This window comes from Oryx dammah, unplaced genomic scaffold (assembly GCF_014754425.2).
Source record: "Oryx dammah isolate SB20612 unplaced genomic scaffold, SCBI_Odam_1.1 HiC_scaffold_28, whole genome shotgun sequence".
Lineage (NCBI taxonomy): Eukaryota > Metazoa > Chordata > Mammalia > Artiodactyla > Bovidae > Oryx > Oryx dammah.
In genome coordinates, this window is record NW_024070212.1 from 57,530,519 (window position 1) to 57,640,060 (window position 109,542).

The 109,542-nt window shown below is 38.5% G+C and overlaps 2 protein-coding genes across 2 annotated transcripts; one reads left to right on the top strand and one right to left on the bottom strand.

The window, feature by feature from the left end:
* The first annotated feature begins 37,315 nt into the window (after positions 1-37,315).
* Positions 37,316-50,759, top strand: CTBS (chitobiase). Its single transcript, XM_040231921.1, has 7 exons — positions 37,316-37,492; positions 38,372-38,510; positions 38,994-39,202; positions 41,622-41,793; positions 44,043-44,140; positions 44,505-44,651; positions 48,507-50,759. The coding sequence occupies exons 1-7, from the start codon at positions 37,316-37,318 to the stop codon at positions 48,696-48,698; spliced, it is 1,134 nt and encodes a 377-aa protein (XP_040087855.1). The 3' UTR covers positions 48,699-50,759.
* Positions 50,410-104,166, bottom strand: SPATA1 (spermatogenesis associated 1). Its single transcript, XM_040231922.1, is given in 13 exon segments — positions 50,410-50,437; positions 50,439-50,497; positions 52,822-52,920; positions 56,286-56,464; positions 63,800-63,925; positions 65,101-65,212; positions 75,086-75,146; positions 75,995-76,109; positions 85,017-85,248; positions 85,341-85,394; positions 93,577-93,694; positions 96,882-96,994; positions 104,131-104,166. Coding segments are annotated over 13 exon segments (1,332 nt in total).
* Between the last annotated feature and the right edge of the window lie 5,376 nt (positions 104,167-109,542).

Sequence of the window (109,542 nt, forward strand, 5' to 3'; positions counted from 1 at the left end):
AAGGGAAGACATGTAGGGGGTGGAATTCAGGTGAGCTGTGGGTGGTCTGTGACCAGTTGGGCACAGATCCCCATCCTGTATACTGAGTCCCCAGCCTCTAGCCCAAGCTCTCTTCCTGGGCTGCCCCTTGCTCCTGAACATGGAGAAAGAAGCGTCTCTCTTATCTCCAGGGTCAAAACTTCTGCTCCTGCCTTCAGTCCCTTCACCTTCTCCACTGGATGCATCCTCTTCCAATATCTTCAGCTGTTTTCTCTGCACACCTCTTCCTGTTGGGCAGAGTTTAAGTCAAACCATCAAACATGCGGTTCTGCCGGTCACACTACTCAGCTGCTCCTTTTGACTGCTACTATTAATGTAATTTTAAAAAATGAAAATATTTCTCAATGAATGATCATGACCTGCCCAATTTCCTCACACCCAGTACGTGCCCTCTGAGTCTCAATCGTCACCAGCGTAAGCAATGAGAGAGCACCTAGCTTTTCTTAATTGCTTTAATTGTATCACTCCTATTTCTACCAAAATATCCTAAGAGCTCCAATAAAAATAGTTAACATTGAAAATGCCACAATAGACTTTAATTTTTAACCCCCCAAGCAACTTCCACAAAACAACTTCTGAACAGTGGCGGAGAACACCAGGCACCCGGAAAGGCAGCCCATTCTCTTCGAAAGGAAGTAGGACAAAATATAAAAGACAAAAAGAGAGGCAAAAGAGTTAGGGATGGAGACCTGTCCTAGGGAGGGAATTGTGAAGAAGTTTCCACACAGTAGGAAACCCTCTCATAGGCGGGTCTGTGGGGAGTTTTGGAATCTCTGAAGGCAACACAACCGGGAGAAAAAAACAACACACAGAATAGTGCCTAACCACAAGTGCAGAAAAGAGAACTTTCCAGCGAAAGGTTCTAGCCTAACAACCAATGCAGCCTGGCCTGATCACAACACAAAGGATTGAGCAAATACCAATGGAGAGCCAGCTGCATACCGACCCCTCCCTGCCCAGAGGCAGAGAGGCAGGCTATAATCTCAGTTCCAGAGATGGCATCTTCCACCAAACTGTGAGCAGGTTTCCAGTTGCTAACCACGTCTTCCTAAGATCCTGGATGGTAGACATACGCCAGGAGGGTTGCAGCCTGAGACCAGCTCTCCAGAGGAGACATACGGCACACCTGAGATGGTGCTCTCACCAAACACCTGGTCACCAGGGAAGGGCGCAAAATGCATGCCCAACCCACAGAGACGGAGCCAGGACTGTGTCTGCGTGTCTCCTGTGGAGGTCCGGGTCAGCAGTGGCCTGCCGCAGGGGCTCAGGGCGCAGCAGATCTGGGTATGGCATAAGCCCTCTTGGAGGAGGTCGCCATTAACCCCACCGCAGAGCCGCCAGAACTCACACAGAACCGGGGAAACAGGCTCTTCAGGCCATGCACACCATGACCCAGGAGAAAGGAGCAGTGACCCCACAAGACACTGGCCCATACATGTCCATGAGTGTCCAGGAGTCTCTGGTGGAGGCGTAGGTCTGCGGTAGTCGGCTTCAGGGTCGGGGCACTGGAAGGAGGTCGCCATTATCTCCATCACCTCCACCATAGTTTGGCCCCAGGTCAAGCAACAGGGAGGGAACACAGCCCCACCCATCAACAGAAAATTGCATTTAAGATTTACTGAACCTGGCCCCGCCCATCAGAACAAGACCCAGTTTCCCCCTCAGTCAGTCTCTACCAGCAGGAAGCTTCCATAAGCCTCTTATCCTTATCCATCAGAGGGCAGACACAATGAAAGTCACAATCACGGAAAACTAACCAAACTGATCACATGGACCACAGCCTTGTCTAGCTCAATGAAACTATGAGCCATGCTGTGTAGGGTCACCCAAGACAGACAAGTCATGGCAGAGAGTTCTGACAAAACCACTTCAGTATTCTTGCCTTGAGAACCCCATGAACAGTATGAAAAGGCAAAAAGATGACACTGAAAGATGAACTCCCCAGGTCGGTTGGTGCCCAAGATGCTACTGGAGTAGAGTGGCGAAATAATCCCAGAAAGAATGAAAAGATGGAGCCAAAGCAAAACAACACCTAGTTGTGGATGTGACTGGAGATGGAAGTAAAGTCCAATGCTGTAAAGAGCAATATTGCATAGGAACATGAATCAAGGCAACTTGGAAGTGTACAAACAGGAGATGGCAAGAGTGAACATTGACAGTTCAGGACTAAGTGAACTAAAATGGGCTGGAATCCGTGGATTTAACTCAGTTCAGTTCAGTTCAGTCGCTCAGTTGTGTCCGACTCTTTGTGACTCCTTGAATCGCAGCACGCCAGGCCCTCCCTGTCCATCACCATCTCCCGGAGTTCACTCAGACTCACGACCATCGAGTCCGTGATGCCATCCAGCCATCTCATCCTTGGTCGTCCCCTTCTCCTCCTGCCCCCAGTCCCTCCCAGCATCAGAGTCTTTTCCAATGAGTCAACTCTTCTCATGAGGTGGCCCAAGTACTGGAGCTTCAGCTTCAGCATCATTCCTTCCAAAGAAATCCCAGGGTTGATCTCCTTCAGAATGGACTGGTTGAATCTCCTTGCAGTCCAAGGGACTCTCAACAGCCTTCTCCAACACCACAGTTCAAACACATCAATTCTTCAGTGCTCAGCCTTCTTCACAGTCCAACTCTCACATCCATACATGACCACAGGAAAAACCGTAGCCTTGACTAGACGGGCCTTAGTCGGCAAAGTAATGTCTCTGCTCTTGAACATACTATCTAGGTTGGTCATAACTTTTCTTCCAAGGAGTAAGTGTCTTTTAATTTCATGGCTGCAATCACCATCTGCAGTGATTTTGGAACCCCCAGAAATAAAGTCTGATACTGTTTCCACTGTTTCCCCATCTATTTCCCATGAAGTGATGGGACCAGATGCCATGATCTTCGTTTTCTGAATGTTGAGCTTTAAGCCAACTTTTTCACTCTCCTCTTTCACTTTCATCAAGAGGCTCTTTAGTTCTTCACTCTCTGCAATAAGGGTGGTGTCATCTGCATATCTGAGATTATTGATATTTCTCCCGGCAATCTTGATTCCAGCTTGTGTTTCTTCCAGTCCAGCATTTCTCATGATGTACTGTGCATAGAAGTTAAATAAGCAGGGTGACAATATACAGCCTTGACGTACTCCTTTTCCTATTTGGAACCAGTCTGTTGTTCCATGTCCAGTTCTAACTGTTGCTTCCTGACCTGCATACAGATTTCTCAAGAGGTAGGTTAGGTGGTCTGGTATTCCCATCTCTTTCAGAATTTTCCACAGTTTATTGTGATCCACACAGTCAAAGGCTTTGGCATAGTCAATAAAGCAGAAATAGATGTTTTTCTGGAACTCTCTTGCTTTTTCCATGATCCAGCGGGTGTTGGCAATTTGATCTCTGGTTCCTCTGCCTTTTCTAAAACCAGCTTGAACATCTGGAAGTTCACAATTCATGTATTGCTGAAGTCTGGCTTGGAGAATTTTGAGCATTACTTTACTAGCGTGTGAGATGAGTGCAATTGTGCGGTAGTTTGAGCATTCTTTGGCATTGCCTTTCTTTGGTATTGGAATGAAAACTGACTTTTCCAGTCCTGTGGCCACTGCTGAGTTTTCCAAATTTGCTGGCATATTGGGTGCAGCACTTTCAAAGCATCGTCTTTCAGGATTTGAAACAGCTCAACTGGAATTCCATCACCTCCACTAGCTTTGTTCGTAGTGATGCTTTCTAAGGCCCACTTGACTTCACATTCCAAGATGTCTGGCTCTGGATTAGTGATCACATCAGCATGATTATCTGGGTCGTGGAGATCTTTTTTGTACAGTTCTTCCGTGTATTCTTGCCACCTCTTCTTAATAGCTTCTGCTTCTGTTAGGTCCAGACCATTTCTGTCCTTTATCGAGCCCAAATCATTCAGTATCACAGTAATCCAAGTCTATGCCATGACCAGTAATGCTGAAGAAGCTGAAGATGAATGGTTCTTGAAGACCTACAAGACCTTCTAGAACTAACACTCCCAAAATATGTCCTCTTCATTATATGGGATGGGAGTGCAAAAGTGAGAAGTCAAGAGAGACATGGAGTAACTGGCAAATTTGACCTTGGAGTACAAAAAAAACAAAAACAAAACAGGACAAAGGCTAAAAGAATTTTGCCAAGAGAACGCAACGGTCATAGCAAACCTGCTCTTCCAACAACACAAGGGAAGACTATACACATTGACATCACCAGATGGTCAATACTGAAATCAGATTGATTGTATTCTTTGCAGACAAAGATGGAGAAGCTCTATAGAGTCAGCAAAAACAAGACTGGGAGCTGACTGTGGCTCAGATCATGAACTCCTTATTGCCAAATTCAGACTTAAATTGAAGAAAGTAGGGAAAACCACTAGACCATTCAGGTATGACCTAAATCAAATCCCTTATGATTATACAGTGGCAGTAAGAAATAGATTCAAAGGATTAGATCTGATAGACAGCATGAAAAACTATGGACGGAGGTTTGTGACATTGTACAGGAGGCAGTGATCAAGACCATCCCCAAGAAAAAGAAATGCAAAAAGGCAAAATGGTTGTCTGAGGAGGCCTTACAAATAGCTGAGAAAAGAAGAGAAGCTAAAGGTAAAGGAGAAAAGGAAAGATATAGCCATTTGAATGCAGAGTTCCAAAGAATAGCAAGGAGAGTTAAGAAAGCCTTGCTTAGTGATCCATGCAAATAAATAGAGGAAAACAATAGAATGGGAAAGACTAGAGATCTCTTCAAGAAAATTAGAGATACCAAGGGAACATTTCATGTAAAGATGAGCACAATAAAGTACAGAAATGGTATGGACCTAACAGAAGCAGAAGATATTAAGAAGAGGTGGCAAGAATACACAGAAGAACTGTACAAAAAAGACCTTCATGACCCAGATAACAATGATGGTGTGATTACTCACCTAGAGCCAGACATTCTGGAATGCAAAGTTAAGTGGTCCTTAGGAAGTATCACTATGAACAAAACTAGTGGAGGTGATGGAATTCCAGTTGAGATCTTTCAGTTCCTAAAAATGATGCTGTGAAAGTGCTGCACTGAATATGCCAGGAAATCTGAAAAGCTCAGCAGTGGCCACAGGACTGGAAAAGGTCAGTTTTCATTCCAATCCCAAAGAAAGGCAATGCCAAAGAATGCTCAAACTACTGCACAATTTCACTTATCTCACACGCTGGTAAAGTAAGGCTCAAAATTCTCCAAGCCAGGCGTCAACAGTACATGAGCCGCGAACTTCCAGATGTTCAAGCTGGATTTAGAAGAGGCAGAGGAACCAGAGATCAAATTGCCAACATTCGTTGGATCATCAAAAAAGCAAAAGAGTTCCAGAAAAACATCTATTTCTGCTTTATTGACTATGGCAAAGCCTTTGACTGTGTGGATCACAACAAACTGTGGAAAATTCTTAAGCAGATGGGAATATCAGATCACCTGACCTGCCACCTGAGAAATCTGTATGCAGGTCAATAAGCAATAGTTAGAACTGGACATGGAACAACAGACTGGTTCCAAATCAGGAAAGGAGTATGTCAAGGCTGAATACTGTCACCCTGCTAATTTAACTTATATGCAGGGTACATCATGAGAAATGCTGGGGTGGATGAAGCACAAGCTGGAATCAAGATTGTCAGGAGAAATGTCAATGACCTCAGATATGCAGATGACACCACACTTATGGCAGAAAGTGAAGAGGAACTAAGAAGCCTCTTGATGAAAGTGAAAGAGGAGAGTGAAAAAGTTGGCTTAAAGCTCAACATTCAGAAAACTAAGATCATGGCATCTGGTCCCATCAGTTCATGGCAAATAGATGGGGAAACCATGGAAACAGTGAGAGACTTTATTTGGGGGGGCTCCAAACTCACTGCAGATGGTGATTGCAGCCATGAAATTAAAAGACTCTTGCTCTTTGGAAGAAAAGCTATGACCAACCTAGACAATATTTTAAAAAGGAGAAACATTACTTTACCACGAAAGTCCGTCTAGTCAAAGCTATGGTTTTTCCAATAGTCATGTATGGATGTGATAGTTGGCCTATAAAGAAAGGTGAGCACTGAAGAATTTATGCTTTTGAACTATGGTGTTGGAGAAGACTCTTGAGAGTCCCTTGGACTGTAAGGAGATCCAACCAGTCCATCCTAAAGGAAATCAGTCCTGAATATTCATTGGAAGGACTGATGCTGAAGCTGAAACTCCAATTCTTTGGCCACCTGATGCGAAGAACTGACTCATTTGAAAAGACTCTGATGCTGGGAAAGATTGAAGGCAGGAAGCAAAGGGGAGGACAGAGGTTGAGATGGTTGGATGGCATCACTGACACAATGGACCTGAGTTTGAGGAGGCTCTGGGAGTTGGTGATGGACAGGGAAACCTGGCATGCTGCAGTCCATGGGGTCGCAAAGAGTCGGACTCGACTGAGGGACTGAACTGAACTGAAGTGAAGGCTTTAACTTTCCTACTTAAGACAGCTTACAGGAAATCTATGTGATAGGAATATATTGTGAATGTTCCTAAGTTACGAACAACATAATCCAATTTGTTTATATTGATGGAGTCAGAAAAATATTGAGACTTATGTGAAGTTTAATTCCATAGAGACTTATGTCTTATGCTCTCCTGGTCTGTCTAGAGCTATGCTCCTTAGAAACAGGATATTTCCCTACCTTTGTACTAATTACTGTAAGAAGTGTCCATGAATTGTCCATCATTTGTTTCTACCTTTTAAAATTTTTAAAGAATTGAGATAAAAATGGGACCTAATGGTTCCTGGGACCATAGCAAAGCCTATTCTCAAAGGTTCTTTATTTAAATGTTGTAAAGAAACATGGAACATCCATTGCACTTGGTTCAGATGTAGAAGAGGGGTTGGTTTACTTCCTGAACAGGCAGTTTTGTAAGTATAGCTTAGTGACAGAGAGCTCACACTTCTGTTTGAACTTCTCCCTTTCTCCTGGACCATTTATATATTTGCTACAAATCTTTAATGTCATATAGTCTTTTCACAGGTACTTTCCAATGGTGAGGGAGTTGAAATAGCTCCAAAATAAATTTCTAACTCAGGCAGGGTGCCTTTTACAATGTCAATAGTCAGAAGAGCTAGGAAGTTCTAGAAACAGAGAGGCCATTTCTTTTATTTATTTGTTTTAATTGGAGGTTAATTACTTTACAATACTGGAGTGGTTTTTGCCATACATCGACATGAATCAGCCATAGGTGTACATGTGTTCCCCATCCTGAACCCACCTCCTACATCCCTCCTCATCCCATCCCTCAGCGTCATCCCAGTGCACAAGCCCTGAGTACCTTGTCTCATGCATTGAACCTGGATTGACGATCTGTTTCACATATGATAATATACATGTTTCAATGCTTTTCTCTCAACTCATCCCACCCTCTCCTTCTCCCACAGAAGTCCAAAAGTCTGTTCTTTACATCTGTGTCTCTTTTGCTATCTTGCATATAGGGTCATTGTTACCATCTTTCTAAGTTGCATATATATGCATTAATATACTGTATTGGTGCTTTTCTGTCTGACTTACTTCACTCTGTAGAATAGGCTCCAGTTTCATCCACCTCATTAGAACTGATTCAAATGTATTCTTTTTAATGGCTGAGTAATATTCCATTGTGTATACGTACCACAGCTTTCTTATCCATTTGTCTGTCGATGGACATTTAGATTGCTTCCATGTCCTGGCTGTTATAAACACTGCTGTGATGAACACTGGGGTACCCGTGTCTCTTTCAATTCTGGTTTCCTCGGTGTGTATGTAGCAGTGGGATTGCTGGGTCACATGGCAGTTCTATTTCCAGTTTTCAAAGGAATCTCCACACTGTTCTCCATAGCGGAGAGGCCCATTTCTTTATCAGTAAGTTTGCTCTTCTTGAAAAGTTTCTTCTCCACTTTATTCCCACTCTGACTTTGCAAAAAAATCACAGCTTTCTCAACTTCGCTGGGAGCAAAACTAGTGCTTTAATTTTTCTTATCAGTGGGAACACCAGCAATTCTTCCATCATTATCAGAATCTTCTGAGGTTAAAGGCTTCTCTCTTTTTAAAGCAAGCAACTTCTTTTAAACGTAGTTCCAGGTCCATTTATTTGATTTGATTGGATGCATAGGGCAGAAAGCCTGGCATCTCAGTTCCCATGCGCCCTTCCCCTAAATCCCTGGAGAGCTGGAGGAGACTCATCCTATGTGTGCAGGCAGAGCCAAACTGTCACATTTCTGAAGGAGCCCAAGACTCCCAGTAATATGGAGCTGGGGAGGGGCAGGGAAAGGAGAGGGAGAGGGGCAAGGAAAGGTGAGGAGGAGGCCTCTCTGTCCACCTCCAACCCCAGGGGATGATTCCCCCAAACCAGAAGAGTAATTTGGCTATGTTATTTTAGCCTGGAGGTAAACCAGTGAAATGCAGATATTTATCTTACCAGTTTCCTTGCTTCCTCAAGTACAAAATCTTTAGATGTCATTCAAAAACCACCAGAATATTTTTTTCCTTCACACTGATTCCTGCCAGCTTGAAATTGGCTTTCTCAGTTCTTCCTTTCTAATCTGGGAGGGACCCTAGCTGTATTTCTGCCTGCAGACAACAAAACCCTGCCCCATGTCCACACCGGATCTGTTCTTCCAGTCCAGGTTGGGGGACTGGCTCAAAGGTGATCATGGGGCACAAGGATGTTCCAAAGAACAGCTAGGCTGCCGCCTGTGACCTGGTGGTTTTCCTGAAACTTATAGTTTTGCAGAGTGGAATGCAGAGTTCTAAAAAATAGCAAGGAGAGATAAGAAAGCCTTACTCAAGCAATCAATGCAAAGAAATAGAGGAAAACAATAGAATGGGAAAGATTAGAGATCTTTTCAAGAAAATTAGAGATACCGAGGGAACATTTCATGCAAAGATGGGCTCAATAAAGGACAGAAATGGGATGGACCTAACAGAAGCAAAAGATATTAAGAAGAGGTGGCAAGAATACACAAAAGAACTGTGCAAAACAGATCTTCATGACCCAGATAATCACGATCGTGTGATCACTCACACTCACCTGGAGCCAGACATCCTGGAATGTGAAGTCAAGTGGGCCTTAGGAAGCATCACTATGAGCAAAGCCAGTGGAGGTGATGGAATTCCAGTTGAGCTATTTCAAATCCTGAAAGATGATGCTGTGAAAGTGCTGCACTCAATATGCCAGCAAATTTGGAAAACTCAGCAGTGGCCACAGGACTGGAAAAGGTCAGTTTTCATTCCAATTCCAAAGAAAGGCAATGCCAAAGAATGCTCAAACTACCGCCCAATTGCCTCATCTCACCTGCTAGTAAGTTGGACACGACTGAAGCGACTTAGCAGCAGCAGCAGCAACAGCAGCAGCACACGCTAGTAAAGTAAAGCTCAAAATTCTCGAAGCCAGGCTTCAGCAATACATGAACCGTGAACTTCCAGATGTTCAAGCTGGTTTTAGAAAAGGCAGAGGAACCAGAGATCAAATTGCCAACAACCGCTGGATCATGGAAAAAGCAAGAGAGTTCCAGAAAAACATCTATTTCTGCTTTTTTGACTATACCAAAGCCTTTGACTGTGTGGATCACAACAAACTGTGGAAAATTCTGAAAGAGATGGGACTACCAGACCACCTGACCTGCCACCTGAGAAACCTGTATGCAGATCAGGAAGCAACAGTTAGAACTGGACATGGAACAACAGACTGGTTCCAAATCGGGAAAGGAGTACGTCAAGGCTGTATATTGTCACCCTACTAATTTAACTTATATGCAGAGTACATCATGAGAAATGCTGGGCTGGATGAAGCACAAGCTGAAATCAAGATTGCTGGGAGAAATATCAATAACCTCAGATATGCAGATGACACCACCCTTATGGCAGAAAGTGAAGAAAAACTAGAGGGCCTCTTGATGAAAGTGAAAGAGGAGAGTGAAAAAGTTGGCTTAAAGCTCAACATTCAGAAAATGAAGATCATGGCATCTGGTCCCATCTCGTCATGGCAAATAGATGGGGGAACAGTGGAAACAGTGGCTGACTTTATTTTTGGGGGCTCCAAAATCACTGCAGATGGTGATTGTAGCCATGAAATTAAAAAAGGCTTACTCCTTGGAAGGAAAGTTATGACCAACCTAGACAGCATATTAAAAAGTAGAGACATTACTTTGCCAACAAAGGTCCGTCTAGTCAAGGCTATGGTTTTTCCAGTGGCCATGAATGGATGTGAGAGTTGGACTATAAAGAAAGCTGAGCACCAAAGAATTGATGCTTTTGAACTGTGGTGTTGGAGAAGACTCTTGAGGGTCCCTTGGACTGGAAAGAGATCCAACCAGTCCATCCTAAAGAAAATCAGTCCTGGGTGTTCATTGGAAGGACTGATGTTGAAGCTGAAGCTCCATTACTTTGGCCACCTGATACAAAGAGCTGACTCATTGGAAAAGACCCTGATGCTGGGGGAAATTGAGGGCAGGAGGAGAAGGGGATGACAGAGGATGAGATGGTTGGATGGCATCACCGACTCAATCGGCATGGGTTTGGGTGGACTCCGGGAGTTGGTGATGGACAGGGAGGCCCGGCGTGCTGCGATTCACGGGGTTGCAAAGAGTTGGACACGACTGAGCGACTGAACTGACTGAACTGATAGTTTTGCAGAACTGGAGTGGTAGGGAATTGTGGAGGATTCTATGGTGAGTGAAGGTCTATAATGACCTGGAGGTCTTCAGGTATGACATCATGGAATTGTTCTCTAGTTCTCTGAGAGTTAGCCCAAGGTTAGCCCATTATAGGCTCTGGCACCGGACAGCTACTGGATAAGCACTTGTAGGATAAGTGAATAGACACACTGCTAGAATGAGCTAAACATAAATACTAGGAATATTCTTTATATTTTCTTTCAAACATTTTGATCTGAAAAATGTATTAGCTATTTCCCACAATCTTGTCTCCAGATTGTCTCCGCAAACTGAGGAACATGATGGTTACTGGCCCAAAGGCCCTTTTATACCATCAGCAAAGGGGACTGCTATGACAAGATTCAATCTCTCTGCCACTGTAAAAGTTTAGCACACCAATAGGAAGGCTGGAAACATTTAGACCCCTGAAAATAAGTCAAACACTGTTATATTCTGAGGGCTCTCTACATGTTGCATGTAACAGTCAAGAAAACAATCTATGAACTGCAGAGGTGGGTGTGAATGCTGCCCAGTGCTTGCTGACCTTCCTCCCACCTGTCAGATGGAGATGATCAGATGACCAAGGGACTGTCAGAATTTCTAAAGTTTGTCCATCAGAAACGTCATCCAGAAAGACCAAACTGGATAGTGCACTGGGCAACTGTAAACAAGACCAAGGAACTCAGTCCTTGCCCAGAGAAGGTTGTAAAGACAGCAGGACTGTGAACACGAGTGATCTCCTAGCCTACACTCGGGGGTGGGGGTTGGGGGTTGGGTCCCAGGATGAGAGTTCTCAGGTCCCTTCCCCAGATCAGTGCCCCAGGGGGCATGGCACTCAGTATGCACTCTCCTTAATCAATGTCATATTGTTTTAATCAGTGGTTTTCAAACTGTGTTCTACACAGTCTGAGATGTTCTGCTCAGGAACCATGGGAGGGATGGAGTGTCAGCAAAAAATCAAACATCCCCTCTTCTAAATTGAACAGCCCTCCTTTTTGTTTTTAAATTGATATTGTATGTTAGGTTTCTACTCTTCTGCATGCTGAGTCATTTCAGCTGTGTCAGACTCTGTGCAATCCTATGTGCCATAGCCCTCCAGGATCCTCTGTCCATGGGGATTCTCCAAGCAAGATTACTGGAATGGGTTGCCATGTCCTCATCCAGCGGATCTTCCTAACCCAAGGATCTAACCCACGTCTCTTATGTCTCATGCATTGGCAGGCAGGTTCTTTACCACTGACACTATTGGTAATTCTCCATTCTTCAAATAACAATGATAGCTCATGAGGCCAAAGATTAGGGTGATGATTTTTCCAACAAGGAACCCTGATTCCTTCCTATAGGCACTTAACACACACTCATTTCAATTGAAGAGGCACTGCCTTCTTTAAACTTCATTTCCAAATTGAAATGTTCAAGACTGAGTTTCCATTCCTGTGAATCACTGCAGCAAACTGAAAAGAACCTGAAGTCAGCCCATGTCTTCCTGCTGTTGTTCACCCAAATCAGCACCTGCTGTTTATCAAACACCTAGCTCATGGTAAGCACTCTGTACTTGTTGAATGAATAAATGATTAAATGAATGATGCATGGTCCTGCAAAAGTTACTTGCCCTTTCTGTAAAATAAGCCTAGGTTCACTTTTTTTGCAGTGCATAGTAAAGAGATAATGAAAGAAGATGGGTTGTTTATCACACAGTAGGATTAACAAATATTCATTTTTATTTTCTTCTCCTTCAGTTAAACAGTTGACCTTATTCTCTTTGATCCTGTTTTCCCACGAGGAAATCACTTAATATGAAAAATGGCAGAAATAATTGATGGGCCAACCATATCTGATTTCCATATACAGGGTAGAAGGCATACCCTTCAGCTTTCTGTCCATAAAGAACGTGGCCAGATGTCAATGAAATCAATAAACATATTTAAATACAAGTTTGGGCTATGTAAGATCTTTGTTTACTTTGATAATGGAAAGTCATCATGTGATACCAGAGCAATAAAGAAATTTAATTACTTTTCTCTATTAAAAAATAGATGATGAAGACTTTACAACATATAGATGAGAATAACAGGCAGGAATCCATAAAGATGTTAGACATAGTTACCTAGAATTGGTCCTTCTGACTCAAAGATCTACCTGAGAGACCTTAGATAATATTTAGAAACAATTTTCAGGTAAGATTAAATGCAGGTAAAACTAGATTTAGGTTATATTATTAATACCTGATCAAGGATTCTTGTAATGGGCCATGATGAGATAAATTAACAGAATTCTGCAGCTATGGAGGCTCTTATTATCCCACATTAGAATTCTCTAAAAGATCCCCGAAATACCCATAAGTAAGACACGGATCAGAGTTTACCTAAAATAAATGTTGTAAGCTTCCTGCTAGCCCCAGTATGCACTCTACTAAATATGGCTTTTCCTGTACTGATAACACTAGCTGTTAGTTAATTTTAAAGGATAGAAACCAAGTCAGTGTTTAGGGTATGAATTGAGGGATGGATTAGTGATTCAAGTCCTTCTCCAGTCAGACATGACTGAGTGACTGAGCACGCGCACATGCGCGCGTACACACACACACACACACACACACACACACACACTTGAAGCAGAATGAAGTCCACATCAAATTCAGAACAGAGATTTTGTGTTCCCCAAACAGAGTTATACGTCCACCACAGTCTGTAAGGCCTCCTCATTTCCATATAAGGGAATGTTTTAGGTCCAAGGCACACTCTTCGGCAGCTGTGCAAGTGTCAACAAGTGTCGCAAACTGCATGACTGCCTTTCCCAACACTGTCTATCTCTTGCTAGTTGTGTTGCTCAAATTATTAAACTTTGTTGAGTTCAGTTTCCTCATCTATAAAATAGGAGATAATAATGACAATAAGAATACTTACATTGTAGGGTTTACAGATTAAATAAGATAATGAACATTAAAAAAAAGAAAAACAAAATAAACTGTCCAGCTTTGTGCCTGGAACATAAGTGCTCAGTAAATGTTGTCAAAAAGTCAAGGAACTGAACTTTAGTCTACCATATTCCTCAGGTGAAAAGGAAGTACAGACAGTATTTATGTATTAATATTAGTGCCTTTTATGTTTTAGACATGGGCCTTCCCTGATAGCTCAGTTGGTAAAGAATCCACCTGCAATGCAGGAGACCCTGATTCTATTTCTGGCTTGGGAAGATCTGCTGGAGAAGAGATGGGCTACCCACTCCAGTATATTTGGGCTTCCCTTGTGGCTCAGCTGGTAAAGAATCTGCCTGCAATGTGGGAGACCTGGGTTTAATTCCTGGGTTGGGAAGAGACTCTAGAGAAGGAAACGGCCATCCACTCCAATATTCTGCCCTAGAGAATTCCATGGTCTGTATAGTCCATGGGGGAGTAAAGTTGGACACGACTGAAGGACTTGCAATTCCTAAATACTAGAAATTCAGAGATGAATAAGAAAAATTGTCTCTGCTCTCATGGATTTTACATTTTGATAGGAAAGATGAAGCAGTAAAGAAATAAACATACAATATTAGGATTGATGAGTTCTTTGAAGAAAAACAAAACTATGTAAGAAAGTGAGGAAGAATAGTTTAGAGAGGCTGGTCAGGAGAGATTTGGGGAGGTGATAGATGAGCAGAGACTTGACACATGTGATGGAAAAAGCCATGAGAAGCTTGCATAAGAGTGTTCCAGACAGCAAATTGAGATGTTCTGAAGCAAGAACAAGGTTGAGATGTCAAAGCCTAGAAAGAAGGCCATCTGACTTAGCAAGTGAAGATTGAAGGTCAATGACAGGCAGAAGGCAGAGTTCTAGGACATTAGAGGCCCTGATAAGGACTTTGGATTTAATTTGGAATGGATTATAAGATCTGATTTACAAATTTGAAAGATAATTTTGCCTGCTTTAGAGGGAATAAGAACAAAAGGAGGTATATATGTATATGTTTATTATCTCATATATATATTATATTGGCTACCTTGGTAGTTCGGTGGTAAAGAATCCACCTGCAAATACAGGAGACATGGGTTCAGTCCCTTCGTCTGGAAGATCCCCTGGAGAAGGAAATGGCAACCCACTCCAGGATTCTAGCCTGAGAAATCCCATGGCTGGAGGAGCCTGGCTGGCTATAGTATATGGGGTCACAAAAATCTGAACACGACTTAGCAACCAAACAGTGACAACAATAAATACAATATACATAATCTACTTATATTAAAGTGTTTTGTAAACAGTAACATAGTATAATCATTATTTATACTGTTGCTATTCATGATCATTATATCTTATTAATATAAATATGATAAAAATAATAATTGAAAGTGTCATTTTTAATAATCCATATCAAAGAAGCTTTGGGGTATCTGGCTATTATTCACTTGCTAGATAATTTAAATGGGCCTTATTTCCTACCCTATAATTCTGCTAATAATCACCATGGTAAGATAAACCTTTAAAGATAATCAATGACTCTATCAAATACATCTGGGCTAAATGACGCTAATCATTCTGCATATGATTACATTGCTTTGTTTTACCCCATTTCAATGCTTTCCCCATTCCAATGCTTTCCAGAATGACTCTGCTTGCCTTTAGAATTCTTTAAATTGCTTCCCTTTATATTCTATTTCCAGGTGCCACTAGTAGTAAAGAACCCGCCTGACAATGCAGGAGATACAAAAGGTGCAGGTTCAGTCTCTGGGTTGGGAAGATCCCCTGGAGAAGGGCACGCAACTCACCCCAGTATTCATACCTTGGAAATCCTATGGACAGAGGAGCCTGGCGGGCTACAGTCCATGGGGTCGTAAAGAGTCAGACACAACAGAAGTGACTTTGCATGCACATTCTATTTTAGTTTTTGTTCAGTTCAGTTCAGTTTAGTTGCTCAGTCGTGTCCGACTCTTTGAGACCCCATGGACTGCAGCACGCCAGGCCTCCTTATCCATCACCAACTCTCAGAGTCCACCCAAACCCATGTCCATCGAGTCAGTGATGCCATCGAACCATCTCATCCTCTGTTGTCCCCTTCTCCTCCTGCCTTCAATCTTTCCCAGCATCAGGGTCTTTTCCAATGAGTCAGCTCTTCCCATCAAGTGGCCATCATATTGGAGATTCAGCTTCAACATCAGTCCTTCCAGTGTACATTCAGGACTGATTTCCTTTAGGATGGACTGCTTGGATCTCCTTCCAGTCCAAGAGACCCTGAAGAGTCTTCTCTAACACCACAGTTCAAAAGCATCAATTCTTCGGTGCTCAGATTTCTTTGTAGTCCAACTCTCACATCCATACATGTCCACTGGAAAAACCATAGCCTTGACTAGATGGACCTTCGTTGGCAAAGTAATGTTTCTGCTTTTTATTTTTATTATTATTGTTTTTTTAAATCTTTATATAATTTTTTTTTTTACTTTACAATTCTGTATTGGTTTTGGCATACATATGATGTCTGCTGCTGCCGCTGCTGCTAAATTACTTCAGTCGTGTCCAACTCTGTACGACCCCATAGATGGCAGCCCACCAGGCTCCCGTGTCCCTGGGATTCTCCAGGCAAGAATACTGGAGTGGGTTGCCATTTCCTTCTCCAATGCATGAAAGTGAAAAGTGAAAGCAAAGCCACTTAGTTGTGTCCAACTCTCAGCGACCCTAGGGACTGCTGCCTACCAGACTCCTCCGTCCATAGGATTTTCCAGGCAAGAGTACTGGAGTGGGTTGCCATTGCCCTCTCTGAATGTCTAGGTTGGTCATAACTTTTCTTCCAAGGAGTAAGTGTCTTTTTATTTCATGGCTGCAGTCACCATCTGCAGTGATTTTGGAGCCCCCCAAAAAATAATGTCTGCTACTGACTCCACTGTTTCTCAGTCTATTTGCCATGAAGTGATGCGACCAGATGCCATGATCTTTGTTTTCTGACTATTGAGCTTTAAGCCAACTTTTTCACTCTCCTCTTTGACTTTCACTGAGAGGCTCTTTAGTTTTTCTTCACTTTCTGTCATAAGGGTGGTGTTATCTGCATATCAGAGGTTATAGATATTTCTCCCGGCAATCTTGATTCCAGCTTGTGCTTCATCCAGCCCAGTGTTTCTCATGATGCACTCTGCATATAAGTTAAATAAGCAGGGGGACAATATATAGCCTTGACGTACTCCTTTTCCTATTTGGAACCAGTCTGTTGTTCCATGTCCAGTTCTAACTGTTGCTTCCTGACCTGCATACAGATTCCTCAAGAGGCAGGTCAAGTGGTCTGGTATTCCCATCTCTTTCAGAATTTTCCACAGTTTATTGTGATTCACCCAGTCAAAGGCTTTGCCATAGTCAATAAAGCAGAAATAGATGTTTTTCTGCAACCCTCTTGCTTTTTCAATGATCCAGCGGATGTTGCCAATTGATCTCTGGTTCCTCTGCCTTTTCTAAAACCAGCTTGAACATCTGGAAGTTCACAGTTCATTTACTATTGAAGCCTGGCTTGGAGAATTTTGAGCATTAATTTGTTAGCATGTGAGATGAGTGCAATTGTGTGGTAGTCTGAGCATTCTTCGGCATTACCTTTCTTTGGGATTGGAATGAAAACTGACCTTTTCCAGTCCTGTGGCCACTGCTGAGTTTTCCAAATTTGCTGGCATATTGAGTGAAGCACTTTCACAGCATCATCTTTTAGGATTTGAAATAGCTCAACTGGAATTCCATCACCTCCACTAGCTTTGTTCATAGTGATGCTTCCTAAGGTCCACTTGACTTCACATTCCAGGATGTATGGCTCTAGGTGAGGGTGAGTGATCACACCATCGTGATTATCTGGGTCATGAAGATTTTTTTGTATAGTTCTGTGTATTCTTGCTACCTCTTCTTAATATCTTCTGCTTCTGTTAGTTTTTGTTAGATGGTATTTAATGAGGCTTCACTTTTGATTATCAACAGGACACTATTTTAAAATTTTACCTGATCTGTTGGTCTCTGTTTTTCCACTTAAAATTACAGCAGTGTAGACTTCTATTTTATCCAAACATATTATATTTCTTATTTATTTGCCTTAGTTCCAAGATTCTACCAGAGACCTACCAATTAAAATTCACGTTGTCCCCCCAAATATAAGACAGTTCTTATTCTTCAAGTGAATTCTAATTCTGAAAGGAACACATTTTCCCCTGATGAAGAAAGCAAACTGTGGCTGGGAATAGACATGAGATTGAAGGAATGTAAATTAATGCCATTGCTGTCTAGTTCTTGTTCATGCCAGAAGAGCACATGGAACTTTTTTCTTATGCTGGAAAGGAATATGAAGAGGAATAAAAACAGCTGCAAGTCAGAATTGGATAAATTATTTTATTCTGAATTTTCAAGTAGTAAAAATAACCTTTAAATTGGTTTTGAAACAAAACCAGTATGATATAACATTAGAAAATATTTTTATTGCCTAGTAAAGGGCAACTGGGCTTCCCTGGTGACTTGGTGGTGAGAAATCTGCCTGCCAGTGCAGGAGATGAAGGCTCAATCCCTGGGTCAGGAATATCCCCTGGAGAAGGAAATGGCAACTACTTCAGTATTCTTGCCTGGGAAATCCCATGGACAGAGGAGACTGGTGGGCTACAGTCCAGGGAATCACAAAAGAGTCAGACACAATTTAGCAACTAAACAACAACAAAGGTCAACCATGAATTATAAGCTGATTTCTTAAGGTTTGATCTTATAGCAGGTTAATTATTTTCAAGGAGTAAGTCTTCATTCAAAATAAGGGATAACATGCTCAAAGTTTTAAAAACAACCACTTCCCCAACATGTACATCAAAGCTTTTTATATTGTCAACCTGTTTATTTAACTTCTATGCAGAGTACATCATGCAAAATGTCAGTCTGGATGAATCACAAGCTTGAATCAAGATTGCTGGGAGAAATGTCAGCAATTTCAGATGTGCAGATATGTACTCTAATGGCAGATAGCGAAGACAAACTAAAGAGCCTCTTGATGAGGGTGAAAGAGGAGAGTGAAAAAACTGGCTTAAAACTTAACATTCAGAAAACTAAGATCATAACATCTAGTCCCATCACTTCATGGCAAATATGGGGGAAAAGTGCAAACAGTGACATGATTTTATTTTCTTGGGCTACAAAGTCACTGCAGATGGTGACTACAGCCATGAGATTAAAAGATGCTTGCTCCTTGGAAGAAAAGCTATGACAAACCTAGAGAGCATATTAAAAAACAGAGACATTGCTTTGCCAACAAAGGTTTATATAGTCAAAGCTATGGTTTTTCCAGTAGTCATGTACAGATGTAAGAGTTGGACCATAAAGAAGGCTGAGTGCTGAAAAAATGATGCTTTTGAACTGTGGAGAAGACTCTTGAGAGTCCCTCGGGCAGCAAGGAGATCAAACCAGTAAATTCTAAAGGAAATCATCCTGCATATTCATTGGAAGAACTGATGCTGAAGCGCCAATACTTTGGCCACCTGATAGGAAGAGCTGACTTATTAGAAAAGACGTTGATGCTGGGAAAAGTGAAAGTGAAGTCGTTCAGTTGTGTCTGACTCTTTGCGACCCCATGGACTGTAGCCTACCAGGCTTCTCTGTCCATGGGATTCTCCAGGCAAGAGTACTAGAGTGGATCGCCATTTCCTTCTCCAGAAGATCTTCCCGGTCTCCAGCATTGTAGACAGACGCTTTACCGTCTGAGCCACCAGAACTAATCCTGGGAAAGATCGAAGGCAAAAAGAGAAGGAAGGCGACAGAGGGTGAGATGGTTAGATGGCATCAATGACTCAATGGACATGAATTTGAGCAAACTCCAGAAGATAGTGGAGGACATGGAAGCCTGGCGTGCTGCAGACCATGGGGTCACAGAGAGTCAGACACGACTGAGCAACTAAATAACAACTCCCACATGTACACATAAACTGTGTCAGAGAAATATTTGCAGACCGTCAGAAGAATTTTTGTAAACGATTTTGTGTCCTATCGTCTTTTTCAAATTTGCCCTGTTTGCTTCAGGATTCAAAAATGAAAGCCCTGGAAAGCAAGGAGAGAGGCAAAAGCAGTAGTTGCAACAGTAGCTAAAGCAGCAGCCGCTGCAATGATACCTCAGGCTCTGACAGGAGCCGCAGTAGGCACCCTGACAGCAGCCCCCACAGCCGAGCACACGCACCCACTGCAGCAGCCCAGCAAGCAGTGAAAGCGAATCCTCCAGGGCAGCAAGGTAGGGGAAGCTGAGAGTGTACCTTTGTCCAACAAAGATAGGCAGGTGGCATTTGAGTGAAAGACCCTTAAACAGTACCAAGGGTTAAAAAGGTGGTTTGTCAAATTTACATTCCTATCAACATAAGTATACAAACTCTTAATGAGTAATAAGCAGTTGAGATATAATGTAGAGTAGACTGAATATAGATAACAATATTGTGCTATTATGATGTAATGTCATAAATATTGCTTCAATGACAATCATATTATAATACATATGTATCAAAATAACATGGTCACACCTTCAGTTTATAAAATATAACATGTCAATTGGTTTTAAAAATAAAAGATGGTTTTTCAAGGTTAAATTGCCCAGTAGCTTTCAAATTTTATTTGTTAAGCACTGAAAGCATTTTATTTTATTTTTTTAAGTTTAATTTTATTTTTATTTATTTTTTTATTTTACTTTACAATACTGTATTGCTTTTGCCATACATCAACATGAATCCAGCACGTGTGTACATGAGTTTCCAATCCTGAACTCTCCTCCCCAAAATATCTGCTGTTTCTTAACATAATAAAGACATAACAGGGAATATTAGAATCCAATTTTTCTAGTTAAACTATTTTTCTTCTTTATTATAGAGTCCAATGTACTGGTTGAAAACATGAGAAAAATAGTCTCATTCTAACAGCCCATGATTATGTCACTGAACTTTTTCATTGTGGAAGAACATGCCAAGTCTATTACCATTACCAATATGATTAAGTCTTATCATTATTACAACTGCTTGTTAAAAATGCAGAATCATATTCTTTCCTTTGTCTTTTATTAAAAACAAAGATCTAACTATCTTTTTGAATGACTGGAAAAATTCATAGTATGTGTAAATTCTGATGCTGAAAAGAAAAATCATATTCCAAATCCACAATAGCTAAAGATGCAGAGTTTTGCTCAGTCATAAATGTTAGCATGAATGTTTTCAACCTTGAGTTGCCAGTATTCCCCAACCCAACTTTTATACTAAGAGAAAATCAACTTTCCTGAGTAACATTAGTTTAGCTAATATAACAAGGCCCTTTATTTATTACTATGAACTCATGAAAACTGTCTCACACACTGACAGAATGCCTCCAGCATAATTCAGTTGAAAAGGGAGCACCATCAATTTACAGAAAACACACAATGAGAGAACAAGCATCCTTGTAGTGAGATGGGTACAGTAGGCTGCCTCAAGTCTTGTGATCTTTAAAAATCTCCCTGGACACTTGGGGTCAGTACTAGCAAGGGACCTCTACTTACTCTCATGTAGAGGCAGAATTGGCAGGCAAGTGGCTACTGCCCCAACCCTGGCCTTGGCCTTGCTGATGCCTCAGCCTGACTTCTTCAGCTACCCAAAGTAACAGCTTCAGAGGGACCAACTCCTGCAAAGCAAATCCAGGAATGACTAAGGCATAATCTACACTATGCCCTTTTTCTTTCTGTCTACCTTTCACTAGCAGTGAGGATAAGTGAAGCCCCCAGGGCTGCATAACTGGTAAAGACCTAGGCCCGGGAATAGAAGCTGGGGCTTTTGGTGCTGTCTGAAATAAAAAGCTCTGAAAAGCCAGCATTGATACCAGTGGAATCATAGTGGTGGCCAGGTTCAATACGCTAAGGAATTGTGATCAGAAGGATGCGGTAACCCCCTACAAAATGAAGTGTCGTTTGTCTGGTCCTGGTTTATGGGAACAGATGTTTCTGGCTGTAGAAACATGTGGAGCGTATTGAGCATCACAGTGTTTTTGGCCACCATTTTACTATCGTGTGCAGAGTACCGAGATGCAGTTTTTCTTAGTAAAATTGCCACCACCACTACCAGTCCCACCGCGGTCACCATCACCATCACCATCATTACGGTCTATATGACCATTAAAGAAAACTTCTAATATTTAAAAACCAACCACAATATAGCAGAGTCCCATTCTGTATCTGGAGCTCCATAGTAGAAATGGCCATTGTAAGGTGCATCAGTATAGTTATGAGTTGATTGTTGAACTGTGTTCCCTTGATATTCAGAGTTTGAAGTCCTAAATCCCAGTACCTCGGAAGAGGACCTTATTTGGAGAGTCCTTATCAGGTTAAAATGAAATCATTAGCCTTGGTTCTAATCCAATGTGATTGACGTCCTCATAAAATGGGGACATTTGGAGACAGACTGGCACACAGGGAGAACCCCATTAGAATATAAAGATGACCACCTGTAAGCCAAGAAGAGAGGCCAGGAAGAGATATTTTTCTCACAGCCCCTCAGCAGGAACCGTCCTGTCAATACCTTGATTTCAGACTCCTGGCCTCTACAACTATGAGAAAAGTAATTTCTGCTGTTTAAGCCATTTGGTTTGTGGTATTTTGTTTTGGCAGCCTTAACAAATGAGTACAGATGCCAAGTGAAATATTGTGTGTGTCTCTCCAATATGTGGGCTGCAGCAAAAATTCATAAAGCTGAGATATCCATAGACCATGCAAAGACGGCCTCTCCTTGCTTCTCAGTGCAACCTCTGGTGTGTTGACACAAGGACACTCAGCCTCTGTTGGTCTCCATACCTGGTAGCTGGGAAGTGAACACATTTTCAGTGGTTGTCCATGCATGCAGACAAAAGCTATGTTTACAGATTATCAATTTGTTTTCTAAATCTCCTGAACTGGAGAACATCAGGACACATTGCCTCTGAGTCTTTGTATTCAGGATGGACTGTCTCAAATAAGATACAATTCGAGGGATGAATATGAAGTCTTTCTCAGTTGAACAAATTGACTGCATGGGTAAAGACAAAGGACACCTGGTTGAAAATGCTTTTTGTCAAACAGACATAGCAAGGGGTTTTAATTGATCATGAATTTATTGTGAGCCAAGAGGGATACCACTGTCCAGAAAGTTAAGAAATCACTAACATCCAGAAAGCCTTGTCATTCTAGCTCATAGGAGGAAATATTTCTGCTCTATGCAAAACTGGCCAGATTCTGCCTGAACTGGAATATATAGATTAGCTTTGTATCACATCCTTAAATCTCATTAAAAAAAAAAACAAAACTGTGGGTGGGGTGGTAAAAAAAAGATGTTATATGAACAGTTGATGGAACTTTGTTAATTTAATGTAGAAAAGGAAATTTGGAGATGCAGAGGAGGAGGAAATATTTGTTGTCAATCTTCAAATACATAAAGGGTACCATATTAAAAAAGAATCAGTTGTTCTGGAGGTTCCCAAGAGAAAGAACTGGTACCAATTAGGGTAATGGTAGACAATTTTCAGCTCAAGATTGAGAAACCATGTGTAATTATGTCCTTAAGATAGGATGGGCTATTTAGGGGACTGATAAGCTTGTTTTACTGGAACATACAAGCAAAGGCTGAGCACCACTTCCTATAGGAGGAAAGATGGATGCAATGTGGGACTTTGAGACCTGCTATTCAAGGGTGTGGTCAGGATGGCCTGTGGGTGGAAATTCAGGAAACCATCTGGCCCAGGCTGCTAACTCTTGAGGTGGCATCCTAGGCTATGCCACCCTAATGGTGACTGTCTTCTCCATTCCCCCAAAACCACCTACAAAATTGCTAATTTAAATAACTGTTGACCAAAATAGTGTTGCTGGTGGTTGCTGAAAATGACCCCAGTATGCTGAGTTTCTATATCTAAACTGATGGATCTTGCTCAAAGGTAGCGAGGGATGGGGCTCCCAGACACCTCATCAACCTGAGCCTTGTTTTTCCCAGTTGTAAGATGGAGACTGCACAACATCATTGTCAGATATTGTGGATACTGGAGCTACACTAAGTTCAAATCCTAGCTCCATGCCTTACTAGCTATATGAATCTATTAGTTAATCCCTGATGCCCCTTTGTCTATAAACTACAGATGACAGTACAACTACTGTCTATCTTATAAATTGTTTGGGAAATTAAATAAGCAAAGAGATGTTATGTATTTTGAACAGGGTCCACTGCTATCTATTTTATATTTCAATTTTAATCTATCTGCCCCCAGACTGACATCTGTATTAAGATGTTTACCCCAACTAGTCTCTGAAATGATTTTAAAACATGGAAATGCCAACTATATTCAAACCTGAGGTGTCCTCTCACCAAACTATAATTGATCCTTGAAAAATAAATCAGATTTTAGATGAAAAACCACCTAAGTGCTCAAGTTCCAATTAAAAGTGTCTACTGAGGCAAGCTACAAGCTAAGCTCTATAGCTGTAGTTCTCAAAGTGTGGTCCCTAGATTAGCTGCATTAGCGTCTTCTGGCGCCTAAGTCCATTTGGTGTGCTATCACAAAAACTTCACGGACTGGATGACTTGCATGCATGCTAAGTTGCTTCAGTCATGTCTGACTCTGTGCAACCCTACAGACTGTAGCCAACCAGGTTCCTCTGTCCGTGGGATTCTCCAGGCAAGAATTTTGGAGTGGGTTGCCGTTTCCTTCTCCCTGGATTGCTTAAACAACATTTATTTCTTATGGTTCTGGAGACTGGAAAATCCAAGATCAAGGCACTGGCAGATGCAGTCTTGAGGACCCACTTCTTGGTTCATAGAGAGCTGTCTTCTCATTATGTCCTCATATGGCAGAAGGAAAATGAGAGAGTTTTCTGTAGTCCTTTCTATAAGGGCACTAATTCCATTCATGAGGGCTCCACCCTCATGACCTAATTGCTTCCTAAAAGTCCTGATATCACATTGTGGGTTAAGATTCAACTTATGACTTTCTGGAGAGAGATGGAGAAGGAAATGGCAACCCACTCCAGTATTCTTACCTGGAGAATTCCATGGACGAGGATCCTGGTGGGCCACAGTCCATGGGGTCTCAAAGACTCAGACATGACTGAGTGACTAACACACACTTTTGGAAAGACACAAACTTTCAGTTGATTGCACCTGGAAACCTTTTAGAAAAGCAAATTTGCTGGCCCCACCTTGGACCTATATAACCAGAGATTCTAAGTGTGGGTCCAGTGATCTTGTTAATAAGTCCTACACGTGATTTGATGCCCACTGAAGTTTGAGTTTCAATTCAGTAGATCCAAGATGAGGCCCAAGAATGTGCATTTCTAACTGGTTCTCAGGTGATGCTGATGCATCAACCACACTTTGGAAACTATTGCTCTCTAAGCTCTGGTTCCCTTTTGGAAGACCTGAGACTGACACATATGAAATAATTACAGATCACTTATGTCTCCCAAATTGTGTGCTGCTGATCGAGTGGAGCAAGAGAAAAGAATGCAAAGATGCATGCAGTTGAAGTGAATGCATGCAATGCAGTGAAGCCAGGAGGCTGAATGGAGAGAGAGTCTTGTAAGCAGAGGCTCACACGTGGGACAAGTGGTGACCACCTGGCCAGAAAGAAGGGCAGATAAAAGGGAACTATCAGCTAGTCCAGATTAGTAAGATCATGGAGAAATTTGGTAGTTAGGCAGAGAAATCTGGACTTGATTCAGGAGTCCACGCTATCTCTGAAGCAGGAAAAGGACAAATGGCTTCAGGGTATTATAAAACAAAGAATGTTAACCCACATCCAGTTCTACAGTGATTATCCCTAGCCCCTGCATTTGCTGATCCTAAGAACTAAGAACCAAGACAGACCTCTTCCATAATTAGATATATATTTCAGGAAGAATTTTGATAGGCCCAGGTTTTTTGCACTTTCCCATATATACATGCAAAAACCCTGAAATCATTAACTGAGATATCTGTTCCCTGTGACTGGCAGTAATCTTTTATCATGTAAGCTTGACTGTATGTCCCCCCAAGCCAAAAAGTTACGAATATAGTAGCTTTGCCCCTATGCCTTTGGGGCAATTTTTTCAGAGCTTTGGTTGTCATCTGGGATATTGTCCTTGGTAAGACTCTGAACAAAACTTAAATTCACATCTCTATGTTCTGCATTTTTCTTTCAATCTACAGTATTAGAAAGGTGAGTCTAGGTGAATTTAAGGAAGAAAAGCCTGGAATGGAGGTTACAGCTGGTGAGTTTGAAGGTAGAATGATGTAGCTATTAGAGAGCTTACTGCAATCAGATGGCCAGATAGCTAGGAACTGAACCCTGGCTTTATTTCTTACAATAAATTGTTTTTCGGGCAAGTCAATCTATACGTCTTAGTTTTATCATCTGTAAAATGGGGCTGAGAATCACCCCTGTCTTACTTGACCATTACTATGATCTAAGAGTGAGGATTTGAAATAGCTTGATAACACATAATAGGAAATGTGAAACAGACAAACCTCTCTCATAGCTTTGAGTCCACAGGAAAGAATGACTTCACAGTACCAAGAATCACAAAGGGACTTCAAGATGAGGAAAATACATCTGATTTCCTTTCAGAAAAAATATTTCAAACTAAGCTTTCCAAATCGATGCAAAGTAGACCTATTAATCATTTATATTTGTTTCTAATTAGCTAGAGTATTGTCCTGTTTTGAGAGAGCTGGATTGAGATAATCTTTTTGATAATATTTTGTTTATGGAAAAGGAATTTGCATGATTTTCAATTTTACTGGCATCCAGGGAGTTTGAAATAAATTTTAATTCATATGCTTTAATTAGTGTTTTAATTGTTATTATGAGCTTTGTAGTATTTGATTTTCTTCATAGTCATAAAGAGAATTTGTATGTCTATTGATGTTTAAAAAGGAGAATCCCTAAGACACAAAATATTATTCAGAATGTTCTTTTCTTCTTATACTTATAGCATAAGGTACTTATATAAAGCAATCTAGACCACAAGGGTGAGGATCTGGTGCAAACGATTGATCCTTACACATCATGTTTCTGTAGTAAAATGCAGTGCTCTACATGAAGCTCTAACCTCCAGGTTCAGGTGCTTGGACCACTGACTTTAAACTTACTTCAGTTTTTACTTGCTGTTGTTTAGTCACTAAGCGCATCTGACTCTTTGGCAACAGTACCCCATCAGGCTCCTCTGTTCAGGGGATTTCCCAGGGAAGGATACTGAAGTGTGTTGCCATTTCCTTCTCCAGGGGATCTTCCTGACCCAGGGATCAAACCTGAGTCTGAGGGAAGCCCCTGGTGGCTCAGTGGTAAACAATCCCTTTGCCAGTGCAGGAGATGTGGGTCATTATAATTGCCAAAACCCATAGAATGTATAGCACCAAGAATAAACCCTAAAGCAAGTTGGGTGATAATGATGTGTTAATGTTCCTTAGGTTCAGTGATTGTAACAAATGTACCAGTCTGGTATCTCTGGCATAGGATGTTGATATTTGTGTAGGGGAAGGAAGTTATGCAGACCTCAGTACTTTCTGCTCAAATTTTCTGCAAATATAAACCTGCTCTAGAAGTGTTATATTCTTTAAATGTTTTGTATTTTGCTTTTATTTTTTAATATAAAATGAGTATTTTAGAATAAAAAGTTTAGAAACAAAAATAATAATTAACAATTTAACAATGGCTTTAATCTACCTTTAAAAATATAGGCTCTTTAGTTCTTCTTCACTTTCTGCCATAAGGGTGGTGTCATCTGCATATCTGAGGTTATTGATATTTCTCCCGGCAATCTTGATTCCAGCTTGTACTTCATTCAGCCCAGCATTTCTCATGATGTACTCTGCATATAAGTTATATTAGCAGGGTGACAATATATAGCCTCGATGGACTCCTTTCCCTATTTGAAACCAGTCTGTTGTTCCATGTCCAGTTCTAACTGTTGCTTCCTGATCTCCCATACAGATTTCTCAAGAGGCAGGTCAGGTGGTCTGGTATTTCCATCTCTTTAAGAATTTTCCACAGTTTGTTGTGATCTACATAATCAAAGGCTTTGGCATAGTCAATAAAGCAGAAGCAGATATTTTTCTGGACTCTTTTGTTTTTTCGATGATCCAACGGATGTTGGCAATTTGATCTCTGGTTCCTCTGCCTTTTCTAAATCCAGTTTGAACATATGGAAGTTCATGGTTCACATACTGTTGAAGCCTGGCTTGGAGAATTTTGAAGAAGAGTTAAAGAATCTCTTAATGAAAGTGAAAGAGGAGAATGAAAAAATTGGCTTAAAACTCAACATTCAGAAAACTAAGATCATGGCATCTGTTCCCATCACTTCATGGCAAATAGATGGGGAAAACAGTGACAGATTTTATTTTATTTGGCTCCAAAATCACTGCAGATGGTGACTACAGCCATGAAATTAAAAGACGCTTGCTCCTGGGAAGAAAAGTTATGACCAATCTAGACAGTATATTAAAAAGCAGAGACATTGACAGCAAATGTCCATCTAGTCAAAGCTATGGTTTTTCCAGTAGCCATGTATGGATGTGAGAGTTGGACTATAAAGAAAGCTGAGCACCAAAGAACTGATGCTTTTGAACTGTGGTGTTGGAGAAGACTCTTGAGGGTCCCTTGGACTGCAAGGAGATCCAACCAGTCCACCCTAAAGGAAATCAGTCCTGAATATTCATTGGAAGGACTGATGCTCCAATACTGTGGCCACCTGATGCGAAGAACTGACTCATTTGAAAAGACCCTGATGCTGGGAAAGATTGAAGGAGAGAGGAGAAGGGGACAACAGAGGATAAGATGGTTGGATGGCATCACCAATTCAATGGACATGAGTTTGAGTAAACTCCAGGAGTTGCTGATGGACAGGGAGGCCTGGTGTGCTGCAGTCCATGGGGTCGCAAAGAGTCGGACATGACTGAGAGACTGAATTGAACTGAACTGAAAAATATAGTCATGCATGCTATGTCACTTCAGTCGTGTCTTACTCTTTGTGATCTTATGGATGGTAGCCCACTAGGCTCCTCTGTCCATGGGCTTCTCCAGGCAAAAATATTGGAGTGGGTTGCCATGACCTCCTCCACGGGATCTTCCTGACCAAGGGATCAAATCCATGTCTCCTATATGGGAGGGCAGGTTCTTTACCACTAGCACAACCTCTCTCTCTACATATACACATTTGTACGTATATGTGCTAAACCACTTCAGTTATGTCTGACTATGAAACTGTATGCACTGTAGCCCACCAGGCTCCTCTGTTCATGGAAGAATTGTTCTTGTTCTCCAGGCAAGAATACTGGAGTGGGTTACCATTTCCTCCTCTAGGGATATATGTGTGTGTGCACATATATGTGTATATATGTATATATATTTCATCTGTTCTGAGTATGACTTACTACATTTATTTTTGAATCTTTAAGATTATTATTCTCAACAGAACAGAAATTATCTGAAAAATCTTGATTATAATAGCATGACTCTGCTGAAATAAATATAAGATAAATTTAATGGAATAATAAAAAAACAGAAAATCCAAACAAATCATTAGTATCTTTGTAATAATAATTAAGTGCAATCATCTCAACAGTTTCTTGATATTCAGTCATTAAAAACTACAACCTTACACACACACACACTCATGTACATAGATACATTTATTTAGTCACTCTGAAATGTATTTTTCAAGGTAGAGAACAGCTTGTCAACTTGGCTAGAAGTTTAGAATATTCTAGCCTTGGAATTTTAGCCTTAGAATATTTAGACTTGGAGGAGGGTGAGGCCCAGAATCCAGGTCTGAGGTGGATGGGAAGGTTCAGGCGTGGCTTCTGGGGTCTTGGCTTGGAGCTGGATGGGGGGCTGGTGACAGGGTTTTGTGCTGGCTGTGCGGTGGGGACTGTCATTTCAGCTAGGAGTTGGTATACCATTCTGTGGGCTTAAAAATGCTGCCATCATCTTCCTTCCCCTCCCTTCAGCTAAGGGCATTTTCGCTGCATTTTTTGGCAGGTTTTCCAGAGCTTCTCCCCTGAGAACCCTCTTGGGCTCGTGTGGTAGGTGGGATAGCGCGGAGCTAAAGCTGATTCCAAGAACCCAACTTGTAAAAGCGGGGTGTGGCACTCTGTAACAGGAGCTTGTGCTAGGGGGTGTTTTGCGCTTTATAAACGATTAGGAGTACTTTTTAAATCTATGCTGTGTATCAGCTCTGAAGTATTCAGAAGAGGTATTAAGTCCGTTTAGTGACCTTCCATCACTTTTGGCCAAGAGAGCTTAATGAGCTCACCCAAAGTCACACATGGCTGGCTTTCTATAGAGCTGCATCAGGGCCCATCCTTTGAAATAATACTGACATTTAGTTTCATACTTTAGGCCATTTGGAAAAAGTAAGTTGGAGTCAGATAGTTGAAAAACAGCAGATTTAGGACTGTTAGGAGGCAAAACTAGCCACTGGTTCCCCCCTCCCCTTCTTTTAACAGATTTGCCCATTAAAAAAAAAAAGACCTGTTGCATTCATTTCATAAACTACAGGAATCTCAGGCCTGTGCATGAGGCAGACAAAGTGAACAGGTAAGACGTTCAGTATGGGAAGGAATGGGAGATCATAGGGAACGTGTAAAGAGACAACTTGAGCAGATTCTCAAATCCAGCCTGCTTTTCCCCCAGTTGAATATAGGCCCACTGTAGCCAAAGGTTCCATTTCATAAGAGAAGCCAGAAATCTGGATTTTCTCTCTAATATGGCATTTCCCAAAGTTTTAAAATGCAGGCCAAATGAATTGTGTGTGTGTGTGTGACTCTAGGATGCACCTCCTGTGAAAGCAAATGGTGTGGTTCTATTCTCACCCCTGTTTCTTTAACTGGCTTTTAAATGAGATATGGGCAGAAACGTTACAAAATCTGCTTAGGCAAAAGACTTTGAGCTTTAAATTTTCCATTTTTTTTCTTCCCATCTGCTATTTCAAGAAAGCTATTTCTAGCAACATTATAACAGTGCTCTAGATTTGGGCATTTTTGTTGCACAAGCCACTGAGCTAAACTTCTTTACCCAGACACCTGGCTCTAAAGCACATTCCAGCTCAGTAGTGTAATAGAAGTCAATTTATATGTCAGATCATCGACGTGGTCTGACGATAGGCAATTTCCATTTAGAAATACACAACCTATTTTCACTGAGGAGTCTCATTCTTACAATATTTGAATTGTATTGTTTTCAAGCCAAATGACTGAGAAATTTAGTCATTTCATACTATTCAAAACTGCAGTCACCCTAACATACAAAGTTGGGGCTTCATACATCTTCACGTCATGACAACACAAGAGTAAATGAAGTCTCTTGTGATCAATTTGGGAGCCACAGTTACTGTGGTTAAAAACAAAGAAACAAACAATTCTGTGTGCCAAAATAACCTGAACAAGAGTTCCAGAAAAACATCTACTTCTGCTTTATTGACTATGCCAAAGCCTTTGACTGTGTGGATCACAACAATTTGTGGAAAATTCTTAAAGAGATGGGAATACCAGACCACCTGACCTGCCTCCTGAGAAATCTGTATGCAGGTCAGGAAGCAGCAGTTAGATCTGGACATGGAACAACAGATTGGTTCCAAATCGGGAAAGGAGTATGTCAAGGCTGTATATTGTCACCCTACTAATTTAACTTATATGCAGAGTACATCATGAGAAATGCTGGGCTGAATGAAGTACAAGTTGGAATCAAGATTGCTGGGAGAAATATGAATAACCTCAGATATGCAGATGACACCACCCTTATGGCAGAAAGTGAAGAAGAACTAAAGAGCCTCTTGATGAAAGTCAAAGAGGAGAGTGAAAAAGTTGGCTTAAAATTCAACATTCAGAAAACTATGATCATGGCATCTGGTCCCATCACTTCACGGCAAGTAGATGGGGAGACAATGGAAACAGTGGCAGACTTTATTTTTTGGGGAGCTCCAAAATCACTGCAGATGGTGACTGTAGCCATGAAATTGAAAGATGCTTGCTCCTTGGAAGGAAAGTTATGACCAACCTAGACAGCATATTAGAAAGCAGAGACATTGCTTTCCCAACAAGGTCCATCCAGTCAAAGCTATGGTTTTTCCAGTAGTCATATATGGATGTGAGAGTTGAACTATAAAAAAAGCTGAGCACCAAAGAACTGATGCTTTTGAACTGTGCTATTGGAGAAGACTCTTGAGAGTCCCTTGGACTGCAAGATCCAACCAGTCCATCCTAAAGGAAATCAGTCCTGAATATTCATTGGAAGGACTGATGCTGAAGCTGAAACTCCAATACTTTGGCCACCTGATGAAGAACTGACTCATTGGAAGAGACCCTGATGTTGGGGAAGATTGAAAGTGGGAAGAGAAGGGGCTGACAGAAGATGAGATGGTTGGATGGCATCACCGATGGACATGAGTTTACTCAAACTCAATGGACATGAGTTTGAGTAAACTCCAGAAGTTGGTGATGGACAGGGAGGCCTGGTGTGCTGCAGTTCATGGGGTCACAAAGAGTCGAACATGACTGAGTGACTGACCTGAACTGAGATAATGTGAATTCTGATATGGAAGTTGTTAATTTAAGGCATAGGCCCCCTCTCAAAAATTATGGATAACATTAAGCAATGTTTTCTTTAATTTTTCACCAAGCACATCATAAAAATTTGAATATTCTTTGATCTTCTCAGAATGTTAACTCCATAATATTCTATGACAAATGTGTTACTAATAAGAATGCAAAAATATTGTATTACTAATAACAAGAATGCCAAGCATTTACTAACACTACCAAAAGATATTGTTATGAACTGTCAGATTGTATCCTCCTAGCAACTTGTGAATTAAAATTTAGTGTCCTTAATTTTGTAGGGAAAAAATGAGATCCTGATCTGTAGAGAATCTATATTGAGAATTCCAGTCTTTTAGTTTTGCCCTCATTTCATTTGACTTCCTGTTGGAAAATAAAATTTCTAGAAAAGGAAATCAGACTTCATGTGTGTGGATTTCCATTTGTGCCCTTGCCCTGGGGCCTGCAAATGTTAGGGGAGGCTCTGGAGATGTCAGGAGGCCTGTGGAGTTGGAAACTATCTTTCCACCATAAGGAGAAAATCTACCTTATAACTGGAGAAGGAAATAGCAACCCACTCCAGTACTCTTGCCTGGAGAATCCCATGGACAGAGGAGCCTGGCGGGATGCAGTCCATGGTGTCGCAAGAGTCAGACATGACTTAGTGACTAAACCACCACCAGCACTACCTGATAACAGAACAAACTCAGAGAAAAGCAGAGCCAAGAAATGGAGAATGAGACTGAGAACTATTGATATGATTAACATCTCTGGGTCCTGAAGATCTCCCCAGGAACATTTAGTTCCTTGACATAATAAATTTCTACTTTGTGCTGAGGTCGAGTTTTCTGTCCTTGGTATCAAGTGACATGACTCATATGAAATTCCTCTTGAGTTTTGGTTCAGGAAAATGAAATATTTTCACATATATAGTTAGCAATGACAGTGACTAGATAGCAGCATAAGGAGAACGGGAAGGAACTGAACTGAGGAGGTTTTGGAAAATGGGCTTGAGTGAACAGTGGCAGGGAAGGAGATATTACAAATGTCGTTCCAGGAATGTAAATATGAATAATCACTTCTGAGCCTTATACCCGAGAGCAACCTAGTGGTCCACAGATAAACTAAAAAAGGTTCACATAAATTGTATGAACATGTATATGCTCTTTTCTGGAGAGAGAGTTCATAGCTATTCACAGACCCTCAAAACCAAAACAGAACTGTGAACTCCCATAATAAGAAATACTCTCATAATAAGTATTTCTTATTAATACCGTCTCCCTACTAAATGGAGATGGTTTCTGAAATAGGGGTGAGATGTAAAATAAAAAAGGTTTATTTTAGACTATAAAATCACTAATCATGGCAGTGACTCTCAAATTACTTGCTACAACCTACATTATAATCATGTGGGGCTGTTGTTTCAAAATTCATGTTCATGGCCTCCATACAGACTCAGTGAAGCAGAAATTCTTGGTGCAGGGCCTAGGATACTCCATTTGAAATGTATGATATGTCAATATTTTGAAATGTTACATGACTTTTCTATTTGATTGATAATTTGGCAGAATTTTAAGCAGAAATCATCTTCCTTCAGAATTTCAAATGCAATGTTTCACTGTCTTTGAGCTTTGTGTTGCTATTGAGAAGTCTGAGGAGCTTCTGATTCTTGATACTTTGACTTTCTCTCTCTCTGGAAGCTCATAGGATCTGTATCTTGCCCTTCTGAAAACTCCTGTCTTTCATTCTTGGAGTTGATGATTTCTTCACATCTGGACTACTCTTTCAATATTCTTTTTTTTTTTTTTTGAAGAGTATTTTTGTACTTTGCTCAGACATTCTGATTTTTTCCTAATTTCTGTGATTTTTCTAATTTTCATGAACTCTATTCCCATGCCCCTTAAAAAAAAATAGCATCCTTTTGCAGTTTTCATCTTCTGTTACCTTTCTGGGCATATTACTGAGAGGTGTCTTTTTTTTTTTTTTTTTTTTTTTAGTATCCTCCAGACAATGCTTGTTTCCTCCATATTCCTTTTTCTATTGTTTGTTTTATATTATTTAATTGTCTCATTTGTTCTCAGTGATTAAAACTAAGAGATAAGAAGTAAAAAGAGAGGGAGCTCTGAGTGGGTGACCAGTATTTTTGACTTTGAATTTCAAAAGGATGATCTCAGGGCATTTCTAATATCTTCGGTCAGGCACAAAGTTAGTTATATCCTTTTTAGATTAGGCTTAGGGTTAGTGGTACCCAAGCATCTACCAGAGAATTCACCCTCCCAGAGAATTAAACCTCCAAACTTCATCCTGGGTGGGAGAAGGGCAGTTGCCCAGACATAAGGCTGGAGAAAGGATCTATAGATCTAACTGCTTCTCAAGAGACTCTCACCTAATTCCCTGCATTTTCTGACATCCTAACCTCCATCCCCCCTTCATCTCTAATTTCTGAGGCACCTCTAGCAGTTCCAGTGATAGGGACAGAGTGAAAGGACAAAGTAGATGATTAAACAGTTAATGCCACTAGGGGATTGTAAGTAGAAAAAATATGGGAGACCCTTGTTAAGTTAATGATTACTCAAGAGAGCAGGTTTGCTTAACCACAAAACCAAGCAGTCTTGCTTAGCAACAAAACCATGCAACAGACACATGAGACACGCCCCAAAACAATAAAACAATGGGGGCATGAGACCTGCGCAGTGAGCTCAGTAAATTAATGATCCCTGCACATGCTCTCTGCACACAAACACACAAATGATAATTTGGGGACCACAATGGCAACCCACTCCAGTACTCTTGCCTGGAAAATCCCATGGACGGAGGAGCCTGGTGGGCTGCAGTCCATGGGGTCGCTGAGAGTTGGCCACGACTGAGCGACCTCACTTTCCCTTTTCACTTTCATGCATTGGAGAAGGAAATGGCAACCCACTCCAGTGTTCTTGCCTGGAGAATCCCAGGGAAGGGGGAGCCTGGTGGGCTGCTGTCTCTGGGGTTGCACAGAGTCGGATACGACTGAAGTGACGCAGCAGCAGCAGCAGCAGCAGCAGCAGCTTGACTATTTAGGGATGAGAAAACTCCTCTGCTCAACCTGGAAGAGGAGCTGATGGAAGCAGGACATCTACTCAGGAAAGACAAAGAAAATCTCCTCCCTACTTTTCCTTTGATTATAAAACTGTAGTCTGGTAAGTTCTTGGGAGTATAGCACCCCCTTGCCCACCCACTTGAAAACATCACAGCATCTTATTCTAATAAGTCACTTCTTATCTATCATTTTGGCTCTCGATGAATTTTTTCTGCACTGAGAATAAAGAACTACGGTACCAGAGCTCTTTGGAGCCCCAGAAGCAACACCCAAATTGTTTCCCTGAGAACTTTTGAAGATTCTGTGAATTAGGCTGTTTCTCAGGTGTCTGCACTGTCGGGAGTTGGGGTACTTAGGCCTCATACTTGTGCTTTCAAGCTTCCAAACTGTTGCTGTTATCTCCCTGCCCTTTTGGGTTCAGGTTTTTACTGGAGTTTAAGCATGGAAGGAAGTGAAATTAGAGTCCATATTCAAACCACCATCTTAATTCAACAGATACCCGTATCTTTAAAATCTTTGGGCCATTCCCACCAGGTACTACAGTCATCCCTTCCAAGGCACCCTACTTCTCCATTTCGAGGGTTCCCAACAGTTTTAGACTCCACAAGGAAGATACATACAACTATGACACAGACCCAAAGAGAGGCACAAAAATGGTAGGTGATATACATTTGAGCCAATGCTCTGCCGGGCACCAAGGCCCTGGGCTGCCTGGGCTTGGTGTGTGTTTTGCCATAGTTTTATGTCTGTGTAAGTTTTGAAGGATCCATTAACAAAAGAAACCACTCATCACACACAATAAATACTTTCCATATTTAATAGAATATTCGATGCGATTTCAGTATACAGTCATTGAAAAAGAGAAACAGGAAAAGTAACAGCACATCCTCTGGGAAATCTCATGGACAGAAAAGCCTGGTGGGCTACAGTCTATGGTGTCGGAGAGTCAGACACAAACTAGCAACTAAAACAACAGCAGTACATCCATCACCAAATTGGGCTGTCCAACTTCCAGATTAAACAGTGCTAGGAAATCCCTTATTAACAGCAATCTGGAGTCCCAATGGGGAAAAAGTCCTGGGCAGTGGGTCTACCCCATGGATGAGACTTCAGATTGTAGTTTTGGGGACTCCCGCTTACACTCAAAAAATACAGCTCTGGTTTTACTTTAATGTTTGCAATGCTGTTTTTTTTTTTCCCCCACCTTTTTGTTTGTTTGTTTGTTTTTGAATTCCTCATATCATAGTTATTTGCTGAAATTCCCAGTACAGAAATTAAGGCAAGAAGACAATGCTACTCTTAAACTCCTGTACCATGTACAAAGTTTCCCAGAGAAATAGCACTTGAGACCTCGGGAACAATACTGGCTAGGGGCTATTTTAGGTTCTTCGGTTCCTTCAAAGCAACAACTTAAAAATAACCATAGTTTGTTCTGAAAAAGAACTCTAGGAAGCTGCAATCTTTCAATGCAGTAGCAGTCTAATAGGAAGAGATCTTATACTGTGGCAATAGCAGCTAGGCTTTGAGAAACTAAACTGGATCGTTGTACCTAAAATCCACCCTTTTTAAGTCATAAGATTTTCCAGATACCGGGGGTCTGACGAGGTCTCCAGAAGATCCACTCCCTCTCTTATCTAAAGCACGGTCGCTTGACTGGCTGATAGGAATTCGTGTGTTTGAGACAAACACCTAGCCCAGGCGGGGTTAGAAGGCAGTCGGAAACCTCCTTTCCTGCTTCTAAAGCCTGCCTTCACGAGGCGCTTGTTGTTGTTCAATCGCCCAGTCGTGTTCGACTCTTTGCGACCCCATGGACTGCAGCACGCCAGGCCTCCCTGTTCCTCACGCTCAACATCTCCTAGAGTTTGCCCAAGTTGGTCTGCAGGGCGCCGGAGGCTCGAAAACTTCAGTGCCTCCTTCTGACAGCCCAGATCTCCAGGGCTAGGAGACCGCAGCCTCCCCACCCCGCCCCGCCCCGCCTCCCCTCTCCCCTCCATAAAGCAGGCCCCAGCTGGGAACCCGAAGGTACCGTTGCCTGGTGAGCCGCTAGGATGGCACGGTTGCAGCTAGCTGGGAGCTGGCGCCTCGTTCCCTTGCCCCGCCGGGCGCCCAGACTCGCTCCGCTGCTGCTGCCGCTGCTGCTGGCGCTGCCCGACGGGGCGAGGGCGGACTGCCCGTGCAGGGTCCCAGCGCTGTGCCGTCCCATCACCCACCGCCCCGACTTCGAGGTCAGTGGCATCCCTCTCCCCTGACCCTCCGGGTCTGGTCCTCAGAGGGCCCCAGAAAGACTTACAGTAGAAGAAAGGAGCCGGAAAAAGAGGTGTTGGGGGTAGGGGGGCGGAACTAACTTTGACTGCTCACTCAGGACCTTTCTGTTCACGGACTTCCTTGAGGAAATTTGGGCTCAGAGGGGTTGAGTAACTCCTCCCAGGTCTCACAGTCAAGTATTCCAACCCAGGTCTGAATCCAAGCCCCTTGCATCAGCCTGCCGTGTCTCTCCTGAGGTACTCTAGCCAAACAAGGAGGCTTGTAAGGAAATAACTCCCTAAGTAGCAAGACTCATTGGTTTCCAAGAGGATGAGGATGAGTTTGAAAGAATCAGCACCGCCGCGGTCCAGTGAAAGACTGAACGTGCTCCTAACTCTGCTTTTCTATACCTGGCACCCAAGAAGGGGGATAAAAATAGGTCTTTAATTTTCCAAAATGCATACCTAAAATATGTATATTCTCTTCTTAAAATCCTTTCCCACGGGATAATATCTCAAAAGGGCTTCAAGTCCTTTCATGATTTAACCCTGACTACCTCTCTCTGGTTCTTCATTGTTGTCTTCCTCCAAATTCTAGGTGTCAGCCAAACGGAACACCGGGCTCTGTGCCTCCAGGCACTTGCCACTGTTTCTTCCTAGCTTATCCTCCCCTGCTTTCCAGACCCTGCTAATTTCCTCTGCCACCAATTAATTGGGATCCGTATATCTAATTCAGTCTTGTACTCTCAGTGTCTACCAGTGCCTGGCATATGATCGATGATTAATTAATGTTTCTTTGGGTGGTCAGAATGGTATTCTTCCTGGTTTAAGTGAGGGTGCTTATTCCTGTTGTTTTGGCAGGTCTTTGTATTTGATGTTGGACATAAAACTTGGAAATATTATGACTGGTCACAGATTACAACTGTGGTACTTTTTTCAAATTATGACCCAGAACTTATGTGCCATGCTCATGCAAAAGGAGCCAGAGTAGTGTTAAAAGGTAAGTTACAACTTTAACCAGATGTGTCTAGCCAGTTGCTAAGCTTAGTTGCATCATCTGCTATCTCAAATTTCCAAAAATGTCATGTTTGTATGTTTAGCATCCTAAAATTAATCTTACTGTTTAATTCATTTTTCAGGTAGAGATATTTGTAAAGCATCAAGTAAACCACCATATGATTTGGGCAAAATATTGAGTCCTAATTAGCATGATGACCCTTAGCTAGCCATAGCCCACAATCTCTGTTTTTAATCTGAGAATATTACTAATTATTCATAATGGTTATTTAGAGATCAGTGACATGATTTTCTGTGATTTTGATGTATTATTTCTTCATTTGGAAAACTTAAATTTGAGGCTGAGTATTCAAAAATTATGAGATGTTTTAAAGACATTTGGATCTCTTTGGAATGGGTTTGTGAAATATATTTTATTAAAATGTGGAAAGCATGTATATACAAAAGATGTATATTTCTTCCATAGGAGATGTATCTGTAAAGGATATCATTAATGCTACTTTCAGAGCATCCTGGATAGCTCAACAAGTTAAGCTGGCCAAAACACAATATATGGATGGAATTAATCTAGACATAGAACAAGATGTCGCTCATTCATCACCTGAATATTATGCATTAACTGCTTTAGTCAAAGAAACCACAGATACTTTCCATCATGAAATTGAAGGATCACAGGTGAAAATTCATTTGCTGTTTTTTGGAAACCCCTTGTTTTTCCTCTCAAAATTCATTAAGGTAGAATCTCAGTTTTACTGAGTAGGAAGAGTTTCAAGCACAGCCTAAAAAATTTTCTGGAACTTTTGAGGTTCTTAACTAAAAGAGTTTTATAAAATTTTAAGGTGCCAACCTGTTCTTTATTCACATAAGGCTACAACACTGGAACTGCCCCACCTGCTTGCCTTGCGGCATGGTTAGATACAGTAGAAAGGCAGAGGAAGGACTCAGTTGGCCAGGCCCTGCTTTCATCAGTTCAGGACAGAAATAGCTTTTGCCTTAGAGTAGAGATAGTTCTGGAGAAGTGTCTCACTTGCTCCATAGACTCTGAATTACTTTGCGAAGCACCCATGGCCAAGGGAGACTCAAACTCTAATTCTAGGAACTGTATTTTTATCAAGAGTGATAGGTGGGTGATTCTGGTCTAGTTGGTCAACATGAATTTGAGAAGCACTACAAAGATAATAGACAACATAAAAATTGATATCTCTGTGACTGTCTGCAAGTCGAGAAGGTTTGTCAGTGTGGAATTCAGTTTTCCAGACAAGTACACTTTAGATTAAGAATAGCGAATACCTGGTATGCAGGTCACCATACTCTTCTCACAAATTTTGGCCTCAGAAACTTTTCCTTCATTCTCTAGATTGCTTTGTTAATAGGGTAGAATCAATGCATGGGAACTTATTTGCTAGTCCTGATTAAACTATAGTGAAAGAACGAAGAGGAAGAGACTGAGCAAAGACTTGGCAGTATGAATGTCTATTTCCATGGGCAAGTAGCACAATTTGGGCTACTCTGTCAAGTTCATATTAGGTAAGTCAGTGGGAAGTACGGGTGTCAAGCTGAGCCAGATTGTCACACTGAACATCCAGGATGTCACACTGAAGAGCATGCATTTGATTCTATATGTAATGGGTAAAGGGTATAGAAGGTATCTGGGGAAGATTATTTATGGTAGTATGTAAAATTGGCTAGAGGAGACTTATAAGGACTAACTCAGTAATCCAACAATTTAGAATTTATGGTTTGAATAGGGATGATGGCATAACCCTAACTGGAGAAGGCAATGGCAACCCACTCCAATAGTCTTGCCTGGAAAATCCCATGGACGGTGGAGCCTGGTAGGCTGTACTCCATGGGATCACTAAGAGTCAGACACGACTGAGCGACTTCACTTTCACTTTTCACTTTCATGTATTGGAGAAGGAAATAGCAACCCACTCCAGTGTTCTTGCCTGGAGAATCCCAGGGACGGGGGAGCCTGGTGGGCCTCCGTCTCTGGGGTTGCACAGAGTCGGACACGACTGAAGCGACTTAGCAGCAGTAGCAGCATAACCCTAACACTCAGATAGTGTTCATTGAATTAGTGGATAAATGAAAAGGAAGGGGCAGAACAATTGTGAGAGGCTACCCGAAAGAAAATGTGAGATTAGTTATAGGATGAGAGAGAAAGAGAGTCAGAAAAAGCCCCAAAGTCCTTAAACCGGTGAGCAAAAGTCCTTAAACCTAGCCCCTGGAAGGAGAAATGAATTTTGGGGAAAAGATGATAATTTAGGATTATAGAATTTGTCCTTACAGCATTAAAGAACTAGAAGGGCTCTTGAAGAATTCTTTCTACACTTTCACTGTTATAGTTGGAAAACAGACCACATATTTAAAATGAAATAATCTAGTTATATGAGAGCCAACATAAGAATCAGTCTTTGATTTCTTTTCTAATACACTAACACTACCTGCTAAAAACAGTATGAGATTAACCATGACAGGAAACCCAGTGAAAATATTCTCACTGCTCAGAAGAGAGGCAAGGACTTGCAAAATGAATTTAAAATTTACCTGCTTAGAGGCAGTCACTTTCTCTATCACCTTATTATACTTCCATTTTGTGAGAGGAGAGAGTGAAAAAATGAACTTGCATGATATTTTAAAGAATTTTTTAATTTGAATTCTTTCCGTGTGTTTTTTACTCTCTAGTTGCTTATAGATCCTATCATGACCCTACTGTGATTACATAAATTTTCTTTAATCAGTTGAGTTGCCAGTCTATAGGCATTTGAGTTTAAAACTCCTCTTCTACAGTGTGCCTGCTCCTGGTCATTGTACAAGTCCAAATATTTCCCGGTCCAAATATATGTCCATTATAATATATATATATATATATATGTCCAAAATATTGTCCAAAACACATGTCTGGGTCAGTCCATGCAGGCAAAAAATACATTTCTTAGAATTGTTCTCATTCTATACATGTCAAACTCTATGTTCATATACCTAAGTGGTTCTTTTTGGGGATAATATGAAGCAAGAGAATATATAATCAACAAAACATCTGCCGTAATATGCATATTTGATCATGTTACATAAAATGGTTTTTCTACAGGTAACCTTTGATGTACCTTGGGGTCCAAACTGTGTAGGTGCAAGGTGCTATAACTATACCGGAATTGCAGATGCCTGTGACTTTCTCTTTGTGATGTCTTACGACGAACGATGTCTGGCCTGTTCACAGTGTATTGCAGGAGCCAATTCTCCCTATATTCAGACACTAACTGGTAAGAAATCACAAAGTGATCATTTATCAGTAATAGTAATTCTATAACCTCAAACATTTAAGATATGTTTTAGTATTTCTAAGTCATTTGTATATGTTTTCAATTTGTAACACTTTCTTAAAACATAAAAACCTTTTAATTTGAGAGCTTTAAATTTTATAAAGTTTTAACATTTTCAATTACTTCTTCTAAAAATCTTGTCAGATAGGCGTAATAAATTAACCCCCCATTCTAGATGAGATGAAGGGTGTTAAGATCTCATGATTGCATGACTGTTATCTAGTGTATAGTTGGGATTCAAGCAGGTGTTCTAACTTCAAGTCACAGCTCTTTTCAGAAAGTTACTCAAAGATGATGTTTGCTTATTTAGAATTTGACAGAATTTTTTGGTGAAATAACCAATGTTAAATAATTTAATAGCAAAGGTAGCTATAATGTAACTATTGTACATGATTGATAGGATTGGTTTTTACCTTATTTGGCATTTACTTTTAGTACCCATGCTACAATGACAATTACATTCCTATTAACACTACTTCTGGTATGTCATTCATATGACATGGACTTTGCATTATCCTTTCTGAAGTTTGCGTTGGTTTGTATACCATCAATCAATTGAATAAAAGATTGCTTGTTAACTTTCAGACTTAAGTGAGATTTTCTGGCATAGTTGGCACTGATTTAACTATTAAATAATAAATAAAAATTCCTTTATATTTCATATAGAGGTAAAAATCATAGAACCTGGCCTCATTTTATCATGTCCTAATTGTCTGGATGGGTTTCCCAGGTGGCTCAGTGTTAAAGAATCCACCTGCCAATGCAGGAGACCCTAGGTCAGTCCCTGGGTCAGGAAGATCCCCTGGAGAAGGAAATGGCAACCCACTACAGTATTCTTTTCTGGGAAATCTCATGGACAGAGGAGCCAGGAGGGCTATAGTCAGTGGGGTCGCAGAGAGTTAGACATGACTTAGTGACTAAACAACAATTTTTCTGAATAGACTAGTTTGATCATAAGCATATCCTATTTAAAATTTGAAAAAAATGTGTTATAATACAAAATAATTATTTAATCCAGTGTTTGCAAGCTGCATTTATGAAAGATATGATAATTATATATATCAATAAAAGATTCATTATCAAGTATGTTTGAGAAATGATGCATACTCCATCCCTCTCTTGGATATTGAACAATACATGGTAACTTTAAAGACTCTGAAAACGGCAAATTACTCAACTCATCCTAGCTAATCTTGGAACATGTCTTTGTGGGAAAACATATTTTTGCAGCATGGGTAAGAAAGGAATTGATAGGACCATGGATTTATTCATTTTTTTCTGTTTCCTATCTATAGATTATCTGCTACTGAGTAAGATAGGGTAGCTGTAATTCATGTTTATAGTTCAGTCTCAGTCGTGTCTAACTCTTTGTGATCCCATGAACCGCAGCACACCAGGCCTCCCTGTCCATCACCAACTGCTGGAGTCTACCCAAACCCATGTCCATTCAGTTGATGATGCCATCCAACCATCTCATCCTCTGTCGTCCCCTTCTCCTCCTGCCCTCAATCTTTTCCAGCATCAGGGTCTTTTCAAATCAGTCAGCTCTTCACATCAGGTGGCCAAAGTATTGGAGTTTCAGCTTCAATATCAGTCCTTCCAATGAACACCCAGGACTGATCTCCTTTAGGATACTGATAAAATGTGAAACACATGTGCATTCAAGAAGCAGTTTTGAGACCCCTGCCAGAAAGTTCGACTTATACAACTTTTTTAAAGCTTTAGAATCTAAGATATCAAATCTGTGCCTTAGTAGTTAATAGATACAATTAACATGCTTTCCTGAAATGTGCCAGTGTTCTTAAAATAAATTTTGTGAATTTTTTGCTTCAATTTGATTTTGATTATTTCGAATGTTTTCTATTAATTTGCATGCTGCAACTAAAACAGCTGTATGCTGAAAATAAAAGATTCTGTAACATGCCACAACTAACGATCCTGCATACCGCAATGAAGACTCAGTGCAGCCAAATAAATATTTTATAAAACAAATGACTTAGAAAGTGATACAAAATTTATAGATTTTAAGGGACGACTTTTATAGTATATTAGAGAAACACTGTAGTGTCTTGAATAAATGTACCTGTTTTTACAAACTTGGATTCTGAATGGTTACATAGTTTGTATGAATACATTAGTAGATATATGAAGAGAAAAATAATATGCTTGTTCTGTTCCTATTTGATCAGGATATGATGACTTCATCAAGATTGGAATTAACCCTAAGAAACTTGTAATGGGTATTCCCTGGTATGGTTATGATTATATCTGCCAAAATATATCAGTGGTAAGAACAGATCATTTCTTATGTAATTTTTTTCTCTTTCTATTATATTTTTTAGAGCTTGGTTTGTTTCCTCTATATAAACTTTACTTTATTTAGAGTTTAGAAACTTCTCTCTATAGAATACATATACTTTATGGAGAACTTCTTTAATATAGTTTGAGACTAAATAAATAATTAAATCCCATACAAGTGTGTGAATATTTCTATATTTCTATTTAATATTAAGATTTAACTTTAATTTATATAGACAGATTATCTATTTATAGTTTATATTTCATGTATAATAATTTTTTATAATTTTGGATTTGAGTCTGAAGATTTGCTTAATTGATAATCTATAACATGAACATTTTTGTGCTTGTAGGATCATGTTTGTACCACTGCAAAATACCCTTGTAGAGATGCTGTACATCGTCAAGTGACCTATCAAACAATTATGAAGCAAGTAAATAGTTCTACTTCTGGAAGACTGTGGGATAAAAATCAGCAGTCTCCTTATTATCACTATAAAGTAAGACTATCCACAAGTTACAGATCTTTATTAGTTTTTATAATTGCATGTTTTCATAATTACATATTTGATAGTAAGATTTTCTTCTATCAGTTTTCTTATAGGATACAACATATAGACTGCTGTTTACATGAGTAGACTTGTGTTTGAATCTGTGTAATCAGGAACTTGACTTCCCTTGTGAGCATTTCAAGTTATGCTAATAGTGGAACAGATAGATCTGCATGGGCCATTTGTCATTTTAGATGATATAATAAAAACATGTATATCACAAACAATTTTCATAGGAGTTGACAATTGTAAATGATGTCTGTGGCTTTTGAAAGGACTTTGGACCAAAATAGGTTACTTGCTCTGAAAATCTCCATTCCAAAGCAGCCTCATGATTCTTATGAGGCTGTAATATTGGAAGAAATGAGACTGAGACTAGGAGATGCATCATCATGCACTTTACAATGGAAAATTGTATCATTCCAAATTTATCGCACAGTTCAAACTGTGATATTAAATAAACTATAACCAATATTAAAAATTAGAGACTGAAAAATATTACAAATAGAAACTTGAAGAAAGAGAGTAAACTAATAATTCTGTCAGGTTTTTGATAAACAGGAATTGCCATACTGAAGGGATAAAAAAAAGTTATATTATCCATAGTTTACCTTTAACATAATAAAAACTTTTCCACACCTCAAAAATTTTTAAATACAAACCATATTTGAATTTGCCTTAGATTATGTTATTAAAGGAACCCTAAAATGATATGATGAATGTTAATTCCAGCAAGAATGTATATATATATTTTCTGATAGTCTGATACCCATTTACAAAAAATGACTACATATATACATATTTAATAAATTATAATTGATGTACATGTACTGCCTGTATATCATTTATGTAGAAAGCTTTAGTGTAGAGCTTTTTAAACTTTAGAATCTAGACTCTAAAGTATAAACTTATTAATTAAACTTGGGTATATTGTGATCCTTCTCCTCCTTAAGGAGAAGGATGAGATGGTTGGATGGCATCACCGACTTGATGGACATGAGTTTGGGTGGACTCTGGGAGTTGGTGATGGACAGGGAGGCCTGGTGTGCTGTGGTTCATGGGGTTGCAGAGTCGGACACGACTGAGCGACTGAACTGAACTGAATATCGTGATCCTGTCTTTACCAAACAGTATTTATAGAATTTTGTTCTGGGAACTGTTAATAATACATAGACACACACACACACACACACACACACACGCATACATACACTCAAGTGGTTACTAGTGGGAAGAGCAGGGAGAGGGCAATATAGGAGGTGGGGAAGTGGGAGGAACAAATTGGTGGGTATAAGATAGGCTTAAGGATGTATTGTACAGCACAAGGAATATAGCCAATATTGGAAAGTAACCTTCAAAATTGTGTAATTTAAAATTTTAAAGGTCAAATTAAATTCTAAAAGAACTTACTAAACCCCCCCCCCACACACACACACAGAAATACACACACATGCCATAGCCAAATATATCTGGAAAACACTACATACTGAAGTCTCTCTTGAAAATTTATAATGTATAACATAATATTCAAGGGTTTGAGATGTACTGTAGTACATAATGGAGAAGGCAATGGCACCCCACTCCAATACTCTTGCCTGGAAAATCCCATGGACGGAGGAGCATGGTGGGCTATAGTCCATGGGGTTGCTAGGAGTCGGACATGACTGAGCGACTTCACTTTCAGTTTTCACTTTCATGCATTGGAGAAGGAAATGGCAACCCACTCCAATGTTCTTGCCTGGAGAATCCCAGGGACGGGAGAGCCTGGTGGGCTGCCATCTATGGGGTTGCACAGAGTCGGACATGACTGAAGCGACTTAGCAGCAGCAGCATAGTACATAAAGTCATTTAATTGTTTAACATAGAACTTTGTTTCCCAATACTCTTAGAAACTTGCAGGGGAACAGTTTTTCATGGACATCAGTTTGGTAAATGGCTTATTTAACTAATTATATATAGTTTGGAAATACATATTTTAAAATAAATAGTTTACCCTATGATGTACTGTTTTTTTGTAATTTCTTATTTTTTTCCTTAATGCATAATAAGACGTATTCTTAAGATTTTAGAACTGAGGAAACATCTTGATGAGCCTTAAAAACCATTCATTTAATGGAACTTCAGACAACCATCTAGCTATAACCAATTTGTTCTTCTTCATTCTTTGTAAAATTCCATAGCAACCCAAATCAAGTTTCTGTTTTAATTGAAGAGAATCACTGTGCTTTCTAATGCTGTCTTAGCAATAGCAGCTTCCTCTTGCAGTCAGTATTCTTGGAGGCATATATTCCTTAACCAGGCATATGTCAAATTTACATATACCCAGTTTTTCATCCTTTGATCCTTAACTATTTGAGGTATTTGAAATTTTTAATATCTCAAAAAGACTCAAAGTACTATTGGGTTGGCCAGAAATTTCATTCTGATTTTGTAAGCTAGCATGGAAAAAAGCTAAATGAACTTTTTGGCCAACCCAATAGAATGATGACAAAATTCAAAGGGATATGTCTTTGGGGCAATATGTCTTTGCCTCTGCCACTAAAAAAACTAAATCTTTTTATATTTAAGGACAAAGTTTGCAAGTTACCTTTTAATATTGAGTCACAATTGATACTAGAGCGTGTATGCCTTTTTCTAAATATTTTAAATAATGGGATATAAGATATAGAATGAGATACACTTATATGTAATGAATCTGCTATACTTATATATTCATGGCTTATTCATTTACCAAGTGACTACTATCCTTTGAAGCAGTCTTCTTAGGAGATGATTCTAATTCTCATGGTGCTAGCATAAATAACAATATTACTGATATTCATTGAGAATTGCCTTTAAAGAGTTCCCCAGATGTATATAAAAATTAGTAAATTATTTTAAATCGTAAATCATTCTATTTTTTACTTCCTATCTTTTCCCCCTCCTTTACTCTCTTTTTTAATTCTGCTTCTTTCTTCTTTCTTTTATCCTTTATCCATAGCTATATACCTTCTAAAAGAGACTATGGTTAGTGCTAGATAGAGGCAAGTGGTAGTGGGGAAAAGGACTTTTAAGGGTGGAAAGTAAGCATAAGACCAATTTCTAGTTTGTAGTTCTTAATCAGGTGTGTGCCTAAGTCACCCATGGGGTCCAGACCCACAGGCTCTTAGACTCAATTCTGTAAGACCTAGAAAAGGAGATATTTTCTTCATCCATTGCCATTACCTTTTGATCTGTTTCATCATAAACAAAGACACGTGTTGAGCTTCTAACTAGGTACATTCCCAGGAACTGTAAGTGAATGCAAAAAAAAAAAAAAGTGTATAAGTTGGTTTTAGAGGGCAAAAGCAGCGATCTTTCTTAATCTTGACTATGTATCAGAATCACCTAATGGAACATTAAAACATAACACAAAGAAACAAATATATGTTACAGCACTAGGCCTGGAAGATTTTGACTCAACAGTTTTCATGTGGTATGGGTCCTAGGAATCTGTTTTTAAAAGTCCTCACAAATGATTCAGATGTGAACAGCACATCTTGGTTGATAATCACCAAATCAGAGCAAGGAAGGAATCTTAGGACATGAGGAGGATTTTAAATAGGATATATTGGGAGGCTCATTTGTGTAATCTCTATTGTTATAAAAGTGCTACAGGCAATGATATCTAGAAAGTATCACATATAGAATGATGGCCTGTATTATGCATGTCCTGAAAGTTTTATTATTTCACTTGTATCCTATTTGAATCATTGGATTTAAGAAACACTTTTTCCTCTTATTGTGCGGACTATTTTCAAGTTACATTTTAATTTATCTGTACAGGATCAGGCTGGCCATTTCCATCAAGTGTGGTATGATGACGCTCAGAGCATTTCTCTAAAGGCATCATATGTACAAAAACATGGCTTACTCGGCATTGGCATGTGGCATGCAAACTGCCTTGACTACTCTGGAGATGCTATAGCAAAACAGCAAACTAAAGAAATGTGGAGAGCCTTAAAACCAAACCTGTGACCAGAGATGAACATCTTTTGTTAAACTATGAAGATTTAGAAAAATGAGCTGTTTAAATCTATCTAGTTTCTGGAAGAGATTAAAAAATTTAGACCTTTTTTAATGTTCTTATATATTTTAGTTATTAGTATTCTCAAAAACAGATAAAGAACAAAGAAATGCTTTGATTGTTTGAAATTGAAAAATACCTATGTATATCTTCTGTGTACAACAACATAAAGGTAAAGATAAGAAGCAAGTCAACTTACCATGTCAAATATTCCCCTGTAAGAAGTTTAATACTATAGCTGGAAACAATTGCTTTCAGAATTTTATTATGCTAAAATTTTGAATGATAATAAGTGATATTAAAATATATACTTACAAATCAGTGACAGTTTTTAAAATATGTATAATTTGAAGTGGAAATTGCTTAGGGATAGATTTTTAAAAATTTAGTCTGGGAATCTGTTTTATACTTTTTTCAATAAATTTTAAACCTGCAATTTTGTGTCCTTAGGTTCATCAAATTGATGCAAATAATTTTTCTGCTTCCTGATTCCTTATAACACTCATGTTCTCTGAGTCACTTGAGTGAAACTCACTTAAGTCTCCAAAGGGGGGAAAAATGAATATAAAAGATCAAAACACTTAGAAAATACAGGAAGGTAACTTAACAGTAATTTTTGAATTAGTAGGTTAGATATATCTAATATTTACCAACTAAATTTTTTTTGAGGTTATATCTGAAATGTTTACAAAAAACTTGATGTTGAACCCAGTTCTGTTCATTGTAATTTACCCTTCCAAATTATTAATATTCCTTCACTGATGGACATCCATATATCCTGGTTAGTTTTGTTTGCATAGTTAAATTTTTTCAGTTTCTATATCTGTGTTTTGATTATCTAAAGACATTAGTTTCTTAACTGTTGTTTTCTTCCTACAAGAGAAATTTTGTGCAAAGAAATGTACAGGGGTCTATGTTTCCTTTCTCAAGCCAATTTAGACTATTGTGTTGCATTTATATTAATTCCTATAAATTCTTAGATTAAAAATCTGCACTCTTAAACTCTGGATTTACATAAATCCTGCCTTCCCCTGTGCATTCTGCTCTCTTCAAATTGGGATAAATGACGGTTGAGTCTTCTGTTATGAGAATAATTCATTTCCTACTTGCATGATTATTTATGGCAAAGTAAAACCAATCATTTTCCATAGTATTTTCTGATTACTATTGTCTTTGTATTTTCAAAATAAATTTAAAAGATTTAAATTCTCAGTACTAATCTCTGTCATAGCTGTGAATACAAGTTAGACTCATATTTATTAAAATAAATAATTTTTCATTTTACAGTCATACTAGGTATTATATTTTAAGACTATTTAAAAGTGAAAATGATAAAATATAGTACTGTAAAATAAAATGTAATACAATTGAAACCTTAAAAAAATAGCCATAACCACCATTTTGCTTTTTTACACCTGAAACACTGTATAATAGCCACAAGAAAAGCGAAAAGATGTAACACTTATAATTTATATGAAACAAGAAGAACAATGGTTAAATAAATATGTTCAAGTAAGTAAATAAAATTTTTTTTTTTGGTCACACCACAATGCATGTGGGATCTTAATTCCTAGACCAGAGATTGAATCTGCACTCCTTGTAATGGAAATGTGGAGTCTTAATCACTGGATTTTGACCAATAAAAGTTTTAAATTAACATACCTAATTGAGATTGAAAACTTGTATTAAGTTTCTTCTGTGCCAGTTCAGCTTTCAATGTGCGTAAATCTGAAATTGCTTGTTTTCTCATCTATAAGAAAGAATTGTCTTTCAAAACTGAACTTCCATCTTTTCTAAAATTATATAACTGTCATATAAATAAGGGTTTTTGAAATAGCTTTCATGTCTTCTCTCATTTGCTTTCAGTGCCTTTGCTTGCACTGGATTACTATGGTAAATGTATAGTTCATAAATCCTTTTGAGTAAGCATGCTTATCTACTGCTAGTTATGCTACCAAATAATTTCACTTATTAGTATATAAGCATGATAAAAATAAATGGTTCTAAAAAACGAGTGAGAAAGAATTTTATCTTTCATTTATTTCAATATCTTCTCAATGTGTAAAGAAAATGGTAAAAGCAAAAAACCTCTGACTCCTAAAGAAATTACAAAAAAAACTTAATTTCCTGACCTTAGAAACCGAGCAAGTACTTAAGAAATATAATAGTGTGGTAAGCACTCTTTTAAGTGCATTAACCCCTTAGATTTTTCCAGAAATTTAATTGCAGCAATACTGTTATTTCTCCTCATTTTACAGCTAAAGAAACTGAAATGCCTAGAAGTTAAGTAAATTGCTAAGGTATAAAACCAGAAAGTGGCACAGCCAGAATTCAAACTTAGACCATCTGCTTCCAGAACTTGCCATTCTGAGTACTGCCTGTGGACCAGCAGCATCAGCGTCACCTGGGAGTCTGTTCGTGCTGAAGAGTTTCAGGCTCCCCCAGAGAGCCACTGAATCAGATCCTGCTGGTTTAACAGGATCTCCAGGTGATCGAACATTGAACTTTGAGAAGCAGATTGTGCTATATTATTTGAATATGATTGCAACAGTCAAAAAGGTTTTCTGTTCCTTAGATCTGTATCTTATGTGTAGATACATAAATTCTTATAATGTATCTTATAATGTCTGCTATGTGACAGTTAGGCCCTATGGTTAATATAGGATTTTTTTCACCTGCAGCCTGTAAGCTGAGAACATGGTTCTCTTTTTTACATGTCTTTCCTGTTTTTTCACTATAACTCTAATGTGGGTTCAAACCATTTATATGTAATATTATTAGGCTAAAATATACAAAAAATGGTAAGAACTAATGTGTATTCTTTCCAGAAGAAAAGGGCATTGAAGAAGTTGTAATTGAAGGCCTTGGTGGGTCTTCTACCCATCCAACTATCCTTAAGTGGACAAGTTTTACACTTTATTTCACTCCTTTTTCTGAATACACAGGAGTTTTCATTCACTGAATGAACTTTTTTTTTTTTAGTGTATACTGTATAAAAATGTCAAATAACTCCTTTTTTTTGTTTGTTTAAAATTGTCCTTTACCTTTTTCCTCTCCTGTAGTTTAAGCTTCTCAGTGCTGAGCCAGAGTTTAGTCTAGAGAATGCTGCTAGTGAAAAGAATCTAGAACAGTGCTGTCCAGTAGAGTAGCCACTTGCTACATGTAACTATTTAACCTGAAAGTAACTAAAATTAAATCTAAAATTCAATTCCTCAGTCACACAACAATCTATATATCAAGTGTTCAACATCCTTATGTGGCTAGTGGCTACCTTATCAGACAATGCAGGTCTTAAACATTTCTACCACCACAGAAAGTTGTATTGGACAGTGCTAATTCTCGACAGGGGTCATTATTCTCTGTCATAAATCTATTCCTGATAAAGAGGTGAATTGACAGCACTCATATAACATTGTATATATATCTATGAAAATAACCAGAGTAAATGAGATAATTACCCAAGAGAGGAGAAAACATTAAAATTAAATGGGAGCTCAAGAGCTCAGTGGTTTGTCAGACTTAGGTATGAATGACGCTAATGTATGAAAATTACTTCTTTAAAAATATTTTATGGAAACTCTGTACTGATTCATGGGCTTCTCTGATGGCTCAAGAGGTAAAGAATCTGCCTGCAATGTCTCCTGGTTCTGACAGGAGACATGGGTCTGATCCATGGGTCATGAAGATCCGCTGGAGAAGGAAATGGCAACCCACTCCAGTAGCCTTGCCTGGAAAATCCCATGGACAGAGGAGCCTGGCGAGCTATAGTCCATGGGATCACAAAAGAGTCCGACAGGACTGAGCATATGATGGGTGGATGGGGTACTGATTCACAAGGTTCTTTTACTTTATTTCTTAGTGAAATTTTACTAAGTTTTGCTTTGGCCTTGTTAGGAATCTTTTCACTGGATTTCATTATTATTCTTGTACTTTTTTCATTCATGCTTTTTTGTTAAGGTAACAATTTTAAGACAGTCCTTACTGCCTTTACCCTATTGATAAGCAAAGTTAAAACACCAAAGTAGTTTATTTCAAGATAAATGTTATAATCTTATTAGGAGAAATTCAAAGTACCTTCATTTCTATTATGAGTTTCATTTTGTCAGTATCCAGTTTCCTCTTAAGTTGATCAATAGCATGTTGTACTTCAGTGATCTGGATGATAAGGTAATTCTGTATGGGCCATATAAAGATGTCTTTGTTTAGTATAACATCTACCTTTTAAATTTTTAATTCTTTGTCAATATAGACAACAAAAGGATCAAATATCAAAAGAGCATATCATGAGAATAACCTATTCCATAAAATAAGCTTGTTGCTTTGCAGTAAATTATTGAGTTGTTTACATTGCTGCTGCTAAGTTGCTTCAGTTGTGTCCAACTCTGTGTGACCCCAGAGACAGCAGCCCACCAGGCATTCTCCAGGCAAGAACGCTGGAGTGAGTTGCCATTTCCTTCTCCAATGCATGAAAGTGAAAAGTGAAAGTGAAGTTGCTCAGTCGTGTCCGACTCCTAGCAACCCCATAGACTGCAGCCTACCAGGCTCCTCCATCCATGGGATTTTCCAGGGAAGAGTACTGGAGTGGGATGCCATTGCCTTCTCCAGAGTTGTTTAAATTATTGAGTTGTAAATTTCTTATGTTTTAGGGACCACTTTCCTTTATGTTCTACTACCATTTTCATGTATTATAAAAATAAAGAGGTATTTGTAAAATTTACCATTAAATTAGCACCATAGAATCCAACAACTATTACTATAAGATGAATATACTAGGTTTAAGATACTTAGCAAGACTTCAGAAATTGGCATCATGGTTTATCAGTGGAATCATAATAGAATCACATTAAAATATTTAATAATGAAATATTTTATTTTATAAGAAAATCTGTTAATATGAGAAAACCTATTTTAGTTAAGTAAAGGTTACTTAAGTAACCTTTTGGTTACTTTTGTTCAGAAAAGTTTGTGAGTTGTTATTGCTCATTGTTCAGTTAGTTGTGTCTGATACTTTATGATCCCATGGGCTGTAGCACGCCAGGCTTCCCTGTCCTTCACCATCTCCTGGAGCTTGTTCAAACTCATGTCTGTTAAGTCGGTGATGCCATTCAACCATCTAGTCCTTGTCGTCCCCTGCTCCTGCTGTCACTCTTTCCCAGCATAATGGCCTTTTCCAATGAGTCGGTTCTTCCCATCAGGTGGCCAAAGCACTGGAACTTCAGCTTCATCATCAGTCCTTCCAATGAATATTCAGGATTGATTTCCTTTAGGATGGACTGGTTGGATCTCCTTGCAGTTCAAGGGACTCTCAAGAATCTTCACCAACATGACAGTTTAGAAGCATCAATTCTTCGGCGCTCAGCCTTCTCCATAGTCCAACTCTCACATCCATACATGACTATTGGAAAAACCATGAGATGGTTTAGTCACTAAGTCATGTCCAGGTCTCGCAACCCCATGGAATGTAGCCTGCCAGGCTCCTGTCCATGGGATTCTCCAGGCAGGAATACTGGAGTGGGTTGCCATTTCCTTCCGCAGGGAATCTTCCTGACACAGGAATCAAACCCAGGTCTCCTGCATCACAGGTAGATTCTTTATGAACTGAGCTAAGAGAGGAAAACCATATCTCTGATTATACAGACCTTTGTTGGCAAAGTAATGTCTCTGCTTTTAAATATGCTCTATACGTTTGTCATAGCTTTTCTTCCAAGGAGCAAGTGTTTTTTAATTTCATGGCTGCAGTCACAGTCTGCAGTGATTTTGGAGCCCAAGAAAATAAAAGCTGTCACTGTTTCCATTGTTTCCCCATCTATTTGCCATGAAGTGAAGGGACTGGATGCCATGAACCTAGTTTTCTGAATATTGAGTTTTAATCCAGCTTTTTCACTCTCATTTTTCACCTTCATCAAAAGGCTCTTTAGTTCCTCTTTGCTTTCTGCCATAAGGGTGGTATCATCTGCATATCTGAGGTTATTGATATTTCTCCCAGCAATCTTGATTCCAGCTTGTACTTCATCCAGCCCGGCATTTTGCATGTCATCTGTATATAAGTTAAATAAGCGGGGTGACCGTATACAGCCTTGATGTACCCTTTCCCAATTTGGATCCAGTCCTTTGGTTCTAACTTACTTCTTGACCTGCATACAGATTTTTCAGGAGGCAGATAAGGTGGTCTGGTATTCCCTTCTCTTTAAGAATTTTCCACTTTGTTGTGATCCACACAATATAGTCAATAAAGCAGAAGTGTAGATGTTTTCTGGAACTCTCTTGCTTTTTCTCTGATCCAGCAGATGTTGGCAATTTGATCTCTGGTTCCTCTGCCTTTTCTAAATCCAGCTTGAACTGGATTTTCAAACTGGATTTTCTGGAAATTCTCAGTTCACATACTGTTGAAGCCTAGCTTGGAGAATTTTAACCATTACTTTGCTAGTGTGTGAGATGAGTGCAATTGTGCAGTAGTTTGAGCATTCTTTGGCATTGTCTTTCTTTGGGATTGGAATGAAAACTGACCTTTTCCAGTCCTGTGGTCACTGCTGAGTTTTCCAAATTTGCTGGCATATTGAGTGCAGCACTTTCACAGCATCATCTTTTAGGATTTGAAATAGCTAGCTGGAATTCCATCACCCCCTCCACCAGCTTTGTTCGTAGTGATGCTTCTTAAGGGCCACTTGACTTCTCACTCCAGGATGTCTGGCTCTAGGTGAATGATCACACCATCGTGATTATCTTGGTCATTAAGATCTTTTTTGTATAGTTCTTCTGTGTATTCTTGCCACCTCTTCTTAATATATTCTGCTTCTGTTGGGTCCATACCATTTCTGTCCTTTATTGTACTCATCTTTGCATGAATTGTTCCCTTGGTATCTCTAATTTTCTTGAAGAGATCCCTAGTCTTTCCCATTCTATTGTTTTCCTCTTATTTCTCTGCACTGACCACTGAGGAAGGCTTTCTTATCTCTCCTTGCTATTCTTTATGAGGTGTAACTATCTGGAAAGAAATAATTTAAGCTGCTTTCATGAAAAGGCCATTATCATATATTCAACTTGAGAAAACAGTAAAATAAAAAGTTTCAATGATGCTTTAAAAAAGTATCAGCTAATATGGAGAAAACTTTATTTAAAACTATTTGGATTTTACATTAAATTGACCTAAAATGGTAAACTTTTACTCATAGAGTAGATTGGTGGTTGGCGGAAGCAGGAGGTATGGGTTGGGAGAAATGGGTGACAGTGGTCAAAAGTTACAAACTTGTAGATATGAGATCTACAAGTTCTAGGGATGTAATATACAGCACAGAGACTTTCCTGGAGGCTCAGACAGTATAGAATCTGCCTGCAATGCAAGAGACCTGGGCTCTATCCCTGCATTGGGAAGATCCCTGGGAGAAGGGAATGGCCACCCACTCTAGTGTTCTTGCCTGGAGAATCCCCACGGACAGAGGAGCCTGGCAGGCTACAGTCCATAGGGTTGCAAAGAGTCAGGTATGACTGAAGTGACTTAGCAGTCACACACAACAGAAACTGAATATATTTAATAGTACCTTAGAGTCTGTGATGTTTGCAAGATTCTTTGGTCTCATCTTGATCTCCCTGACTTCAAGTTGCATGAGCAATTTTTTATAGTAAAGTTCCAAATCTTCTCGAAGTTTTGTTAAAACTTCTTCCAATGATGCTGTAACTTTCTTTGTTTCAAAGCACCGTTTTTTCCAAACACCACAGGCTTTAAAAAAAAACAACAACAAAACTACCAACAACAAAAAAACACAAATGCTATAGTTTGATTCAACTTTTCAATCTGGAAAGGACCCTGGGGTTAATTCAAATCATTCCTCTCTCATATGCTGAGGAAATTAGAGTTAAGAGCAAAATGTTTATTGAATTAAAAAGCCTACAAATATAGTAAAATACTCTTAAATCCAGGAACCAAAATCAAGTTCTTCAAGCTTGTACTTTTTTTAGAAAATCTTTCTTCAAAATACTACCTATAACAAAATGTGTATATTTTTGATTACTTTTATCCATAATCTGATTTGAATTCAAACAAAAAGGCAAAATATATATTTTCAGATTTTCCTTATTTTTCAGCCCCAAAGTGGCTTGTTTTGTGAAATCAGTTGATTCTAATTCATCATTTATCAAAATTATTCCCAATATATCCCCAAACTTCTGTAGGGCAGAATTTCTTAAACATGACTTCTAGTTGAGAAAATTAGAAATTAAACTGTCAGTTTAAGGAATCACTTTGACACTAATGAGATTCAAAATATAAACTTAATTGGAATGCAAACTGCATGCTAGTATATCAGAAAATGCTTATATTTCCTTTTTTAAGATTATCATGAAAATACCTTAAAATTCTATATTATAATGTGATTTAAATAAAAATTAAAAACTACATGGAACTTTAACTCAAGATTTTAACAATTTATCTCAGCCCTTTATCTAACCCTACAGCAAGTTGTACTGGTACCACTCCCAAAATCCTTTGCGCATCTCCCACATCCTCCCTTCTTCAGTGCTGCATTCCTAGGCAATCTGCTATCATCTTTTGAAAGATGTATTTTTTTTTTAAGATTTTGTTTTTTTTTTCATTTCTTTTTTTTTTTTTAACTTTACAATACTATATTGATTTTGCCATACATCAACATGAATCTGCCACGGGTGTACATGTGTTCCCAATCCTGAACCCCCCTCCCACCTCCCTCCCCATACCATCTCTCTGGGTCATCCCAGTGCACCAGCCCCAAGCATCCTGTATCCTGTATCGAACCTAGACTGGTGATTTGCTTCTTATATGATATTATACATGTTTCAATGCCATTCTCCCAAATCATCCCACCCTCTCCCTCTCCCACAGAGTCCAAAAGACTGTTCTATACATCTGTGTCTCTTTTGCTGTCTCGCATATAGGGTTATTGTTACCATCTTTCTAAATTCCCTATATATGTGTTAGTATACTGTATTGGTGTTTTTCTTTCTGGCTTACTTCACTCTGTATAATCGGCTCCAGTTTCATCCACCTCATTAGAACTGATTCAAATGTATTCTTTTTAATGGCTGAGTAATACTCCATTGTGTATATGTACCACAGCTTTCTTATCCATTCATCTGCTGATGGACATCAAGGTTGCTTCCATGTCCTGGCTATTATAAACAGTGCTGCGATGAACATTGGGGTACACTTGTCTCTTTCCATTCTGGTTTCCTTGGTGTGTATGCCCTGCAGTTTTTAAAGGAATCTCCACACTGTTCTCTATAGTGGCTGTACTAGTTTGCATTCCCACAAGCAGTGTAAGAGGGTTCCCTTTTCTCCACACCCTCTCCATCATTTAATGCTTGTAGACTTTTGGATCGCAGCCATTCTGACTGGTATGAAATGGTACCTCATTGTGGTTTTGATTTGCATTTCTCTGATAATGAGTGATGTTCTAATGGCCTCTCTGCTTCCATTCTTGCCCCTCTACAGGCTATTCCATCTTTCTAAAACATCTTTGCTGCTGCTGCTGCTGCTAAGTCACTTCAGTCATGTCTCACTCTGTGCGACCTCATAGACAGCAGCCCATTAGGCTTTTCTGTCCCTGGGATTCTCCAGGCAAGAACACTGAAGTGGGTTGCCATTTCCTTCTCCAATGCATGAAAGTGAAAAGCGAAAGTGAAGTTGTTCAGTCATGCCCAACTCTTAGCGACCCCATGGAATGCAGCCTTCCAGGCTCCTCCTTCCATGGGATTTTCCAGCCGAGAGTACTGGAGTGGGTTGCCATTGCCTTCTCCGAAAACATCTTTAAAATACTTTAAAAATCACCTAAATCCAAAGGTTAAAAATCCTCTGATGTCTTCCCATATTACTTGTAACAAAATCCAACTTCTGAACTGGCCTATCTGTTCCTTGCTGACTTTTGATTTTCTCCCTCTACATTCTTTCTTACTGATGACACTCCAGCCACACTGGTCTTGGTTCAGGTCCTTAATTCTGAAAGCTTATTTCTATCTCTATATCTTGACTTTTAGTGTTCCTCCTGTTTGGACTCTTTTCCCCCTATCTTTTTACATGCTTGTTGTTGTTTAGCTGCCAAGTCATGTCCAACTCTTTTCGCGATCCCATGGACTGTAGGCCACCACGATCCTCTGTCCATGGGATTTCCCAGGCAAGAATGCTGGAGGGGTTTGGGTTGCCATTTTCTTCTCCAGGAGATCTTCCCAACCCAAGAATTGAACCCGTGTCTCCTGCATTGGCAGGTGGATTCTTCACCACTGAGCCATCAGGGAAGCTCCTTCACATGTTTATCATTTTATTAATCAAACCTTAATGATATCTCCTCAGAGAAGCCTTCCTTGAAAAGTCTAGCTAAACCATCTCTCCTGCCCCACCACTCTTTACTCTTTTAATTTACTTTTAGCTCTCATCAGTAGCTGATGAGACCACCAGCTATTTGTTTGTTGTCTGTCTCTTCCAATTAGAGCCAACCCCTTGAGGGCAGGGCCATGTTTGTCTTGTTTATTGCTATATCATCAACATTTAAAACAGTGCTGAGAGCTGAGGTGCATAGTAGGCTCAATCAAAATATTTGATGGCTGATAGATACATTTTATCTTGAAACATTCCTGTTGAAATAGAAAGTAAGTGATAATTCTCATTTTATAAATAGATAGAGTGAGGCACAAAGAGGAGAAATAACTTGTATAAGTAAGTGATTATTCTGGTATCAGGTCCTGGTCCTGTGATTTCTAATTCATTGCTCAAATCTGACTGATAAAATTGCTCTTTTTTCACTATAACATGGCCAAATCATTGCCACTTCTTCTGGGGTAACACTTTAATATTATGAGGTAAAACATTCAGAAATACCTCCTGACATGTCAGATCTAGTACTAGAGCAACACAAAGCACCTGAAGAACTATGAACAGAGGTTTGTTAACATTGTACAGGAGGCAGTGATCAAAACCATTCCCAAGAAAAAGAAAGGTAAAATGGTTGTCTGAGGAGGTCTTACAAATCGAGAAAAGAAGAGAAGGGAAAGGCAATGGAGAAAAGGAAAGATATATCCATCTGAATGCAGAGTTCCAAAGAATAGCAAGAAGAGATAAGAAAGCCTTCCTAAGTGATCAATGCAAAGAAATAGAAGGAAACAACAGAATGGGAAAGAGTAGCGATCTCTTCAAGAAAATTAGAGACACCAAGGGAACATTTCATGCAAAGATGGGCACAGTAAGGGACAGAAACAATATGGACCTAATGGAAGCAGAAGATATTAAGAAGAGGTGGTAAGAATACATAGAAGAACTATACAAAAAAGATCTTAATGACCCAGATAACCATGATGGTGTGATCACTCACTGAGAGCCATACCCCAAATTCCTGTTGGCTACTTATTTTACATATGGTAATATAAGTTTCCATGTTACTCTTTCCATACATCTCATCCTCTTCTCCCCTCTCCCCGTGTCCATAAGTCTATTCTCTATGTATGTTTCTCCATTGCTGCCCTGTAAATAAATTCTTCAGAACCGTTTTTATAGATTCCATATGTGTGCATTAGAATATATTTATTTTTCTCTTTCTGACTCATTTCACTCTGTATAATAGGTTCTAAGTTCATCTACCTCGTCAGAACTGACTCAAATGTGTTCCTTTGGCCGAGTAATATTCCATTGTGTATATGTACCACAACTTCTTTATCCAGTCATCTGTTGATGGGCATCAAGGTTGCTTCGGTGTTCTAGCTATTGTAAATAGTGCTGCAATGAACAATGGGATACATGTCTTTTTCAACCTGGGTTTCTGCAGGGCATATGCCTAGGAGTGGGATTGCTGGGTCATATGGTGGTTTTATTTCTAGTTTTTAAAGGAATCTCCATACCGTCTTCCACAGTGGCTGTATCGATCTATATTCCCACCAACAGTGCAAGAGCATTAAAAATTCAATTATTTTTAAAAACTGACATTTATTTATTAATTTTAACAGTCATGTATTAAATAAGTGTTTATTAAGTGCCTACTGAACTTAGTCACTGTTCTAGGGGCTGGGGAGATAGTATTAAACCAACAAAGTCTTGTCCCTGCCCTCAAAGTGTTTATGGTCCAGTGGAGGAATGATGATCAAGTTAAGCAGTAGTGATACATCCTGATAACTGCTATGATAAAGGAATTACAGATTCTATGCATGGGAGTACAGATGAAAAACACCTAAATTAAATGGAAGAGATCAAGAAAGGCTTCCAGGAAAAGTGGTAGATGTACTGGAATCTGAGCTTTCCTGGTGGCTCAGTCAGTAAGGAATTTGCCGTTTGATCCTTGGGTCAGGAAGATCCCCTGGAGAAGGAAATGGCAACCCACTTCAGTATTCTTGCTGAAACAGTCCCATGGACAGTGGAGCCTGCCAGGCTACAGTTTATGAGGTCACAAGAGTCAGACACGTTAGTGGCTAAACTACCACCCACCATACTAGAATCTGAAGTGTGCCTCCTCTTGGCACCATGCCCTCAGTCTTTTCCCTCTGCCATCTAAATCTTATCTTCTCCTTCTACTCCTTTCTTCAGAGTTCCTGGTTATTTCCTACTAATCATTCAATCCCAGCTTAGATATCACTCTCGAAGCCTTGAGTCCCTTAGTCTCCCCTAGATGCTCAATTTTTTTGGTATGTATGTCTGTCTGTTTTGCTAAATTGAATGAATGGGTGAATGAACGAGAGAAATGAGGTAAGAAAAATAGTTTCCTTGCAATAATTAGAACAGATTTGTTAGAACTTGTAGAAATGAAAAAATGAGAAAGGGTAGAGGAAGCATAGGATGATTTAAGAGATGTTAAATAATTTGAGAGGCTTACATTTTGGGTTGTATTAGAAGATAAAAAGGGTAAAAGGTATATATGGAATTAACTGCCTTTCAGTTCAGTTCAGTCACTCAGTCATGTCCGAATGTTTGCCACCCCATGGACTGCAGCATGCCAAGCTTCCTTGTCCATCACCAACTCCTGGAGCTTGCTCAAACTCATGTCCATCGAATTGGTGATGCCATCCAACCATCTCATCCTCTGTTGTCCCCTTCTCCTCTTGCATTCAATCTTTCCCAGCATCAGGGTCTTTTCCAATGAGTCAGTTCTTCCCATCAGATGGCCAAAGTTTTGGAGCTTCAGCTTTAGCATCAGTCCTTCCAATGAATGTTCAGGATTGACTTCCTTTAGCATTAACTGGTTTGATCTCCTTGCAGTCCAAGGGATGCTCAAGAATCTTCTCCAACACCATAGTGCAAAAACATCAATTCTTTGGTGCTCAGCTTTCTTCACAGTCCAACTCTCACATCCATACATGACTACTGAAAAAACCATAGCTTTGGCTAGATGGACCTTTGTTGGCAAAGTAATGTCTCTGCTTTTCAATATGCTGTCTAGGTTGGACATAGTTTTTCTTCCAAGGAGCAAGTGTCGTTTAATTTCATGGTTGCAGTCATCATCTGCAGTGATTTTGAAGTGAAGTTAAGTGAAATGAAGTCACTCAGTCATGTCCGACTCTTTGTGACCCCATGGACTGTAGCCTACCAGGCTCCTCCCTCCATGGGATTCTCCAGGCAAGAGTACTGGAGTGGGTTGTCATTTCCTTCTCCAGGGGATCTTCCTGACCCAGGGATCGAACCTGGGTCTCCAGCATTTCAGCCAGATGCTTTAACCTCTGAGCCAATGCTGCTCTGAGCCAATGCTGCTGCAGTGATTTTGGAGCCCCCCCAAATAGTCTGTTACTGTTTCCATTGTTTCCCCATCTATTTGCCATGAAGTGATCGGACTGGATGCCATGAACTTAGTTTTCCGAATGTTGAGTTTTAAGCCAGTTTTTTCACTCTCCTCTTTCACTTTCATCAAGCGGCTATTTATTCCTCTTTGCTTTCTGCTATAAGGGTGGTATCATCTGCATATATAATATTATTGATATTTCTCCCTGCAATCTTGATTCCAGCTTGTTCTTCATCCAGCCCAGCATTTTGCATGATATACTCTGTGTGTAAGTTAAATTAACAGGGTGTCAATATACAGCCTTGACTTACTCTTTTCCCAATCTGGAACCAATCCACTGTTCCATGTACTGTTCTAACTATTGACCTGCACACAGATTTCTCAGGAGGCAGGTCAGGTAGTATTCCCATCTCTTTAAGAATTTTCCACAGTTTGTTGTGATCCACACAGTCAAAGGCTTTGCCATAGTCAATGAAGCAGAAGTAGATGTTTTTCTGGAATTCTCTTGCCTTTTCTATGATCCAATGGACGTTGGCAATTTGATCTCTGGTTTCTCTGCCTTTTCTAAATCCAGCTTGAACATCTGGAAGTTCTTGGTTCACGCACTGTTGAAGTTTAGCTTGGAGAATTTTGAGCATTACTTTGCTAGTGTGGGAGATGAGTGCAATTGTAAGGTAGTTTGAGCATTCTTTGGCATTTCCTTTCTTAGGGATTGGAATGAAAACTGACCTTTTCCAGTCCTGTGGCCACTGCTGAGTTTTCCAAATGTGCTGGCATATTGAGTGCAGTACTTTCACAGCCTCATCTTTTAGGATTTGAAACAGCTCAGCTGGAATTCCACCACCTCCTCCACTAGCTTTGTTTGGAGCGATACTTTTTAAGGTCCACTTGACTTTGGACTCCTAGATGGTCTCAGGAAACTCAAGTAGGGGGCTCTCAACCTATGGGGGTGGGGAAATGGGGAGGGAGATGGGAGGGAAGGGAGGTGATATTTGTATACCTATGGCTGACTCATGTTGAGATCTGACAGAAAACAATGAAGTTCGGTAAAGCAGTTATCCTTCAATTAAAAAATAAATTAAAATAAAAAATAATTGAATTTTAATAAAAAGCATGTTGCATTTAGTGTATAAAATAGTCAAACAATGATTTAATCTTTCCTATAGTGAATCTATATCAATAGTGTACCATTTAAACTATAACAATAAAACAGTAAATATCATCTTGTGATTTATTCTGTAAAATAAATCACAGGCACATAATTTACAGGCATAAATTCTGTAAACCTTGAGTTTCCTTTATAGAGATAACAGATATGTAATAAATTTTACCATGATAGCACTTTAATTTGCCTTGTTCCACTAGCCTTTCAGCTTTTTTCATTAGTTCTTCTCTAATTCTTTCCAGATATCTTCTTTCTTCCTCTACTTGTTTCATTTGTTCAATAATCTTCTCCCCTAATAGATTATAAGCCATACTCATAAATACCTAAAAGCTAAAAGATGGGTCAAGTCCTAAAATATAGAATATAAAACTAAAAAATGCTTAAAACAGCAAGTATAAATTTTAACCCAAACTCTGTTTTTCTACCTGTAGTATAGTGATTTGCCTCTGTGGAAAACACTAAGGAGTCATTTCAGTATTTATAGGAGATTTATATATATATAAACAATACAGTATGTTTCTTTTGCATTTATACACATATGCATAAAAACTAGGTAGGCTTCCCTGGTGGCTCAGAGGGTAAAGCGTCTGCCTACAATGCAGGAGACCTGGGTTCGATCTCTGGGTCAGGAAGATCCCCTGGAGAAGGAAATGCAACCCACTCCAGTATTCTTGCCTAAAAAATCCCATGGACAGAGAAGCCTGGTAGGCTACAGTCTATGGGGTTGCAAAGATTCAGACACGACTGAACAACTTCACATAGAAACTAGGTAAAGCTTGTGTAGTTATATCTGTTGATTTAATTCTTTAAGTAAATTTAACTTGGGTCCAAAGTTATTGTACTTAAATCTTACATGCCATGCCAAGTCACTTCAGTCGTGTCCGACTCTGTGCGACCTCATAGATGGCAGCCCACTAGGCTCCTCCGTCCCTGGATTCTCCAGGCAAGAACCCTGGAGTGGGTTGCCATTTCCTTCTCCAATGCATGAAAGTGAAAAGTGAAAGTGAAGTCGTTCAGTCGTGTCCGACTCTTAGCGACCCCATGGACTGCAGCCTACCAGGCTCCTCTGTCCATGGGATTTTCCAGGCAAGAGTACTGGAGTGGGGTGCCATTGCCTTCTCCGTAAATCTTACATAGAAAAATGTATATTTTGGAATATATTTTTTTAAAAGTAGAAATAATACTAGTGACACACATACGCAGTAATCAACATAACAATCATATACTTTAAAATAATTTAACTTTTTGTGGTAAAATATACATAATTTACCATTTTAATCATATTTAAATGAACAGTTTAATGGCACTATGTGCATTCATAATACTTTGCAAGCATCACCACCTCTTCATCTCCAAAACTTTATCTTTCCAAAGTAAAACTGTACACATTAAACAATTAACTCCTCATTAACATTATTTAACTTTACCTCATAGAATCATCTGTACTTACAGTATCATCATACTTACTCTCAATCTGTGATAAAGGTATATCAGTTATTCCTGGAGAAGGAATAGGTTGACAAGGAAGTGAAGGAAAATCAATAAGATCTGGTAGGGGGATGTATTCTGTTTTACCTAACTGTAAGCAAACATGAAAATCAGTAAGATCTGGTAGGGTGACACATTATTTTTCATCTATTTGTAAGCATCTGATAATGCCAACAGTAATGCATTTTTTTACTTATAAGGTGATGAACTCCAAAATCTATCTTTGTAACTATAGACCCTCTCTAGTGCTCTATTTTCTCCATTCCACTATTACTTGGACATTATACCACAGTTGCTTCAAACTAAAAATTTACAAAGAAGAAAAAAAAAAGAATTCATATTTCTTTCTAAGCATGATTTCCTCCCAAGATTTCTGATTTCAATTATTTGTTATGACAACTTTTAAATGTTTCTCAGATGGCTATTTTTTTCTTCTTAAGCCAATTTTGACCATTTATATTTGCTTAGAAAATTGGACATCCTAGCACATTTTCAAATTTTAGCATACATTATATTCTCATAAATTTTATCACCTCTGTATTTGTGTTACATTGCCTTCATCTCACCTAATTTTTGTGTTTCTACCCTTTTTTTGATAAACTACCTCAAGCCTTACCAATGTTGATGTTTCTGCCACTACCACTTTATAGATTTTGAACTCTTTTCAATTCTACTAGGCTGTTTACTTCTGTAACTTAATAGTTTCTACTTCTATCTTCATTAAGAAACCCTTATCCCTACTTTGTTTTATTATTTTTTCTAGTTTATTGCATTTTATTTTGTTAACTTATAAGGTCAGATTCCCACAGGATAATGGCAACCACCTAAATTAGAATCTCTTCACACATGCTTTCAACTACTATAAAAAGAAAGCAAATATAATCACCCATAACTTATGTCTGCAGTGTAACTAGGACACAGAATCTTCTAATTTACATATACTTTAATTTACATGTAAGTGGAGAAATAAACACCCTAGGCCAGCAGTGTGTGCTTAGGAGCTCACATCTAAGCAGAGTCAGATGGGGACTATGCATTAGAGAGACAATACACAGATAACACAGTGAACATTAACCACAATTCAGTCTTAAAGGAAAGGGTCCTACATGTGGTGGAGAAATATTGAGAGATAGGGTATGAACTGGTAAATCAGAGTTCTTTCTATGAGGAATCTAAAAGAAAGGGGCTTTTAAAATGTAGAGGACCAGAAGTGGTAATTATGGGAAAACATAGTTACTAGGAGGAGAAGGCAATGGCAACCCACTCCAGTACTCTTGCCTGGAAAACCCCATGGACAGAGGAGCCTGGAAGGCTGCCGTCCATGGGGTCGCTGAGGGTCAGACACGACTGAGCGATTTCACTTTCAGTTTTCACTTTCATGCATTGGAGAAGGAAATGGCAACCCACTCCAGGGTTCTTGCCTTGAGAATTCCAGGGATGGGGGAGCCTGGTGGGCTGCCGTCTATGGGGTCGCATAGAGTTGGACACAACTGAAGCGACTTAGCAGCAGCAGCAGCATAGTTACTAGGTGAGAGGAAAATGCTTCAGAAGCAAGAGATGTTCTGTTAAGCAAGGTAGTAAGAGAAAGAAAGGTGGTCAAGTTAGTTAAGAGCTCTGCTGAATTAAATCAGTAAGAAAGTATACAAAGAAAAAAGACCATTTCCCCCAAATGCCCCATTTATTTAAAAATAAACAACTGCATTTTATTATAACAACAGAAGAGGGCACTCCTAATCTACAAGCTAAACTAAACCACCAGAACACTACTCCTTGTTCCTCTGTAAGAACGCCTGCTACTGATTCAGAAAAATCCAACACAAATAAGCAAAGACAACATCTACAAAATAATCTAACATTCATGCTAAGTTACTTTTTGAAAACCCTCAAAATTGAGAACTAAAACAAAACAAAACCAGCAGCCAAGAGGCAGAAAAAATTAACACTATCCCAGTATAGATTGTATTAAATGAATTCAAAGCACTTTAGGTATTAATGAATACCATAAATCACAAATTTAGACATTCAGAATAAAAATGGAAAAATAAAACTCCAGGAAGATGTAAAATGGAAATTGACTAAATTGAAGAAAGAAATTAAAGAAGAAAACAAACTGTCTTGGAAATGAATAACAGGTATCCAAACAGGAACAGATATGACCAAAAAAATAGAGTAAGGATAATAGAGAACAGAAATAAAAGGAGCAAAGAAAATTAAACATAAAGAAATGGTAAACTTGACCTAGAAGAAATAAAAAGGAGTTAATCAGTAATGAATAATGTAATAACTGAGATCAAAAACACTCTGGAGGGAAACAACAGTATAATAACTGAGGCAGAAGATAGGATGAGTGAGGTGGAAGATAGAATGGTGCAAATAAATGAAGCAGAAAGGAAAAAAGGAAAAAGAATTAAAATAAATGAGGACAACCCCAGAGACCTCTGGGACAATGTCAAATGCCCCATCATTCAAATCATAGGAGTCCCAGAAGAAGTAGACAAAAAGAAAGGCCATGAGAAAATACTTGAAGATATAATAGTTGAAAAATTCCCTAAAATGGGGAAGGAAATAGACACCCAAGTCTAAGAAGCCCAGAGAGTCCCAAACAGGATAAACCCAAGATGAAACACCCAAGACACATATTAATCAAATTAATGAAGATCAAACACAAAGAACAGATATTAAAAGCAGCAAGGGAAAAACAACAAATAACATACAAGGGGATTCCCATAAGGATAACAGCTGATCTTTCAATAGAAACTCTTCAGGCCAGAAAGGACTGGCAGGACATACTTAAAGTGATGAAAGAGAAAAACCTACAATCCAGATTACTGTACCCAGCAAGGATCTCATTCAAATATGAAGGAGAAATCAAAAGCTTTACAGACAAGCAAAAGCTGAGAGAATTCAGCACCACCAAACCAGCTCTTCAACAAATGCCAAAGGATCTTCTCAAGACAGGAAACACAGAAAAGGTGTATAAACTCAAACCTAAAACAACAAAGTAAATGGCATGGGATCATACTTATCAATAATTACCTTAAATGTAAATGGGTTGAGTGCCCCAACAAAAGACAAAGACTGGCTGAATGGTTACAAAAACAAGACCCCTATATATGCTGTCTACAAGAGACTCACTTCAAAACAAGGGACACATACAGACTGAAAGTGAAGGGCTGGAAAAAAGATATTTCATGCAAATGGAGACCAAAAGAAAGCAGGAGTAGCAATACTCATATCAGATAAAATAGACTTTGACATAAGGGCCATGAAAAGAGACAAAGAAGGATACTACATAATGATCAAAGGGTCAAGCCTTTGATCTAGAAGAAGATATAACAATTATAAATAAATATGCATCCAACATAGGAGCACCACAATATGTAAGGCAAATGCTAACAAGTATAAAAGGGGAAATTAACAGTAACACAATAATAGTGGGAGACTTTAATACTCTACTGACACTTATGGATAGATCAACTAAACAGAAAATTAGCAAGGAAACACAAACTTTAAATAATACAATGGACCAGTTAGACCTAATTGATATCTATGACATTTCACCCCAAAACAATGAATTTCTCCTTTTTCTCAAGTGCACATGGAAACTTCTCCAGGATAGATCACATCCTGGGCCATAAATCTAGCCTTGGTAAATTAAAAAAAAATTGAAATTATTCCAAGCATCTTTTTTGATCACAGTCTGGAAAGATTAGATGTCAACTACAGGAAAAAAAAAATTAAAAACACAAACATACGGAGGCTAAACAACACACTTCTGAATAACCAATAAATCACAGAAGAAATAAAAATATGCATAGAAATAATGAAAATAAAAACATACAACCCTAAACCTATGGGACTCAGTAAAAGCAGTGCTGAGGGGAAGGTTCATAGCAATACACGCTTACCTCAAGAAACAAGAGAAAAGTCAAATAAATAACCTAACTCTACACCTAAAGCAACTAGAAAAGGAAGAAATGAAGAGCCCCAGGGTTAGTAGGAAAGAAATCATAAAAATTAGTGCAGAAATAAATGAAAAAGAAACAAAGGAGACCAGAGAAAAAAATCAACAAAGCAAAAAGTTGCTTCTTTGAAAAGATAAATAAAATAGACAAACCATTAGCCAGACTCATCAAGAAAGAAAGGGAGAAGAATCAAATCAGCAAAATTAGAAATGAAAATGGAGAAATCACAACAGACAACACAGAAATACAAAGGATCATAAGAGACTACTATCAGCAACTATATGACAATAAAATGGGCAACTTGGAAGAAATGGACAAATTCTTAGAAAAGTATAACTTTCCAAAACTGAACCAGGAAGAAATAGAAAATCTTAACAGACTCATCACAAGCCTGGAAATCAAAACTATAATCAGAAATCTTCCAGCAAACAAAAGCCCAGGATCAGACGGCTTCACAGCTGAATTCTACCAAAAATTTAAAGAGCTAACACCTATCCTACTCAAACTCTTCCAGAAAATTGCAGAGGAAGGTAAACTTCATTCTATGAGGCCATCATCACCCTAAAACCAAAACCAGACAAAGATCCCCCCCGCCAAAAAAAAAGAAAACTATAGGCCAATATCACTGATGAATATAGATGCAAAAATCCTTAACAAAACTCTAGCAAACAGAATCCAACAACATATTAAAAAGATCATACATCATGACCAAGTGGGCTTTATACCAGGGATGCAAGGATTCTTTAATATCTGCAAATCAATCAATGTGATACACCACATTAACAAATTGAAAGATAAAAACCATATGATTTTCTCAATAAATGCAAAGAAAGCCTTTGACAAAATTCAACATCCATTTATGATAAAAATCCTCCAGAAAGCAGAAATAGAAGGAACATACCTCAACATAAAAGCCATGTATGATAAATCCACAGCAAACATTATCCTCAATGGTGAAAAATTGAAAACATTTCCCCTAAAGTCAGGAACAAGACAAGGGTGCCCATTCTCACCACTACTATTCAACATAGCTTTGGAAGTTTTAGCCACAGCAATCAGAGAAGAAAAAAAATAAAAGGAATCCAGATTGGAAAAGAAGAAGTAAAACTCTGTTTGCAGATGACATGATCCTCTACATAGAAAACACTAAAGACTCCACCAGAACATTACTAGAGGTAATCAATGAATATAGTAAAGTTGCAGGATATAAAATTAACACACAGAAATCCCTTGCATTCCTATACACTAGCAATGAGAAAACAGAAAGAGAAATTAAGGAAACAATTCCATTCACTGTTGCAGTGAAAAGAATAAAATACTTAGGAATAAATCTACCTAAAAAAACAAAAGACCTATATATAGAAAACTATAAAACATTGGTGAAAGAAATCAAAGATAACACAAATAGATGGAGAAATATACCATGTTCATGGATCAGAAGAATCAATATAGAGAAAATGAGTATACTACCCAAAGCAATCTATAGATTTAATGTAATCCCTATCAAGCTACCAACAGTATTTTTCAGAGAACTAGAACAAATAATTTCACAATTTGTATGGAAATACAAAAAACCTCGAATAGCCAAAGCAATCTTGAGAAAGAAGAATGGAACTGGAGGAATCAACCTGCCTGGCTTCAGACGATACTACAAAGCTACAGTCATCAAGACAGTATGGTACTGGCAAAAAAACAGATATATAGATCAATGGAACAAAATAAAAAGCCCAGAGATAAATCCATGCACCTATCGGCACCTTATCTTTGACAAAGGAGGCAAGAATATACAATGGAGAAAAGACAATCTCTTTAACAATTGGTACTGGGAAAACTGGTCAACCACCTGTAAAAGAATGAAACTAGAACACTTTCTAACACCATACACAAAAATAAACTCAAAATGGATTAAAGATCTAAACATAAGACCAGAAACTACAAAACTCCTAGAGGAAAAAAATATAGGCAAAACATTATCTAACATAAATCACAGCAGGATCCTCTATGACCCAGCTCCAGCAGAGTAATGAAAATAAAAGCAAAAATAAACAATGGGACCTAATTAAACTTAAAAGCATTTGCACAACAAAGGAAACTATAAGCAAGGTGAACAGACAGCCTTCAGAATGGGAGAAAATAATAGCAAACAAAACAACTGACAAAGAATTAATCTAAAAAATATACATGCAGCTCATGAAGCTCAATCCCAGAAAAATAAACGACCCAATCAAAAAATGGGTCAAAGAACTAAACAAACATTTCTCCAAGGAAGACATACAGATGGCTAACAAACACATGAAAAGATGCTCAACATCACTTATTATCAGAGAAATGCAAATCAAAACCACAGTGAGGTACCATCTCACACCAGTCAGAATGGCTGTTATTAAAAAGTCTACAAACAATAAATGCTGGAGAGGGTGTGGAGAAAAAGGAGCCCTCTTATATTGTTGGTGGGAATGCAAACTAGTACAGCCACTATAGAGAACAGTGTGGAGATTCTTTAAAAACCTGGAAATAGAACTTCCATACTACTCAGCAATCCCACTGCTGGGCACACACACCAAGGAAACCAGAATTGAAAGAGACACATGTACTCCAGTATTCATTACGGCACTGTTTATAATAGCCAGGACATGGAAGCAACCTAGATGTCCAATGGCAGACAAATGGATAAGAAAGCCATGGTACCTATACACAATGGAATATTACTCAGCCATTAAAAAGAATGCATTTGAATCAGTTCTAATGAGGTGGATGAAACTGAGCCTATAATACAGAGTGAAGTAAGTCAGAAAGAAAAACACCAATAAAAATATGGTAACAATGACCCTATATGCGAGATAGCAAAAGAGACACAGATGTAAAGAACAGTCTTCTGGACTCTGTGGGAGAAGGTGAGGGTGGGATGATTTGAGAGGGTAGCATTGATACGTGTATATTATATATGAAGCGGATCGCTGGTCCAGGTTCGATGCATGAGACAGGGTGCTCAGGGTTGGTGCACTGGGATGACCCTGGGGGATGGGGTGGGGAGGGAGGTGGGAGGGGAGTTCTGGATGGGAAAACATGTGTGCCCGTGGCTGATTTATGTCGATGTTTGGTTAAAAAAAAAAACTACTACAATATTGTAAAGTAATTAGCCTCCAATTAAAAAAATAAAAAAAGAAATGGTAAACTTGATCAGAGAGAAAGTAACAGAAATAGAAGGTAAAGAAGAACCAAAAAAGACAAACTGGGGTCCCTGAAAAAAAAAAACACATGGAATTGATCTGCTATTTATATTGTTTTCTAGAACTATAATTTGTTGAAATAAAAGAAGTCTTGATTTTCATACTAAAAGGGCCCACTAGTGAAAGTTGCTCAGTCATGTCCAACTTTTTGTGACCCCACAGACTGGATTCCCCAGTCTATGGAATTCTCCAAATCAGAATACTGGAGTGGGTAGCTGTTCCCTTCTTCAGAGGATCTTCCAAACCCAGGGATTTAACCCAGGTCTCCCACATTGCAGGTGAATTCTTTACCAGCTGAGCCACCAGGGAAGCCCTAAAAGGAGCCTCTGCTGCTGCTGCTGCTGCTAAGTCGCTTCAGTTGTGTCCGACTCTGTGTGACCCCATAGACGGCAGCCCACCAGGCTCCCCCATCCCTGGGACTCTCCAGGCAAGAATACTGGAGTGGGTTGCCATTTCCTTTTCCAATGCATGAAAGTGAAAAGTGAAAGTGAAGTCACTCAGTCATGTCCAACTCCTAGCAACCCCATGGACTGCAGCCCACCAGCCTCCTCCATCCATGGGATTTTCTAGGCAAGAGTACTGGAGTGGGTTGTCATTGCCTTCTCCAATGGAGCCACTAGGTACTCATAAAAACCAGACCTAGACTTTTCAACTGAAGTACAGCCTGATAAAACTACTACACATTAAAAGACTACTCTGGCCTTCCAGAAGAAAATACCCAAACCAATTTACAAGGAAAATAAAATCAATTTAGCATCACACTTCTCAATAGTAATAAATAGAATAAGACATCAATAGGGGAACATTTAAATAAATTCAAGGAAAAATTGCGTAAGCCGAGGATGTTACAATCAAGCTATCCCTCAAGTATCAAGACTCAAAGCAGGGATGAGCAAACTTCTTCTGTAAAAGGCCTCAGGATAAATAATTTAGGTTTTGCAGGCCACAAATGGTATCTGTCATAATTCTTCTTTTTCCAACTTAAAAACAATTTTTTCCATGCTTCACTAAACTGGCTTTGAGCCTTGTTTGTCTATTCCTGCTCTAGACAGATTTAAATATGGAAGAAGTAAGGGAATATTGTATGTAGGAGCTGTTTTTAAATAAGTGGAGCTTAACCCAGCCAGGAAATGATTGAAAAATCTTGTGCAAAAGAACTGGCAGTAAGTGTTGAACGTATTTAATTATAGATCTGAGACTAAAACAAGGGTGAGGAGAAGACAAGAAGCACAGCCCATAAATGTTCTGTTCTTTGACAAAGTAGAAATGATACAACTAAAAGCATATGAGGGAAGAAAAGAGAGAGGGATGACTTTTTAATCACCTTGAATGTAAGGTAGGAGTCAGGATAATTTTAGAGGGAACGAATCAAAAATTTCAAATTTTTGAAGAAGGATAAATTTTAAAAAAGGAAAAAAGAGGGCAAGGAATACTAACAAAAATTTATATTAGTATAAAGGTAAACACTAGAATAAGATTCAACCTTCCTACATACGAGAAAGGGGGAAAGTGCAAATAAACCACATAGTAGCTATAGCAAAGTAAAATAACACATTGAGGTCAAATATATCAATCCCATCATAACATAAAAGGAGATAATTCATCTACTAAATGAAAATGACTTTCAGACTGTTTACAAAATGAAACCCAACTTTATGACGTCTATAAAGAGGTACCTAAAACAATGCAATCCAGAAAAGTTGGGGAAAAAAGTAGAGGAGGAAGATGGGGTATACCAAATAAATGTAAATAAGAAGAAATGAGAAGTTAGTATCTTGATTTGCAATAAGAGAAATATACTTCAAATACTTGAAAAGGTAGTTCTTCAAAAAAGTTATTAAAATGGAGCCCATAAAATATATAAGCAGGATCAAATCAACTGTATGGGTAACCTGGGAAATTAAAATTCAGGCCATAATGAAATAGCATTCAGTACCCACCAGGTGGAAAAATTTTATTTTTAAGTGTGAAGATAGCATGTTTTAAGAGTCAGACACAATTGAGCGACTTCACTTTTACTTTTCACTTTCCTGCATTGGAGAAGGAAATGGCAACCCACTCCAGTGTTCTTGCCTGGAGAATCCCAGGGACAGAGGAGCCTGGTAGGAGGCCATCTATGGGGTCGCACAGAGTTGGACACGACTGAAGCGACTTAGCAGCAGCAGCAGCAGCAACAACAAAATAATTATTTGCTGCAGATGGCACGCCTTTATTCCAAAACTCAAAGGCTCTGAGCTGTGATTCTTCTACCAGGACTTGCCTCAGACTCCATTCAGCATTCCAACCTATTACCTATCAAGTATCATTGGACTAGATGAATGTTAGCACACAACCGGCAGCACTGCTTGCTGTGTCTCTTGGATCACTTTGTGAGCTGTTTCTGCCCAAAGTTGGTAGTCTTTTAGATTACTTGATTAAAAAAAAAAAAAAAAAAGGAAAGATTGGAGCCACACATCTGAATGCAATAAATCTCCAAATTCGAAAGAGGTTGGATGACGCTACATCGAGTGACTCGTTTTCAGTGGTAGCTGGGGCAAGGTTCAAATACCTGGTTTTTTACTTTAAAGGGCATATCTCAACATATCTCTCAGACCATAAAACTCCCAGAAATTTCACTGAATTGGCAGGCTCCTGAATTTTCTTGAGGTTTATCTCCCCTGTCTCTAATGTATAAAGTAGAAAACTTAGGCATTTTAATCTGCAGTTTCATTTCAATTTCAGTATAAATATGGTACAATATCACATTTAAGAAAAATTTAGAAATCATACCTGATTATCCTCTCTTCTAATGATATTAGCTCTATCATCTTCATTTTTCCAAAGAAACTGACTTAAAAGGGAATGATAAAATTGAAAGTCATATTAAAAATGATTCCATGAATATTAGCTTTTCATGATTTTAATTGTTTAACATTCTATAAACACAAATATAACATTAAAAAATTTTAAAGTCATCTCAAAACTATTACGTTATCTTTCAAACTCATTAATGATTAACATAAACTATGTTTAGCATGAATTATAAGATAATATTTCATTATGTTGTTGTTCAGTTGCTAAGTCGTGTCTGATCCCTTGTGACCCCATGGACTGCAGTGCACCAGGTTTCCCTGTCCTCTGTCTTTCGGAGTTTGCTCAAACTCGTCCATTATAGCTAAAATCAAATTACAGTCCAATGTTGATAGCAAGGTAACTAACTGGAAATTTAATAAACATACTTTGTTTATAGTTATTTTGAGAATAATTATTTATAAAATTCCCTACCTTAATTTCAAAAGGCTGTATGCAAAGCTGTGGTTTAAGTACTATAATTTTGACTGAAATTATACCAATGTGAAACACAAGCATAATGATTAGTTTACCATAACCAGGAATGTAAAAGAGCCAGAAAAATTAATTCTAGGAAACAAAAATGAGGACAGAAACTTTTCTGCCATTTAGGTTGCCCCTGATGACAAAATAATTACAATAGAATAAATTTAAGCAATACATTATCCCCCATTATATTGGAGGGAAATACTAGCATACAACAGTAAACATCAGAATCAAGGTGGTTTTAGTTAAAAATGACATGAACTTCACTTGGTCCTTGTTTTAATTAGAAGAATCTAAGACAGTACCCTGGCTATCTCACTCTTATAGATTATGCCATGTAGAATCAACATTCATACTAATTACCTTTTAGTGTCGCTAGAATAATCATTATCTGAATCTTCCTGGGATCCTAGCAGTTCAGGATTTCCAGTTTGATTATTTCCGAACTGATTCTCATTTGGAGTAGATTTTCCCCCAGCTGATGCTGATATCCACCCACAGCAAAGAAAGTTTACAATATTAAGAAAATACTAAAATGATAAATTTTTATATGTACATACTATATATTCTTATCCATGTTTCAATATCTCTATGAACTTTATTATTTCCAAACTGAATTTCATGAAACCTTTAGTTTATACAAAAGGAGAATTCTTTGGTAAATTCAGTTTGGGGAAAATTGGATTAAAGCAATCCTAACAGGAACACAAATCCCATAAAGACACACACCTATTATAGGATTTCTCTGTTTTTATGTACAATATATACAAGGTGAGATAAGTTGAGTTTTATTCAAATCTAGTTGTCTCTAAAAAGCTTTTGCCAAAAGTATGTTTTAAAATAGTATTCTGAGGATCCTCCTCTGGGAAGCATGGGGTATAAATACAGAGCATATGTCATTTGTTATTTTACATACACAAACATATAAGTGTTCCCATCCGGGCATTATCACAGCATGTGTGACCTCAGGTAAGTTATTTCTCACTTCAGTTTCCTTAGCTCTAAAATGGCAATAGTGCATAGAAAACACTTTCTGCACAGTATGCAATCGTTAGAAGTCTTTAGACTTCAAGTTCTGATTTCCATTCCATAGCATTTCCTAGTTCAGGTCTTTACCACCTCAGTCTATTTTCCATATTGTCTCCCACATTGTTTTTCTGGAACTGAAATCCAATTACACCATTCCTGTTAAAAACTTCAAATGGCTTCCCATTACCTGCAAAACTTTTTAGCTTTGCAAACAAGGATTTTGCAGCTAAATCCCTACCTACCTCCAGTTGTATTACATGGTGTTTCTTCCTCCCTTTCCTACCACCAAACTATAATAATAATAGTGTGTGTGTGTGTGTACTCAGTTGCTTAGTTGTGTTCAACTCTTTGCCACCCCATGGACTATATATAGCCTGCCAGGCTCCTCTGTCCTTGGAATTTTCCAGGCAATAATAATAGTACTATTACTAATGACAGTGAAAGTGAACTCGCTCAGTAGTGTCTGACTCTTTGCGACTCCGTGGACTGTAGCCTACCAGGCTCCTCTGTCCATGGGATTTTCCAGGCAAGAGTGCTGGAGTGGATTGCCATTTCCTTCTCCAGGGGATCTTCCTGACCCAGGAATCGAACCTGGGTCTCGTGCATTGCAGGCAGATGCTTTACCGATCAACTATCACATTAAACAAAGCCTGAAAGCTTCATTTATACCATAATCTATGTGAAGAAAGCCTTCTGGAATTGGGCTGCATGGCCCAACATTTGTAACCTGGATCTGAAGTCAAGAGTATGAATAGTTCTCTATGCCTTTTTAAGGGGGCTTAATCAGTGACTCTTTCAAGGGTTTTTAAATAGGAAGATAAATAATCCAACTTGTAACAAGAAGAATGATGCTGATGGCAGTCTAGAAGATAGACTAGAAAGGATATATAAGCAAGAAGGCCACTCAAGATGGTTTTTAAGTTTCCTTTAAACTAAGAATCTATCATTTTACAATAAGGAAATTTTCAAAGCTGTAAGTCTGAACAACTGGAAGAATGATGGAACAAAAGAAATAAGAAAGTGTACTGGCTTGGGGGCAACAACAATCAAAGATTAAACACGATAAAGCTGAGGCATGTCAAAAAATATAGAGATGTGTAGTGCTGTAAAAGACTAAAGATAACTAATAGAAATGACTATCCATTTTAATATGAAAAAATAAGAAATACATCTTTTCTCCTTCATTAAAGAACCAATGAAATATACTGTGCCTATTTTGACCAGTTATATTTTGATAATATCACAATGTTAGAGCTCAGATATTTTGTATTCTCAAGTACCACTAAAGAGCAATCTGACAATTTTAAGACACTGTACAACTATCATCAATAAATGATAGTGCACATATGATAAATATCAAGGAACTTCATCTCACATCACACATAAAAATAAATTCCTGGTATATTAATGAACTAAATGTGAAAAGCTAACCATAAAATATTTGTAATATAATACAGGACCATATCTCCATGCTCTCAGAGTAGAAAAGGGATTTTTTAAAGAAGACATCTTAATACAGAGCAAGCACTAACCATGAAAGAAAATGCTGACAAACTTGACTAAAGAACTGCAGCTCCACTTTTGTTGAGGATATAGAAAGACAAAACTGCTCCCACCCCAACAAGGAGAAAAACATAATCTATAAAATAATAACTGAACTCATCAGAGTTAAGTTTATAAGAAATTAGATTCTAATTTCCTCCAAGGAGAAAATAAGATGTTTCATTTTTGGCAGAGCATTGGAGGAAGTAATTGTCATTGTTTGAAGAAGTAAAAAGGAGGCTTCCTTGATGGCCTAGTGGTAAAGAATCCATCTGCCAATGCAGGAGACATGAGTTTAATCCCTGATCCAGGAGGATCCCTCATACCATGGTGCAACTAAGCCTATGCGTCACAACTATTGAACCTGTCTGTGCTCTACAGCCTGTGCTCCACAACAAGAGAAGCCACCGCAATGAGAAACCCACACACCACTAGAGAGTAGCCCCTGCTTGCCATAACTAGAGAAAAGTCCACAGAGCAATGAAGACCTAGCATGGCCAAAAATAAATAAATATTAAGAAAAAAATAAAGGAAGAAGTAAAAAACAAAAGAGATAAAATTTTAAGGAATTCTAAAGGCTAATTTGGGCTACCAAGATAGGAATTTCTAGCATCCCCAGACACAAAAGGTAGTCAATATTCACAGCAAGGTTCTTTCCATGTACCTGTATCACACACTCATAAGAAAGACTGGGGGCAGGGCAGGAGACCCAAAAGAGTCAACTGTGACACACAGGTATGAATGTGTGTGAATAAGAAACCCTATCTTTTTTAACACTCTTTTCTTACAAAAAGCAAGAGCCTTAAGCCAATGGGAAAGGAACACAAAACTCTCCCATCACAGGGATTGGACAAAAATCCATTGGCTCTGGAGGAAGAATACTTGCAAAAAGCCATATACCCTAGAGGAAAAAATAGGTAACTCCTCTTCCACCAATTTCAGCCTTGTAAATTTTTATTACTGAGGAGGGTATAGGAAATCTTCCCACCCCTAGTCTTAGATAAAGCCTAAAGGAAGAATAGAAGCAAAAGCTGGCAGGACCATCTTGAGTCCAGGATCACAAACATACAAAGCATTGGTTTACTACTACTAGGTTAGGGGAAATAAATTCTCTCTTAAATTTAAAAAAGTCATTTTCCCCTTTTTAAAATTTCTTTAAAAGATAATGCACAGTAAGAGCAAAAACAATAAAAATGTATTATGGAGTTTGTAACATATATAGGGGTAAGATGTATAACAACAATAGCACAAAAGATTTGAGGGAGGGAATAGAAGTATATTACTGTAAGCTTCTCATACTATATATGAAGTTGTATATAATTGAAAATATACTTCAAATTTAAGTGTATATAATGTATATGCTAGAGACACTTCTTAAAGATACAGACAGCAAATATTTCAGGCTAGTAGACCATGGTCTTTGTCACAACTGCTCAACTCTATCATTGCAGTGCAAAAACAGTCATTGACAATATGTAAATGAAAGGGCATGGCTGTGTTCAAGTAAAAGTTTATTTATTAAAAAAATAAGCCTTAGGGCATGGATTTAAATTTTAAAAAGAAAGGTGTTTTCTGACCATCAACCTACAGTAACCACTAAATGCTTTTTAAAATGAGGAGTAACTAATGAGCCAATGGTGGAGATAAAATTGAATAAAAAAAAAAATTAATAAAAAAAAAAAAAAAAAGCCAAGGAAGAAACAGAAAACAGATGAGACAAATAGAAAATAAATAATAAAATGGTACATTTAAAACCAACCACATCAGTAATTACATTAAATGTAAATGGTCTAAATATGCCTATATATTAATAAAAGGCATAGATGGTCAAACTGGATTAAAAAGTAAGGTATAAATATATGTTGTTTACAGGAAACCCATTTTGAATATAAAGTCAGATAAAAGTGAAATAGAAAAAGATATACCATCAAAAAACTAATCAAAAGAAAGCTAGAATGATTATATTAATATCCGACTAAGTGAATTTCATTTTTTTTTAATTGAAGACTGTTACCAGACATAAAGAGAAACATTACATATAACATAGAAGTCAATTTTTTTCAAGAAAACATAACAATCTTAAATTGTGCACACATCTCATAACAGAGCTTCAAAATGCACAAAACAAAACAGAGCTGAAAATGTCAACACTCATCTCTATAATTGTTAAAACAGCTGACAAAGCTTAAGAATTCCTTTCCTCAAAAGAATATAAAGAGAATAAAAAGACAAGCCACAAACTAAAATCTAGAGTGAATTACATAGAAATATACACACATGCATACACATACACACATACAAATGCTGGAAAAATATCTGTACATATTGTCACCCTGCTTATAATAACTTACATGCAAAGTACGTCATGAGAAAATGCTGGGCTGGATGAAGCACAAGCTGGAACCAAGATTGCCAGGGGAAATATCAATAACCTCAGATATGCAGATGACACGACCTTTATGCCTGAAAGCAAAGAGGAACTAAAGAGCCTCTTGATGAAAGTGAAAGAGGAGAGTGAAAAAGCTGGCTTAAAACTCAACATTCAGAAAACTAAGATCATGGCATCCAGTTCCATCACTTCATGGCAAATAGATGGGGAAACAACGGAAACAGTGACAGACTTTATTTTGGGGGGCTCAAAAATCACTGCAGATGGTGACTGCAGCCTTGAAATTAAAAGATAATTGCTCCTTGGAAGAAAAGCTATGACTAATCTAGAGAGCATATTAAAAAGCACAGACATTACTTTGCCAACAAAGGTCCATCTAGTCAAAGCTATGGTTTTTCCAGTAGTCATGTATGGATGTGAGAGTTGGACTGTGAAGAAGGCTGAGCGCCGAAAAATTGATGCTTTTGAACTGTGGTGTTGGAGAAGACTTTTGAGAGTCCTTTGGACTGCAAGGAGATCAACCCTGGGATTTCTTTGGAAGGAATGATGCTAAAGCTGAAACTCCAGTACTTGGGCCACCTCATGCAAAGAGTTGACTCATGGGAAAAGACTCTGATGCTGGGAGGGATTTGGGGCAGGAGAAGAAGGGGATGACAGAGGATGAGATGGCTGGATGGCATCATTAACTCGATGGACGTGAATCTGAGTGAACTCCGGGAGTTGGTGATGGACAGGGAGGCCTGGCGTGCTGCGATTCATGGGGTTGCAAAGAGTCGGACACAACTGAGCGACTGAACTGAACTGAAAAGGAGAATTGGTAAGGTAGATTTGGAAGAAAGAGGTGAACAAATTATCCAGAATGTAGTCTGACAGTAAGATTATGGTTCAATGGGAACTTTTTGATACAACTTTTAGAAACAACTTTTTGTTATTGGGTACAGTCACTTTGGAGAACACATGGAAATTATTTAGTAAAGTTGAACGTGTACATACAATGCTAATTCTAGGTATACTTTTTTGAGATCCTTTTGCACATATGCATTTAGGACTCATGTACAAGAATGTACAAAATAGCATATTTGTAATAGCCCCAAATTGGAAACCAATTGTCTGTCAGCAGAATAGGTAAATAAATCATGATATGATCATACAAGAAAATATTATACAACAGTAAAAAGAAATGAAATAATATTATACATGACAACATTGTTGAATCTTTCAATTATAATGTCAAGTAAAAGAAAAAAGTTTCAATATGATTATAAATAAAATTCAAAAGAGACAAAACTAAATTATTATTAAGGAATACATATTGAGGTGGTAATAAAACTATAAAAAAAGTAAGAAAATAATTATCTCAAAAAATCAAGTAGGACTTCCCTGGTGGTCACTGGTTTGGAATCCACCAGCCAATGCAGGGGACATGGGCTTGATCCCTGGTCTGGGAAGATTCACATTCCACGAGGCATCCAAGCCGGTGCGCCACGACTACTGAAGCCCACACACCCTAGAGCCAGTGCTCTGCAACAAGAGAAGCCACCACAATAAGAAGACCGTGCACTGTGACTAGAGAGTAACCCCTGCTAACTGCAACTAGAGAAAGCCCGCACACAGCAACAGACTCAGCACTGCAAAAAATATATAATTAAAAAAAAATCAGAGTACTCTTTTTATTGGGGAGGGAGGAAGATTGACCAGAAAGAGGCACACAAGGTTGAAAAGCTCTTTTAAGAAGCATAGTGAAATATGCCAGTCAGAGAAAGACAAATACTATATGTTATCATTTATACATCCCTGGTGGCTCAGACGATAAAGCGTCTGCCTGCAGTGCAGGAAACCCGGGTTCGATCCCTGGGTTGGGAAGATCCCTTGGAGAAGGAAATGGCAACCCACTCTAGTACTCTTGCCTGGAAAATTCCATGGACTGAGAGGCTCTTCAGAGCCTGGTAGGCTACAGTCCACGGGGTCGCAAAGAGTCGGACACGACTGAGCAACTTCACTTCACTCACTATACATAGAATCTAAAAAATAAAACAGATGAATATAAGAATAACAAACAAACAAAACACATTCCCTGAGAAACAGCCATTAAACTTCTAAAAAGATAATAGGATAAATGCATGTATTTAGAATGCATAAATTTAGAATTTATTTAGAATAAATGCATTGTATTTAGAAAAATGTTGCTTATAGCACCATTCATAATAGTAAGAATATTAAATCAAGGTTATGTAAACAAACATACCACAAGAGAATTCTATAATGATGTAGATCTATATTTATTGGCATGAAATGTCTGTGACATTTCCTAAAAGAAGAGGATTTAAAAGAGTTTGTATGTGTCCTCATTTTTCAAAAGTTAAAAAGTATTTATATGAACTAAAAAAAAATTGCAAGAATATACACCAGAATACTAACAGATACTAATAGCTATGGGCTTCCCTTGTGGCTCAGCTTGTAAAGAAACTGCCTGCAGTGTGGGAGACCTGGGTTTGATCCCTGGGTGGGAAGATCCCCTGGAGAAGGGAAAGGCTACCCACTCCAGTATTCTGGCTTGGAAAATTCCATGGAGTATATATAGTCCATGGGTTGCAAAGAGTCAAACACAACTGAGCAATTTTCACTTTCATTTTACAACAGCTATCTCTGGATGGTGAAACTATTGTTAATCCTTATTTTCTTCTTAATAATTATTGACGTTTCTATAACTTTTTAAAACAGGCATACACTAGGCTCTCAGTTAAATTATAGTTAATTTTTTTGATGTTAAGCACCAAGAAATTAACACTATTTAAAAATTACAATTACACAAAATTCATGATTAAATATTCTCAATAAAATACTTTTTTGGGGTTCTGTGCAAGTAGCATAGTTCAGGGACTTGGCCAGTAGCCTAGGGTATAAAATATGATACTACTCATAACTTTATGTAGGGTAATTGCCTACTTCATTAGTTACTTGATCTTGTACTTTTCAAGACTACTGGAATTCCACAATTAACTTTTTTCCCAGGTGTTTTTTCATTTAACCTCTAATTGGTACTGTGACTGAAAGCCATATATATAACTGCAGGGATATACCTAGATAGAAAAAATAAGGTAAAGACTCTCACTGATCACATTAAATGTGTGTATGCTCAGTCTTTTCTGATTCTTTTGAGACCCCATGGACTGTAGCCTCAGGCTCCTCTGTCCTTGGGATTTTCCAGGCCAGAATACTAGAGCGGGTTGCTATTTCCTCCTCCAGGGGCCTTCCCAATCCAGGGATAGAACCCGTGTTGCTTGTGTCTCCTGAATCGATAGGCGATTCTTTATCACTGTGCCACTTGGGAAGCCCATGTTAAAGGTACCTACACACACACACACAAACACAAACACACACACACACGAAAGAGCTAAGTTTGGAATACCACTAGGCATAGTATAAACTTAGAATGCAGAATGCAATAATTGTTATAACTGAAGATGAAGAAAAATGCAACTAATTAAGAATAAGTGTATTTTGCAGCTGTAAAGACTGTTGTCATTAATTGAGGGGGGATTCATTTAATTCATAAATTTTAAGTATATTTGGTTTTCTATCACAATTTATTTGCTGTATGTAACCAGGTAAAAAAAATCCAACTGACTTATTTCAATATATTCTTAGAGTGTAGTACCAGCTTGGGAGAAGGCAATGGCACCCCAGTCCAGTACTCTTGCCTGGAAAATCCCATGGATGGAGGAGCCTGGTAGGCTGCAGTCCATGGGGTCACTAGGAGTCAGACATGACTGAGCGACTTCACTTTCACTTTTCACTTTCATGCATTGGAGAAGGAAATGGCAATCCACTCCAGTGTTCTTGCCTTGAGAATCCCAGGGACAGGGAAGCCTGGTGGGCTGCTGTCTACGGGGTTGCACAGAGTCGGACATGACTGAAGCAACTTAGAAGCAGTACCAGCTTAATTTATATGTTTATAAGTTTAATTTTGATTTTTTAAAAACCTACCACTTTTGAGAACTAAATTACCAGTAAGTTGGTATGTGTAATCATACAAAAATTTTTAGTCTTTGAAATACAAATGTCTCCCAATATTAAAGTTATTTTGCTTTGGCCTGATACTGTTTGCCTGGATAAGATACTTCTGAAACAATAAGATTTTATGTAACAATCACTTCCCTTCTCCTTTAGCCTTAACTTTATCTGAAACTATTACAAAAGGTGGTAGACTTTGTGTTGTATTTTGATTTTATTTTTATTTTAGCATAGTATTTAGATTAGTTTTTCTTTTTTCTCCCAACTCGTACAACTATTTTTAAAAATTCCCAAATTGAATTGGAGCTTTCCTATTATATTGCCTGTATTTGTAAGGCTAGATTTGCCCAGAGTTTGCCCAGACTTGACTATTAAAATGTATTATAACAACTTCGTTCCAGTTGAAATCACCTTCTTCCTGATTCTTGTCAAGAAGTTCTTTCAAAGCATTTTCTAAAAAACTAGAATCTGTTCCAGGTTCTTCCTTTGATGGAGTTATACTAAGTGGTCTGTGTATTATTCTGTCAGGCTCAGCAACACCATTGTTAGTCTGCTGTTCATCTAAAGAAACTGCTGCTGATGCTGAATAAATATTTCCTAAATGATCCATTATAGGAAGCAAATATAATTCTGGTTGAAGAGCCTATAACATACAGGAAATTTAAAAATTAGTTTATAGTTTAAAAAGCAATAAGATAAAAAATTAGTATAAATTTAAAATGTCAAATTACACACATATGGAGGAACAAATGATTTGAGTTTCAGTTCTGATTCTTGCTTTGTCTTCACCTACAAACAAATGAAAAAATAATTAAAGCTTTTGTAGCATTTTCTTTAACCTCACTGTTTTGCAGAAGGCATATATCTGTGATATAAAAATCACATCAAACAGTTGGTACTAAAGCTGGTAACTAAGCTAGATTCTAGAAAAGGTTAGAATATATCCTACTTCTATTCAGTGTACTAAACATAATAGAAGCTCTATGTTATTTAACAACAGTAATTATGGCTCTCACTTGCATGGACTTACTACGTGCCAGGGCCTATTCTAAATGCTTTACACTTACATATAAAGCTCAGTTAATCCTCACAGTTCCACGTGACAGGCATACATATTGTCTGTATGAGGCACAGATGAGAATGAGGCAAAGAGAGGTTAAGTATCTTGCCTAAGATTTAAGAAATAGGAAATTTCCAAATTGGGATGCAAAACCAGGTAATCTAGTTCCAGAATCCAACTTTGTAAACTTTACTTCCTAAATGTTAGACCCACAGAGTTAATTTGTCACTTGTTTATTCATTCAACAATTATGGAGGGCATACTATGTATCAGGTAGTGTTCTATAGGGGATGGTAAACAATGTGAAGTCCCTGCTCTCAGGTAGCTTATATTCTACTTGGAGAGCAGATGTTAAAATAAACATGATTTAAGGTAGTGATATATGATTTATGAAAATAAAGTGGAGTGATGTAATAGAGAGTAATTCAGAGAAAGAATATCTGAAAATTAGGTGGTCAGGGAAGGCCTTTTTTTAAAAGAAAAATAAAGACAGTAATTGAACTGAGAACTGAATTATGAAAAAAACAAGCAATCTATTTGAAAATTGGGGGAAGTGATTTCCAGGCAGGTACAAAGATGATGAAATAGATGTGAGTTTGGCTTCATGTGAGGACCACAGGAAGATTTTTGTGGCTAAAATGTAGAACCAAGAAGAAAATAGTAGTAGATGAAATCTGAGAGCCAGCCTGTTCCTGAGACTCTTCTTATCTTTGCATAGCCTCTGTAAGACTCCTGGTTACAATTCCTGTCTCTGGTTTCTTAAGGCTCTCATCATGTTATCTTCTGCTCAAAAACTACAAAGTTTCAGAAAAAAAAAAAAAATCCAAGTGCATTAATCTGGCATTCAAGACCTTCAACAACCTACGTTTACAATTGTCTACTATTCCCTTTCACACAATCAGTGCTCCAGTAAAAACTGAACCAGTCACTTTTCTGTAGTTGCCTGCTTAGCCGCTTCCATGCCCATTCTGCTTTCTCTACTCAGAAAGCTTCTCCCACCCAACATTTTTGCAAGATCAAATATTTATCTGTCAAAATCCAAACTGATGATCACCTCTTTCCTAAAGCTCTCCATTTCACCTCTTCTCTTTCTGGAAGCAGTCTCTTTTTCTTCTAAATATAGAGAATCAGTTCAGTACAGTTCAGTCGCTCAGTCGTGTCCGACTCTTTTTGACCCCATGGACTGCAGCATGCCAGACTTCCCTGTCCATCACCAACTCCCAGAGTTTACTGAAACTCATGTTCATTGAGTCGGTGATGCCATCCAACCATCTCATCCTCTGTTGTCCCCTTCTCCTCCCACCTTCAATCTTTCCCAGCTTCAGGGTCTTTTCAGATGAGTCACTTTGCATCAGGTGACCAAAGTATTGGAGTGTCAGCTGCAGTATCAGTTCTTCTAATGAATATTCAGGACTGATCTGGGGCTTTCATGGTGGCTCAGATGTTAAAATATCTGCCTGCAATGTGGGAGAGGCCCATGTTCGATCCCTAGGTTAGGAAGATCCCCTGGATAAGGAAATGACAACCCACTCCAGTATTCTTGCCTAAAGTATTCCATGGACAGAGGACCCTGGTGGGCTACAGTCATGGGGTCACAAAGAGTGGGAAACAACTGAGCGACTTCACTTTCTTTTTCTTTCTTTCTTTTTTCCTTTAGGATGGACTGGTTGGATCTCTTTGCAGTCCAAGGGACTCTCAAGAATCTTCTCCAACACCACAGTTCAGAAGCATCAATTCTTTGCCACTCAGCTTTCTTTATGGTACAACTCTCACATCCATATATGTCTACTGGAAAAACATAGCTTTGACTAGATGGACCTTTGTTGGCAAAGTAACGTCTCTGCTTTTTAATATGCTGTCTAGGTAGGTCATAACTTTTCTTCCAAGGAGCAAGTGTCCTTTAATTTCATGGCTGCAGTCACCATCTGCAGTGATTTTGGAGCCCTCCCCACCTCCTCAAATAAAGCCTGTCACTGTTTTCACTGTTTCACCATCTATTTGCCATGAAGTGATGGGACCAGATGCCATGATCTTAGTTTTCTGAGTATTGAGTTTTACGCCAACTTTTTTACTCTCCTCTTTCACTTTCATCAAGAGGCTCTTTAGTTCCTCTTTGCTTTCAGCCATAAGGGTGGTGTCATCTGTATATCTGAGGTTATTGATATTTCTCCCAGCTTGTGATTTCAGCTTGTGCTGCATCTAGCCCAGCATTTCTCATGATGTACTCTGCTCCTGCTGCTGCTGCTAAGTTGCTTCAGTCGTGTCCGACTCTGTGCGACCCCATAGATGGCAGCCTACTAGGCTCCTCTGTCCATGGGATTTTCCAGGCAAGAGTACTAGAGTGGGGTGCCATTGCCTTCTCCGGATGTAGTTTGCATATAAGTTAAATAAGCAGGGTGACAATATACAGCCTTGACATACTCCTTTCCCGATTTGGAACCAGTCAGTTGTTCCATGTTCAGTTCTAACTGTTGCTTCCACCTGCATATGGATTTCTCAAGGGGCAAGTCAGGTGGTCTGGTATTCCCATCTCTTTAAGAATTTTCCACACTTTGTTGTGATCTACACAGTCAAAGGCTTTGGCATAGTCAATAAAACAGAAGTAGATGTTTTTCTGGAACTCTCTTGTTTCTAGAGTTTTGCCAAGAGAACACACTGGTCATAACAAACACCCTCTTCCAACAACACAAGAGAAGACTTTACACATGGACATCACCAGATGGTCAATACTGAAATCAGACTGATTATATTCTTTGCAACCAAAGATGGAGAAGCTCTCTATACAGTCAGCAAAAACAAGATCGGGAGCTGATTATGGCTCAGATCATGAACTCCTTATTGCCAAATTCAGATTGAAATTGAAGAAAGTAGGGAAAACCACTAGACCATTCAAGTATGACCTAAATCAAATCCCTTATAATTACATAGTGAAGTGAGAAATAGATTCAAGGGATTAGATCTGATAGAGAGCTTGAAGAACTACGGATGGAGGTTCATGACATTATACAGGAGGCAGGGATGAAGACCATCCCCAAGAAAAAGAAATGCAAAAAGGCAAAATGGTTGTCTGAGGAGGCCTTACAAATAGCTGAGAAAAGAAGAAAAGTTAAGGCAAAGAAGAAAAGAAAAGATATACACATCTGGATGCAGAGTTCCAAAGAATAGCAAGGAGAGATAAGAAAGCCTTCCTCAGTGATCAATGCAAATAGAGGAAAACAAAAGAATGGGAAAGACTAGAGATCTCTTCAAGAAAATTAGAGACACCAAGGGAACATTTCAGGCAAAGATGAGCACAATAAAGGACAGAAATGGTATGGACCCAACAGAAGCAGAGGATATTAGAAAGAGGTGGCAGGAATACACAGAAGAACTATACAAAAAAGATCTTCATGGCCCAGATAATCACAATGGTGTGATCACTCACCTAGAGCCAGACAACCTGGAATGCAAAGTCAAGTGGGCCTTAGGAAGCATCACTATGAACAAAGCTAGTGGAGGTGATGGAATTCCAGTTGAGCTATTTCAAATCCTAAAAGATGATGCTGTGAAAGTGCTGCACTCAATATGCCAGCAAATATGGAAAACTCAGCAGTGGCCACAGGACTGGGAAAGGTCAGATTCATTCCAATCCCAAAGAAAGGCAATGCCACAGGTTGCTCAGACTACCTCACAATTGCATTCATCTGAGACACTAGCAAAATAATGCTCAAAATTCTCCAAGCCAGGCCTCAATATTATGTGAACCGTGAACTTCCAGATGTTCAAGCTGGATTTAGAAAAGGCAGAGGAACCAGAGATCAAATTGTCAACGTCCATTGGATCATTGAAATATACAGAATATGCTGTTTTAATTATTTGTGTATTTTGTCTTCACCACTACACTGAATATTCTTTTTATTATTATTATTTTTTTTTACTTTACAATATTGTATTGGTTTTGCCATACATCAACATGAATTCACCATGGGCGTACATGTGTTCCCACTCCTGAACGCCCCTCCCACCACCCTCCCCATACCATCCCTCTGGGTCATCCCAGTGCACCAGCCCCAAGCATCCTGTATCCTGAATATTCTTTAAGGGAAAAATCTATGTCCAATTCTTTTTTTAATCTCATTTTATATAGAGAAAAACATCAATAACTATTTGTTGAAAATAATAAATTATTAGAAACAGTTTAGAATTTGATTTTAATTACTGTCAGATCATTTCCAATTCAGAATTCTGTGGCTGATATTTAGTAATTTTACATATCATGAAAAAGAACAAAAATTTATGGGAGTAATTCTTTTTCTTCGAGATTAAGGGAAACAAACTTATGATCAGTAAATTAATATTCTGTGTATGGAACAGAACTCTATGCCAAAATGTTCAAATCTAGTAGATAAGCCCAAGAATTCCAATAGCAAATTCCTCTACAGTACTACCTTGGGGGGGATGTTTATTTTTTTCATTATCACTCATTATTTTTTTTCAATAAACATTTAAATGCCTAAGTGCTAAAAGCCTTGTTAGGCATTCATAAATAAAATAGTGAATAAAATAAGGTCTTTGCTCACAGGGAGCTACAGTCTAGGCAGAGTTAAACAAATAACCACATAAGCAAATACATAATAATGATATGTTTAAACTAGAGTAGAATAGGAATAAACTGCATTTTACAGTTTCAATTCAGTTCAGTGATTCAGTCCTGTCCAACTCTTTGCGACCCCACGGACTGCAGCACACCAGGCTTCCATGTTCATCACCAACTCCCAGAGCTTGTTCAAACTCATGTCCATCACGTTGGTGATCCATCCAACCATCTCATCCTGTCATCCCCTTCTCCTACTGCCTTCAATCTCTTCCCAGCATTAGAGTCTTTTCTAAAGAGTCAGTTCTTCACATCAGGTGGCCAAAGTATTAGAGCTTAAGCTGCATCATCAGTCCTTCCAATGAATATTCAGGACTGATTTCCTTTAGGATTGATTGGTTTGATCTCCTTGCAGCCCAAGGGACTCTCAAGAGTCTTCTCCAACAACACAGTTCAAAAGCATCAATTCTTCGGTGCTCAGTTTTCTTTATAGTCCAACTCTCACATCCATACATGACTACTGGAAAAACCATAGCTTTGACTAGACGGACCTTTGTTGGCAAAGTAATGTCTCTGCTTTTAAATATGCAGTCTAGGTTGGTCATAACTTTTCTTCCAAGGAGCAAACTTCTTTTAATGTCAAGGCTGTAGTCACCATCTGCAATGATTCTGGAGTCCAAGAAAATAAATTCCGTCACTGTTTCTATTGTTTCCCCATCTACTTGACATGAAGTGATGGACTGGATGTCATGGTCTTCGTTTTTTGAATGCTGAGTTTTAGGCCAGCTTTTTCACTCTCCTCTTTCACCTTCATCAGAGGCTCTTTAATTCCTCTTTGCTTTCTGCCATAAGGGTGGTGTTATATGTGTATCTGAGATTATTGCTATTTCTCTGGGCAAACTTGATTCCCACTTGTGCTTCATCCAGCCCTGCATTTCATATGAAGTCCTTATCATATAAGTTAAATAAGCAGGGTGACAACATAGAGCCTTGACATACTCCTTTTCCAACTTGGAACGAGTCTGTTGTTCCATGTCTGGTTCTAACTGTTGCTTCTTGATCTGCACACAGATTTCTCAAGAGGCAGGTCAGGTGGTCTGGTATTCCCATCTCTTTCAGAATTTTCCACACTTTGTTGTGATCCACACAGTCAAAGGCTTTAGCGTAGTCAGTGAAACAGAAATAGATGTTTTTCTGGAATTCTCTTGCTTTTTCTATTATTCAATGTATGTTGCCAATTTGACCTCTGGTTCCTCTGCCTTTCCTAAATCCAGCTTGAACATCTGGAAGTTCTTGGTTCATGTACTGTTGAAGCCTAGCTTGGAGCATTTTGAGCATTACTTTGCTAATATGTGAGATGAATGCAACTATGTGGTAGTTTTAACATTCTTTGGCATGGCCTTTCTTTGGGATTGAAATGAAAACTGACCTTTTCCAGTCATGTGACCAGTGCTGAATTTTCCAAATTTGCCAGTATACTGAATGCAGCACTTCCACAGCATCATCTTTTAGGATTTGAAATAACTCAGCTGAAATTCCATCACCTCCATTAACTTTGTTCGTAGTAATTCTTCTTAAGGCCCACTTGACTTCACATTCCAGGATGTCTGGCGCTGGTGATCACACCATCATGGTTATCTGTGTCATTAAGATCTTTTTTTGTATAGTTATTTTGTGTAATCTTGCCACCTCTTTTTAATATCTTCTGCTTCTGTTAGGTCCATAAAATTTCTGTCCTTTATTGTGCCCATTTTTGCATGAAATATTCGCTTAGTATCTCTAATTTTCTTGAAGAGAGCTCTAGTCTTTCCCATCCTATTGTTTTCCTCTATTTTTTTACATTGATCACTTACGAGGGCTTTATTATCTTATCTTATCCTTGCTATTGTTTGGAACTCTGAATTCAGATGGGTATATCTTTCCTTTTATCTTTTGCTTTCCCTTCTCTTCTTTTCTCAGCTATTTTTAAGGCCTCCTCAGACAACACTTACCTTTTTGTATTTCTTTTTCTTGGGGATGGTTTTGATCACCACCTTCTTACAATATTACGAACCTCTGTCCATAGTTCTTCAGGCACTCTCTCAGATCTAATCCCTTTAATCCATTTGTCACTTCCATTGTATAATCTAAGGGATTTGATTTAGGTCATACCTGAATGTTCTAGTGGTTTTCCCTACTTTCTTCAATTTTAGTCTGAATTTGGTAATAAGGAGTTCATGATCTGAACCATAGTCAGCTCCCAGTCTTGTTTTTGCTGACTATATAGAGCTTCTCCATCTTTGGCTGCAAAGAACATAATCAATCTGATTTCGGTATTGACTGTCTAGGGATATCGATGTGTAGTATCGTCTCATGTGTTGCTGGAAGAGGGTGTTCGCTATAACTTGTGCGTTCTCTTGGCAAAACTCTGTCAGCCTTTGCTCTGCTTCATTTTGTACTCCAAAGCCAAACTTGCCTGTTACTCTACGTACCTCTTGACTTCCTACTTTTTCACTCCAGTTGCCTATGATGAAAAAGACATCTTTTGGGGGGTGTTACCTCAATAAGGTTTTTAGGTCATCACAGAACCATCTAACTTCAGCTCCTTCAGCATTAGTGGCTGGGGCATAGACTTGGATTGCTGTGATATTGGTGTTCCTTGAAAACGAAAAGAGATCATTCTTTTGTTTTTGAGACTGCACCCAAGTACTGCATTTCTGACTCTCTTGTTGACTGTGAGGCCTACTCCATTTCTTCTAAGGGATTCTTGCCTACTTAGAGTTTAAATAGGGAAAATCTTGATTAGAGAAATAAACCTTATATAAATAAAAGAAACCAGGAACTTTGAGATCTAATGGTTTGCTGGACTGAGATTTCAGTTAGGGAAACTCTCTATTTAGAAAATCCTGCCACTGAAGCTACAAATAGGAGTGTTCAATTGAGAATAGCTGATTCCTGCCCCATCAAATACAGTATATTGGAGTCATTCCACATCAAACAAGGCTAGTTGTGGCCTAACAAATGAGAATCCATTTTTTTCCCCCACAAATGCTCATTTATAAAGCTTCTAATGCTATTAAATTTTAAAATATATTATCACATTTAAAATTTGTCTTTCTTTTCTCCCCAGGGAAATTTACACACCAACGCCCACCCCCCTATATTTTAGTGCACAATAATGTACCAGAAAGGTCCATCTTTTCTTGATGACCTGTGTGCTAAATGATATTTCCATTTTGTTATGATTGAAATTACATATTGCATAGTATATTAAGGAGTTGAGTTGATAAGCATTTAAGAAAGAAAATTTGTTAAGGTATGCTTTTCTTTAATCAAAAGGAAAAATTAATAAAACTTACTACAGCTAGATTATTTCCAATGCATTTGAGAAATAAAAATTTCTCTGCAACAGCTTCTTCACCAAGGAACTCACTGAGACACTCCCTCAGGTCTTGTAAAGTTAGGTGAGGAGATACTCTGAAATATCATGACATTGCCTTATAATGTAAAATAAAATAGGTTTCAGCTATAATAAAGATTCAATAGCTTTAGACTTTTATCTCAAGTCTAAATACTAATTTAATAGATCACATATTACTTAATATATTGTGTTTCTACATTGCTTGGAACTTTGTAGGCTTGAAGGCTGTAAATTTTTTTTACAAAATGGTTAAAAGTCACTTAATCAATAAAATCATTAAAATTTTAAATTATCCAAATGTACAGTTTATAAAAGTCCTTTCTGTACTATAAAAGACTTCTTTTCTTTTCTCATCTACCTTCAATTTCACTTTTCTCATCTACCTTCAGTTTTTTTATTAAAATAAAACCATGCAATGATATTTATATAATATTATATGTATCTTAAAGAAGGATTTAGCCACAGATATTTATTTTGGAAGTTTGACAGTGTTAGCTAGTGCTTAAGACTTTCTTTGATGATCAAATGTCATCAGACTATACATCTTTGCTTATTGGGGTCTTTGTTGCTATACAGGGCTTTTTTCTAGCTGTGATGAGTAGGAGCTACTCTGTAGTTGTGGTGCTTGGGCTTTTTGTTGTGGTGGCTTCTCTTGTTAAGGGGCATGGGTTCTAGGGTGCCCTGGCTTCAGTAGTTGCAGTTCCCAGCCACTAGAGCACAGGCTTAGTTGCTCTGCGGCATATGGGATCTTCCTAGACCAGGGATCAAACCCATGTTTCCTGCAATAGTAGGAGGATTCTTTACCATTGAGCCCCTAAGGAGGCCCAATTTAATAGATCATATATAGCTTAATCCGAGAAGGCAATGGCACCCCACTCCAGTACTCTTGCCTGGAAAATCCAATGGATGGAGGAGCCTGGTAGGCTGCAGTCCATGGGGTCGCTAAGAGTCGGGCACGACTGAGAGACTTCACTTTCACTTTTCACTTTCATGCATTGGAGAAGGAAATGGCAACCCACTCCAGTGTTCTTGCCTGGAGAATCCCAGGGATCGGGGAGCCTGGTGGGCTGCCGTCTATGGGGTCGCACAGAGTCGGACACGACTGAAGTGACTTAGCAGTAGCATATAGCTTAATATATTGTGTTTCTACATTGCTTGGAACTTTGTAGGCTTGAAGGCTGTAAATATTTTTTTTACAAAATGGTTAAAAGTCACTTAATCAATAAAATCATTAAAAATTTTAATTATCCAAATGTAACCCTGGGATTTCTTTGGAAGGAAAGATGCTAAAGCTGAAACTCCAGTACTTGGGCCACCTCATGAGAAGAGTTGACTCATTGGAAAAAACTCTGATGCTGGGAGGGATTGGGGGCAGGAGAAGAAGGGGACGACTGAGGATGAGATGGCTGGATGGCATCACAGACTCGATGGATGTGAGTCTGAGTGAACTCGGGAGATGGTGATGGACAGGGAGGCCTGGCGTGCTGCGATTCATGGGGTCGCAAAGAGTCGGACACGACTGAGCGACTGAACTGAACAGTTTATAAAAGTCCTTTTTGTACTAAAAAAGACTTCTTTTCTCATCTACCTTCAATTTCACTTTTCTCATCTACCTTCAGTTTTTTTTATTAAAATAAAACCATGCAATGATATTTATATAATATTATATGTATCTTAAAGAAGGATTTAGCCACAGATATTTATTTTGGAAGTTTGACACTGTTAGCTAGTGCTTAAGACTTTCTTTGATGATCAAATGTCATCAGACTATACATCTTTGCTTATTGGGAACACTTCATTCCTCAACATCTAAAATTTAAAGCTCTTGTTCTGAGTCCTTATTTTTCTAGACTTTTAGGGGAATATTACATAATTAACTCAATTAACAAATATATATTGAGCTCCTCTTTGTGTCAGATATTGTTGTAGGGTTGAGAATAAGGCAATCAACAAAACAACTATTTTTGCCCTTATAGACCTTACAATCTAATGGTGGAAGTGAAAAATTAACAAAGTAAGTAAGAAAAAATTTAATTCGTAAGACACTGCTAAGTACTATTTGTTGCTGTTTAGTCGCTCAGTCCTATCTGATTCTTTGTGACAGCATGGACTATAGTCTGCTAGGCTCCTCTGTCCATGGGATTCTCCAGGCAAGAACACTAGAGTGGGTTGCCATTTATTTCTCCAGGGAATCTTTCCAATGCAGGGATCAAACCCACGTCTCCTGCATTGGCAGGCAGATTCTTTACCGCTGAGCTACCAGGGAAGCCCAGTACTATAGAGAAACATAAAGCAGGCAAGGATGAGTATTCTGATGAGAGAAAATATAAGCAAAAAAGTAATATTGGAGAAAAGACATGAATGAAGGAGATGAGATAGCATATGTAAAGGCTCAAAGAGCATTTTAGACAAAAGAAACAGCAAGTACAAGAGTTCTGAGGTAGGGCTATGTCTAATGTGTTCCAGAACACAAAGGAAGTTCATGTGCTTGAAAAAAATGATGGGGAAGATTAGGAAGACTGAGGTGTCCTCGAGAGAAATAACAACAGGCAATTAGAACACATAGTATCATGTGTGTTTCTGTGAAGGTGAAATAATATATATGTTATGTGCGTGCTCAGTCGCTTCAGTCATATCCAGCTCTTTACATCCCCATTGACAACGGCCCATCAGGCTCTTCCGTCCATGTGATTCTCCAGGCATGAATACTGGAGTGGGTTGCCCTGCTTTCCTCCAGGGGATCTTCCCAACTGAGGAATCAAATCCGTGTGCCTCATGTCTCCTGCATTGGCAGGCGAGTTCTTTACCACTAGCGCCACCTGGGAAGCCCATATATATGTTATATGTATATATATATTGTGTTTCTATTTTTAAATAGTTCAGTGAAAAAGTCATTGTAGGTATACTGGTTTAACCACTATTCACAGCTCTTCAGTAGGTTTCTAATTTCAGGTAAATACGTTCTTAATTCTCTTTGTGTATAGCCTGGTTACTACACAGGTTAGTTATACTCTGTTTTCTAGGTGGCAGTGCTATGGCTAAGTGACATCTGTTCCTATGGCACTTTTTAACAGTTACATAGTACTATTTATTGATAGTATTCATTCAGACAGGGACTGGATCCATCACATGAACAAGTTATTTTTCGCTTACAATTTCTGAATTTCCACAAAGCATTTTTATCTGCAGAAAAAAAAAGATTGCTTTTTCAGACACATTGTAATGTGACTACAAAATACTTGCCTTATAAATCCAGCTGAAATGAATTTGTTAACAACTTCTATTGAAATGGTATTTAACTTATAATTCCATGATCCTTCAGGGACATAAAAAACATGAAGTTCCACCAACTGAATAAATTAAGAATAAAGTCAGTTAAAATCATTTTTAAGTGAGAAAAATCAATTAATGTCCTTCAGAATTTGAGTTTAATAAACATCATTGAAATAAACAAGGTATATATGTATCCTTCTGAACAAACACATACAAAAAAACAAAACGAAGAGCCTGAAATACGCCAAGTTGGCTACTAGGCACTGGAGCACATTTTCCCTTGGAAACAATGTCCTAGATGTGGTGCTAGATTTCCTTAACATATATATGACACACAAACATTTGTGGCTTGCAATAAGGACACTAGATTGCCAAGATCAGATTTCCTATTACCAACCAATGCCCCTTTCCCTGACCTCTACCTACACAGTTTAATTTGTGTGATTTTATGGAATCCATATAGTCCTTATTCTATATATATATAGTCTCCCTAACACAGCTGTGATGATTGCTAGTTCTAACCTGCTGAAGTCTGAATACAGGGGTTTGGGGAATATTTTTGTTTACCAGAATTTGAGGAAGAACCTATTCCTGACTAGTGATGGAAAAGGAATGGTTGTTTCCACATAGGGCAGGTCTGTAAGCTTAGATTGATTGTGTTTATATGTTGTCTGTGCTTATATGTACTATCATCTTTTCTATTGTTTTATGACCTCAATTAGAATTCATCCACTGAGAAGAATATTTAGATTTCTACAAAACAGTTATAGCAAATAAAGACTTTTACTTCAATGAAAGTTTGATACTCATCCATATTAAAAGTCAAAGCATTTAAATGATTATACATTACAGTATAATGTATCTGAAAAAATGTTTTTTAAATTTGAAGTAAATACGACCTCACATTAATATTAGTAATTCTTATAGGAAATGAAAATGGCTCTTGAATGAGTAATTTGCTCAAATTGTTTTTATAGACCAAGCATACTGCTGCTGCTGCTAAGTTGCTTCAGTTGTGACCGACTCTGTGTGACCCCATAGACGGCAGCCCACCAGGCTCCCACGTCCCTGGGATTCTCTAGGCAAGACCACTGGAGTGGGTTGCCATTTCCTTCTCCAATGCATGAAAACAAAAAGTGAAAGTGAAGTCGCTCGGTCGTATCTGACCCTCAGTGACCCCATGGACTGCAGCCTACCAGGCTCCTCCGTCCATGGGATTTTCCAGGCAAGAGTACTGGAGTGGGGTGCCATTGCCTTCTCCGATAGACCAAGCAGATTATCTGTATATTTTGATGTCAGAATATTAACTAACAGTTTAAGATGTCTGCATAGATTGAACAGTGAAGTTTCTTATATGCTGTATTTTGAATTTCAGGGCATTTAAAGATTACTCTCAGCAAATGAAGCAACAGACAAAGAATTAATCTCAAAAATATACAAGCAACTCCTGCAGCTCAATTCCAGAAAAATAAAAGACCCAATCAAAAAGTGGGCCAAAGAACTAAACAGACATTTCTTCAAAGATGACATATAGATGGCGAACAAACATATGAAAAGATGCTCAACATCACTCATTATCAGAGAAATGCAAATCAAAACCACAATGAGGTACCATTTCATGCCAGTCAGAATGGCTGCTATCCAAAAGTCTACAAGCAATAAATGATGGAGAGGGTATGGAGAAAAGGGAACCCTCTTACACTGTTGGTGGCAATGCAAACTAGTACAGCCACTATGGAGAACAGTGTGGAGATTCCTTAAAAAACTGGAAATAGAACTGTCATATGACCCAGCAATCTATACGCACTGAAGAAACCAGAATCGAAAGAGACACATATACCCCAATGTTCATCGCAGCACTGTTTACAATAGCCAGGACATGGAAGCAACCTAGATGTCCATCAGCAGATGGATGGATAAGAAAGCTGTGGTACATATACACAATGGAGTATTACTCAGCCATTAAAAATAATACATTTGAATCAGTTCTAAATGAGGTGGATGAAACTGAGCCTATTATACAGAGTGAAGTAAGCCAGAAAGAAAAACACCAATAGAGTATACTAACACATATATATGGAATTTAGAAAGAAGGTAACAATAACCTTGTATGCAAGACAGCAAAAGAGACATAGATGTATAGAACAGTCTTTTGGACTCTGTGGGAGAGGGCGAGGGCAGGATGATATGGGAGAATGGCATTGAAACATGTAAAATATCATATGTGAAATGAATCACCCGTCCAGGTTTGATGCATGATACAGGGTGCTTGGGGCTGGTACACTGGGATGACCCAGAGGGATGGGATGGGGAGGGAGGTGGGAGGGGGATTCAGGATGGGGAACACATGTATACTCATGGCGAATTCAAGTCAATGTATGGCAAAACCAATATAATATTGTAAAGTAAAATAAATAAATAAATTTTTTAAAAAAATAAATAAATAAAAGATTACTCTCTGGTTATACCATCCTATTAACAGCTAAAAGCTATATTATGTACTAATACTACAATAGTAAATATTAAAGCTATACTAATAAATATTTATAAAACTTTCAGAAATTTGAAGTAAATATGGCCTTATTTATATGAATATATCAATATTTTATAGTAGAAAAATATTTCTTGAACTAAACATTTTACTCCATTTTCATAAACCAAGTAATTACTTCAATATTTTTATACAATTCATGAATTATAATTCAAAGTATTTGTATATACTTTCCATAATTGAATGAGGAGGCAACATAAAGAAGAAGTAATTATAATAATAAAACATTTCCTGGCCTTTGAAACATTTTGTAAAGTAAATTAATTTATGGAGAATTTTAATTTATTCATTCATTCAAGAAACATACCTACTATGTGGAAGTACTGTTCTAGGCACTATGAGTATGTAGTGAAGAAAACAAAGGTCCTTGCCTGCATGCAGCTGATATTCTAATGAGGTATCAGGACAAGGGTGAGGAAAGTGAAGCACTCACCTCAGGTACGAAATTTAAAGTGGCACCAAAGCCTCAATAATCGAGGTAAATAATATTTAAAGATCTATTCAATGCAAAAAATTCATGATGAACAAAATATCATAAATTTAAAGATAGAATGGTCCTATTATAGCCTGAATAGAAAAAAAAAGTGAACTGCTATATACACGCTTTTTAAAAAAATACATTTCTTAATGGCTAACTTTTTCCAGAACAACATATTTGAAAAAATATTGAAAATTTTGCAAGCCTGTATTAAAACTCAGGACATCACTTTAAGGTTAAACATTCTATTTATATCAAAACTCAACTTTATTGTAATTTTACTTTCCTGGCTTTAATGGAAGTAAACTCATCAATAATATTCTCATTAAAACTATTAACTATTTAAAAATACATTAAATAGCACAGGAAACTATACTGAATATTATGTAATAACTTCTAAGGGAAAAGAATCTGGAAAAGAATATATATATACACACATGTATAACTGAATTGCTGTGCTGTGGCTTCCCTGATGACTCAGAGGGTAAAGAATCTGCCTGCAATGCGAGAGACCTAGGTTCCATCCCTGGGTTCAGAAGATCCCCTGGAGAGAGGAATGGCTAACCACTCCAGTATTCTGGCCTGGAGAATTCCATGGACTGTATAGTACGTGGGGTTGAAAAGAGTTGGACACGGCTGAGTGACTTTCACTTTCATACCTGAAACTTACCTGTGGGGTGCTCAGTTGCTCAGTCATGTCCAACTCTTTGGGACCCCATGGACTGTGTGGCCTGTCAGGTTTCTCTGTCCACACAATTTCTCAGGCAAGAATACTGGAGTGATTTGCCATTTCCTACTCCAGGGTTTCTTCCTGACCCAGGGATCAAACATGCATCTCCTGCACTGTCAGGCAGATTCTTCAACACTGAGCCACCTGGGAAGCCCATCTTAAACTTACACTATATTGTAAATCAACTATGATTAAAAATTTTTTTAAATAAATGAAAATAAAAATAACTCTTCTACAATAAATAAATAAATACATAAAGTAAAAATACATTAAAAGATATACAGAGGGATATATATTTTGCCTTTTGCCTCTGGCTCCAAAATGGCTAGGCATAACATTATTGGATCCTGTTTCTATTTAAAATGTTGATATCCTGTTCATCATTGGTTTTTCCATTAACTTTTCATTTTAGAAATCTTTTATTATTTACTTTAATTACTTATTCTTTTCCATGCCTCTTTAAGTTTTGCACCAAAGACAACTGACTCCTTTGCCTCAGACTAGTCTCAGCCTTGTGAGGGACACAGACAATAAACATTAAATATAAAACACTGGTAAGTGATATAGAAAATTAGAAAGTGAACATCCCTGGTCAAAAAGAATTAGTAGAGCAGGGCAAAAAAGAAGGGGGGGGGATAAAAGAGGGAGTAATTTTCAGTTTTAAATGGAATAATTCAAATACACATCTAAGAAAACTAACAATTCCTTAATGTCAACTGATATCTAGTCCATATTCAAATTTCCCCTATTGTCCAACTGTCCTTAGAATGTTCTTTCAATCTAGAATCCAATCAAGGATAACATATGCATTTGGTTGTCATATCTTTTTTATTTTAATTGAAGTACAGTTGATTTATAATTTTGTGTTAGTTTCAGGTATACAGCAAAGTGATTCAGCTATTTTCTTTCAGATTAAATTCATCTCCCACGCTAGCAAAGTAATGCTCAAAGTTCTCCAAGCCAGGCTTCAACAGTACGTGAACTGTGAACTTCCAGATGTTCAAGCTGGATTTAGAAAAGGCAGAGGAACCAGAGATCAAATTGCCAACATCCGCTGGATCATCGAAAAAGTAAGAGAATTCCAGAAAAACATCTATTTCTGCTTTATTGACTATGCCAAAGCCTTTGTGTGGATCACAATAAACTGGAAAATTCTGAAAGAGATGGGAATATCAGAACACCTAACCTCCCTCTCGAGAAATCTGTATGCAGGTCAAGAAGCAACAGTTAGAACTGAACATAGAACAACAGACTGGTTCTAAATCAGGAAAGGTGTACAGTCGAGGCTGTATATTGTCACCCTGCTTATTTAACTTATATGCAGAGTACATCATGAGAAATGCTGGGCTTGATGAAGCACAAGCTGAAATCACAAACTGGGAGAAATATCAATAACCTCAGATATACAGATGATACCACTCTATGGCAGAAAGCGAAGAACTAAAGAGCCTCTTGATGAAAGTGAAAGAGGAGAGTGAAAAAGTTGGTTTAAAACTCAACATTCAGAAAACAAAGATCATGGCATCTGGTCCCATCACTTCATGGCAAATAGATGGGGAAACAATGGAAACAGTGAGAGACTTTATTTTGGGGGGCTCCAAAATCACTGCAGATGGTGACAGCAGCCATGAAATTAAGACACTTGCTCCTTGGAAGAAAAGCTACAACCAAACTAGACAGCATATTAAAAAGCAGAGACATTACTTTACCAACAAGGGTCTGTCTAATCAAAGCTGAACTTCAGTGTTGGAGAAGACTCTTCAGAGTCCTTTGGACTGCAAGGAGATCCAACCAGTCCATCCTAAGGAAATCAGTCCTGAATATTCATTGGAAGGACTGATGTTGAAGATGAAACTCCAATATTTTGGCCACCTGATGTGAAGAGCTGACTCATTTGAAAAGACTCTGATGCTGGGAAAGATTGAAGGCAGGAGGAGAAGGGGGTGACAGAGGATGAGATGGTTGGATGGCATCACTGACAATGGACATGAGTTTGAGTAAACTCCAGGAGTCGGTGATGGACAGGGAGGCCTGGCATGCTGCAGTCCATGGAGTCGCAAAGAGTCAGACATGACTGACTGAACTGAACTGAGTGTCCAAGAATTGAAGTTTGGTAAGGCATTAAGTATGACTCCAAGGTGTTTGGCCTCAGATATTAAAAGGATGGATTTGCCATAAACTGAAATGAGTAAGGTCATGGTTAGCACAGGTTTGGGTTGCAGGGAGAAGTATAGTTGTTTCAAACATATTGAGTTTCTGTTGTCTATTGGTCATCCAAGTGGAGATTTCAAGTAGGCAGCTGACAACATCAGTCTGGAATTTGGGAAAGAGGGTTGGGATAGGGATATAAATTTGTGAATACGTAGCATAATGTATTTAAAACTACTAGATTGGATAAAGATCACAATGAGTGCAAACAGAGAAGAGTGCAAACAGAGAGGAGAACAAAGAGCTAACCCCTGAAATTCCCCAGTATCAAGAGATCAGGAAGAAGAAAAACACCTAAAAGAGAAGAAGACAGAACAGGGACTTCCTTGGTAGTCTAGTACTAAGACTCCATTCTACCAGTGCAGGGGGCCCAGGTTCGATCTCTAGTCACGGAAACAGATTCCATATGCTGCAACTGAAGATCCTGCATGCCTAAAGTACAGATCCCATGTGCTGCAACTAAGACTCGATGCAGCCAAATATATAAATATTTTTTAAAAGAAGACTGAGAATGAATAACAAGGAATTATGTCAAGGAAGAGAGTGATCAATGGTGTCAACTATTGTGCACATACAGATCAAGCGTATGTGAGATAAGAATTAAACAATAGCTTTAGTAATGTAAAGGCGAACAGGGCAGTCGGTTTTGGTGGAGTAGAGGAGTGAAAACTTGTTTGGAGTTAATTTAAATAAAAAAATGGGAAGAATGTACTGGGGTTTGAGGAGGTATGAAATAGTTGTCTAAAATAGTGGAACAGAGAATAAGTAGGAGGTAGTCTTGTTGCCTCCTAGCAAAAAGTTCCACTTGAGATTCATGCTCATTAAAGTGAGAATAGTCCTTATGCTGGTATATTTTTCTCCAGCCATGTGCCAGTGTAGGTATACATGAGGAACAGATGAAGATTAACCAGGGTTTTTGTTTTATCAATGGAATGAGAGGGGGTAACAAGTCAAAATTATGTGCAAGAATGATCAAGAATGCTCCATGATATTTAAGACAGCCAGAGAGGGTATCCTGAGAAGAGAAACAAACAAAAAAAGATTATAGGGTCAATGCACTGGAGGTACCAGTATAATTGGGGTCCTTAGAGATACAAGATCTGTAATCAGAAAATGGGATACAGAAAATTGGGTTCACAGTGGAGTTAGTATACAATACTTTATATAATCCATATTTTTGCTTTATCAAAACTTTTAAAAACGAATGGTAGGTAGGTATTTCTTATATTTTAGTACAAAAAGATTCTCTTACCTCTGATGAAGAAGGTCGACTTGGATTGAGGGACATATTCACCAATGTCTGAATAGGGTAATTATCAGTTGAAATTTTGTAGAGTTTTTTAAAATTTTTTCTTCATTTAATATTTAATAAAGGTTATAACAGATTTTTGGTTTGGCTTGCTTAAGTTATAGCATTCCACTCATTTCTGGTCTTTGATTCATTCAAAAAGTAAATAGAAAAAAAAAAGGCTTTAAAATAGAGTCAAAATGAAAACTTAGATAAGTATGCAATCTTATAATAATAATTTAAAATGACATACTACTGATAAGTAGGGCTGGTAAATGCAAAGAAAATCATATACCCCATACAACAAAGTGGTAAATTATTAATATAGTAGACTTGTGACTAGAACTCTTTTTACTAAATAATTCATTTCTCTCGGTCAAAAATTAAGGTTAAATATATATAGCTTTTTACATAAAGTAGAAATACACTTTTGGAAGTAGAAGGACTAAAACTATAAAAATAGCTGCCGTGAAGAGTCGGACATGACTGAGAGATTTCACTTTCACGCATTGGAAGGAAATGGCAACCCACTCCAATGTTTTGCCTGGAGAATCCCAGGGACAGCAGAGCCTGGTGGGCTGCCATCTATGAGGTCACAGAGTCAGACACGACTGATGCAACTTAGCAGCAGTAGCAGCAGCTGTTCAGTCGCCTAGTCGTGTCTGACTCTTTGCAACCCCATGGACTGCAGCACACTAGGCTTTCATGTCCAACACCAACTCCCAGAGCTTTCTCAAACTCATGTCCATCGAGTCGGTGATGACATGTAACCATCTCATCCTCTGTCATCCCCTTCTCCTGCCTTCAGTCTTTCCCAGTGTCAGGGTCTTTTCTAATGAGTCAGTTCTTTGCGTCAGGTGGCCAAAGTACTGGAGCTTCAGCTTTAGCATCAGTCCTTCCAATGAATGTTAGGACTGATTTCCTTGAGGATTGACTGGTTTGATCTCCTTTCAGTCCAAGGGACTCTGAAAAGTCTTCTCTAACACCAAAGTTCAAAAGCATCAATTCTTTGGTCCTCAGCTTTCTTCACAGTCCAACTCTCACATCCATACATGACTGCTGGAAAAAACAAAGCTTTGACTATATGGACCTTTATTGGCAAAGTAATGTCTCTGCTTTTTAATATGCTCTCTAGGTTTCTCATAGCTTTTCTTCCAAGGAGCAAGTGTCTTTTAATTTCATGGCTGCAGTCACTATCTGCAATGATTTTGGAGCCGCCCAAAATAAAGTCTCACACTGTTTCCATGGTTTCCCCATTTATTTGCCATGAAGTGATGGGACTGAATGCCAGGATCTCAGTTTTTTTTTTTTTTTTTCCTAAGCCAGATTTTTCACTCTCCTCTTTCACTTTCATCAACAGGCTATTTAGTTCCTCTTCACTTTCTGCCATAAGGGTGGTGACACTTGCATATCTGAGGTTATTAATATTTCTCTGGGCAATCTTGATTCCAGCTTTTGTTTCATCAAGCCCAGCACTTCGAATGATGTACTCTGCATATAGGGGCTTCCCTTGTGGCTCAGCTAGTAAAGAATCCGCCTGTAGTGCGGGAGACCTGGGTGTGTGATCCCTGGGTTGGGAAGATCCCCTGGAGAAGGAAAAGGCTACCCATTCCAGTATTTTGGCCTGGAGAACTCCATGAACTGCATAGTTCTTGGGGTCACAAAGAGTAGGACACAACTGAGCAACTTTTACTTTCACTCTGCATAAAAGTTAAATAAGCAGGGTAGCAATATACAGCCTTGACGTATTCCTTTCCCAATTTGGAACCAGTCTGTTGTTCCATGTATGGTTCTAACTGTTGCTTCTTGACCTGCATACAAATTTCTCAGGAGGCAGGTAAGGTGGTCTGGTATTGTCATCTCTTTAAGAATTTTCCACACTTTGTTGTGACCCACACAGTCAAAGGCTTTGGTGTAGTCAATAAAGCATAAGTAGATGTTTTTCTGGAACTCTCTTGCTTTTTCAATGATCCAAAAGATGTTGGCAATTTGATCTCTGGTTCCTCTGCCTTTTCCAAAACCAGCTTGAACATCTGGAATGTCACAGTTCACATACTGTTGAAGATTAGCTTGGAGCATTTAGCATTTTGAGCATTACTTTGCTAGTGTGTGAGATGAGTGCAACTGTGTGGTAGTTTGAACATTCTTTGGCATTGCCTTTCTTTGAGATTGGAATGAAAACTGACCATTTCCAGTCCTGTGGCCACTGTTGAATTTTCCAAATTTGCTGGCATATTCAGTGCAGCAGTTTCACAGTATCATCTTTCAGGATTTGAAATAACTTGGCTGGAATTCCATCACCTCCACTAACTTTGTAGTGATGCTTCCTAAGGTCCACTTAACATCACATTCCAGGATGTCTGGCTCTCGGTGAGTGATCACACCATCGTGGTTATCTGGGTCATTAAGATCTTTTTTGTATGGTCCTTCTGTGTATTGTTGCCACCTTTTCTTAGTATCTTCTGCTTCTGTTAGGTCCATACCATTTATAGGTGTATGAGGCTTGCCCTGTGGCTCAGCAATAAAGAATCTACCTGCAATGCAGGAGACACAGGTTCAGTCTCTGGGTTGGGAAGATCCCCTAAAGAAGGAAATGGCAACCCAGTACTCCAGTATTCTTGCCTGGGAAATCGGATGGACAGAAGAGCCTGGCGGGTTATAGTCTATAGGATTGCAAAAGATTGGGACACAACTTAGTGACTAAACTATATATATATATAATATATATATATATATACACATACGCACATGTGGCAATTTATCAGTTAAGAATTAATGGTAATAATCTATAATAAATACAGCACATGGGTATTAAACTAGTATGCCAATTGGGAGACTAGAACTTTCATTTTTAGTGGATGCATTAAAAATTTGATATTTTAATTCAGAACTAATTTTTGATTAATTGAACTCAAGACAGAGCAATCAAGACCTGCTTTACTATTAATATTATCCTAAGGTAAACTGCCCTACTATAATATCCCTTCTAAAGGAACAGCAAACAAGTCATGTGTTGAGCTACAACTTCCTCTGTCATTTCTGACTGGATCAATACTAAAGACAAATCTTGGCTGCCGGAGACAAAGTGACCTGATATGAAACGATGAACCCTTTAGGAATTAGAACTGGGAGAAGAGCTCAAGATTCAAGTATACAGTTAGTAGATACTGAAGCAAAAAGAATGTAGAAAGGGAAGTCCTGAAGTAGTATCATATTCATGAGGCAAGCCTATGTTATGAGAAAGCTGTAATTATTTGTAAAGCACAATAGAAAAAGAGATCAAGTCTAGAGACAATGACTAATTGAACTGGTAGTGAGATGCCAATGAAGAGACACATAGGTGATTCATGCTTATAGCTAAGCTCTAGAGAAGAGTCAAAATTTTTTTGCCTTGAGGTCCCTAACTTGTATCTGCTCCGTTTGGCCTATTAATGTAACAGTCCGTTTTTTTTTTTTTTTTTAATTTCTATGGGATAACTGTGTCCACTACTCCACTACTCTATGTTGATCTTTACAATTATCTCTTCATTGCTTGAAGTAACTTGAGTAAATGTTTTCTATCAAAGGCTTCATTAGCTTCTTTAGGTATGCTTAGAATTTGCAGTTGATCTTAACCAAATCACATTTCACATAGTTAACTCCTAACATAGTCTCTGGGGTTTTCAAATTATTTACCTATTATTAATTAGCTAATGAACAAAATAATGGCAATCCAACTAAAAAAAGACAGTGGATAACCAAATGAAAATAGAATACTAATCTTTCATTTATTGCATCCTTTTGCTTTATGATCCCTCCCCACCCCTGCCAGGAATGGAAAATTTGCTTTATCTTACATATTAAATCCCATCAACAGGTTTTGGGTGCACAACAGTGAATTACTGAAAAGGATCCCAAGGTCACAATGGGCCTCAGTAGGAAAGAGTACCTAGTGAACTGTGGGTTTGATAGATTTCTTGGTTGTGCTTTCTGCTGCTGCTGCTACTGCTGCTAAGTCGCTTCAGTCGTGTCCGACTCTGTGCAACCCCATAGACGGCAGCCCACCAGGCTCCCCCGTCCCTGGGATTCTCCAGGCAAGAACACTGGAGTGGGTTGCCATTTCCTTCTCCAGTGCATGAAAGTGAAAAGTGAAAGTGAAGTCACTGAGTCGTGTCCAACTCTCAGTGACCCCATGGACTGCAGCCCACCAGGCTCCTCCATCCATGGGATTTTCCAGGCAAGAGTACTGGAGTGGGGTGCCATTGCCTTAGGATTCTCTTGGTTAATCAAACTGTTTTTACAACAAGCCTGTCTTTACCTGAAAAATGAACTTTTATGTCTGTAAGGTTGATAAGGTCTTTGAAGTACTTTAAACTGTTGTGGAAATTCAAAGAACATGGCTTGTTCAGGAGAGACTCTTGACTCATAAGCTGCATTTATGGGTAATCACTTCAGATGGTAATGAAGTTGAACTTTTTTTCCTTCTCTCCTATACTGAATTAAATTATTTATTAGATAGACACTAGATAAAAACTAAGAAGAAAGGATTGGACTACATACTCCCTGAAATCCCTTCTGGCATTGACATTTCATGGCTTTTATGAGTTTAGAAGTGTATTCTATAACTACTGTGAACATGGAACCTTCTTTGAGTAAAAATATTTGTTTAATTGTACAAACCTATAAAGCATGAATGAGATTAATTAACAAGGCACAAAGGTCAGATAATTTGAAATACTACTAGGGAAGAGGGAAAAGAGACATTTATTGAGATACTTGTCACACTCTTTACATATAAAATTTCATTCAGAAAGACAATTCTGCAAAGTAAGCTTTATTATTTCATTTTGAAATGAGAAAACAGAAGCTCAGCAAAGTGGCCTGCCCAGGGAAACCAAGGTAAGAGACAGAGACAGAATTCAAACTCTGGTTTATAGTTCCAGTCAAACAAACTGTACATTGCTGTGAAGTGATTTAAACTGTTTTACAAGTAAGGTTTTGTTGAGATAGAGCACACGACATACGGATTTTATCACTATACAAAACAACTGAAATGCATTAATGACAAAATTATCCACGTTTCTAGAAAATATTAGTGTATTCACTGACGGACGATACCCGCAGAACAAGAAACATCTGTCCTAAGTGCGTGACATACGTTCCCATGGGTAAAACATGCAGTGGCTGAGCCTCTTTTGCTTAGTTCCATCCTTTCTCCTGAAAGCTCCTCCGAAGGTTAATTTCAAGCATCAGGTAATAAGCTGCACTTGAAACATAAAAGAGCAAACTTTCTCAAAACAGAAAGTTTTTATTTCTTAAAGTATAATAAACGTTTAACCACCAAATGAAATGGATAAGAAGAGATAAATATAATTTTTAGTCAGCACCTTGGCTTCT

Bases quoted from the DNA above. Each gene is read 5' to 3' on its own strand.
- CTBS (XM_040231921.1), top strand. From the start codon at position 37,316: ATGGCACGGTTGCAGCTAGCTGGGAGCTGGCGCCTCGTTCCCTTGCCC. The intron at 37,493-38,371 runs GTCAGTGGCATC...TTGTTTTGGCAG, and splicing joins CCCACCGCCCCGACTTCGAG to GTCTTTGTATTTGATGTTGG. The intron at 38,511-38,993 runs GTAAGTTACAAC...TTTCTTCCATAG, and splicing joins AGCCAGAGTAGTGTTAAAAG to GAGATGTATCTGTAAAGGAT.